The sequence below is a fragment of the Trichosurus vulpecula genome, chromosome 6, assembly GCF_011100635.1.
Source record: "Trichosurus vulpecula isolate mTriVul1 chromosome 6, mTriVul1.pri, whole genome shotgun sequence".
Classification (NCBI taxonomy): Eukaryota; Metazoa; Chordata; class Mammalia; order Diprotodontia; family Phalangeridae; genus Trichosurus; species Trichosurus vulpecula.
Window position 1 is genome coordinate 216,158,263 of NC_050578.1, and position 132,025 is coordinate 216,290,287.

Below are 132,025 nucleotides of genomic sequence, written 5' to 3' on the forward strand. Positions count from 1 at the left end.
GATGCTGTGATGACATACTTGTAAACCTTTTGACACTCACAAAGTCACCTGCTCGAGGAAAGAAAACATTAAAAAGAGGCAAAAACAGCCAGTCCTGTTCGAAGTTTCTCTGGTTAAGTGTCCCTTTCCACCCCTCATGGCACTAGATGCCATGTGAGTCAGGTCATCATGAAGGCAGGACCGTCTTTGTCCACCCATCAATGGAATCACATCTTGTTGTTAGTACAGCTGTCGATGAGCGTGCCAGATGGAAACTGTCCCTTGTTTTAACAGTACCCTGAGACCTCAGCTCTGGTTCAGGAACCAGTTGGGGACTCTCATAGATGAGTCATACATAACTGGAAAGTGTGGCACTTCCCACCCTCCCTTCTCCTAACTGAGCTTCTGTATGGCCTCCAAAAATGGCAACTGAGCATGCTCGGGGGGGGGGGGGGGGGGGGGGGGGGGGAGGGAAGCCTTCAATTACATTCAGTTGGTTATAAAATACGTTTAACACTAAAACTCTATACAGCTGTAACCTGGGGGAGTTTTGCTTCTCTCTCTCTGCCTTTTAAAATCTCTGCCTAGATGATTCAGAGTGGAACAAGGTAGAACACATTCTAGGACTTTTCTGTGGCAAAGGGATTAGGCACTGGATCATTTGTAATACAGGATATTATAAAAGGAGTATAAATAATTTATGATCTTCTTTTAAGGGCTTCCAGGTGGAGGTGAGATAACGCTAGTGTGGTCGGAAGGAGAGACACCTGCAGGACCACACAGGGCTGAACCTGGCTTCATGGGGAGATCAACCACAATCAATAGTGGCTTAGATCCTGCTGCATACTCCAAGCGGTGCTTAGTCATTTCACTGGATGAGCCTGGGAGAGTCTGCTTTCTTTCCTCTCTATGCTACTCCATGAAAGTCTCCCAACTCTCTGCTTGCCCTCACCCCTAATATTCTATGAACCAAGGGCATGAATGGAGAATATCCACAGGGGGAGGGGGACATTTATCTGGCACCTACTATGTGCTAGGCATAGTGCCAAGCACTTTGCATATATAATCCTATTTGATCTTCAAAATAACCCCATGAGTTAGGTTCTGTTTTTATCTTGAGGTGAGTAAATGGAGGCCCATCTCAGTGCATATCTGTACTTACACTTTCATTTCATGTATATTAAAATAGCAGTAATCCATGTGCTAACATGGGAGAGAAACTGAGAATGAAACATTCTAAGAGGTGAAAGCAGAACTAAGATCACCTAGCAATTCCTCTTTTTAATATTTTATTGATCATCTCTGGATATGAACTTGTGGTGCAGAGGTATAGACAAGGGGTAAACTTGTTTTCTTGCAGATGTGGTGAGAGGCAGCTACATGTAGTACTGGACCAAGTATCGGGAAGACCTGAGTTCAAAGTTGGCCTTCGATAATTAATGTATGACATTGGACAAGTCACTTAACCTCTGTTTGTCTCAGTTTCCTCAACTGTAAAATAGGGATGATAACAGTATCTACCCCAAAGGGTTGTCAGGAAGATCAAATGAGACAAAATGCTTAGTACAGTTCTTGTTGTTCAGTCATTTCAGACTCTTTGTGACCCCATTTGGAGTTTTCTTGGCAAAGATAGTGGAGTGGCTTGCCATTTCCTTCTCCAGCTTATTTTACATATAAGGAAACTGAGGAAGACAGGGTTAGGTGACTTGCCCAGGGTCACATAGCTAGTAAGTGTCCAAGGGCAGATTTGAACTCAGGTCTTCCTGACTCCAGGTTCAACACTCTATCCACTGTGCTACCTAGTTGCCCTTTGGTACATAGTAGGCATTATATTGATATTGATGATGATGATGGTGGTGGTGGTGGTGGTAGTGGTGGTGGTGGTGGTGGTGGTGATAGTGGTGATTACTGGGAAAGGCAATATAGTCTCTGGCTACCATTAAGGGGAATAGTCCAGGTTTCAGGTGTCCTCTAGTGGCGAGAGGGACCATTGCAGCTTGCTGAAAATTAAGTACTGCTTTCCTTAGATCATGGAGAGCATAGTGCAAGTGGAATCCATCTGGTGACTGACTGAGACTGCGCTCCAAACTCCTTGATTTAGTTCTAACCTATATGACAGCTGTTTCCCAGTATGCTTAAAGGAGTCAGCAGTAACCCAGACAAAGTAAACACATGTCCCATGGGTTTTGTAGCAGGATTAGATCCTGGTGAAACTAAAGTAGGTGAGATTGACCTTTGGAAACCCTCAGTCCTCATTAATCTGTCAGTCATCAGCACCTTCTGTGTGCCCCAGCTTCTGCTAATGGCACACCACCCTTTCTCTAGGCCCTTTCTTTCTTTGGGATGGAGAGCTCACCCAACTTGCACCCACACTAGCGGATTGTGGGTTTCCCAGAGTGGTGGCAGATGCTATAACTAACTCTCTTAGGGTTCTAGGGGGGATAACCCTGGTTACTCTATCTATGCTGTAGCTCCCAAGGCCCTCCTGGTGTGCTCATTCAACAGATCAGTCACCTGACTCCATGAACTCTTAATCAAAACAATGAAACAGAAGGCCCCCCAATGCATTACATGGTGTCTGTCAGAGAGAATGGGTACAAACTTAAATTACTGTAGTAGTGAGGCACATGTATAGAGAACCAGAACCCATGTGCTCAGGGCAAATTACAATTCTAGCACTGCAGGACTCAAGGTCCTTCCTTTTCCTCAGGAGTAGTCTGCAGAAATTTTCATTGATGGTCATGGTGTCAGTGCTAAGCTGGGCTCCTTCATGGCTGGACTGCTCCACTGATAAGCCAGACAGATCATTCCTCTTCATTGCCAAGGTTGTGCTACACTCTTTCAGAGAGAGAGTGAAGAGACCCCTAGCCTGAGATTTGCAGGACTTTTCCAGTTCTGCTTCCTTGGGAGGGTTCTGAGGGGGTTTGGGTTTGTGCTGTCTGCTCCCAGGTAGCAGGAGGCATTGGAGGGGGGAGTCAAAGGGCAAGGGAGAGAAGAGGAAGAGATAAAGTTTTTTCTTCTATCAGACTCAGATCTTTTTTCAACCTACCATTCCTGGTTCAAAGCAGAGTCCTTTCAGTGAAGACATCTCACTTCTAGCTCAGGTGGATTGATCAAATCATCATTTATTCTGGCTAAGCCATAGCTAGGCAATGTACATTTGTCTAATAATCACAAAACAATTCTGAGGTTTTTGGGTTTCTCAACTATTAACTCCAAAGTTCTTAAATCAGTCATATTTAAATTAGTTTCTGAAAAACATGTCCTCTTTACCCTATATTATCCAAGTGCCTTTTCTTTGCAGGCTACGTTCTTAGTATTTTGCAAATATACACATTTCATATATGTCTTAGGTTGTTACCCTTTTCCTTCTATTTTATCATTTTTATTTAATATTTTAGTTTTCAACATTGATTTCCACACGATTTTGAGTTACAAATTTTCTCCCCATTTCTACCCTCCCCCCCATTCCAAGATGGCATATATTCTGATTGACTTGTTCCCCAGTCAACCCTCCCTTCTTTCACCCCACTCCCCCCACCCCATCCCCTTTCCCCTTACTTTCTTATAGGGCAGGATAGATTTCTATGCCCCATTCCCTATATATCTTGTTTCCCAGCTGTATGCAAAAAAACAACTTTTTTTAAAGCATCTGCTTTTAAAACTTTGAGTTCCAAATTCTCTCCCCTCTTCCTTTCCCACCCACCCTCCCTAGGAAGGCAAGCAATTCAACATAGATCACACATGTATCATTATGTAAAACACTTCCACCTCATGGTTGTGAAACTCGTGTTGTGAAAGGCTAACTATATTTCCTTCCATCCTATCCTTTCCCCCTTTATTCAATTTTCTCCCTTGACCCTGTCCCTTTTCAAAAGTGTTTGCTTTTGATTACCTCCTCTTCCTATCTGCCCTCCCTTCTATCATCCTCCCCCTTTTTTATCCTCTTCCTTTTACTTTCCTGTGGAGTAAGATACCCAATTGAGTGCGTATGTTATTCCCTCCTCAAGTTGAATCCGATGAGAGTAAGATTCACTCATTCCCCCTCACCTGCCCCCTCTTCCCTTCCAACAGAACTGCTTTTTCTTGCCACTTTTATGTAAGATAATTTACCCCATTCTATCTCTCCCCTTCTCCTTCTCTCAATATATTCCTCTCTCACCCCTTATATTTATTTCATTTTTTTGATATCATCCCTTCCTATTCAACTCATCCTGTGCTCTCTGTCTATATTCCCTTCAACTCCCCTAATACTGAGAAATGTGTCATGAATCACACACATCATCTTTCCATGTAGGAATGTAAACATAACAGTTCAACTTTAGTAAGTCCCTTATGATTTCTCTTTCTTGCTTACCTTTTCATCCTTCTCTTGATTCTTGTATTTGAAAGTCAAATTTTCTATTCAGCTCTGGTCTTTTCATTGATAAAGTATGAAAGTCCTCTATTTTATTGAAAATCCATATTTTGCCTTGGAACATTATACTCAGTTTTTCTGGGTAGGTGATTCTTGGTTTTAATCCTAGCTCCTTTGACCTCTGGAATATCATATTCCAAGTCCTTCGATCCCTTAATGCAGAAGCTGCTAGATCTTGTGCAATTCTGATTGTGTTTCCACAATATTCAAGTTGTTTCTTTCTGGCTACTTGTATTATTTTCTCCTTGACCTGGAAACTCTGGAATTTGGTGACAATATTCCTCGGAATTTTCTTTTTGGGATCTTTTTCAGGAGGTGATCCGTGGATTCTTTCAATTTCTATTTTACCCTCTGGTTCTAGAATATCAGGGCAGTTTTCCTTGATAATTTCTTGAAAGATGATGTCTAGGCTCTTTTTTTGATCATGGCTTTCAGGTAGTCCAATGATTTTTAAATTATCTCTCCTGGCTCTATTCTCCAGGTCAGTGGTTTTTAAAAATGAGATATTTCACATTGTCTTCCATTTTTTCATTCCTTTGGTTCTGTTTTATAATATCTTGATTTCTCATAAAGTCACTAGCTTCCACTTGCTCCAATCTAATTTTTAAGGTAGTATTTTCTTTAGTGGTCTTTTGGACCTCCTTTTCCATTTGGCTAATTCTGCCTTTCAAGGCATTCTTCTCCTCATTGGCTTTTTGGAGCTCTTTTGCCATTTCGGTTAGTCTGTTCTTTAAGATGTTATTTTCTTCAGTATTTTTGGGGGTCTCCTTTAGCAAGTTGTTGACTTGTTTTTCATGGTTTTCTTGCATAACTCTCATTTCTCTTCTCAATTTTTCCTCTACTTCTCTTACTTGCTTTTCCAAATCCTTTTTGAGCTCTTTCATGGCCTGAGACCAATTCATATTTTTCTTGGAGGCTTTTGATGTAGGCTCTTTGACTTTGTTGACTTCTTCTGACTGTATGTTTAGATTTTTTTGTCACCAAAAAAGGAATCTAGAGTTTGAGTTTGAGTCTGAGTTCATTTTCGCTGCCTGTTCATGTTCCCAGCCAACAACTTGACCCTTGAGTTTTTTGTCGGGGTATGACTGCTTGTAGAGTAGAGAGTACTTTGTCCCAAGCTCTAGGGTCTAAGCAGTGCTGTTTTCAGAGCTACTTCTACTCTACCGTCATGCCAGGCTCTGTCACTGCAGTACTCCTCCTCCCCCAAGAACCGCCAACCAGGACTGCAAAGCAGATCCAAGCAGGGCACAGCAAGAGAATCTGCCTTTGTGCCCACAAAGCACTTCTGGTACTCCTGCTCTGATCTGCTGCTAGATTCCTCCCACCGTGTGAACCAGGGACTCAGGAAGCAGCTGACACTGTAGCTCTGGAAGCAGCCTCAGGAGTTTCCTGCTGCTGCCACTCCCACTGCTGTACCACCTCCGCCACCCCCAGGGCTGGTGATCGGACCTCTCTGAACTCAATTCCACAGTTTCCCTCTAACCTGTTCTTTGGCGTTTGTGGGTTGAGAAGTCTGGTAACTGGCTGACAGCTCACTGATTCATGGTCCCAAGGCCTATTCTGGTCTGGTCTGTCCTGGCGCAGCCCATGCTGGGCTGTGCTCCGCTCCCAGCACCGTGCAATAGACCCTTTCCAGCTACCATCCAGGCTCTCCTGGGCTGTTTCCCCCAGCTATTCTGTGGGTTCTGCAGGTCTAGAATTTGTTCAGAGCCATTTTTTACAGGTGTTTGGAGGGATCTGGGAAAGAGCTCACTCAAGTCCCTGCTTTCCAGCTGCCATCTTGGCTCTGCCGGTTGTTACCCTTTTCAACAAGAAAAAATGGTCAAAATCTTCTAACCCTAACCCTTACACTAAGAGTTATAGAAGCTACAGATAAAGGCTCATTCTCTCCCTCAATGAGTTTACAATATAGTTGGAGAAACAAAATAGTTGGCGAAACAAGACCAATGCACAGCCAGAGCAATCTTCCTCAAACACAGTTTTCAAGCTGTCACAGCTGTTCAAAAGTTTTCACTGGCTCCCCTACAAGAGAAAGTTCAACCTCATTAGCCTGGAATTCAAACCCTTCATAGTCTGTTCCCATACTACCTTTTCAGCTTCATTTCCTATACAAAGTCTTCATTTTAACTAACTGGCTTATTTATTGCCCATAGAACATATGTTGCATTTTTCCACCTATTTTGCTTATGTACTTCCCACTGTATGAAATGCCCTTCCCTGTCTTGTCCATCTATCTGAATCTTTCCCATCATTTAAAATTCAACTGATGCAGTAGCTCCCTGGAACAGCTTTCCATGATCACCCCAGTTGGAATTGATCTCTTCTGACTCCCAAGCTCACCCCTCATTTGGTAGCTAGGATCACAGGAGTGGGAACGAGAGCTTAGAGATAAGTTAGTTCAACACCTTCATTATTGTTTATTATCTTGTATTATCAGTTATCTTTACACTTGTAACACTTGCTGCAGCAGCTTCTAAGAGCAGCAAGTACTGTTTTTCTCCCCTGCTTTCTGTTTCTTTAAGGGCTAAGGGGACAGGGAAGAGTGAACAGCTTAAGGACCAGGCAAGGGCTGTCATAAAGGACAATGATCAAAGATCACAGTGTCTTGAGAGGTGGGACTTTTTAAAAGACCCAGTGCAGTGTTTTGTCTCCTAAAGGAGACATTTGAGCTGAAGCATGAAGGAAATGAAGTAGCAGTGAGTAGGGAATGTATTCTGAGCAGGGAATGTATCCTAAACACCTTTGCCAAAATATGGAGATGGTAAATGGGCAATTTGATTTCATGAAATAGCAAATAGGCCAGTGTGGTTGGAAAATAGAGCATAAAAATTCTGGAAAAGTAGGCTGGAACTAGACTGCGAAGAGCTTGAAATACCAAGCTAAGGAGTTGCTGTTTTATCCTAGGGGCAATAGAGAGACTGCTGAAGAGCAGAGGGATGACATGCTCAGACAGTAATTTGACAACTCCATGGAGGATTCAGGGAGATCAGTGAAGAAGTTATTGCAATTGGCTAGGTAAGGAGGAACGGTGACCTGAACCAGGGTGGTGGCTGTGCAAGGGGAAAAAAGGGAACAGATGCAAGAAATGATATGAAGATACAATTGACAAGACTTGGCAACTAACTAGCTGAGGGGGCAGAGGGGGACTGGGGAAAGAAGGAAGAGTCAGTGATGACATTGACGTTTCAGGCATGGGTGACTGGTGGTGTCTCAATAGAAAGAGAAAATGTCAGTGGAGAGCTGCGTTTGGGAGGAAGAGATTAATCAATAAACATTTAATAAGCTCTTACTCTCTACTAGGCACTGTGCTAAGCCCTGGGGAATATAAAAAAAGACAGAAGCCAATCCCTGCCCTCAAGAAGCTTACCAATGAGGAGACAATGAGCAAATGTGTACAAACTATATACAAATTAAATAGGAAATAATTAGCAGAAGGAAGGCACTGAAATCAAGAGGGGTTGGCAAAGGCTTACTATAGAAGATGGGATTTTAATTGCGACCTAAAAGAAGGCAGGGAAGCCAGGAGGTAGAAATGAGGAGAGAGAGCAATATAGGCATGTGGGACAACCAGTGAAAATGCCCAGAGTCAGGAGACATTAGGGAATGTCAAGGAGTTGTGAGGTAAAGGGAAAAGAGGCAGTTCACAAATGGATGACCTCTGTTTTTCTCAGCAAGGCAAGAGGCAAGGGGCTCTGCTGACAGGGATTGAGGGATCCAGGGAGCTAGTGGTATGGGAAACTTGAGGAGAGAAGAGTTTTGGAACAGATGCCATGGGTATTGTAATAGAGTTAATCAGAGAAAAATAAAAAAAGATTCCCATGCAACAGTGAGGACTCAGTTGAATATACATAACATTACTCTCTTAGGACTGAAAGTTGTAGAATAGTCACGGATTTCATTGGAAGGAGTTTCATCACCGACGGTGGTTCCCTACACCAACAAAATCATTTTGCAGTCTGAGCACACACAAATATACTGTGGTGGAGCCAATAAACAGGAAGTGTTTTGTGGAAGTGGTGAGAGTTGAGTTGGTCCCTGAGGGATGAGTAGGATTTGGGCAGGCAGAAGAGAGCAGAGAGGGCATTCCAGTTGAAAATAACGAGGATGGAATTTTCAAGGCACAGAGGAATCCAGCCTGACTAAAGGAGAAGCTTACTGATAACTGGAAATGAGGTTGGTTAGTACACAGGCAGCATCAGTTTATAGAGGCAGAGCAGTTTAGACCTGATGTTGTAGGAGACAGGATTCTACTGAAAGCCTTCAAATACAAGGCATGAGGACAGCTTGAAGATTAATGTGGCAACAATATGCAGGGTGAATTGGAGGGGTAGGAAAGGAAGCAGGAAAGCCATCTAGGAGTTTGTTATGGTGATACACCTATAAGCTGATAAAAGACTGGACTAGGGTACTAACTAGTAGAATGTGGAGGAAAGATCTGGTGCAAATATTCTGCTGGTAAATGTTTAACAACTGGCTTTCTGAACAAAACAAGACATATGATTCTTTTAAATTGAATTTGCACTATTAACATTTTCTCAATCACCTTTTAAAGTCTAGACAATGAAAAAAATAACAAATCAAACCTTGATTTATATCATTTGCTGATTTCCTAAGTGTAAATACTCATGCTGAAAATCAAACAATTGGCTGATAGTAACTTGCTCCAGTACTCTTCTGGATATGAGAGATGTTATGAATGAAGAACCAATGGGAATTGGTAATTGAGTAAAGACAGGGAACAAGGGAGAGGGAGAAGTCAGAGGTTGCACTCAGGTGACTGTGAGCATGGTGGGGCTGCTGATAGAGACAGCCAATAGGAAGGGACAGAGCCTACTTCTTTCTCTATGACTGGTATAAAAGAAAAAAGAACAAGTAATCATGTAAAAGCTATTAGAGGAATTTTGAGATACATAGTAGGGAAGGATAAGGAGCTCTTGGCCGCTGGCCTCAATTTTCTTAGTAAATTAGAAAGCAGAACTCCTCAACTTGGAGGGACGGGATGAAAAATGGTGCAGGAGGCTTGAGGGGAGAAGAGCAACTTTGGAAACACTCTTTCAGAGACTGTAATAGTCAATCAGGGGAAAATGAAAGGATTACCACACAGTATTCATGGCACAGTTGAGATTAGACAACATAAATTTGTAACAGACTCAGTCAACGTGATTGCGTGACTCTCTCCAGCAGCATTCAGTGGCACTTGAGTAGGAAAAGAGAAGGTAGATAGTGAAGGTATTCCAGGGTTTTGCAAGGCATGAGTTTTAAAAGGACAAGGGGGCACTAGACTAAAGGGTAGAATACAATGGATCAATGAACAGTTAGTCAAAAATGTTTATTAAGTGTCTATAATGTGCTAGGCACTGGAGATACAAAGACAAAAATGAAATAGTCCCTACATTTAAAGATCCCTACCCTTTTGCAACTGTGCAGTTTGAAAAACATCCCTAGACAAACTCCCACTTGTAATAGTATTCAGGGAAATGGTGTGCTTCGCTCTACTACTGATTGTTGGTCCAATGGGTTTCCTGTTATAAATACCCCTTCTCCACTCTGGAAGTAGTATAAAAAATATGTAATTTTCTTTAGTTTCATTTTGGTTTTTGCTAGCTTTGATCCCCCAGCTAGAGATAGTAGTCCTGGCAAAACAACTCAATATTAGAAGTGTTTTGGGTCTACAGTTTTGGCTTCTTTCAGCTCCTTTTTTTTTCAGCTCCATGTTCCTCCTCCATCCAGCAAAAGCTGGGCTCCTCTGTGAGTCTGTTCCCTAGATACAATGAACTGACTGAGGTATGGTCTATTATTTTTCATCCTATTTCTTTTTTTATTTTAAAATTCATACAACTAAGTTGTGCCTCATAAAAGTATCACCTGACCATTTTTTTGCAGTTAGTCTTCTGGCTCCTTTTCTGTGAAAGACCTATGCTCTTACAGCATGTATGCTATTTTTGCAGCTAGGTGGTGCCATAGTGCATAGAGTGCTGGGCCTGGAGTCAGGAAGACTCATCTTCCTGAGTTCAAATCCAGCCTCACACACTTGCTAGCTGTATGACCCTGGGCAAATCACTTAACCTTGTTTGTCTCAGTCTCCTTGTCTGTAAAATGAGCTGGAGAAGGAAAAGGCAAGCTCCAATAAGAAAACTCCAAATGTGGTCATGAAGAATTAGACATGACTGAATGACAACATGCTATCTTTGGATAGAAGGTATAAATTATGGAAGTTGCTGCTCTGAGAGGCAGTATTTAGATTGAAAAATATAACTGAGTACAAGGAAACCTTAGATAAATTCACAGATGATAATGGATTATTAGAGCAAACTGGAATGTTTGGGGCACATGGTCCATTACAAAACAAACATATCTTGAGTGCACCATAGAAGCAATGTGGAAGGGATATTGGACTTGGAGTTTTAAGATCTGGCCCTGAGATCAGGTACTACCACTTATTAACTGTGTCACCACGAATAAGTAATTGAAACTCAGGTCCCTCATCTGTAAAATACTTGAACTAAACACCTTATATATCTGTTATGAAAAAAGCAGTTTCTCAGATCTAAAGAACTGTATAAATGGGAGTTACTAAAACTATTCGACAAGATGATATTTCTGTTTTTCTCATATTTTTAATCACTCTGGGTCATGCAATTCTTTGAAGAAATGAGCAGACATTATTGAGAAGAGACTGTGAACTGATCCAACCACTTTGGAGAGCAATCTGGAATGATGCCCAAAGAGTTAAAAAATTGTGTATCTCCTTTGACCCAGAAATACCACTATGAGGTCTGTTTCCCAGGGTAATCAGGAAAAAGGTAAAGAACTTATACGTTCTAAAATATTTCTAGCAGCTGTCTTTGTGGTGGCAAAGAGCTGGAAACTGAGGGGATGCTCATCAGTTGGGGAATGACTGAACAAGTTGTGGTATATGATTGTGATGGAATACTACTATGCTGTAAGAAAAGATGAGCAGGTTGATTTTAGAAAAAAACATTGAAAGACACGCATGAAATAGTGAAGAGTGAAATGAGCAGAGCCAAGAGAGTATTGCATACAGTAACATGCACTCCTTTGTTCTTTTTTTATAGTTGCAATCAATTTATTAAAAGAGATGATTGGTTAGGCATCTGCAATGGTGACTTCAACTTCTACACCTGGTTCAATGCTGATAGAAGTGATCTGTTTAACAATTTCAGAAGGACTGTGCAAATCAATCAGGCATTTGTGGATTCTCATCTGGAACCAATTCCAAGTCTTTGAACCTTCACCACAAGGAGTTTTTCTAGTTGTGATTTAAAGTGTCTTAATGGGCATTTGAACAGGTCCCTTCACTTTCCAGTTTTTCCCTTGGCTCCTCTAACTAGGTCAGCACACACTTTCTCGAGTGACTTCACATTGCGGCTGGTGAGGGTGATCCGGATCCCATGAATGGCCACTTCTGGCTCCACAAGGGTCTTGCTGGTGTTTCTGAATGTCATGGCAGTGGAGCGGCTTTCTGACCTACTTATTCCTCAGTGAGATTGAACAGTGGTGAGCCAGGAGGAGGAGAGGCAGGGACTGCTGACTCCACGTGGTTGCAGTGGTGATACCTTCACCAAAGAGGGCACCCCTTTGTTCTAAGAACAATTTTCAATGACTAAATTATTCTGAGTATTATAAATACTCAAATCACCTACAAAGGACCTATGAAGGAAATGCTATGTGCCTCCAGAGAAAGAACTGATAAATAGAAGTATGCATAGTATGGTTATACATATATCTATATTTGTGTCAAATGGTGGCCTTCTATAGTGGGAAGTGGGAAGGAAGGATGACATTTCAGAACTTAAAATGTAACAGTAAATAAAATTATATTTAAAAAAAAGAGATATACTTGGCTCCTTGGTTGAATTTGCATGTATTAGATAGGGCTTTGCCTAAATTCCATAGAATTGAGGTTCAATTAATTGGGCAAGAGGCATGTGGCTGAACTCTATTCTATTGAGTTAAAGAGCTACGTATAACTGACCTCCATCCCATTAGGTTGAGGGTTGTGTATGTAACTGACCTCCATTCCAATGGGCAGAAGGTGTGTGTGCGTAACTGAGCTCCATCATACTGAGGTGGGTATGACTAAGCCGTTTCACTGAGAGCTTTGTGTCACTGAGCTTCCATCTCATTGAGTAAGAAGTGGGTGTGACTGAATTCTATTCCATTGGGTGAGAGAACTGTGTTTATAACTGAGCTCCATTCCATTGGGTGAGAGGGTGTGTGTGTGACTAAGTTCCATTTCTTTGTCCCAATGGTGTATGACTAAACTTGATTCCACTAGGCTCAACTGAAATGCATCCCTTTGGGTTGAGAGGATTGTGTGTGACTGACTTGATCCCAAAGAGTGCCAATATTGTATGTATAACTGTCCTTCATTCCATTGAGAATGAGATGGGCATGACTAATCCATCCCCTTGGGTGGAAAGTTTGTGTGTAATTGAGCTATCATTGGGAGGTGGGTGAGAGGTGAGTGAGATTAAACTCCTTTTCATTGGGTGAGAGGTGGGTTGACTAAACTCTAAACCATTGGATGAATTGGGTGATGGTATAAATGTACTCCATTCTTACTGGGTGGGAAGGGGGTGGTAAATGAACTCCATTCTTACTGGTTGAAAGAGGGGTGTGTACGACTGACCATTATGCTATTGGACAAGAGTGGGGTGTGTATGTATGTATGTATGTATGTATATGGATGTGTGTGAGAATGAGCTCCATTCCATTGGGTTATAAGAGGATTATGATTTAGCTCCATCCTATTGGGTGGGGACAGGGGGAAAATTACTGAGGTTGCTTTTCCTGGATTCCTTGGGGGCAGTTTCTCCCATTCCCCAAACCAGGGTTCAGGCTGAACATATTCTCAAGCTAATTTCTCCTTACTTTAGGCCACAATGAGTTTATCTGCAGACCACTCCTCCCTTTCATTCTTGCCTTTACGGTCCCCAACTAGCTGTTTTCTTCTGTTTTCAGTGGGACCCTTGTCTGATACTTGTCCTTTGTTCTTAACCCCCCCCCACCCCATTCATCCTCTATGTAGTGTCTTCCTTCTCTGTCTCCAGTCCCTCTTCTTTTGCTTTGCTACCAGCTATATGCCTCCTTTGCCCCCCTCCCATCCCCCAATCCCTCAGCTTTTCTCCTGCTGCAGAACTGGTTCCTTTCTGCCCTCTTTTCCCCCATCCTGCGCGGTCCCTCTATTCGCCTTCTCCATCCCTCTATCCTTTCTCCCCTTTCCATAACTGGCTTATGCTCCCACCTCCCAGACTGTTCCCCAAGGGCCTGGTCTCCTCTCTTCTGGCCAAAGGCAGCTGGCGGGCTGGCTCCTTCCCCAGGGGCCCCCCTGGCCTGGCCCGGGCTCTGGCCCAAGCCCCAGGCCCCAAGCCCCATCTCCCGCCCCTGGCCCTCCCGCTCCTCCCCCAATGATGTCACGTCCCCGGCCGCCCCTCGGCCCGGCCGCCCCGCCCCCGCCCCCCTCCCACCCCCCAGTCCCCTGGGCCCGGCGCTCCCTCTCCCTCCCTCCTCCCTCCTCCCTCCCTGCTCCCCAGGGAGCGGCGGCGGCGGCGGCGGCGGCGGGATGGCCCGGGCCCGCGGCCAGGCCCCCGGGAGCGGCGGGCGGCGACCGCGGAGGGGGGTCGGCCCGGGGCCCGCGGGAGGCGCCGGGGCCGGGACCGGGGCCGGGGCCGGGGCCCGGGGCGAGCCGGCCGGACTGCTGCTGCTGCTGCTCCAGGTGTTCCCGAGCGGGGTTGAGGGGCCCGGACGACGGGGCGGGCGGGGCCCGGGCAGCGGCGGCGGCATCGGCGGGCTTGACTCCCCCCCCTCGCTCCCCCGGGACGCGCGGCTGCTGCTGCTCCTGCCGCCGCCGCCGCCGCCGAGCTCCGCTCCCGCTGCCTCCGCCTTCCGGATGGTAATCAGCGCTCCGCACTCGGCGCGCCAGGCAGCCCTGCGAGGCCGGGCGCTCTGTCCTCCCCTGCCCTGCCCTGCCCTGCCCTGCCAGCCCGGTCAGCCCGGTCAGCCCTGCCCTGCTCTGCTCCCCTCTCCCCTCTGCCTTCTCCCCTCTGCCTCCCTAGCGCGCTGCTTCCTTCTCTCGCATCCCTCTCCTCCTCCCAAACCGCCGCAAACCTCCCTGCGGGGCTCCCCTCTCTGCACCTCAACTCAGCCAGCCCTACTTTGCATCACTCCTGAGAGCCCCACTTTGCGTCACCCGCGGATTTCCCACTTTGCTTCGAGTTTTCGGGGTTCCCCACTTTACAAAGCTCTCGGGGTCCCCACTTTGTGTCAGTTCGAGTGTCCCCACTTCGCCCCACGCCCAGAGTGGGTATTACGTTCAGGGTCCCCTCTGCCCAGCCCTGAGGTCGCCACTTTACACCTCACCGGAGTCTCTTCCCTGACTCCTGTGCCTTGGCATCCTTGCCCTGTGAGGTCCTCTATGCTGCTTCTCCCCTCCCCTTCAGTTCTCCACTGCTTCCCCTGCTCCGGGCCCCCCTCGCGGCGAGTGGCCGCGGGGGAATCCCTCTGTCTCCCCGCCCCCCAGTGCAGGGGGAGGAGGCTGCGCTGCTGTTAGCGGGTCGGCTTTCTCCGAGGGAGCGGCCCGGGGAGCCAAGCTCTCACTGAGCTGGGGCCAGCAGAGAAGCCGTCGCGAGTCGAGCGCGTCCCGCTGCTGCTCTCTTGCCCGGCCCGGCCCTGCCCTGCCCTGCCCCGGCCTGGCCTGGTCCATCCTATACCCGGCTATACTGGGTGGGGGTGGGGACTATCCCCCAACTTCGTTGGAGCTCGGTGTGCGGGCCGTCGGGGCGCCAGGCAGAGCGGCGCCTGCAGCGCGGTCCCATGTTCTCCATGCAGGACTCCTTGCCCCGAGGAGGGCTCAGCCTGAAAGAGGAGCCGCTCCCTGCCGGCCTCGGCTCGGTGCGCTCCTGGATGCAGGGCACTGGAATCTTGGACGCCACCACCGCAGCGCAGAGGTGAGTCGTACTGAATGACGGGAGTCTCTCCCGGAGGGGCCCCGAAGAGCAGAGAAGGACTGGACCTGGACCGTTACTGGGATGGGGAGGAACAGCCGAGTTCACGAGAACACCACTGCTTCCCTCACCTTTCACTCGCCTATGTTTCTTGGTCTTGTCTCCAACTCCTCTTCCTCCCTCTTTCCTTCTCTGCTGCCTTTCCCTCGCTTGTTTTCTTTTCCCCAGCTCTGTTCCCTTAATTCTTTCTGCTCTTGAAGTTGTGCGAGAATCTGTCTGGGTCTGGGCACCAACCTAGGTTAACCCTCCCGCCTGACACTGGCATTTGGAGCAGTAGCATGTGAGTTGGATGTGGAAAAAGAGAAGTCAGTTTTCCCTAGCCCTTGCCTTCTGGTCCATGACCCCTTCGTTCCGGGTAGTGATAATGGACAGGGTCCCAGAGGATTCCTGAATTAAGCTTCTGACAGCTCTTCCTTCACTCTCCGTTCTGCTCGTACTCCCATCCCCTCCTCCATCCTTATAGGGGTGGGGGGGTTTGGAGGAGCCTGTTAGGACACACTGCCTCTTCTTCCTTGTCCAGTTTCTGCCTTCTCTTTTGGAGCTCTTCTTCCCAATGGCCTTCCCAATGTTTCCCGAGTTGGTTGGGGAAGGGGTGGGGGGGGGAGGTGTTGGTGTTGGGACAGAGAGGATGGGAGGGTGTCAGGGAGCTGGAGCTGTTGGGCTCATAGCCAATGAGAACCCCTCCAGGAATCTTGACACCCATTTACCACCTGCTTAGGAGACTCAGTGGAATGGAGAGTAGGAAGGAAAGCAGGCAGACTTAGGGGAGATGGAGACTGAGGAACAGGAGGGAAGGGAGGAGATGGGACAGACATCATTTTTCACATGGATGCTTTTTGCAGCTGGAAAACGTTTGGGATTTGCAGCAAGCAGCACAGGTTTTCAGGGCCTCTTCTGTGCTGTTTGGAGCAGGTTTTGCCCGAGCTTAGGAGAGCTGCATCTCTATAAGACTCAGCCCTGTGGCTCCTTGGCAAGCAGGGATGCACCTCCTCTTCATCACTCCCCACCCAAGCCCCATACTAGCTTCTTGCTTGGGTCAACTGGCCTCCTCTCTGGTTGGGGTTTCGCCTGAGCTCTGGGGGCTAGAGAGAGAAGGAAAACAAATACTCTCCTGCAGTCAGTGAGCTAGATGTTGTGCACTGAAGGGCAGAGAGTGACTGGTAGGAAGAGGCAGAGGGATGCTTATAGGGACTGGTGGCAGCTTTGGATTTGGGGGTGGGGGAAGGATGGTGATTTGGGGCTAGATCCTTAATGCTCTTTGAAGGCTGGTTGGAGCTTCCCTGACTTTCCCTCCTGGCTTGGCTGGCTGGCTGTGCCCACTGTCACCCAGATCCATAGACATACTTGCTTACAGGTACATCAATTGTCCCCCAGATGTGGGCCTCTGCCCTCATGTAGTGTACACTCAGTTCTCTCCCTTTCTTCCTGGCTCATCCTGCCATAGTTATCCCCTTCTATACTTATTCATATATATATGTATATATATATATATATATTCATGACCACTCAGCCTCACAGAAGTCACACTACCATACACATACATGCTAGGTGTCACATATACAAACAAGTGAGTATCTACTTGGTCTCACATTCAAGATAACTCTTTGCTCCCTCCTTTTTGCTCTCCCTCCTCTCCACCCCCCCCCCCCAATTCATCCCAGGATTAGGTATCCTGGAGAGCTGATGTGTAAGAGAGAGGGATTGGTCTATGTGCATGGTGTAGGTGGTGGTGGGGAGAACCTATGAGCAAACTTGGACCCCTCTCTCCAAGACCAGAGAAGCTTTTTTTGTGAGAATGGGTGTCTGGTTATGTTTATGTTTCTGTCTTAGCAAGACTTGCTTTCACATGCTGGTCTTGAAAGGATTAAAGGAGACTTTTTCTTTTTTCTTGATGTTGTCCAAGGCTGGCAGAATGAGTTGGGTGAGGGGAGGGAGAACTTGTTGGGGGGTGGAGAGGGATGCTAACATTTGGATTTTTCATCTCTCTCCTCCCCCATCCCACCCCTAAATACCCGAGACTCAATATCCATTTGGAGCCCTAGGTATTGGTCCCAGCTGCCCCAGTCCCCTGATCCTAGCTAGCCAGTTGCCTCCCTTAGCATCTTCTGAGAGGCCCATTCCCTCTTATGGAGTATTCTTCCTCTTCAACACCCCATCCCACCCCAGCCCTCCTTTCCCACATACAACTTTTCTGCTTCTCCCAGGCACCTTTCAAGGATGGGGGAAAGGGATGGGTGGGAAATTCAGCTTAGCTATGGGGTGTTCAAGCATAGTTCATGTACTTCTGTTCTCAGTCCACACAGTTATGGGTATCTGCCACCATGTCCCTCACATGCATGTCTGTATCTCCACTTGTGTTGTATATATTTGCTGTTGAAAGAACTATAGGGATGAATGTGACCTAGGACAATAGATATTAAAGAGATGAGGAGGAGGAGGAAGAGGAGGAGGAGGATGAGGAGGAGGAGGAGGAGGAGGAGGGGGAATCTATCCTTTCGTGGGGACACTCCACTGGCAAAAGAAACATGTGAAAGGATTGGCAGGTTGATTTGGGGCATTGCCTACAGTCTGCTGAGGCCTGTCCTCCAGGAGGTCCATTGGGCTTGGAGGAATTCCGTGTATCACGGAAGAATGAGACCATGTGCTGGAGCAGAAAAAACCTCTGAATCTGGACTCCAAAGCTGTGGCTTTACTAGCTGTTTGACCTGGGGACATTTAGGTTCTCTGAGACTCGGTTTCCTCCTTTGTAAAGTAAAAATAACAATGTTTGCTCTGCCCCCACCTGGTTTTTGTGAATGTCAAATGAGAAAATGCATTGTGGGAAGGTACTTTGCAAATTTTGCCATGCTATATAAATATGAGACCTTCTAAGTAAAGGCAACTGACTGCCTCCTAAGCAGCTTCTCTGAGTCTGGGCTGGCTCCCACATCCAAAGGCCCTCCCAGCACATGGAGCAGGTTCAAGTCTTGTCCTTCCCACTATGTTCTCATCACCTCTGGGATGCCCCACAGTATCTGCCTTCTTCCCTAAAGGGAGTAGAACGCCATCTTCTCCAGGTCCTTGCTTCCTTCAAGATACTCTTCTGCCTCAATTACCTTATCCTCCCCACTGGCTCTTTCTTATTTGCCCACCAATATAGCCAGGTCTCTCTGAATTGAAAAAGAAATCCTCCCCTCAGCCCAGCTACTCCCTCAAATGAGATTGGGCTTGCTCACTCCTTCATTTTACCACCACACTTTTTTTTTTGTAGTGGGCTGCCATATGCTTTTTTTTTTTTTTGGAGGGAGGAAGGCAGGGCAATTGGGGTTAAGTAACTTGCCCAAGGTCACATAGCTGCGAAGTGTGTTGTGTCTGAGGCTGAATTTGAACTCAGGTCTTCCTGACTCCAGGGCTGGTGCCCTCCTCGCTGCGCCACCTAGCTGCCCCTACCACCACACTTCTAGAGAGAGGAGTCTCTCCTCCCTGCCTCCGTTTCTTTATCACTCACTACCTGACTTTGACTTCTTGGCTTTGCAGTCTGACTTTCTTCCCCAGTACTCCAGAGACAGTTGAAGGGAGGAATAAAAGTGTGGGCTAAAATGCCCATAAGCTGTAACTGCCGCTGACCTGACCTGGGAGAAGAGGCCATCCTTACTTTAGGGAAAGGGCCCTGTCAACTCACAGAGAATTTTTAATTTTTTGGTTCTGTTTTATTCCCCCCACCCTCCATAAATTCTTTCTAAAGTACTTCAGCTTTGTTACAGCTAAAAAAAGCTGTCTCTATCTTGGCCAAGATAGTTGGGAGTTCAGAAGAACCCAGAGATCAGGCTTGGTAGTAGCAGCACTACCCTGGTAGAAATAGCTAATATTTATGTATTGCTTTAAGGTGTACAAAGAGGTTATGTATGTTCCCATTTGACACTCACAACAACCCTGGAAGATAGGTGCTATCCCATTTTCCAGGTGAGAAAAATGAGGCTGAGAAAGGTTAGGGACTTTTCTAGGGCCACATAGCTAGTAAGTGTTTCATGAAGGAGTCAGACTCAGGTCTTCCTTACTCCAAGTCAGTTGTTTTCTCCACTGTGCCACCTAGCTCACTCATTAAGAGGGTAGGGGTGGGAGAGTGGCAGGTAGAAAGAAATACTTATCATGCTCCCAAATCTACCCTGACCTAAGCTACAGACTCATCTGTCTGACTGCCTCCCATAAATTTCCACCAGGATGGCTCTTTGACTCTTCAAACTGAACACATCACTCCCCAAGGTCCCTCATCTGCTTTTCCTCCCAACCCATTTCTGTCCATGGCACCAATGTCCTCCCCATCACCCAGGCTCAGAACTTTGAAGTGATCCCTGACTCCTCCCTACCTAATCACTTAGCAGGCCCTGTCCTTTGTAATGGCTTTCACATCTGGCCTTTCTCTCTTCGCCTCCTGATACCTGCCTCCAATAAGCCTTCATGATCATTCCTCACTGCCTAAAGACAAGGTTCAAATGCTTGGCATTTAAAGACCTTCACCATGTGGCCCCAGCCTGTCTTTGTTGCTCCATGTTCTGCTGCTTCCCTTCATGTTGTGGTACAGCAGAAAGGATGCTGGCTTTGATGTCAGAGGACCTGGGTTCAAATCCTGCCTTTCTTACCTATGACCTGCATAACTTTGGTAACCTTGATTTCCTTATCTGTAAAACAAGAGGCCTTGAACTAGGTGGCCTCTGTAGACCCTTCCAACCTATGTAATCTATGTAAATCCAAATCTAAGATGTTGTATTCTTATCCTACATTCCAACCAAGCTGGCCTATTTGCCATTTCCCAGATAAACTATGCCCCTTCCTCTCCCCTCTGCCTAAAATATCCCATCCATATTTAAAATTCTTTCCTTTTTTCCAAGGCCAAATGGGATTTCTTCCAGGAAGTCTTCATGGATTCCTCAGCCCCACTGGAAGTCACCTCTTGTTCCTCTGAACTTCCATAACACTTTGCTCCTGTCTCATGGTACTTCCTACATTCTGCCTTGGAATCTAGTTATTTTATTTTTTGTCTCTGTCTTATTGCTATACCAAAAGCTCTAGGAGGGCAGGAAACCATCAACTCTTTGAGCTGGAGTTAGAAATTCAACCTTTAGCTAAAGCATGGTGCCATACTACATCCCCAACTGACAACTGCCAGTAACTAGGACCTCCTTACCTGCCCCAAACAGCCCCTTCTATTTTCAAACAGTTCCTTTTGTTACACAATCTTTCTTATGTCAAGCCAAATGGTTGTTCTGTGCTCTGGGGCCAAGCGGAGCAAACACAGCAATAAAGACAGTGGTCACATGGCCAAGTGTCCTCTTCATCAGGCTAAACCTCCCTACTTCCTTCAATGGATTTCCAGATCATGTGGTTTCAAGATTTCATCTTTGTTTCCCCTCTAAGTACCAAGCACAAGACTTTGAGAGCAGCCACCATTGAATGGAGTATCTGCTAAATTTTATTGGAAGAACTGAAAAAGGAAAGGGAACTCCTGCCAGAGGAATCCATTCAACTTGAAGGAATCCTTCTTACCATAGTTCTGATCATGTGAGGGGCAGGGATGTGGTGACCTCTGATCTGAGTCTTGAATGCCTTTCTCCTCCTTGGTCAGAGGAAAGAGAGCTATTCTGGACTTCCATCATCGTGTGTGGGGCAGGGCGTGGTGCCCTTCCCTGCTTCCAGGCTTAGGTCTTGGTTACACAAATAGGGCTGCCCTACAGCCCAGCACAGCCCAGTGGTCCCAAACTTCTCCATGTTTGGGGTGGGGGTGCAGCTGCTGAAGAAGGGCATATTTGAGCCAGAGTGGAAGACTCTCAAAGGAAAAGAGATGAGGTGGTTGGCAGGGGAGGAGGAGTGCGAGGGAGTCTTTTGTGAGTCTGGGAATAACAATGGAACCGGGAGAACCCCAGAGAGTGTGTGCCTCAGCTGGATGTTAGGCTAGAGTAAGGTTCTCAGTCTTGATGTGTAGTAAGAGTGAGGTGTAGTCAAAAGTCCCTAATGGTGACTCTGCTTTGGAAGCCAGGGCCACTTCTGAAGCTTATTTGAGTGAATGTTCCTTTCCTTCCCTCTCCTTCCTTCTTCCCACTTTCCCTATCCCAGGTTCTGCCTCAGAAACTCACCCATCTTCCCTTCCCTCTCCATGACTCAGGAAAGATCTCTCCCTCAGTGCGCTCATTGTACCTTGGATGATCATGACTGGCATCCCTCTGACTCCCCTTCTCTCCCCCATGGACTTATTATCTGCCCTTCTTCATGACTTTTTACCCACCTCTACCCCCAACACACAAACACACTGGCTATTGGAAGACCTGAGATTCTAGGAAAGAGTTTGCAAGACCATTTCAGAGTCCTAAGTCTAGAACCCTCTCCTTTGGCAAAGTCCCGGGCCTCTCTCCTCTTTGGTCAGAATAAAGACACCCATCATGGCCTTGCAAGATCATGTGTGGGGCAGGGATGTGTGTACTAGGGGCTGGGAGAGGCAAAGAGAGGCTACTTAGAGCTGAGAGTAGCTCAGGGAGCCGACTTTCCTGTAAGCAGCTTTGGTCCAGCCCCTCTGCTAGGAAACGCTCCCATTTACTTTAATAATTAATAGCAGTGCCTCAGTGAACCTCCCTTCCCTTCCCTTCCCCCTCCCTGGGCAAATGGGTGTTTCCACCGGCTTTTTCTCCCTCCCAGAGGCAACCTACCTTTCCCCATCTCCCTCATCCACCCTCTCTTTTCTTCTCTCAGCCCCTTCCCAGCAAACCACGACTCAGGATTTCCTCATTCACTGACCCTAGCCCTAAGTACCAGGGAATAGCGGGAGGGAACCCAGGAATCCTGTTTAGGGGAAGCCCACACCCCAAGCCCAGTGATTTCCATTGCTTCCTAATGAGGAAAGGGGCTCCCAACCTTTCGCCTTCCTGCCACCCCCCAACACCTCTTGGTTTTGTTCTCTTGTCTCCAGGTCTCACTTTCTGCCTCCTTCTTGTCTCTCCCTCCCCCACCCTTCTCTGCAGTATCTTTCCCCTGAGTCTTGTTCTTCCCTACATCTCTCATCTTTCCCTCTGAGTGTTAATGGCCCCTTATTCTAATGAACTATGGATTTCCATAGTGAAACACCTCAGCCTCCTGACTTCCTATCACTGGCTTTGCTTCGGGGAATATGTGGGGGGTGGGGGAGATGGGGAGCATAGTCATTTTTCCTATGTTGGGGGGGAGAGCTGATGCACTGGGGCTTGCTGGACCAAACCTGGAGGTCATTAGGAGTGAGTTAGTAGTGAAGCTGGAGTTTGGGCTGAAGGATCCTGGCTCTCAGCCCAGGGGGTGGAGGGGAAAGTGTTGGATGGAGATGGAGGAGAGAGACGAATACTTGTTGAATGAGAAGGCATAGGATAGAGAAGGAGGATATGGGAGTGTGAAGGAGGAAGGAATGGGGAGTAGTCTGTAGTGATGGGGATGCAGGGAAGAGGTTGAGACAGGGGAGATATTTGGAAGAAAGGAGGAGAAAGTGAAATAGGGAAGAATTTAGGAAGAAGGATTTAGGACAGAAGATATGGAGAGGGAAATAAGTGGGAAGATTTTAGGAGGAAACTCAAAGAGAAATAGGAGAGGTGGAGCAGGAGACATGAACGGGAGTGAGGAGAAGTTGGAGAGGGCTTTTTAATCGACCCTGACTATCCCCAAGCCTGGGTCTGGTGACAGTGGGCTCTTCGATTCCTTTCCCAATTTATACTCAGGTTCCTTCACATGAGTGGCTGTGCCTCAGCTGCTCCACAGATAATACTGAAGGCAGGGGAATTATTTTAAAGCAGAATGAATGCCTCTCATATTTCCCAGTGTGGGACATTGGAAGCTTTGGCTAAAGAGGGAAATAGGAGAGAAAAGAGAACAGCAAAGTAAGAACCAATGGTGGGAGTTGGATAGAGGAGATACAAATGGCAAGAGGAGGGACAGACAGAGAGACAATGAGAGAGAGACAGAGACAGGGAGAGAGAGAAAAAGAGAGACAGATGGAGAGAGAGACAGACAGACAGAGACAGAGAGACCCCGGAGAGAGACCAAGACAGGGAGAGAGAGACACACACACACACAGAGAGATAGAGAGACATATAGAGAGAGACAGAGAGAAACAGAGAGACAGAGGAGAGAGAGAAGAGACAGAGAGAGACAGAGACACAGAAAGAGAAACACTGAGAGAGAGAGAGAGAGAGAGAGAGAGAGAGAGAGAGAGAGAGAGAGAGAGAGAGAGACAGAGAGAGAGACAGAGGAGAGAGACAGGAGACAGAGAGGAGTGAGACAGAGACGGGGATAGGAAGAGAGACAGAGACAGAGAGAGACAGACACGGAGAGAGAAAAGATAGAGCAACAGAACCAGGAAGGCAGGGAAGAGCAGCTTTGAAGGGAACCTGAAGCCAAGTGTCTTGGTGTGTCTGTCTCTGGGGAAGGGGGGGTGGGGAGTAGGATTAGGAGTAGGGAGCCAGAGTCTCGCCTGTTGGGAGAGGTGCTCTCCGGTATGATTGCTCTAGAGAGGCTGTTAGAAGCGGGCTTTTTTTTTTGTTAAATTGCTGTTATTTATAATAACCGTTTAGTCAAGAATGTAAAGAGCTGTGGAGCCGCCTCCCAGGGAACGCTCGAAGAGAAATACTGGCTCTATTTCGAGACAATTGTAGCAGGCGGATGCTGTGCAGCTCTCCCCACCTCCCTCCCTTTCTGCCCACCTCCTGGGCCTCAAGTGGGGGGGACCACTAGTCCACAGCTGGGGGGGGGTAGGAGATATGGATTGATTGCATGGTCTTTTTGTTACTGTCCCTGTTTGTGACTTCACCACTTGGACACGCCGCGGTGTCTTGGAGATGAGAAGGGAGGTCCATTTCCCTGGCTCCCCACATCCCCCCCCACTCCCTGCCATTCCCCAAAGGTGCTGGAAGATAGCTACTTGTGGTCTCAGCTCTGGGGATTAGCACTAGTGGAGAGGGTAATGGGCAAGTTGGCTTCCTGTTTTTTTTGGTGTGTGACTGTCCTGGAGAAGGTGGGTTACTGAGGGTGGAGGGGACAGACACACAAAGCATTACCCTTTCTTTCCCTTTCTCCTCCCTCTCTCCCTGAGGTCTAGCAGGAGGTGATAAAGGGTCTATAGCTTTGCACTTGCTACAGGGAAGGATCCTGAGGGTTTGAGGCCTTTAGAACAAAGGGTCAGCCTCTGAACCCTAGGCAGAGTATATGGGATGGAGTATGCTAGAGTGAGCTAAGTCTCAAGACCAGACCTCTGGCTTATAAGAAACACAGTGGGAAAAGACTGAAGTGGGCCCTTTATTCCCACCATACCTCCACATGGACCTAAAGGACCTGGACTTGTGGCTTTATGGTTATGGAAAACTCCCAGATGAGGAAATTCCCTTCACCAATGCTAGTCAGAACTTTTTTTATTAATTACTTTTTTTTTAGTTTACAACACGCAGTTCCACAAGTTTTTGAGTTCTAAATTTTCTCCCCCTTCCTCTCCTTCCCTCTTCCCCCCCACATGGCATGTAATCTGATATAGGTTCTGCATATACCTTCACATTAAACTTCTTTTCCCAATAATCAAATTGTAAAGAATCATAACCAAAGTAGTCAGAACTTTCTATGCAGTTCATATAGTCTTAAAGAGTTGCCCAAGGCAGAGACGTCAAATAAGTAGCCAGAACCAGATTAAAATGTCATTGGGGAACATTTAACAAAATAAATAAAATTACAATAAAACAGAGATAGCATTAATATGTGGTTTTCCAAGTTACCCACAGGGAGGCTTATATACAGTTTAGTGGCCCCTGTTTCTATCTGACACCCCTGGCCCAGATAGCTGACTTGCCCAGGATCACACTTGCCCAGGCCAGGACTTGAACCCGGATTCTTCTAGCTCCAAATGCCTCCTTGTTTCCTCTGCAGGAGCACTGTGCTGCTCTCCTCTGACACTTGGGTTCTGGGTCATCCACTGAAGCTCCTGGTCTCCTTTAGTCTGTCATCCAAAATTCACTCTAAACTTATTTTGAATCTCCAGGAACATCTGGACTTCTAGCAGTCTGGACCCTTGGAACACAAGACCCATGCATGTTGGGCACCTGGAGCTATCCTCCTTTTAAATCAGTCAATTTAATTGCACCCAAGATGATTCTCCCTAGGATGTCAGATTAGAATTTGAGAAGGGAGAGGGTGGGGGTGAAGTCTTGTGGAGAAGCCATGTGGTGGAGGAAAGAAATGCTCTTGATACTGACCCTAAGTCATAGCTGGATAGAATGCTGGCTTTAGAGGCAGGAAGTCTTGAGTTCAAATCCCACTCAGATGCTTGCTAGCTATGTGACCCTGTGAGCCAACCACTTGAACCTTTCTCAGCCTCCCTGTTTTCTCATCTGTAAAATGGGGCTAATGATAGTACCTGTTGTGTCACAGTGTGGTTGTGAAAATTAAATGAGATAATATTTGTAGCAAGGGAACAACTGCAAGAGACAGCCAGGTGGCACAGTAGATAGGGCATTGGATCTGGATTTCAGGTCCAAAACCTGCCTCAGACACTTACGAGCTGTGTGACCCTGGGCAAGTCATTTAACCTCTGTCCTCAGTTTCCTCACCTGTAAAATGGTCATGATGCCAATAGCACCTACCTCCCAGGGCTGTTGTGAAGATCCAATGAGATAATGTTTATAAAGTGCTCTGTAAATGCTAGCTTTATTATAATTATGATTATCAAGAAAAGCTGAAATTAATTCTCAGTAGGTTGTCCAAGAGGATGGGGCAGGGAGGGTGTTTTGTATATTTTAGATTTTAATCAAAAGTAGTTAATTAAAAAAAAGTCATGTTATTTAAAGGAGGCAGATTCAGTTATCTAGAAAATGGACATATGTGAAAGACTTTATGCCCCGAGGAAACAAACCAGAGATGTAAGGTGGAATTTCTGTTTTTTTCCTTCCCCTGAGGTCATCAGTTCCATAAATAGGACTTCCTTTGATGTGTCTTCTTCAGCATGAAGGGGGCTTCCTCTAGTCTACTCCCAGGACCATGACAGGAACATCTGTTCTGTACATCCCCTTCATTGTGTGCCGGCCTTTGCTCATCCTCCTCAGCATTCATCTTTCTAGACTGAAGCACCTCATCTTTTCAGTCCTCCCACAAACACCAGCTCCATCTCCCCTGGGTTGTCTTTGTGCTTCTCTGGGCCTTTTCAATCAAATTAACTTCAGCCCACACTTCTTTAGCACCAACGCTGTGGCACTGTGGACAGAGGAGATGTGTGACCATCTCTGAAGGGGCCTCTAGTCAAATGGGATGTGTGTGTCTGTGTCAGTATCTCTGTGTGTTTGTGTTTCTCTGTGTGTGTGTGTGTTTCCACACAGACCCAGGTAGTGGTGAGGATAACAATGTACACAAATGATTAGGTCACAAGGGAAGGTGTGATCATTACAGAGGAGAGGTCTAGGCAAATGCTCTGAGAAACCTGAGGAGGGAAGCTTTATTTTCCCCTGTTGCTTTAGGGAAAGCTTTGTGGAGGAGTCATATCTGAGTTGGATCTTGAAGGAAAAGAAGGTCTTCAATGGGGCATATGGGGGAGAGGATGAAGAAACTGAGATAAAAACAGAACTTGTTCTCTTTCCCCCCAAATCCTTCCCTCTTCCAAACTTCTCTATTACTGCCCAGGGCACCACCACCCTCCCAGTCACGCAGGCTGGAAAACTCTGTGTCATCCTCAATCTCTCACTCTCTCTCATCCCTCCTAGCCAACCTTTTGCTGAGTCTTGTTTGCACTTTCACAATATCTCTTGTATAGTTTCTCTTTTCTTTCTCCCACTCTCACAACTGCCATGCTGGTGCAGGCTCTTATCTCCTCATGGCTAGACTGTTGCAATAGCCCACTGGTGGATCTCTTTGCCTCCAGTCTCTCTCCATTCAAATCCACCCTCCACCCAGTTTCCAAAGGGATTTTCCTAAAGCATAGGTCTACAGCACTCTTCCTACTTAATAATCTCCAGTGGTTCTCTATTAGCTCCAGGATCAAATTTTAAAAACCCTCTGTTTGGTATTTAAAGCCCTTCACATCCAGCATCTTCTTGCCTCTTCTAGACTTGCCGTAGTTTACTTCCCTTCACTTGGTCTGAGATCCAGCCACAATGGCTCCTCTATTTCTCAGTTCTGTGCCTTTTTTTTTGAATGGGGGAAGGCAGGGCAATTGGGGTTAAGTGACTTGCCCAAGGTCACACAGCTAGTAAGTATGTCAAGCGTCCTGAGGCTGGATTTGAACTCAGGTTCTCCTGACTCCAGGGCCAGTGCTCTACTCACTGCACCACCTAGCTGCCCCAGTTCTGTGCCTATTCACTGATGGTCTTCCCCTGTGCTTGGAATGGCTTCTTACCTGCATATCTCAGTTTTCCTGACTTCCTTCAAGACGCAGCTCAACTCTCACTTTCTGCAGAGAGCTTCTTCCTTTACCACCCCTCCCCAGAGCCTTTCCTCCAAGTTACCTCGTATCTATCTCCATCTCTCTATCTGTATCTCTACATCTACATCTATATATCTATACCTGTATCTGTATCTATCTTGTATGCCCATAATTGTTAGCATGTCATCTCCCCTATTAGAATGTGATCTCCCTGAGGGCAGGGAAAATGTTTTTCTTTTCTTTGTATTCCTAGCGTAGTACCTGGCACATAGGAAGCAGCTCAGAAATCTCAGAAAGAGGAGAACAAAAGAGGGTAGTTGTTGGTTGATTGGGACTGGTCCAGAAAGGTTACTTGGCCTGTTTAAGGACACATGGGTAGTCAGTAGCAGAACTAGGATTTGAGCACCAGGTCTTCCAATTCCAAGGCCCTCACTCTCACAAATCTGTTGCAACGCCTCTTGTATATCATGTGGGGCCTTGAATGCCAAGATCATCTAGCATTCCTACTTAATCTGGTAAACCATGGAGAGCTCCTTGAGGTTTTTGAATGGAGAGGTCACATTGTCTGAGCAGAGCACGAAGAGAAAGACTACTAGGTGGAATGGATTGAGGCGCGAGAGCGGGCGTGTGTGTGTGTGTTTGTGTGTGTGTGTGTGTGTGTGTGTATGCATGCCCCTCCCCCTCCAAAAGAGATCTGAGAATCTACCTTCTTCCTTTCATTTCAAAGGCGAAGATTAAGCTGCACATCATGTTGGATTTTTTTTCAATGTGTTAGTTTGCTGAACTGTTTTTTTTTTTGTCTTTTTTTCCCCAAGAGACGGGTCTTTGGAAGCGATAGGGAGGGATGAATTGGGAAATGAAGGTGGTATAGAAACAAAACCCTCAATAAAAATGCTTGAAAGAACAGATTGGTGAATTGGAGGGAGTATGGGAGAAAGACCAGGTAAGGTCTAAGTGAGAAGAGATGAGGGCCTAAGCCTGCTAGGGAAAACAGGATTGGCCTGGGGATGGATTTTAAAAATATCGTAGAGGTCAAAGGGCTTGGTGACTGATTATCTGAGGGAGTAAGAGAAGCAGGAGTCAAAGGGGACTCAAGTAGTGGGGCTCAGTGGTTGGATAGTGATAGTGCCAATAGACTAGAGAAGAGAGTGGAAGGAGCACATGGAGGGAGGGGAAGATGAGGAATTTCCTTTTAGAGTTGTTTGATCTGTGGCTGGTGGCAGAGATGTTTGGTAGGTAGTTTGGCATGAGGCCCTGGACCTTGGGAGAGAGGATACAGATAAACATTTGGGAGTCATCCATGTAGAAATGGCACTTGATGCTATGGGAGTGAATGAAAATGTCAAGAAGGAACACGGAGAGAGAGCAGACAAGAAAGAGCTAAGGAGAGAACCATGGAAAACACACCCACCATAGGGTGCCGTGAAAAAGAAGCGAAGAGTCACTCAAAGAGGAGAACAGAAGAGGATAGTGTCACAGAAAAGGTCATGGGGATGAGAACTAGAAAAAGGCCATTAGAATTAGTGATAGGGAGGTCATTAGGGATCTTTGAGAGAGCAGGTTCAGTAGGGTGATAGGGCACGGAAGCCACATCAGAAACTCCAAAAGAGGCAGCTCAGGGTAGTGGATAGAGTGCTGGGTCTGGAGTTAGGAAGACCTGGGTTCAGTCTCACCTCTGACATTTATTAGCTGCGTGAAATTGGGCAAGTTAATTATCCTTGCAGCCTCAGTTTCTTTATCTGTTAAAAGGGGATGATACTGTTGTAACAAATGAGACAATGCATGTAAACTGCTTTGCAAAACTTAGCTATATACATATCGGCTATTGTTTTAATTTTTAATTAAAAGATAAAGACAATAAAAATAGCACCTATCTCCCAGGGATTCTGTGAAACTCAAAGCTTTTTGCCAACTTTAAACAGCTATGTAAATGTTAGCTATTATTATTATTATTATTTATTAATATCTTCTGTTTTTACATCTTCATTTCTGAATGTTTCTTTACCCCTCATTCCTACCCAAAGAGTCATCCCTTGTAACAAAAAATAAAAGAAAGAGAAAGAGGAAAAAAGTTTAGTAAAACTATACATCAGCTAAGTCTGATGGATGGTATATGCCATAATTCCACACTCACAATGCCCCACTTCTGCAGAGAAGGGGCAAGTTTGGTCATTACTATCATATAATGTTCAGTTTCATTTTTTTGTTCTTTCTATTTTCATTTCATTTGTTTTTTCATTTCCATTTTTAAAAATTATCCCATTATATTTTCTACTTCTGGGGACCTGAATTACCTAGAAGATTCTAGATATGAACTTTCTATGGCTTGCACAAGGAGACAATGGTTTTTGGTTTTGTGTCCAAATCTTTTCCTAACGAGGCCCCATCCTTGGCCTTGTGTTAACCAAGGAATAGTCTATGATACCTCCAACATCCCTTTCTGGAATCATGACAGTGAGCTTAGAGTCCTTGAAGACTCACTGGAGTATTTCATTCTAAGTGTGCTGTCAAGAGGTGGGTGGTGTAATGGACAGAGTGGGGGAGGGGGGGTGGAGAGGGGAGAGAGAGAGAGAGAGAGAGAGAGAGAGAGAGAGACAGAGAGAGAGAGAGAAATAATGAGTGAGTGCTGACCTTGTGACCCTGGACAAGTCACTTAACCTTTTCATGCTTCAGGAAACTCATTAAGAACACAAATTTGCAGAGCAGAGTGGATGTGTAATGGTCGAGTAAGTTTTCTAACCTAGTGAAATTCCCCATCCAATTCCCATCCTTTTCCCCCTTTCACCTCTTCATGCTGTAGCTCATCTCTCCCTTTTTTACCCACTTGCTGGGACCACCCAGAAGAGTATAGAGTCCGCAGAAAACCTGGAGATTCCTTGGTCCCTTTGTCCTCCAGACCATTATAAAGGTGTTGGCTAAGCCCATTCCTTGCTCTGCTCTCTGGGGATAACAACAAACATCTTTTTAGATTTCTTTAACCAGAGAAGCACCAGACTTTCTATGACAAAACATTCACCCACCTCCCAAACACGAACGTACACACACACACACACACACACACACACACACCCTATCATATACACTAACACCTACACAGATTTCAAAGAACTGTGCGTATGTATCTGTGATGTTTTCTTGTCTCCCTGTCTTCCGCTCTCTTTCTGCATTCTTTCTCTTCTTTCTCATTATTTCTCCATGCCTCTCTCCATCCCTTTCACATAAATGGTAGGATGTCTTGAAAGAAAACCCTTCCCTCTGTTCTGTGCGGTTCCCTTAGTCACATCTTTTGCCTTTCATTCTAGTTTGTGGCTGGGGAATCTGAGTACCACCGCTGGGGTGCTAAAGACCTTTTTCTGCCTTGTGTACCCAGTCTGGGCTCATTTAGTCACCCCCTTTCCCACCCCACCTCATAATATTGCACCCCTACTCTGGAGGTGTAGGCCAGAGGGAGCAGGCTAAGCTGGGCTGCCCTGAGGGGGGAGTGGGATGGGACATGCTTTATCATCCTGTGATTCTGCATCGCCTCTCCTTTCTTTCCTTCTCTGTTCAGACCTCCACTTAAGTTGTCTTCCTCTGACTTGAGCCCCTCATTCTTTTTCCTCTTACGATTGTCTTCTTCCTCCCTCTCCACCTCCCTTCCGGGGGCCAGAGCTGGCTCTCTAGGGGGTCTTAGCAAGTTGTGTGGTCTGCCTGGGAGATGCTGCTGAGTTCCCCTGGACTGGACTAAAGCAGAAGGGGGTGGTGTGTGTATGGATTGAAGCCAAAGCCGGTTTGACCAGGATAATGAAAATGAAATCAGAGTTGGGAATCTTGGGGAAATGGGAAGAGAGCAAAGATACAGTGTGTGTCTCAGGGTGCAAAGGTGAGGGAGGCCAGGTTGCTTAATCTGCCTTCAGATTCTTCTTGTCCATCATACTCTTGGCTTCATTCCTGGCTGGATGCTTAGGGTGGAAGGATGTGGAAGGTGTTGGGAGAGAAATCCTTTTATACTTCTGCTGGATTGGGATGAGGGCATCTGTCATTCTCTCCACTCCTCCACCTCCCCTCCCCTCCCCTCCCCTATGTGCACAGATCTCTGTTTGGACTCTTTGAGAAGGCAGAGGAGAGAATGCATCTCTTTTCTCTCTCCCCTAGGACTTGGTTACTCTCAGACCTGTGGAAGCTTTCTTTATTATCCCTACTCCCTTTTCCTTACTGGTCTGTGGTGAAGGGATTTTGCTTTGGAGGCCAGGCCCAGACTTCTTGGGCCTTGTCTCTGGTCCCTAGAGAAGGAACAGGACAGGACTCTCAAAGCTCCAATGTCCTCCCCACTCCTTGGGAGTGGACTCCAGACTCTATGGGCCCAAAGTAGCTTTGAAGCTCTTGGAGGAGGCACTGTCCCTCCTGTGCCTCAGTATCTCTTTATACTCCTAATGGGTTCTCTGTTCCTTAGTGTAGCATACTGGGTTTTATCTCTTGCTTGCTGGAAGGTGGTGGCGGGTAGAAGAGTGATCTCATAGCTTCAGGGGAGGTAGGGGTCTCTCCAGAGACCAAGGCTGGGGAATTATAGCTAGCAAAGGGATTGAGTGTTGTTCTCCAAGATGAACAGAAGCCAGGCTGAGTTGGTCTCAGGGGAGGGTAGCAGAGTGTATGATAGTTTAGTCAAACCTCATTAATTTGTCCTCCACTAATTCAGCATTAGATAGAACTTGTACTGGGTTGAGCTGGTGAAGTTTCTACCTGGGATCTCTAGGAGGCAAGAGTTTGCTTTACTGGTGAAGGACAGACAGATGAAAATTCTAAGGGTCTAAGCAAGAGGGCAGGAGTGCTGATGGTCAGCCCCAAGGTTCCTTTGTTATGTTATCCCCTGGAAAGGTGAAGAGAGGCCCCAGTGCACTAGCGAATCCTCTGGAGAGGATATATCGGGGCATAGGGACAGAAGCCACAGAAAGAGAGACAGCTGGATGGGCTGCTGCTGGTATGGCTGAAGGAAAGGAGGGAGTGCTCTCTAGCATCTAGGAGATACCTGAGCTAGCCAAGTAAAGAGAAGAACCCAGCTTAAGATCTTTCCTGATATGTGCAAATAGACATGCCCTTGGTGCCTTTCCTAATTCCCCTGATTCTCCCATGGAAACTCCTTCCTTCTGACTTGGTTCTTAATGCTCTTGCCATGGTGGGCAGTGTGTGAGCCCACCTCTGCCCTGCCCCTTTCACCACCAGATTGCCCTGACTATCCCCATAAATGCCCCTGAGACCAGGAGTGGAGAAGTTGAAAGTGCTTTGAGAGAGAAAAGCGAGGGTGTAGAATTTGGACAGCTGCGAGTCAATAGAGTATTGGGTTTAGAATCAGGGAAGCCTGAATTTGAATTTTGCTTCTGACTCTTATTGTATGATGGACCCTAGGCCAGTGCCTTAACCCTCCAGGCCTCAGTTTCCTGATCTGTTAAATGGAGATAATAATAGCACCTACCACCCAGTCTCATCATGAAGATCAAATGAGATAATATATGTAAAGTGCTTTGAATGGTTTAAATGGTATTTTATATGCCATTATTATAAATAATATTGTTAATGATATATAATAATAATAATAAACAACAACTCTTCCTAGGTAGTTGTGAGGTGAAAACTAAGCTGAGGGTCTGTCTGTTCTCTATTTTGCCCCAAGAGTTTCCTAGCCTTAGGCTCCCTCTAGGGAACTTCCTGGGACTGGGCTTCAGGCTAGAGGTAGGGCTAGAAGGGGTATATGTATGTGGGGTGTGGAGTTGGAAGCTTTTAGCCTGGGCCTCGTTAGCATATTCATAAATAATAATCAAAGTTAATAAAGAAGTCATTATTACTTTAGGCAGCATCTCCCTCACCCACCCCTCCTTACTCCAGGCTCCAAGAATGGGGCCAATTTGGCTATGGAAAGAGGCAGGAAAAAGGTTGAAGGTGGAAGGGAAGGCAGAAGGCTGATAAGCTCAGGCTTTTGGGGCTGTGAGTGGGAAGAAATGGAGACTCAACAGTTCACAAAGGAAGGGGTACGAGGCCTAGGACAATGACCAGAGAGAGCAGGAGAGGAAGGGTGTCTTCTGAGGCCATGTCACCCAAACCTCACCTTTGCGAAATCCTCAACAAGTGATGGTCATCCACCTTTCCCTTGAAGATCTCCAGCGAGATCTTCACTTCCCACCACCTTCCAAGGCTTTCTGTCCTACTTTGGGGTAGTTCTGATTGCTTAGGAAGCTTTTCTTTTTACCAAGCCCTTCCCCCAAACTGCCTCTCCCACTACTACCCCTTATTCCTAGTTCTGCCTTCTGGGGCCAGGCACAATAACTTTAATCCCACTGTCTTGTGTCAGTCCTTCAATTACTTTTAGACGACTATCCTGTACCTACTAAGTCTTCTCATTTCTAGGTTTAACATCCTTCAGCTGAGTGCAACAGGCAGGGAGCTGGAGCCCTATTTGCATCCTCATTGGCCCCTCTACCCCCCAAACAATGGTCTGGCCAATTTTGTCATCTTCCTCCGTATGGCTTTGGATGTGTCATCCAAAGTCTTTGCCGTCTTGGTTACAGCTTATCCATCACAGCCCAAGACTTCTTAAAGAGAGAGTCAGGTGCAATGGAAAGAACCGGAGACTCAGGATCAGAAAAACTAATTGTACAGAACTCAATACCATAGTATACTATAGATCTGGTGGAAAGAACTTGGGGTCAATTGTGTAACTACCTTGTCTAAGCCCGTTAACTTCATCTTTAGAATCGAGGATAACAATATCTGTAATGCCTACATAATGAAAATTCAAAGGGATAATGTATGCGAAGGGCTTTGTAAACCTTGAGGAATGATAACAGTTGACATATAATAACGATATATTTATTATTACTAACTTAATATTATTGTTAATGTAATCTAATGAAGTAAAAACTAGCTAGCATTTATGTAGCACTTTGAAGTTTGTAAGGCACTTTACAAATATTATCTCATACGATCCTTACAGCCCTGGAAGATACCTCCCAGAGTTATTATTGTCTCTATTTTTACAAATGAGGAAACAGAGGTAGAGGCCAAGTAATTTGCCCAGATTCACATAGCTCCTAAGTGAAGCAGTATTTGAACTCAAGTCTTCCTGACGCCAGGTCCAACATTCTATGTGCTGGGCCACCTGGCTGCCTATACCACAGGAACTCTTTTGTCTGCTATTTTGCACTCCTTTTTTCCATGTAAAAAGACCTAGAAAGCTTCCAGCATGGAGGGGTAGATCCTCTGTGGAGTGCTCCTTCATTCTTTTAAAAGGCATCATGCTAGGTGTTACTATGCAAAGACAAAAACGGAAGCATTCTTGAAGAACACGGACAAGAGCGTGAGGGTGATCTGCGGTGGTACATGGGGTGCCACCAGATAACAGAAAAATTAAAGAATATTATGATGCTGGCTCATATTGACTTTGTATTATTATAAAATCCCAGTTCATACCAACTGTAGCCTACCATGCCCTCTCTTTTTGAACTCCAAGGAGTAAGATGTCACATTTATCCCTAGTGATGTTATCTAGGTCTTCTTCTGAGTTATTGATTAAAAAAAAAACATTCGGGGCAGCTAGGTGGCACAGTGGACAGAGATCTGGCTCTGGAGTCAGGAGGACCTCAGTTTAAATCTGGCCTCACATACTTACTAGCTGTGTGACCCTGGGCAAGTCACTTAACCCCAATTGCCCCCCTCTCCCCAAAATAAATAAAAACCTTTAAAAAACCATTCAACAGCATAGGGCCGAAAAGAAATCTCGCTGAAGATGGCCCTCCAAGTTGACATCCACTCTTTCATGGCTGTCTTTGGGCTGGGTCATTCAGTCACTTCTGATTCCCATCTATTTATCTTTTCCACAAGGGTAGCAGGAGCACCTGGATGGTGCTAAAGAATGAGCAGTGATGGCTCGGAGTTTCGACTTAGCACTCCCTCCTTCTCTGTTAATGTTTCCCCCAGACATACAGAGGTGGGGCCTCTGGCTGCTGCCTGGCTTTCCCCACTATTCAGGGACTGTTTTTAATGAGAAAAGAAGGAAAACTGAGGGCGTTTTTGCCAGAGCTGAGATATTCCTCTTAGTTCAAGAGTGGGCATCCTCCCTATGTGCCTATTTCAGGGGCCTTAAAATTGCTTCCTCCTACCTCATGCAGTGATGCCTTTGTTGGATTCCTTCCTCTGCAAAGGGCCACAGGAATCTGGGGGAAGTAGGGAGGGTCCTGGTTGGGAGAGCACCTTTTTATCTAGGACTGGGGTAAGGATTCCTCATGATAGCTAGAATTTATATAATGCTTTAAAGTTTGATAAGTGATTTAACATAAGTTCTCATTGAATTTACCAACCTTGTGAAGAAGGTGCTGTTACTACCCTCATTTACAGATAGGGAAACCGAGGCTGAGAAAGGGGTAAGTACTCAGGATCCCATAGTTAGGAAGAGTCTGTGCCACCTAGCTGTCTTAGCTATGGGGGAGTTGAGGAGGAAGAGGCTATGAGAATTGGGACAATAAACCCAGAATTGGTCCTTTCACTTATCTCTTTCCTTTCTAGTCCCTGTGGTCACAGTGTGATGGCTTCAGAGAGTCCCATCCCCACTCCCTTTCTCCAGTGGGCCAAGTGCTAGAAAACATTCATTCCTGACATTTAGCCTAAGCTTTGTTCCCCCCACTTCAGCCTCCCCTTCTTCCTTTTGGCAAAGTTGGGCTGAAAGTCTGGCCAGCAGTTTACAAAGGTGTTCATAAGCCTTGGATTCTAGAGAGTGGGCTGGGTTTGCACCCCTCTCCCTTCCTCCAATCTGTGGTCTATCCTGGGAACTAGGGGCTGTCTTGTGCTTCTCTCCTGGCCCCATTCTGCTGCCTTCACTCTGCACTCTGCAATAACTTCCTGCCCAATGCCCCAACATATCTCTCTGACTCTCTGGAATCTGCTCACTAAACTAGGCATGGTGAGAACTGATGAGATCTTTGTTTACCTCCTCCAAGGATCACCAAAGGCCACTCCATCTCCAGGGATGTGGTAGCTTTGGTAGCATCAGTAGCATCAGTCTATTCTCAGGCTCATCCATTCATCTCCTGGCTTTCCTTGATCTTGACCCCAACAGCCTTTTAAAGCCTCTTACCTGTGTCTGTCCTCTCTGAACTGGCCTAGAAAACATACATGTACTCCAGTCACATAGGCCCTAATGCCTCCTTTGGGCAAGAGCTGTGTTCCTGAAAAGTTATCTGTAAAGCAGTTTGTGGTAAATCCAGCTGCCCAGGGAGCTGTTAGGGGAAAGCCTGCTGGGAAGGAAACTGCTTAGTAATATGAATGAACGATCACACAGACATTTAGAGGATCTGGGCTAGAGCCTAGCTCCTTGGAGGGCTGAGCCTTCATGTATCACTGAGGGGAACTTTGTGGGGCAAAGGGCTCATCCATGCCCTGTGATCACTTAGGCTTCCCTAAATAACCCTCACCTCTTGGGACAGAGATCTTTGCACTTAGCCAGCCAGCATCTAATAAAATGTCTGTTGAATGAATAAATTAGTGAATGAACGGGTAGGGGGAGGGAAGGAGGAAGAAGAGAGGAGAGGTGGTGGAGCTGATCCAGAATGACTATGCTTCCCAATTTCTAACTCCCCACATCTTTCCCCAAGGCAATGTAGCAAGGTGGCTAGCGAGAGCCCTGGGAGTCAGAAGACCTGGGTTCAAGTCAAGATTCTGACACGTTGGTTGTGTGACCCAGTCTTAACCTCTCAGTGTCCTAAGCAACCAAGACTGTATATTGCAAATTAGGTGCCAATCTGTATTGGTAGGGGAAATTTCCTCACTAGGAGTTCTGTGAAATCACTCATCAGGTAAAAAACAAAACAACTCTCTGTTCATTTAGATTCAGTTTTTCTTAAAGTCTTCAGACCTAGCTTAGTGCATAGACGGCTGGGGCCTGGCATGCCTACCCTGTCTCTCTCCCCTCAAAAAGTACTGGGAGCCAGGCTGACATCTCCTCCCCTTCCCCCTGTCCCCACAGTGGTGTGGGCCTGGCTCGGGCTCACTTTGAGAAGCAGCCACCTTCTAATCTTCGAAAATCCAACTTCTTCCACTTTGTGTTGGCCATGTATGACCGGCAGGGACAGCCCGTGGAGATCGAGCGCACAGCCTTCATCGACTTTGTGGAAAAAGAGCGGGTAAGGGAAGCTGGCAGTTAGCTTGGCTCTGTGTTTGAACTCTTCATTCTTTGGAAAACTTTTAGAGCCAGCCTGGGGTGGGGAGAGTACTGTGCATGGCCAGAGATGGCAGCCAGGAGGGAAAGGGTGATTGCTCTTGGGTCTGTGGGAGCAAGTTTCTTCCCTCCCTTCTTCCCCCCCACCCCTGCCCCAGGTTATAGCTGAGCTGGCTGAATGTTGGGGGAATTCTCGACGACCCCCATCCTCAGCATTTTCTCTCTCCTGTATCTCCAGGAGCACAGTGGAGAGAAAACCAACAATGGCATCCATTACCGGCTACAGCTGCTGTACAGCAACGGTGAGTTGTCCTGGTCCTAGACTTACCGTCCTAGCCTAATCTTCACTGCTTTGCCCAGTTCAGCCTGCCCTGTCTCCCTCCCTCCTACCCTGCTTCGGTCCTTCATGCCCTACTCAGTTACAGCCTGCTCTGCTCCAGACCAACCTTCCCTGCTTTCCCACCCCATCATAGATTGGCCTGCCCTATTCCATCCTTCCTGTCCTAGCCTGTCTTGTCTTTCCCCCTTGTTGCTTGCCCTTCCCAAGGAGGAATGGTTTCAGTCTGGCTATACATGTCATGTGTATATATAGCCTCAAGGCTTCTTTAACCCCAGGTCTTGGGAGGGAGGTGAAGAACCCTGAGACTCCAAAGAACCCCCTTTCCTTGGCCATCCCAGTCAGACCTAATTCTTTGCCCTCCTTTTTGTTCCCAGGAATCCGCACTGAGCAAGACCTGTATGTCCGACTCATTGACTCCATGTCTAAGCAGGTGAGCTGGAGGGAGAAGCCCATTCTGTTTTCCAAGTCTCCTCCTTTTGTTTGGGGGCCTCTTTGGAGCTGGATTGTGTGGTCACAAACCTCCTGAGGTCATTCTGACCCCAACTCAGCCTCGGAAGGCTGGTTCCATCTATCCCTACTTTTGCCTTTCTGTAGTTTGCTCAGCCCCCCATCTCTGACCACAGAGTCCCCACTTTATTGAGTGTTTATTATGTCCCAGGTACTGTCCAAGGTGCTGAGAAGCTACAAGCGGCAGATAAAGCTGGATCTCTGCCCTCCAGCAGAATATAATCTACTTGTGGAGACCAGATGTGCATAGACATAATTAGAGAACAATACAAGACTTCACACAATTAAGCCATAAACATTGTAATACTGATTGTTTAGAGGGACTGGGTAGGGTTGGAGAAGGTTGGTTAGTAGAAGTAGGAAGAAGACAGTGGGCTCAGAATCATAGGGGCACAGGATTTAAAGCTGGAAGCAGCCTTGGAGATCAATTTGTGCAATCCCCTTCATTTTACAGAGGAAGAAACCAAGGCCCATAGAAATTGTGACCTGCTCAGGGTAGCTGGTATTTAAACTCAGGCCTCTGAATCCAAGAGTAGTGCTTTTCCAAAAAATATTGTTTTAATCCACTATCAACATAGTAGAACCCAACAAATGCAAAAGTCCAAATACACAGATGAGAATAAAAATGACTGCAATGAGATTGTAAAAACTTGTATTTACAGGTTTTTAAAAAATGTGAACATCGACTTTAACAAGCTAGTAACTAAATAGTCCTGTTTGTGTCCGTGTTCCCTTCTGATTTTTTTGTCCTTCTGTGTGTTTTTCTGGGTTTCATTAATGTTGACATGATTATTTGCTCAGTTGTAGTCAGTGTGTGTATCGTTGTCTAAGTGCTCTCTGTGTTATATTGTGCTCAGGAGACTAGGGTTCTGGTCTGAGCTCTGCCACTGACCAGCTGGGTGACCTTGGGCTGGGACTCACTAGGGGAACTCTCCTTCTGGGCCTGCCTGTTGCCTCATTTACTTCCATTACAAGCAAGAGACTGTCTGGGTTACTATTTGGCTGTGTGCTGAGCCCAGGATGGTTGGGGGTGGGACAGGAATGGTGATAATGAGAGGCCTGGTCAGAATTTCTGAGGCCTTTCTCCTTTGCCCCCTTCCTTCAAGGTTGTTTCCTAGTACCAAGTAGGAAGACAGGATGAGAGGAAATCCAAGTGAGGAGGGGATATGAGATACTTTCATCAGATGACAGTTCCTGATTGCCCACTATGGGTAAAGCCCTGGGCTAGGCAGGTCCTGTGGTGGGGGAGGGGAAATTCAAAGATGAAGAAGGTTGCTTTAGGATCATATAGCCCAGCTGAGGAGAAAGATACACAAAAGATAATAAAATAGGGCAGGATCTGCAAAGTGCCCCATGAAGAGCTTAAGGGATCTCTGGTAGTCTGGAACAGTTGGAGAAGGTTAGAGATGGGATTGGATGGGGCTGTGCTAAATTTGGACTTTAAATGAAGGCAGGATTTAGCTACATAGAACGGTGTTTTGGGGGGAAAGGAGCAGAACACTTTGATTGGAATTTAAGCGTCTTGTAAGGGAGTAGTGGGAAACAAGAATGAAAAGTCGAGTAGTATCCCATTGTGGGGAGCCTTGTATGCCAGGATCCACAATTTGGCCTTGATCCTATAAGTCAATGGACTAATAATTTTTTGTGAAGAGGAACTTTCCTTTTCCAGAAACCTTTTGATGCCAGGTATGAAGGAATGGGTGCCAGTAGCAAAGGCCCTGAGTGGGTGGGGTGGTTAGGAGTGGAAGAAGGGTGAGCCAGTTGCACCCCTATTTCTGCTGGGGAATCCAGGAAGCCACAACTTGTAGGTTGACCATGGAAAGCTTCCTAGTCACCTAGATGGGGATTTCCCTGGTGAAACAATGAGAAGCCACTGAAGACATGTGATCAGAGTTATGCTTAAGAAAGTTGAATCTGGAAAGAGAAAGACTAGAGGTGAGGAGATAATAGCCTACACAGAGAGGGAGTCATGGGGGCTGTCAACCCAGGGTGGCATCAGTGGAAATGGAAAGGGAGGTGTGGATGAGAGAGATATGAGACTCAGCCATTGATTGGCTTTCAGTGATGGAGAAGAGTCTGGGAACCAAAGATGCCTTGGGGCTACTGAGTCAGAGTGTGTGGGAGAATGACGCCAGCATCCTTGGAAAGAAGGAAGTTAGAGGTGGGACTAACTTTGGGTGAAGATGATGGCTTGGGTTTAGCTATGTTAATAATAAGCACACAACAGACATGCCCACATTAAGCCAGTGTTCAGATGACCTTCCTGCTGATGACAGTGCTGTAAATGGGGCCACTTGGACAATGTAGGTAGGAGGGAGAATGGGGGCAGAATGGCTGGGCTGGCAGAAGGAGAAGGCAAGGGGGTGTGTGTGTGGGAGGTGACTGGTCAAAGCTGAGGATCAGGATTCATGTCTGGGTTGGGAGGTTCATAGTCTTGTCTCCCCTTACTTCAATGCATGGGGTGACCCAGGGAGAAGGCTCTTTACTCCCCCATTTTTTGGTCTTATAGAGACACCCATGATAGGCTGCATGGTGTAGTGGATGGAGAGCTGGCCTCAAAACCAGAAAGATCTGGGTTTCAGCCCTAGACTCCAACACACACTGTCTCTGTGACCCCTGGCAAGTTGCTAAACCTCACAACTCTCTAAGGCTAAAAGTTTCAGAGAAGGTACTGACTTACATTGTAGGAGTTTCCTCACCCAGGAGTTCCTTATGCCAAAAAAATCATAAGTCTAGATCATATCCTTGGCATTTTTCATCTTTTTGGGTGTCAGACCCATTTGACAATGTGGTGAAACCTATGGACTTCTCAGCATCATATTTTTTCAGCATAAAATAAGATGCATCAGATGACAAAGGAAACCAATTATATTGAAATACAGTTATCAGAACATTAAAAAAACCAAGCACCAAGTTCATAAACCCCAAGGTATACCTATCCCTGTGGTGAAAGCTGGGGGTGGGGTGCTTTGGATAGACCTTGACTTTGTAGTCCTTGATACAGCTTTTCCAAAGGAGCCTGTGGATGATCAAAGAAGAAACTTCCCAACAGAAAGACCCCTGAGGAAGCAGAGAAGGGGGTGACCCACAGTAGCTTCTTTTCCCCACCCGTGCCCCTAAAGAGTTTCCCTCTTTCACCCTGGCTCCTCACTAGCTTTAGATAGCTCTGGAGGTTTGCTAACCCCTGCCTCTCTCCTGAGCCCTGGCTTTGTCCCATAGCTCAAAGCAGCTGCCATCAAGGCACTTTCCCAGACATCCTCCTCCTGGGACAGTCACCACAGATCAGAAGGTTGGGAGCAGTGAATTCTAATAAAAATAATGAATAATTATAATTATATACACACATATATGTGTATATATATGTATGTATATATGCAGATAAATAATTTTATTGGTATAGGGAACTCCTAACACCATTTACCAATTCAGATCTGTTACTGTTCTCTATAGTCTCAGGATTTTCCTGAGGCAATTCAGAGTTTAAGGGGTCACACAGCCAGTATGTGTCAAAGGTAAGACTTGTACTCAGTTCTTCCTGACCCCAAAGCAGGAGCTTTAGTCAGGGCTCCATGCCAATAACTCACTCTTCTCTTGTGCTTTAAAGTTTACAAAGCCCTTTCATCACAACAACCCTTCCAGGTAGTAGCGCTAGTGACAGCTTTATTTTACATATCGGGAAACTGAGGTTTAGAGTTTCAGTGCCTTGCCCAACTGTTACCCAGCTAGTCAGAACTGGGATTTGAACTCAGGTCTCCTGATTCCAAATCCAGGGCTCTTTCCACTACCTGGTTAGAGGCGGAAGTGTGGGTCCTTCGTGGCTTGCTCTTCCTTTTCCCTCTTCTCCCCTCCCCTTCTGTCCAACTGGTCTGTTGCCCCTGTCCCTTCAGGCCATCATCTACGAGGGGCAGGACAAGAACCCGGAGATGTGCCGTGTCCTCCTTACCCACGAGATCATGTGCAGGTGAGTGTACTGAGGGGTCAAGATGGCCGGTTGGGGAGGGGACAGGGAAGACCTCATCCTAATTAGGTGCCCATGTTGCTGGTCCATGGGGCAGTGTAGGCTGCGACCCTGCAAGACTGGAACAAGATGATGGGGTGGGGAGGGGTAGTGTTCAGACCAGCTCTTCAGGCCTCAGATTCTTCTCCTCTACCTCTGGGCTAGTTACCTAAGCTGTCCCTGGCCCTATGGCAGGGCTAAGAGGTGGGGGAGGAGGAAGAATGGAGAGGAGGGGAGGGCCTCCCGGGCACTAGCTGAGCTGGCGGGTCCCTGAGGCCCCATTAGCCAGGGCTGTTTGTGCCGCTCGAGCCGTGTTTGCGCACAGGAGAGTCATCCTGTCACCGCTAATTGAGCTGCAGGAACTTTTACTAATGAGCTGGGGCCCAAGGGAAGGGGACTCCAGAGATGGGGAGTGGGGGGAAAGGGGAGGCAAGGAACAAGGCTGTGGGGAGTGGTGCCTAAGGACTTGGAGGGGAATGGAGAGGCAGGTGGGCAGGTGTGGTCTGGCATGGACAGAGCGATAGCTCATTCTAGCCTAGACCTAGTAGGGGTTGGAGTGGTGAGTGGGGCTCCTTTCCTTCCTATCTCTGCTTCTCAAAGACCTAGCCACTCCAGCTCTGCCCTTAGCTGTATAGTGAGGATTCAAGATTTTAGAGCAGGAAGGAACCTCAGAGGTCAGGTAGATCCACTCTCTTCCAGGGCAGGCATCACCTCAGCAACATCTCTGACAGGTGGTCTTCCAGACTTTAGTGTGAATGCTTCCATTGGCAGAAAGCTCATTACTTCATAAGGCAGCTGGCCCAATTGTTGGACAGCTCCAATTGTTAGAGGGTTCTTTGTTATCCTGAGCCAAAAATCTGTTTTCCTGGAACTCCCCCACCCGCATTGTTCCAAGTTCTGTGCTCTAGTTTCAGCCACATAGAATAGGTCTATTCCCAGAGGTCTTTGCTTAAAGCAAACCCAACATATTGAAATCTGTTTTTACATACAAGTTCAATTATGGAGTATTCTTCATGTTAAATAAGAATTCGAAATAATATCCCTTTAAAAAAAGGCATGCTCCCCCAGGACATGGGAAAGAGAATTGCATTTCGAAGTATTTGATTTACACCAAATGAGTGAATAAACATTTCAAAAATACATTTGTTTTGCAAATTGAAGCAACCCATAGATGGCCTTGGACGGGATCCCTCCAGGAACGGAGGGATACAGAATAGTTTCCCTATCCTTGCAATGTTTTCTATCCTCTCCCCTCTCAGTGCTGGGGAGGGAAAGGGCAGAGGGAGACAGACATTTGACTCTTCCCCAAGACCAGCTCTGTCCATACAAAGTAAAAAGGAAGTGTATGTCCAGGCAATGGTAGAAAGGTAGAGATTCTTCCCTCACCTCCAGGAAAGGAAGAGCTGAGCATGGTAGCAGTGGGGGGTGAGAGGGCCCTTGCCTCTCTTGGTCTTTCGGGAATCAAGGTTAGGTGGTTTATTTCCAGAGCACCAAGGATCCACCTTTTTCTATGAGCCTATCTGCTGGTTGGGAGGGAGCCCTGTCTAAGTGTGTTCCTAGCCTGATAGATAAGCTTTTGACAGGGCTCCAGAATGTACTTTTTGATCTTTCAACTGGAGTCAGTGGGAAACCATACACGTATTTATTTTACCCACAGTTTCCTAGAATTCTTTTAAAATTCAATTTTATTTTCAACATTTGCTTCTTCTCACCCCCCACTAAGAAAGCAAGAAAAACAAAGCCCTGGGTATAGTTTCATATAATTCTAAAATCCCAAAGTTGGAAGGGATATCCAACCCATAAGTGGGCAGGAATTTAGATGGAGAACACTTTTCATAAATATGGAGAGAACAGTGGTGACTCCTGGCCTTTTTGTTCCCTATTCTCTCTTCCCCCGATCCTAGTTGTAGCTTTTCAGAGCATCTGTAGGGAACGACTGTTTCTGTATCCCTACCCATTCCTCCAGCTTTGAGGAAGAATGCAGGATGGGGATCCTACCCTGAGGGAAATCCATTCCCCCTCCTTCCTTCCCTCAGTTCTTTTACCCATCACTTTCTTTTAGAAATGGGACTAGGGTGGGGTGACCAGGGCTTTGTCCAGGGCGCCAAGTTTAGAGGGCAATAAAAAAAAGTTAGAGGTCCCCAATGGCATTTACAATCCCTTAGGAGTGTGGGAAACAACAACAGATCTTAGCACATATTTAGCAATAATAATTAGTGAAAATCAGAAGCTACCCAATGGCAGACTGGGGTGAGTGCCTTGTCTGGTGACAGCCTCTTTTTTTGATGTCATGGGGTCAGTGTGTCCCCACACACAAGGTGGTCTCTTCCACTCCCCTCCCCACCTCCTTGGCCCCCATGAAGGCCTGTTTCCTATTGCTTGCCTCAAGCACAGTTTATGATACTTTTTCTGCGTAAAAACAATTTCCATAGTGGTAGTTTTCTTCCTCTTCCTTCCTCTACCCTCCTGATGCCCATTCTTGCCTTTTCCCTTGCTTCACTTTCCTTCTCTCCCCCATCCCACTGTCTTTCCTGACTTCTGTGTCCTCTCTTTTCTTCTCCCACTCCATTTTACTCTCCTTACTCCTCAGGAGGTGAATAATGTCAAGAGACAGCTGGTGGCCCAGTGGAGAGAGCACTGGACGTGGAGTTAGGAAGGCATGAATTCAATCCTGCCACAAACACTTACTAGCTGTGTGACCTTGGGCAAGTCACTTATTCTTGGTCTACCTCAGTTTGCTCAGTGGTAGAAAGGGGATAATAACAACACCTACTCCCAGGGTTGTTGTGAGAATCAAATGAGATGATATTTGTAAAGCACTTCGTGAATCTTAAAATGCCATGTGTTAACTGTTAATATTATTAACTTCCTAACATTAAGTCTTAATTAAATACTAATTAGACTTACAAAACAGTGGAATGGAGGGATGACTAGGTGGTACAACACTAGAGCTCCAGGCCTGAAGTCAGGAAGACTCATCTTTCTAAGTTCAAATCTGGCCTCAGATACTTCCTAACTGTGTGACCCTGGGCAAGTCACTTAACCCTGTTTGCCTCAGTTTCCTGAGCTCTACAATAAGCTGGAGAAGGAAATGGCAAACCACTCCAGTATCTCTTCCAAGAAAACTCCAAATGGGGTCAGGAAGAGTCAGATATGACTGAAATGACTGAACAACAACAACAATCCCGGAATGGGCTCCCATTATAGGTAACCAGCTCATTGGAGGTCTTTAAATGGAAGTTGAATGACCATTGGAGAGGGTGTTATAGGGAAAGTTCCTGCTTTAGGATTGTGGATTTAGAGTTAAAAGGGTCTTTAAAGGTCACTTCATACAAACTCCATCACTTCATAAATGGTAAAAATGAGATTTAAGTGACTTGTCCAAGGTAACACACATAAGTGTCAGAGGTGGGTGGAGCTTGAACTAGAGATCATAGGATCATAGATTTAGAGATAAAAGGGACTTAGAGGCATTTGACTTCCCACCCTTTCATTTTACAGATGAGGAAACTGAGGCACAGAGAGGTTAAGTGACTTGTTTGAGGTCACACAGTTTGTTCATGACCGATGTGGGATCTGAACCCACATCCTCCTAATTCCAAGTCAAGTACCTTTTCTCTTACATCATAATGCCTCACAAAGGTCACTCCTGGCTCTACAACTCTGTCCTTCTCTCCTTACAGCCGCTGCTGTGACAAGAAGAGTTGTGGCAACAGAAACGAGACGCCGTCTGACCCCGTCATTATAGACAGGTAGAGAGAGGGTCCTGGGGGTCCTGAGAAAAGTGTGTGTGTACATGTATGGTTGTTCATGTGTGTACGCATGGGTGTATGTATGTATGGACACATATGGGTGGTCATGTGTGTGCTTGTGACTATATGTATGTGTGGACCTGTGTGGGTGTTCATATGTGTGCTTCTCCATTTGTGAGCATATGTATGGGTGGAGGTGTAGAGGTATTTATGTGTGTGTGCATGAGTATATGCATGTGTGGACATGTGTGGGCATTCATGTGTGTGCTTGTGTTTTGTGACTATATGTATGCATGGGCATGTATGAGTGTTCATGTGTGTGCTTGTGTGTTTGTGACTATATGTATGTGTGGACCTGTGTGGTTGTTCATACGTGTGTATGAGTGTATATATGTGGACATGTATGGTGTTTGTGTGTGTACTTGTGTGTTTTTTGTGTATGCGTATGTAGGGAAATAAGTGTCATGGTTATGGGCCCCAGTGAGAGGAAGGGGGTCTGTTTTATTTGGGTGGTTTTTTCGTGGGGGAAAATTGTATTTGAGGAGCCAAGACACTGGTATGGGGGCGGAAGCTATGTAATGGGAAAGGAAAAAGACATGATGGGGGAAAGAGTTGTGTGATGGAATTGAGAGAAGGGGAGATCTGTGTGTTATGGGACCAGGGGAAGGAGCTGCTGCTCTCAGAGAGTTTGTAAGGACTGAGCCAACACATCACCCAGAGGCAAAATGATAATGGGACATCAAAAATTAGTCACTGCAAGAGACTGAGTAATGTCTACCACATGTGCCCCCTACTGTGAGGAATTGCAGAATAGCAAATTCTTCTAGGCTGAGTTTGCCTTTTAAGGGATCACTTACATGGAATTGTATCCTTAGCCTGTGACCTCCAGGGAGTGCTGTTGGTGGAGCCTAGTGGTTAGTGAAGGAAGGCTTCCTAGATAATGGGAAGGCTTTACCCAGGGAATGGGGGAGCTTGTCACAGGCAAGGGAAACTGCCTGGTCAGGGCTCCAAAATTGGGCAGAATGGGAGGAAGTTTGCTTTGATGGAGCAGATTTGAATTTAAGATTGAGGCAGAATAAGGCTAAGCACAAATCGAGAGCTCGAGACCTTTACCTAGACATCTGTGAGGTAATGGAGAAAAACCTAGATCAGGAAAGAGAAGACCTGAGTGCTGGTTTACAATCTCACTCACTATCTGTGTGACCTGGGGCAATTCATCTCAGGGAGCCTCAGTTTCCCTATGTGTAAAATGGAGATAACATCTGCCAGCCTAACCTACCTCACAGGGTATTTGTGAGAGTCAACAATTTCGTGCCATAATTGGATAAGTAATAAAATGGTTTAATGGCTTAAAATTGTCTGTTCACAATTTAAGAAAAGAATTAAATGTGTGGGCAGCAGATGTAACTTGGTTCATTTAGTCACCCTAGCATTTTTATTATTATTATTATTTTATTATTAAGTGCTTGGTGCTATTGGAAATAAAAGTTTAGTGAGGACACATTAAAGTCCCTGCCCTCCTGGGACTTACAGTGTAAGATGACATAAACAGAGATAACTGTACAAAATAATATATGATAATTGCATCAGAGATGTGCCAAAGGAAAAAAAGCAAACAAACCCAGTGCCATGTGAGTTCTGAGAATGAAGGTTATTATAGACCCCTGGGATCGGGGAAGGTTTTATGAATGAATGGATGAGTGAAGAAAGAATGAATGAAAAAGAATTTATTAAGTGCTTACTATGTGCTAGGCATCGTTCTGAGTGATAGGGATACAAAAACAAGCAAAGTTTGTCCCTGCCCTTGAGGAGTTCACTTTATAATAAGAGAAGACAGCACAAATAGGGGAGCTGGATTGGGAAAGTAAGGGGCTGGGTACCAGTTCCAGTGGGATGAAGAGGAAGCTAGAGTTCAGAGATGGACAGGAAGTAGAATAGTGGGTTTGGGACCCACTAAGATAAGGTTGCACTGACCAATCAGAACCTAAGATCATATATTTTTAAGGATTTGCATGTCTAATTGATATCATATTGCTTGCCTTCTCAATGGGTGGGAGAGGGACTGGAGAGAAGGAGAAAATTTGGTACTCAAATTTTTAAAAAAAGAATGTTAAAAATAAATAATAAACTTAAAAAAAGAACCTAAGGTTATAGGGGCAAGAGTCTAAGTTTCAGTGAGGGGTGGGGAGGAGAGAAGGAGGCTGAATATGGGCAGCATGGCTTGGAGATGTCTAGGAAATGGCATGGCAGGCTTTGAACTGGGCAAGATAAGGCTCAGTAACCAGAGCTCAGAGGTCTTTATGGAAGATGTGGCATTTGAGGTAGCCTTTAAAGAATGGTTAAGAATTCATTGAGCAAATAGATGGAGAGATGTGGTGGATAAACTTCTGTAGGTGACTTTTGAAAGATACTGGGTAATGTGAAAGAGGTACCATGCAACTAGGGAAAGGCAGATAGCATCCTAAATTTAAAAATAGAGAGGGTGAAGTCTGGAACTATAGGCTAATGAGCTTGACTTCAATTCTTAGCAAAATGCTAGAACATTAAAGGGATGGCATCTAAGAATTTAGAAAGGAAAGCAGCAATCACAAAGGGCCAGTGTGTCTTCATGGCTTCAACAAGAACAGATCACACCAACCAATCTTGATCCCAGAGGACAGATGATGAGACAGACTTTCCCTCCTCTCAGAAGAGCAGAGAGAAGAGTGTGGGTGTAGAATGTCACATATACTGTGATATATAGTAGCTATGGTTTTGCTTTTGTTACCAGGAGGGTTTGGGGTCAGGATGGGGGAAGCAGCATTGACTGGTGTGGAAAACACACAGCAGCATTAAAACCTTTTAAAATGCCAGATTAACCTAATCTTTTATTTTTGGCAAGGTTACTAGACTAGGGAATAAAAGACCCTAATATGTATATAGCTTTAAAGTTTGCAAATCCCTTTATGTACACAATCTTCTTTGAGTCTCACAGCAACACTATGACATAAGTATTCTAGGAATGATTACCATGGCCATTTAACACTTCATCTCTTTCAGACTCAGTTTCCTCACCTGTTGAATGAGGATAATGATAGCACTTATATCCCCCAGGATTGTTGTAAGGATCAATTGAATAGCGTATGTCAAATACTTTGCCAGCCTTAAAGCACCACATGTGCTTATGTAGTGTTATTAGTATTATGGTTGTTTTATTATTAGTATTTATTAGTATTGCTGTTTTCCCTTTCACTGAGAGAGGCACAGTGTCCAGTCTGCTCTGGTATCTTGTTCACTTATGGGCATTATATCCTAGGAAGGACAATGACAAGCTGAGGAATTTCCATAAAAGGGGGGATTAGGATGGTGAGGGGACTAGAAACCATGCCTAGCATCATCTAGAGGAATTGAGGGTATGTAGCCTGGAGAAGAGATGACTTGGGGGATGGGGGAGCAGGCATGTAGAAGAAGGGTTATTCTGCTTGCCCCAAGAGGCAGAGAGAGGAGTAGTGGGTGGAAATAGGAGAGAGGCAGAATGCAGCTCTATATAGAGAGAAAGTCCCCAACAGTCAGGGTGGAAAAGGCTGCCATAAGAAGTGGGGGGGGGCAGTTCCCTTGTCCTAGGGGTTTCCTCATGGAGGCTGGATGAGCACTTACCAGAGCCTCTGCAGACTGGCACTCTTGTTCTGCTATGAATTAGACTAGGACTCAGGGGTGGAGAACCTGCAGTATTTTTCAAAGATTATTGATAGTGGCTCCACACTCATATCTGTCACCCTTCTCAGTGCCCTGGAAAATAGTTCACCTGGGCATGGTGATTTGAATTCTCTGCGGGCAGTTAGACAATCTCTTATAATCATTTTGCTCATCTTGGTCTTCACTATCCTGGGTTGTTTTTTGTTTGTTTGTTGTGAGGTACTCAGAGTTAAGTGATCTGCCCAGGGTCACACAGCTAGTGAGTGTCAAGTATGTGAGGCTGGACTTGAACTCAGGTCCTGCTGACTCTAGGACTGGTTCTCTATCTACTGCTCCACTTAGCTGTCTCTTCAATGTCCTGTTAACGATTTTTGTTTTATCCTTCCCAGCCTAAAAATTATTCTCTTTGATAGTAACATAAAAGAATTGAGTAGTTCTGCCTTCTCTCTATGGTCTGCTGACATTAACCTGTCTACCTTGAATAGCATCCTCCATATGACTGCCAAAGTGATTTTCCCTTAAGCACACGTCTGACCACATCACTCCCTTCCCTCTAGGATCAAATATAAACTCTTCTGTCTGGCATATAAAGTCCTTCGTAACTTGGCTCCAACCCATCTTTCTAGCCTTATTATATATCATTCCCCTTCATGCACTTCACAATATAGCCAAACTGGCTGCACAGGCTGCCTGCCCCCTCCTTACACTAAGCCCACCCCCATACTTAGATTGTCCTCCCTCCTCACCTTTGCCTCTTAGAGTCCCTAGTTTTCTTCAATGTCAGTTTGTGACACTTTCTACATGAAATTTTTCTTGGATCCCCTGGTTGCTAGAATCTTCTCTGCCCCCACTTCAATTACTTTGTATATATCTTATATAAATTAGAGGCCACTAAGTGGCCTGTGGTTAGGAAGACCTGAGTTCAAATGCAGCCTCAGACATTTACTAGCTGCGTAACCTTGGGCAAGTCACTTAACCTCCTTTTACATCAATTTGCTCACCTGTAAAATGGGGATGATGATAATAATAGCACCTATCTCACAGGATCAAATGAGATAAAATTTATAAAGTGCTTTGGATGGTACTTGGCACATAGTAGGTGTTCAATAAATACCTCTTCCTTCCTTCCTGTATATACTTATGTGTGTATGCAGTGTCTCCCCAATATCGTAGATTACCTGAGGACATGGTCTGTTTCTCCATTTTGCCTTTGTAACCCAAATGTTCAGTATCTAGTAGGTGCTCAGTAAATCAATCGACTGATTGCACTTACCCCTGAAACCACTAAGACTTAAAGTGGGTTTTTGTCTTTCTTAGCATTCATTGCCAGCTTTAGCTCATTTGGAGTTTTAGTGTTCCTGATTTTATTTTACATGACTTTGCCACTGTTTTGTATTCATCCTTCATTACCTGCCCTTGATTCCATTTTCTATATTAAAAAGTGTAATTTGGCCAATGAATTCCCTCTGTATAAATCTCCCTTGGTCTACTTGGGCAGATCATCCTTTTCTTCCTCACTGAAATTTCATGCTTCTATTGTTAGACTTCCATCTCTGAGGGCTGCATATCTCTTCTGGACTGAGTCCCCTTGAATATTAGCCATGGAATCCTGTCTTTTCTCTGACCTCTTTGAAATGCTCTCATCTAAAATAGAGGTTATCACCCCCTCTTCCTGGATACTTTCTCCTCCTTGACTACTCATGACCCTCTTGTGGTCTGGTTCTCTTTCTACCTGTCTGACTGTTCCTTCTTAGATTTCTTCACAGGATTATCATCCATGTTTCTTGAACCCTATGTATGGGTATGCCTGGGGTTTTTGTCATGGGGTCTCTTTTCTATCAGCACTTTCCTCTCTTGGTGACGTTATCATCTTTCAGGGGTTAAATTGGCTAGCACCACTATGCAGATGATTCCCAGATACACATATGCAATGCTCATCTGTCTCCTGAACTCTGGCATTATATCACCAACTGCCTTTGGGAACTCACTTCAAACTCAGCATATCCAAAATGGAACTCATTATTTGTTCCCACTAAACCTGCCCTTCATTCAACCATCCCCCTAGGCAGGCAAGTTAAAAAAATTCAGAGTCCTGGATCTTTCCCTCTCCTTCACCCTCATGTCTACTTCCAGGTCAAGTCAAGTTAACAAGCACTTGCTGTGTACTAGGCACTGTGGTTAGCATTGGAGGTACAAAAGAAGGCAAAAATAATTCCTGATCTCAATGAGCTCACAGTCTAACAGCAGAGACTGCTATGTCCAAAAATGATGTAGACAGGAAAAGCTAGAGATAATCTTAGAGGGAAGGCTGTGGCATCAAGGGAGATCAGGAAAGACTTCTTGCAGAAAGTAGTGGCACAGTGGATAGAGTGCTAGTCCTGGAATCAGGAGGACCTGAGTTCAAATATGACATTAGAAACTTAATAGCTGTGAAACGCTGTTTGCCTCAGTTTCTTCATTTGTAAAATGAGCTGGAGAAGGAATTGGCAAACCACTCCGGTATCTTTGCCAAGGAAACCCCAAATGGGGTGAAGGAGAGTCAGACATGACTGAAACGACTCAGCAACCAACAGCTCTTGCAGAAGCTGGGATCAGGGAAGCCAGGGAATGGAGATGAGAAGGAAGAATTTCAGGCATGGGGGATACCCACTGAAAATGCATTGAGTCTGAAGATGAAGTGTCCTGTTCAAGGAATAGCAATGATACCAGTTTCACTGCAGTGTGTGGAGGGAAGTAAGATTAAGAAGGCTAGAAAAGTAAGAAGGGGACAGGTTATAGAAGGCTTTTAAAACCAGAGAATTTTATGTTTGATCTGGAGATAATAGGCAGCCACTGGAGTTGTGATTATTGCACATGATCAGACTCCCACTTTAGGAAGATCAGTTTGTCAGCTGACTACAGGATGGGAGAGAGTGGGAAGAGATGGAAGGCAGAAAGACCAATAGGAGGGATATTGCAACAAACCAGGCAGGAGGTGATGAGGGTTTAGACCAAGGTGGTGGTAGTGTCTGAGGAGAGAAGGGGATATATACAATAGGTGTTACAATGGTAGAATTGACAAGATTTGATATGGGAGTGATAGTGAGAGAGTGAGGAGTGAGGGTGACACCTAGGCTGTGAACCTGGATGACTTGGAGGATAGGGGTGCCCTGGATGGTAAGAGGGAAGGTAGGAAGGGGGAGGGTTTGAGATGCTGTCAATTCTACCTCCACAATATCTGTCTTTTTCCTACTTACACACAACCACTTGAGTCCAGTCCTTTATCATCTCTCACATGTTCTTCTAGATAGTCTCCTAATTGGTTTCCTTCCCCCCAGTATCTCTCCTCTCCAATCCATCCTCCACCTGGCTACCAAATTCATATTCCAAAAGCACAGATCTGACCATGTCAATCCCCTATTCAAAAAATTTCAATGGCTCCTTAGGATATAATACACTTTCCTCTTTTCTTTAAAGCCATTCTTTTACTATCTCATTCCAATGTTTCTTTCTAGCTTTACTTCATGTTACTATCTCTCATGTAGAGGCCAGAGGTGTGTAATCAAAACCCTCCTACTTGCTATTTCCTGTTCCTGATGTCATTTCCCCATGCCTGGAATGTTCTTCCTCCTCATCCCTGCCTCTTGAAATTCCTACATCAATTCAAAACTTGCCTCAAATGCCTTCTCCTCCTGGACCTTCCTGATCCCTGGATATGTTGGTGCTCTCCCTACTTTATACTTGCTTATCTGTGCCCATGTTTCTCTCCAATAGAATATTGGAGGCACTATCAAGGGCAGGGACTCTCCATTTTGTCTTCATATTCCTTATATTAAGCACATTTTAAAAAACCAGACTTATTGCATTGATATGGGGAATTTCAAGTATGGAAACTTCTTCCACTAATGCAGAATATACATTCATCTGTAACTCAGAGTCCTAGAAAGCACTGAGAGTTTAAATTGACTTGCCCAGGATCGTACAGCTAATCGATATTAGCAGCAGCATTTGAACTAAGTCTTGATGATTCTGGGATCAGCTCTCTAACCATTATACCATACTCCTCCTGCCTGGAAGATGGATGCCCAATAGGTGCTTACTCAGTTGAATTAGATCAGATTCTTTTCAGCTTTCCCTTCCTTTTAAAAAACAAATCACAAATTCTAAGATGAAGAGCTTAATTCCTGTTTGGCATTCCTGCTTCAGCAACCAGTTCCTTCTTATTAGGAAAAATCAGATCCAAGTTCATTCTTCCTCTTTTTTCTGCCTCCACTTTTTGAAGAATGAAGGTATCCTCAAGGAAAGTCAAGAATTTATTAGCTGTTCTGCTTTGAACAGAGAGAAATGAAGGAAGGAAGGAAGGAAGGAAGGAAGGAAGGAAGGAAGGAAGGAATAAATGAGAGAGATAAAGAGGGAGAAAAAGGAAGGAAGAGAGAGAAAGGAAGGAAAGAAGAATGGAAGAGGGAGAGAAAAGAAAGAAAGAAAAAAGAAAGAAAGGAAGGAAGGAGAGAGAGAAAGAGGGAGAAAAGGAAGGAAGAGAGAGAAAGGAAGGAAAGAAGAGAGGAAGAGTGAGAGAAAGGGAAGAAAGGAAGGAAGGAAGGAAGGAAGAAAAAGAAAGAAAGGAAGGAAGAAAGAAAGGAAGAGAAAGAAAAGAAAAGAAAGAGCAAGAGAGTGTGGGGGAAGCTCCATCAAGTGTCTAGAGAGTGAGAGTTCCCTCACATGCTGTATTATGCCTCTGTATCAGGTTTTGTTCTGTTTCTGATCTCATCCATTTCATAAGTGGGATACTTGCCTACAATACTGCTTCCAGTTCCCCTCCATTCATCCTCACCCAAATATTCTCTACCTTACTTCCTCCCTCTAGTTTTTAGAGTTCTTCATATGAAAATATGGTCTTAATCTCCAGAGCTGTGTTATCTTTCCTTCCATCTAATCTACTCCTTTTGAATAATTTTAAACTTCCCTTAGCCATATTCCAGTTATGAGTATCCTCCTATCAAGTCTCATGCCTATGGGGTTGAATTTAGAGAAGACCTGGGTTCAAATCTTGCCTCTGATCCTTACTCTGTGTCTGGTCTTGGGTTAGCCACTTAAATTGACAAGGTCTCAGTGGCTTGGCCTTGATGGCCTCTGAGGTCCCTTCCATTTCTAGATCTATGATTCCTTTTGGTGGCAATATGGTATAGGGGATAGAGGGCCAGCCCTGGGGTCAAAAAGCCCAGAGTTCAAATCTTACCTCTAACATATACTAGCTATATGATCATGGGCAAGTCACTTAACTACTCAGTGACTCCAGGCAACTCTTTAAGATTGTAAGTTATAGTTGAGTTGCTTTTAGGCATCAGTGGAAGGAGTTTCCACATTGGAAGTTCCCTTGACTTATGAACTTTCAGACTTGGACCCATCATCCGTAGCCATTCCCCTTACTCTGTAAAGCCTTGAGTTTCATTGTTGGCCCTCTTGCTGGTTATTGTCAAGTGAAAATTACTATTCATTTTCACTGATAACTCTTCTTCCTACTCAACTCTATTATTGGGATTGGTGGATTCCCATGGACAGTTTTTTCCCTCTCTATCAATTTTCATTTAGAGCCACATAGATCAGATATCCAAGGCAAATATATATCTATATACCTATGTGCATATATACAGATATATACACACACATACACACATACAAAAACACACAAATATACTTTTTTTACTGGCCCTTGTTATATACAATTGATCCTTGACAAAGACCCACTGTTTCCATAATTTAAGCTATGATCCAGAAATCCACACCACGTCCTCTGGTACCATCTTCTTAACTAGAACTAGCTGTACCTGTCCCAAACCCATTTCTCTTTTCTGCAGCCCATACTTTCTATTGGCAGCAGCGGTGAGAACATCACCCATGCCCCTGATGTTCTGAGTTTCTTCCCCACGATATCTTGGCTCCATCATTTGTTTCCATATAAATCACCAGAAGTAGATGATGGTTGTCAGGTATCACATCTTGGACATGAGCCTTGGGAGGACAGCACCTCCCTCTTGTTCTTGTTGAGTTGACAAATGGACATATGATCCCTTAGTGCAGATCCAACAGCTATCACTACTTATCCTTTTTTTCTGATCAGTCCTAGATGGCTTCTCTCCTTGTGGAACCATTTAGGTGATGCAGTGGATAGAATTCTGGTCATGGAGTCAGAAAGACCTAAGTTCAAATCCTGCCTCAGATAGTAGTTGTATGACCCTGGGCAATTCACCTGACCTCTTTGTGCTTCAGTTTTTTCATCTGTAAAATGAGGAGAGGTTGGACTCTATGGACTCTATGGCCTCTTTCATTATTGTTCAGTCATTTTCCAGTCGTATCTGACTCTTCATGATCTCATTTGGAGTTTCCTTGACTGAGATACTGGAGATTTTCGCCATTTTCTTTTCCCAGCTCATTTTACAGAAGAGCAAACCAAGACACACAGGGTTAAGTGATTTGCCCAGGGTCACACAGCTAGTAAGTGTCTGAGGCTGGATTTGAACTTCCTGACTCCAGGCCCAGTGCTCTATCCAGTGAGCCACTTAGCTGCCTCAGAAGGCACCTTTCAGCTCTAAATAAGTCTCTCATTTTAGTTATTTCTGGGAGCACAGAAAATTTTCTCCTCAGTGGGTCCAACTCTACCCTCAGTGAGAATAGCCTCAGTCATACCTATTACATAGTTCCAAAGGTTGAGGTTCAATGGTCTTCCTCCTTCCCTTCATTTTTTGTCACATTCTTTCCACCTTCCCCCACCCCCTCTGCACTGTCCCCCCCGCCCCCACCTCCAGCACCTAACACATCTTAGGATTCTCTTCTCTGTTTTTTTTGAAGCCCTTTCTTTATTCCTTAAAGGGGCACATTCTCCCAGTTAATCCTGAAGTTGCTCCCCAACCTTTGGCCTCCTTTAGTAGGCCCAGCAGCCTGCATTGTTATGCACAGGTGGTGTGTACTTAGCATTGGCAGGCACCTAGCAGCGCATGCTCTGTGAGTCCCCGGACAGTTCCTCTTGCCTTTAGAACTGCTGTATCTCAGCTCCCTGATGCTCTCATGGCTAACTGTGGCAGCAAACTGCCTCATTATTGTGTTGAGAGCGCCTGTCAGACATTTTATCTGTAGTGTGTTTTCCCATCTTTTTTCTGAGGGCTTTTCCTTTCTTTTCATTTATTATCTAAAGCGATGTTGTCAAAACACAAATAGAAATGGAGGCCATTAATCTATACCTTTGGATCCCTGCAGCCTGCATATTGACTTATTCTAAAATTTTAATGTTATCACTGTTTTATTGTGTTTTTCTTTATTTTTGGTAAATATTTCCCAATTACATTTTAATCTGACCCAGGCCTCATCTGTGTTTGTTACCTCTGATGTTAAGCATTGAATCTCACATAAAGTTCAGATTTGAGTTGGCCAAGGAATAGGAAACCCTATAGACATTGGACAAAGTGATAAAATTATGGAAATACTGTTGAAATTGATCATTCCAACAATTGTCTTGGGGTGGCCTTAGGAGGATGCTGAAGGGTGACAGGCAGATTAGCTCCAGGATTGTGTAACAAGATATCCGAACTATAGAATCAGAGAAATACTCTTAGAATCATATAATTTAGAGTTGGAAGGGTCCTTGGTTATTATCTAGGTCTATCACTTTCTCAATGGAGAAAACTTTGCTTATGGTATCCCTAAAGGATGGGCATTTAGCTTCTTCTTGAAAACCTCCAGTAATAAGGAGTTACCCCTGCCCAAGGTAGCCCATTTCTTTTTGGGACAGTTCCAGCCTCTAGGAGGTTCTCTCTTCTATTAAGCCAAAGTCTGCCACTATTCAGTTAGCCAGCTTGATTTTGCCCTTGAGCAACAGAGAATGTCTGCTCTCTTTCCTTTCTGAATCTTTCAAATATGAGGAGATAGCTCTCCAGTCTTCCCTTTTCTCCCTCAGGCTAAATACACTCATTTCCCTCAGCTGTTCCTTATATAACACAGTTTCTATCCTGATCACCTCTGGATGCCCTCCAGCTTGTCACTACCCATCTTAAAAGGTGATGCCCAGAATGAAACATACATTTGAAATGCTATTTGCCCAGCGTGATAGACAGAAGGACTTTCACTTCCCATGATAGACAGAGGGACTTTCACTTCCCATGATCCAGAAATGCTACTTTCATTAATGCAGCTTGATAGTGATACTGACTTCTACTTATGTAGCTCTTAACTACAATCAGGAGCCAAATCTGGTTTCTGCCTCCACAATATCCCTCACATCTAATCCCTTCCCGCCACCCAGAGAGCTACCCTCCCCCCACCTGGGTACGGACTCATCACCTCTCGCCCGGACTATGGCAACAGCTTTCTTATTGGTTTCCTTGTCTCCCGTCCCTATTTCATCTTTCACAAAGCTGCCAAAGTGATTTTCCTAAAGCATAAGCCTTGGCCAAGTCACTCGTCTACTCAATAAACCCACTGGCTCCCTATCGCCTGTTGGATCAAATATAAACTTCTGTGCTTATCATTTAAAATCCTTCACAACCTGCCTCCAACCTTCCCTTTCAGCTTTATTGTGCACTGTTCTCCTTCATCACGGTTCAGCCAAACTGGACTCCTTGAAAGTTCCGCATACATGGTATTTCATTTCCAGTTTCTGTTCCCTTGCCCTGGATATCTCCTATGCCTGGAATATACTGCCTCCTGACCTTAAACACTTAGAATTTCTAGTTTCCTTCAAGGTACAATATAAGGGGATCATTAGAATGAAGGTTTTCCTGATCCCAGCTCCTAGGGTCTTCCCCTCCAAAATCGCCTTCTATTTTGTTTATCCCTAGTTGTACACAGCATGTCTTCCCTGGCTATACTGTAAACTCCTTGAGGGTAGGGATTGTCTTTATATTCATACCCAGAATTGAACATAGTACCTGGCACATAGTAGGTGCTTATAAATATTTGTTGATTGATTCACAAAACTTTCACACATATTGATTCAGCTTTTTTGGCAACCACTTTTGGTCAACAAAAACTCCTAGATTTGTTTTTAACATGAAAGGTTTTAAAGTCACATCTCCCCATCTTATCTTTATGCAGTTGATTTTGGGGGCTTAAATGCAGGACTTCACATTTATCTCTGCCAATATGAACCTTGTTGATTTACACTCGGCGTTTATCAGTCGATGTAATTTTGGGGGTTTTGTTTGATCATCTATCAGTCAATAATTATTTATCGACACCTACAAAAGTCACAGTGTTAGGTGTTGTTGGGGATTATGAGTTATATCTGATCTCAAGAAACGTATAATTGGGGAAAAAAAACCTCAGCATTTATATAGCAATATAAGGTGTGTGATGTGTTATCCCAAATGATCTTCACAACAATCCTGTGGGGTAGGTACTATTATTACCTTGATTTTATAGATAAGAAAATGAGGCAGGCAGAGGTTAAGTGACTTGCTCAGGGTCATATAGCTAGTAAGTGTCTGAAGTCAGATTTGAACTCAGGTCTACCCAATTCCAGGCCCAATGCTCTATCCGCTGTACCACCTCGTTACAAATAATGGTAAGATTTGTAAGAGATGGCATAAACACAAGGCACCATAAGACCCAAGAACAACAAAAAATGGTAAGGGCAATACAAGAATTAAATCACTCTTCAATATAATAATATAAGTCATCTCCCAAAGTATCCATGATGGATGGCCAGAGAAGTTATTTAGACTTGAAAGAGGAATTAAAAGACAGAAAGTATCACTCTGGGCTAAGAATGCTTCACAGCGGTGGGAGGGGGATTAAAATTTGCCCTTGGAAGGTACATAGGATATCTACAAAGAGGATGAAGGGAATAGGGTGAACATATTTAGAAAGAACATGTGTGTTAGGGGGAAGCGAAAAGCCTGGCCAAGATCCAGTAGGAAGATGTATGTTGAGAGCCTAAATCCAATGGGAGTTGAGACTGAATAACTAGAATAGGACCAGGAAGACCCTGAAGGCAAGGCCTTTCTCCTGGTGTAGTGGGAAGAATGGTAGGATAATTCTGCTAAAATTCTGCAAACCAAGCCAGCGCATAAAATTTTGGTGGCTTCGGTGAAGAGATGGGCACAAGGGAGAATGACAAAAAGGATTTTGGAAAATATGGTTCAGGTTTAAGAAACAAAAGAGGTTTGCAGACTGCTCAGGAGCCTCACTTTCTTCAAAAAGAAAGGTGGAAGGCCCTGGACATGGGAAGCACCAAACAACATCACAAAAAGTGAAAGTGACATATCTCAAAAAATAGGAAAGAATTGATTACTAATATGGGAGATGGAATAGAGTCTGTTGGTAATGTGCGGGCAGATTTTAGACTAGAACAAAGGTCAAAATCAATGTCAAATTAGGGGATATAATAGTTAATATTTATATAGCACTTACCATATGCCAGGCACTGTGCTAAATGCTTTACAATTATCTCATTTGATCCTCACAATAACCCCAGGAGGTAGGTGCTATTATTATCACCATTTTACAGATGAGAAAACTGAGGCAAACGGCAGTTAACTAACTTGCCTAGGGTCACACAGAAAGGATAAAGATGAGGTTTGACACTGCATGGTCTTTTAAACTTTCATTGATATATTTTGTTTTTAAAATACCTTTATCTCCCAATATATTCTCTCTCTCTCTCTCTCTCTCTCTCTCTCTCAATCTCTCTCTCTCTCTCTCTCTCTCTTTCTCTCTCTCTCTTTGTCTCTCTCTCTGTCTCATCTCCTCCCACACAGCCATCCCTTAGAACACAGAATTCAAAAGAAAGGGAAGGGAGGGAGCAGTTCAGCATGACTGAGCAACACACAAAACAAGTCTGACATTGTGCTCTGTTCCAGCTCCCTACTGACCCTCCCTCTGCAGAGAAGGGAGGGAGGTGCATCCTTATATCTCTTCTTCATTGCCATGTTTGGTGTTCTTGCCATCTATATTGCACTCATTGTGGATATTGTTTTCCTGGTTCTGCTTGCTTCACTTTATATATCAGTTCCTATAATTCTTCCAATGCTTCCCTGTATTCTTCATATTCACAAATTCTTAAAACAGTAATATTCCCATGTCTTACAATTTGTTTAGCCATTTAGCCGTTTCCCAATCTACAGTCCTCTACTTTATTTCTAGTTCTTTGCTACTACGAAAAGTGCTGCTCTAAATATTTTGGCATATATTGGACCTTTCTTTCTATTTTTTACTTCCTTGGGTGAATATAACTAATTTGCATGTAATTATAAAAGCTTCAATCTAACCTATCCAAATGAGTTGTTGATGTCAAAACATGGCAAATGGAAAAAGAGAAAAACCCTGATCTTGATTATCACCATTTCCTATAAGACTTTAACTGACATGAACAGTCGCTACAACAAGGAGGCCAAATGACCCTAAGGAACACCTTAGGCAGAAATCACTTTATCTCCTTGCTGAATCAAGAGAGATGACAACCAAGGGGAACACTGGTCCAGAATGCAAGCTCATTTGTGAAATACTACAGAAAAAAGAGTGGAAAATTATGAGGATTAGTGCCCCATAAAACAGTAAAAAATAGTAGAGGTAAAAATAGCCCAACTAAGTTATATCATCCCAAGAGTGTACATATATTAAACTAGCAGGAGAAAAACAAATAAATAAAAAATGGAATTGATTGGTCAGTTTCTATAACAATCTACTTTCATCATAAAGAATTATGGAACCACCATATTTTGATGCTTCATACTATGGTCGCTGATGTGCTTAAAATAGTAGAGTAGCAATAGAAATAATGTTTAAGGAGACAAAATTGGGAAGAGTGGCTAGACCAGGCCAAGTCACAGAGGAAATATATGCATGCAATCTTAAAAGCATTAAGGTAATATTGTATAAGATATATTATAGAGAAGATACCAAAAGAATGGAAAAATCATGGACAATATTAAGATCCCCAAAATGTAATTGAGAAGACATCGATGTGTTTACCCATATGCCTACTTTTTATCATCTTTAACAAATTTTTGTAAGAATGATCTATACACATATTAAAAATGGTATTGAGAAAATATGAGGAGCAAAGAGGCAGGGTTTTGCAAATGACTTTGTATAGCAAATCACAATTTTTTGGAGTCACAGAATTGACTGAAAGATGCAGAAAATACAAGATCCTGATGTTTATCATTTTTTTTTTTAATTTCAAAAAAGTATATGATTCTCTTGAACGAAACACAACTTTAAAGTCTCCTCTCCAACAAGGTGTCTGTCATATATCTGTTAAGGTCACATAAGATTCCTTGATAAATTCAACTATTTGAGTTTTCAGTGACCCCTGATCATGCATGTTAAACAAGGTATAAAATAGGGAGTTGTATGCTTACCCAAAGTCTTTCCCACTGTTATAGAGCATGCTCTGTGCAGGGTTCAGTTGGAAAGAGAGCATATAGGTGGGGTTTTCCAGATGTTCTTGTTTGTGAATCACTTTGTACTGATTGTATCAAACTTCATTGGAGGGACTTCTCAGTGAAAGTCATGATTATTTAGGAGAGCAATCTAACAATCCAAATAGGAAAAACCAATGGATGAAAAATGCCTGTTGTTCAGACAATGATGTCCAGTCCATTGATTTAGTACATATATCTTTTGACAGATACTGCAGGTGGACATTGAGCTCAGCCAAGAATTGAATGGGTGGAGAAAGGAGTGAATTGCACTTGGGAAATGGTTAAATACCTTCAATAATACCAGGCTGTTTCCAAAATGAAAAACCAAATTTTTAAACAACATTATTTTCCCAGTGATGCTACATAGTTGTGAATCTTGGGATACCACAGTTTCCAAAGAATCAAAGTTGTAGGTGACCTATAGTGCTGAGATGATTGTGGACATAAGTAGTCCATAGCATATTTTCACAAATGACCTTTGTGTAAGAAGGAGCTTAAGGGATCTCATCCAGGAAAATGTGATTAAAAAGGGATGTGGGTCTGTCATGTATCCAATGAGGAATAACAGGTACAGTGGTACCCTTTAAATGCAAAAAAAGGGAAAGAAAAAATAAACAAGAAAACTGAAGGAAGGCCTTCAGGTCATTAGCTAAATTTTCTGTGGATGATCTGTGGGAGATCATGAACAAGAATTAAAATGAGAAGATATGGATAGATTGCTTTCTGCACCAATGGAAGATATACTTTTATTGAGGAGAGCAAAAAAGATCCATTGAGATATGGAGTGTGTGATGATAGCCAGACATTTAGATATGGATGGAATTCAGGTCAGAAGTTGGGGCCAAAGATTTAGAAATGGGAGTCATCCAAAAGGGATCCTTAGGAATATAGAGAGACAAGATCAGAGACTTGAAAACTGAGCCCTGAAGAATGGCCACTGTTAGAGGGGAGGAGGAAGAATAAATATGAAAGGGAACAGAAGGAGCAGTCAGAAAGGGAAGAGAAAAGGCAGTATGACACAATGCCACAGTAGCTAAGAGGAGAGAGAAAAGATGTGGCCAGCAATGCCAGAGGCTGAAGAGTGGGCAAGGAGGATGAGGGCTGAGAAAAGATCAGCAAAGTTGGCTATAAAGAGGCCACTGACCCTGGAGAGAGCAGTTTCAGTTTAGTTTCAGGGACAGAAGCTAGATTGTAAAGGATTAAGGAGAAGCAGATGGTAAAATGTAGAGGTAGCAGGTATTGACTCTTTTGTTTATAAAATTTGGCAATGAAAGGGATGAGAAAAATAGATTAGTTACAGCAGGGTTAATTGCAGGTGTCTTAAAGCAAAGGTAGACCTAGTTTCCACATCAGCAACTGCCTGTTGGATATCTTCCACTGAATATCCTATTGGTAGCTCAAACTTAACCTGCCCAAAACAGAACCCATCACCCACAGTGAAAAAATACCCTTCCTCCAAATTTCTTTCTGTTAAGGGCACTACCATTCTTCCCACCACCCAAATTTGAAACCCTTAATCTCTCCCTTGTCATTAACCCCCATTTCCAATACACTTGAAAATCTCGTTCATTCTACACCCATACCATGTCTTTTATCAACCCTTTTTTCCACTCAAATGGTAGCCACCTTGTTTTACACCATTTTCAAAATGCTCTTCTCTGTTCTCTCACTTAGACTGTTGCAATAATTTTTAATCGGAATCCCAGCTTCTAGTTTTTTTTGTCTTTAATCCATTCTCCATGTAGTTAAAAAATAATGAGCTTTTACGTAGTTAGCTAGGTTGGTTCTTAGACAAGAGACAATCATCACTGGATTCACCTTCAAAGCCTTTCCAGTTTGACAGGATCTGCCAAGGCAGAAACCAGAAAGAGTGAATCCCTTTTCTTCCAAGATTCCCCTGGGAGAACCTCTCTTTACTGCCCAATATTTGACCAAGAATATGAATTCTGTTCATGTGACTGGGAACAAAGTTCAGATGAGAGAAGCTATATCATCCCAGCTTATATGTAAGAACCCCAGGAATATCAGGACCCTTCACAAACCAACAGTATGCCTTCCAGCCTGACCTCCCCACCACAATTGTCTGGGGGGAATAAACCCTGTGGAGACATATCTCCCACCCTTGCCACCACCAATAGCAATAGGCCAACTGTCACCAATGGGCAGGCAAGCTAGCCTAGCTGCCCTGAGGGACAGAGAAGAAATGGAATGTGCCAGGTGGGTCATGCTGCCCTCACTACCACCATTTCACTTCACTCCTTTGTAAAGGTGCCTAAGAACTCCATGAATACCAGAACCTCTCAGGTCATCAGCCTTGCTTTTACCTTTGGCCCCACAACCATCTTCCAAGTGAGTAACTCCTATAGAGACCTAGCCCAGCTTCTGTCTCTGCAAATGCTGCAACCCTGACTTCTCAACAAGCACAGCTACTGAAGACCAAGACAAGGAAGTTCTCATCATCAGAATCCTTAGCACTGACAAAAAGTTTAATGTCAGAAATGGATATGGTTTTATCAATGGAAATGACATCAAAGAAGATACATTACTATCTGCCTTGTAAAGACTAATGGTCCTTTTTATCTAACTTATAGCCAAAATCTATGTGACTCCCTCTATTAGAAGATGAGCTTGGTTATCCCCAGTGCCTAGCACAGTGCTTTCATATAGTACAGAGTAAGCACTTAAATCTTATTCTGAGGACTACTTGTCCAGCTGCCTGTCACGATTTGATCTATATGTGGATTGTGGGTAGGAGCTAGGCCAAATGGCCTCTTAGTTCCCCTTCAATCTGGAGATTCCATAATTCTGATCCTGGCTGGGGAGGTGGGGGGATGGGACGGGGTGGTGGTAGTAGAGTGGAGGTTAGAGTGTGTTCCTAGAGAGAGCTTTGTAACTTTGTGTGGCAGGCTCTTCTCCTTAGCATTGTCCAGCTTCTGGTCCTCTGAAGGAAAGGCAAGGATAGAAGGGGATGGTCAGAATGATGCAACAAAAAGGGCTTGGGGAAGAAGAAAGGGTCTAGGTCTGGGTTTTGCTGTTGGGCTTATGTTAGACCTTTCTTCCCCTCCAGGTCAGGGCAATATTTTTCATCAGACCCAGGATCTATGAAAAACATTTTGACTATAAAAAATTCATATAATTAGAAACTATTACAAAGATCTCTGCCTGGGTCAGGTTAGCAAGCATTTATTAAGCTCCTACTATGTGCCAGGCACTGTGCTAGGCATTAGGGATACAGAGAAAAGCAAAACAAACCAAAACCAAAAAATCCCTATTCTCAGGGAGCTCATAGTCCAATAGGGAAGACAACCTACAGACAACTATGTACAGACAGGATAACAGAAGGAAGGCAGCAGGAATTAAGGAGGACTGGGAAAAGGCTTCTTATAGAAAATGCATTTTAGCTGTATGTATAGTGTGTGTATGTTTGTATTGCAAGGACAGGCACAATACATAGACAAAGTGGTTAAAAATGTACCCACCAAATGGTCCTGCCAAAAACAAATCTAAGGGCCCTTCGTCTTAATCCTTAAACCTTAATCAGATTGTTCCCTTGACCCCTGAGACTGGAACAATATAAGAGGGGCAGATTCAGGTGAGCCCAAGCTCCAACCCTGGAACAGATGGGGGAAGCAGCATTCCCATCTGTACTAGCTCCCATCTTTCTTCCAAGCAGCAAACAAAGCAAATAATGGAACCTGGCTCCCTCCCGCCCTCACTGCTCTTTCTGTGTATCCCTCCCCCCAAATCCCCAAAGCAGGCAACCTCTTCTATTTCACAGATGTTACAGTTCTTAGAGATTCCAAATTCCATCACCTCTGGGCTCCTTCCAACCCCCTTCCCAGTATAGCCTCTCAGGGACTGTTAACTGAACCCAGATACAAGGCTTCCTAAGCCTCCCTCCCAGCCCTGAGCTGTCCAGAGCTTTGGGCTTCATATCCCTCCTGGTCAAGCAGCCCGTCGCCTAATCTCTCCTCTCTTCCCTTATCCCCTTACCCCAGTGGGTCTCTTCATCCCATCCTATGAGGAGAGGAGGCATAACTTCATATACATAGGTAACTTCTTCATGCCTTAGAAATAATCCAATATTGGGTTGACTTGCTTGCCCACATCTTTGTCTCAGTACTCATAAATTCCACATGGGAGTGGGAGACCTCTGAGGCCTGCCTTGTACCTGCTTTGACATCTGAATATGGGCCAGAGCCTGGGAGTCTTTCAAGGAGTTCTTGAATGACTATGGGTCTGTTTTTCCTTCAGTTTTCCTATCTTTTCAATAGAGGTAAAACCATATCTTTCAATGAAATTAAATGTTATGTGCCTACAGTATTCAAGGTACTTTCCTAGGCACCAGAGACACAAAAATAAAATATGATACTACTTTTAAGCAGATGTAGATAATAGTATATACTACTAAAAAAAGATGGTTACTACTTTTAAGCAGCTTCTGTCTGACTAAGGGAATATGACTTTGGCCAAGATAAGCATGACAAAGAGTGGGCATGATGGGGACTAAAGAGAGAAGACCCACTTGGAGGATCAGAGAAGGCTTTAGAGGGGAGGCAGCCTCTGAGTTGGGCCTTGAAGTAAAAGGATGCTGAAAGGGAGAGATGTGTTGTCTCTCCTAATTAGTGTGAACCCCTTGAAAGCATGGACTGCCTCCCATTTTCTTATTTGTCTCCCCAGCACTTGGCACACAAACAGCACTTTAAAATACTTTTCATTCATTAATTCATTCATTCCATGGATTGAGCAAGGCCTGCACAAATGGACAGAGATGAGAAGACAGCAGATCAAGTTCAGGAAACACTGAATTTGGCTAGAAAATAGAGTTTGTGAAGGGAAATAATGAAAAATACGGCTAGAAAGATAGAATGGAGCCAGACTGGGAAGGATCCTAAAGGACAATAGGGAGCCAATGGAGGTTCCGGAGCAGGAAAACTGTGCAATTGGAAAGATTATTTTGGCAGCTGTGTGGAGGATTATTTGGAGAAAGGAGAGAATGAAGGCAGAGAGAGTAGACAGTGAGGTCTTACAATAGTTTGATGCGAGAGGTGATACGCCTTGAATTAGGTTAGGGTGATAGTTTTGTGACTATATAGGGTTAGGTACCGGACCCAGGATCCATTTGGTACAGGGAACTCCCAGGTAAGGAAACTTCCTCCACCAGTGCAGATTGATACCTTCTTCTGCAACTCATGGTCTTAGAGAGCTGTCTATGGTACTGAGATTTAAGTCTTGTCCAATGTCACAAACTCAGACACATGTCAGAGGCAGGACTAGAATCCAGGTCTTCATATCTTTGAAGCTGGATTTCTCTGCATTACACTATGCTGCCTCTTATGAATAGATAGGAAGTGATGAATTTGAGAGAGAGATTTTTTTTATTGAATTGTATTTTATTTTCAAGTCTGCATTTTCTCCCTCCCATCTCTATCCCCCCCCAACACTGAGAAAGTAAGAAAAGCAAAACCCATCATGAGTATGTATAGTCCAGCAAAATAAAGTTCCCACATTGGTCATGTCCAAAAAACTGTCTCAATCTGCAGAGATATATTGTTGAGGTAGAAATGGCAGGATTTGGCATCTGATTGGATATGAGGGATAAGGGAGCTAGAAGGGCCTAAGATGACCCTGGTTCCAAGCCAGAGTAATTGGGACAATGGTTGTTCCCTCCATAAAAACAGGGAAATTTGGAGGACAGGCAAATTGAAGGGAGAAAATACTGAGGTCCATTTTGGATGCATTGAATTTGAGGTGCTAGCAGGACATCTAAGTAGAAGGGTCTAGAAGACCGCCACAGGGGAAAGCCTGGAATTCAGGGGAGAAATTAGGGCTGAATGGCAATTGGGAATCATCTGCATGAATTGAGGGCAGATGAGATCACTGAAAAGATAAGCTTAGTATAGTGGATAGATGATTGGCCTTGGTAACAGGAAGATCTGAGTTCAAGTCCGAACAGGGGGTTCAGAGTCAGAGGTTTTAGGTTCAAATCTGAGCCCAGGTGTATTATGAGATGTATGGCCTTGGATGATAGTTCAAGGGGATAGCAGGACCAAGGGACAGGTTTTGTTTTGCCTTTTTTTTTTTAGGCAATCGGGATTAGTAAATATCTGAGGCCAAATTTGAACTCAGGTCCTTCTGACTCCAGGGAAAGTTGCTCTCTACATTCCACCACCTAGCTGCCCAAGTTTTTGCTTTGTTTTTAAGAAAAGGGAGAATAAGGAAGAGACCTGAGCATATTTGTCAGTAGTAGAAAACAGCAAGAAAGCCTAAAGGAGAGAAAGAGAGAGAGAGAGAGAGAGAGAGAGAGAGAGAGAGAGAGAGAGAGAGAGAATGATGGACCAAGCAGAACAAGTGGAAAGGAGTTAACTTTTGCAAGGAGCAAAGGAAGAAAAGCTGGATGAAGATAGAAAGAGGTTTTGAAGTGGAAGCGAGGGATGAGGCACGTAGGTGGTGCAGTAGATAGAGGGCTGTACTTGGAATCAGGAAGACTGGAGTTTGAATCCTACCTCTGACACTTACTAGCTGTGGGATCCTGGACAAGTCATTTGACCTTTCTTGTCCTCAGTTTTCTCATCTGTAACATGGAGATAATAATAGCACTTGTCTCACAGGATTAGGAGGATCAAATTTTAAATGTTAAAATGTTAGACGAGTGTTAGTTCTGATAACTAAAAGGATGCTCACCACAGATGGCTTTCTCAGTAAAGTAGGAGGCAGGGTCATCTGCTTGAAGGCATTGGAGTGAGGAGGTAGCACTGGGGTCTTAAGGAGAGAGAAAAAGTATGGAACCACCACTGAGGGGAGTGTGATAAAAAGTGGCAGGACCACACACATGTACACACATGCATACATGTGTATATTTACATGCATGTGCATGTTTACACACATGTGCACATGCACCCACACACATACTCACACATATATGAAATGTTTTGCTGATGGTCCCATGAGTGTGGTAAGTATCAGAGACAGAATTCGAACCAAGGTCCTCGGACTCCAGAGCCAGTGCTTTTTCCACTGTGCCACAAAGGTGAATTGTTGTGCAGCAGTGAGAGCCCAATTGAGTTTAGGCAGCATGAATCTGTAATGGACCCAGTTGGCAGTTTCATGACTTCCTTCAGCAATATTCAGTAGAATAGAAGCCCAGAAGGCAGATGGCAGACGTAATCTGGGTATGAGGATTAGCAGGACACAAACCAGTGGACCTGGGGACAAGTGATTAGAGGAAGAAAGTCAATGTCTTGTAGAACTGATCAGCTATAGGGTAAATGCTATGAAGGGAGGGTAGGAAGGTGAGAACAGGTGCAATGGGCTTGGAGACTAGAGAGGGAAAAAGGGACCAGAGGTCTCCGAAAGGATGATGAGCAATGTTAGGAGGAATGAGGATATGGCATGGGTAGGAGGACTCCTCCTTCTGGCTTAGGATTTTGTCTTGGGTTTGGAGGAATTTTTTAGAGAGAAAAAGATTGGGAAGGGGTGGCAAGAAGGAGCAGCCAACACTGAATAAGGTAACGAGGGATATGACTCTTCAGGAAGAAGCCAGGCTGGAGTTCCAGCTCCTTTCTCTTTCCTTGACCCATCACTCTATTACACATCGGCTCTTACAGTGTCCCAGCCAAAGCTTCTTGAGGCTTGGGTTGTGGGGGGAATGAAGAGAATTTTAATATAGGCTTCCTTCCTTTTGCCATCAACCAATGAGTATTTCTCGATTGCCTAGCAAAGCTGTGACATGGGCTTTGACTCAGGGTGCTGACATTTGGAGGGCAGGGGAGAAGGGAAGGGCAAGAATGAATTTCTTCCTTATGGCGAAGGACTCACAGCCCTCCACCCACCTGTACTTCTTGGTCTTCCCCTGTTCTCTCCCAGGGTTCTGGCATTGTGACATTCCTTTGCCAAGACCTGTCTCTTTCTTGCCTCTCCCATCTCAGTCCTCTGAGAGGTACAGGCTGGACAACGAGGGATGGGCTTCCCCTTCACCTAGTGCAGCTGTCTCCAGATTCATATTGCCTTCTGCACTGTGACTACGTCTCACCTACTGCCTCCCCCCAAATAAACACCTCGCTTTTGCCACACGTGAGAGATTTACTAGTTATAGCTTTGTTGCCTAGTAGGTGCTTGGGCTAGCCCATCTTCCTTCATCCTCCAGAAGGCCATTTGGCTAGCTCGCTGCCCTTGCTGCCAATCTCTTTACCCTTCAACTATTTCTCTCTCCATCAACCACTTCCTGTTCTCTCGGCTCTTCAACCTTCCTTCCATCTGTCCCTTCTCCTGGGTCAGCGCTATCCCTGTCCTTGTTCCTGCATCCTCCCTTCCCCTCCCCCCAATCTCTGAGCTTCCCAAGGAATCCAGAGAAGCTTAGGTAATCAGAGAGGACAGGTAATGGTGGCCAGCTATCATGGGGACTGCACTCTAAGCCTTGCTATTGCCCTGGGATTGAAAGAAGGGCGAGTCATCCCAGCAGGGCTGGGAGTCCTGGATCCTGGGGTCCCTTGGCCCCAGCCCCCAGCCCCCAGCCAGCAGTCTTCCCCTCCCTCACTCCCCCCTGTCGGCCCTGTGCCTGGCCCCGAAGTTTGGAGGGCCTGGTAAGTGCCCTATCAACATGTTAATCAAATTACTTAGGAGCTAAAATTGACGCTGTTCATTAATTATACAAGATTATGCTAATTGCACATGCAAATGTATGCGCTTGGAACAGAAGGTGTTCAGCGCGTGGCGGGCCATTAGCATAGTGGATGGGGCGCGGGCACATTGGCATGCTAATGTATGCATCCGCGCTATTTATAACCCCGCACCCATCTGCGCTGCCGCCACTGCTGCTGTGAGGGGAAGGAGGCCGAGGGCCCCCCTCCCACCTTTCTCTGCCCCGGCTTGGCACATGGCTGCCACTCAGGACAGGACAGGGGTCCCCAACCCCGCGATGCCTCCTCAGGTTGGGTGGGGGTAGTAACCCCTTCTTCAGGGTCGGGCCTTAATTTTCTCTACTTAAACCCCTAGATCCCCAGCAAACAAGGTGAAGCTTTTGGGGGCAGATATCTTTCCCTTGGTATCGGGGTACGGGAAAGTCTGGGGTTGAAACCTGTCTTAATGGTTCAGGGAGAAGAAACCAAGATTTCCCCTTCTCAGCGGCTTGATGCCAGCCACAGGCATGGTCTTCACCAACAATTCCACCTGCCTACTAAATCCTCTTCTCTTCCTCCCTGACCTGTTCAGCGACAGAGAAGGAAGAATGAGACAATCCGGGGCAGAGTTCAGAAGATTCTTCAGTGAAATTTACAGTGAATTGTTTTTGTGATGCTGTACTCTTAACTTCAGTTGTGGGTTTCTGAGTAACTTGTGACTTCTTAGCACTAACATTTGAAATTCTAATTGGTTGGTGAACCAATATTCAGAGTTCTTTAAATGGTCTTTATCCACAAAGCTTTCAGAGGTTCTATTCCTCATGGGTCAGTTACAGCAGCCACTTTAATGGAGAAAAATGTATCCATCAGGCCAAGAGATCCCCCTACCTTCCCACTGCTTACTTTGTGTATCACCAGCACTTCAACTTTTACAAATATTTTTTAAGTAACTAAGGTTTAGTATACTGTGTGTCCTGTGCTGAGCCCTGTGGGATTAGAGAAGGGGAAGAGAGAAAGAAGTACACCAGGATTTCTGTCCTCATGGAGTTTACTGGCTTGTAGGAAGACACAAAGTATATACAACATACTGAAAAAAAAAATGATACATTCTAAGTGCACAAGAGATAGAAGCGGAAAGGTAAGACTTCACCAGGTAGATCCAGAAAAGGCAATCAGGGTATAAGGACCAGCATGAGCAAAGGTGTGGAGACAGAGAACAGGATGCTAATACACTAGGGGAGTTCACCATTTAAATGCACACCCCACAGTGAGTCCTTTTTCTAAAAGATTCTTTTTCCTTACAAATAGCTACCCCACTACTACCACCGCTGCTGCCTGGTTTATACCTTTGGATTCTTTTATTGGGTTTTCTTAAAGTGAGAAACACTTGCATTCTTTTATGCCAGAGTATGTATGTAGGGGTTTTCCTGTTGACTTCATAGGAGAACAGGGTCACAAGGGACCCACCAATTATCCACATTCCTGGAGCAAGTCCCCCTACCCATAAGTCACCATTCCTGTAGTTTATTCCCCTACATGGCATATACTCAACTACTCCCTCTCTCCCTTCATGTTCTCATCTGTCTTCCTTTCTCTGCAATCTCCCCCACAGTTTCTCTTTGTGACCCTTATCCTCCCGTGGAAGTTCCTTCCCTGTCCTGTGGGTCCCTTCATTTTGGGTGTCCTGTTGAGGAAGACTAGGGTGGGCAGAGGAGGGTTTTACAGATGAGCAAACTGCACTTGCCAATAAGTTGGGGAATGAGGCAACTTCTGAGGAGAAAGGAACCTAGATGGAGCACATATAGATAGATTCCTGGGTTTCTTTGAATGGAGAAGAAGATGGGAAAGTGAGGATCTGACCTTCCCTTAGTCTATGACTTTCTCTCTCTTCTCTTTCGATTCATTTTTCATCATAGTCAGATCTCTGACTCTTATTTTGCTTTCTTCCTTGCTGTTCTGGGGGGCAGGTAGGTGGCACAGGGCATAGAGTACCATACCTGAAGTCAGGAAGACTCATCTTCCTGACTTCAAAACTAGCCTCAGACACTGTGTGACCCTGAGCAAGTCACCTAACCCTGTTTGCCTCAGTTCTTTATCTGTAAAAGGAGCTGGAGAAGGATTTTTGTATTTTTTGTATTTTTGTCAAGAAAACCCCAAGTGGGATCATGGAGAGTATAAGTTGACTCATATTAAAACTTGTAATGAATTAAAGCCCCCTTTTCAGAACTGCTGCTTAGCCACACCTCCTCCATATTGTATTTGTGAAGATGATTTTTCTGAATCCAAATGTGAGACTTAATATTTGTCCTTATTAAGTTTCATCTAATTGGATTTGGCCCAATGTTTCTAATCTGTCAGGATCGTTTTGGACCTTGATAATTTTATTCAGTGTACTCTCCTTCCTAGCTCTGGGCCATCTGAAAAGTTGACAGTCATGCCTTCTCTGTCCTTATCCAATCATTGATAAAAACATTAAATAACACAGGACTAAGCACAGACTTCTGGGACACTAAACAATGATGACCCTTTGGGTAGGGTCATTCAACCACTTCTGAATCAATTGTGCTATCATCTGGCTCACATCTCTCCTACCTTTCCTCAAGAATAGCATGGGATGCTTTGTAAAATGGGTTTTTGAAATCCATCAATTGGCAAATATTTATTAAGTGCCTACTATGTGTCAGGAATTGTGCTGGGGATACAAATATTAAAAATTAAATAATACCTACTTCAAGGAGCTTACACAAACTCTGTCTACAGGATTCCCCTAATCAACTGTCCAAAAAGGACCATCAAGTTAGTCTGGAAGGCTCTATCATGTATAAGCCATGCTGGCTCAGTGACCACCCTTGACTTTCCTAGCCATTCCTTTGATAAGGTGTTCTAGAAGTTTCACAGGAATGTACTAAAATAACAATAATAATGCGCATTTACAAAATGCTTCAAGTTTTACAAAGTGCTTTATCTGTGTTATCTCATTTTGTTATTTGCATGGGTCTGTCCCTGAGCTCCTGGCTTGTGCTTCTGGCTCTGGTCAGATCCCTGGTTGTCTCTGGGTCCCTTTCTTTGTCCCAGCCATGTCCCTTTTTCAAGGTCCCTAACTGCCTTATTTCCTCTCCTTGTCCCCTGGCATCTATATTCCAGAGGTTCGGAGGAGCATAGCTCAGTTATCTGCTGTATATACTCTCCAGAAGTGTCGTAGGGATTGTTTTCCCAGCATCCCCTTCTCCCTCCTCTCGCTTCTCTTCATTTTCTCTTATTCATTCCCTGACCGTCTGACAGCCTCTCTCCCTCCATGCCCTTTCTTGCCTGCCTCCCTTCTTCAATCTCTCCCATAATTTCTCTTCCTGGATCACTCTCTCTACAGAACTCCACCCCTTCCAGGGCCTTAGATCCAGGCTGTCCATTTGTTGGGGAAGGCCGCATGAGGGTGGGGGTGGGAGTGGTTAGGCTTATAGCTCTTTTCTACAACTTGGGGAGGGGTGATGAGGTGATTTCTGAAGTGGGGGAAGGGAAGAAAATTTATTAAGTGCCTGCTATATGTCAGTTACTGTGCTAAGCACTTTACAGATATTATTGCTTTTGATTCTTACAATGTAATATTATTACATCCTCATTTTATAGTAGGAGAAACTAACGCAGACAGAGGTTAAGTGACTTGCCCAAGGTCACACAGCTAGTAAGTGTCAAGTGTTTGAGGCTAAATTTGAACTCAGGTCCTCCTGACTCCAGGCCCGGTACTCTATCAATTGCATCACCTAGCTGCACCTATTTTTATTATTAAACATTTTCCCCCCTCTATGCCTTTGTTCAGGCTATTCCCCATACCTGGAGTGCTCTTCCTTTTCACATCTTAGCCTCTTTTAAGGCTCAGCTCCTTCAAGTAGCCTTTCCTGATTTTCCCAGTCAGTACTGCTCTCTACTCAAATTGCTGTGTATTTTTAAATATATAAAAAATACAGTTTAAATCCTGTGACCATGCAATGTCCCCAAAGTAGAATATAAACTCCTTGACAGCAGGGCTGTCTCACTTTTGTCTTTGTATCTCCAGTGCTTTGCCTGCTATCTGGCTCTTAGCAGGCAGTTAATAAATGCCTATTGATTTTCCCTGGAATTGGCCACAGAAGGTGAGAATCTTTCTGGGAAAGCAGTGACAGCAACTTCGGTTCCCTGCACAGTGTTAGGAACAGCTACAACTTCTGTGACATCAGCTTAGAGAATGGGGGAGAGAGGTGATGGCCCCCTTCTTAATTCAGGAAATCTTTAAAGACCAGACCATGTGCTTCGCTGTGTTTTGAGACTATATTTGGGGGCTGTTGATCTCATTAAATCCAGAATCAGAAGAGATCTTTGAGGTTCTTTGAGCAAGAATCCCCTCAGTGTTGCTTAGTTGTTTTCAGTCATGTGTAACACTTTGTGGTGCCTTTTGCAGTTTTCTTGGCAAAGATAGTGGAGTGGTTTGACATTTCCTTCTCCAAATCCCCTCAGTATCATCCCACTATCCAGTCCTGTCTTAGAGATTTCTAGGGGTAGTGAACTCCATACCCAACAAAGCAGCTCATTCTACTTTGGGACCAATCGAATTTTGAGGAAGTTTATCTGTATGTTGAGCAAGAATCCATCTAAATTATTTGCAGTGTCCCTTTAGAGCCTAGACTTAGGCTCTAGGGTGAAGGAGGTGACTTTCTTTCTTTCTCTTATTAAAAAATTCAACATTTTAGTCTTTTTTTCAGTTAATAAGATCTCTCTCTCTCTCTCTCTCTCTCTCTCTCTCTCTCTCTCTCTCTCTCTCTCTCTCTCTCTCTCTTTCTCTCTCTCTCTCACCTCCCCCTACTCTCACTGGAAAAAAATAAAGATAAAACCCTTGTAACAAATAAGCATAGGTGAGTACAACAAATTCCCACATTGGCTATGCCCGCAAAGAGATGGCTTGTTAGAAAGCTTGAGTGCCCCGCCACTTTCTCAGGAGTTGGGCATCTTTAGTCTTTTCAAATCATTCTTGGTCATTGCATTGATCAGAGTTCTTAAGCCTTTGGAAGTTGTTTGTTTACAAAGTTGTCATTGTACACCTTACTCTGGTTCTGCTCCTTTCAAATCTCTTTTCCGTGTGACGGCCCTCCAGATCAAAAATGTCTTTGTCCAATTTTAAGCTATTAAAGCTGTATTTGAAGACAGCTGTCATGGCCCCCTGAAATCCAGTCAAGCTGTCCTCAGTCCTGGTATGCCCTGAACTAGCATGGTGGCAGTATGACTAAAGAGAAGGGAACAGGTAGAAGAGATATCGCAGTGAGAAAATGTTCAGGACTTGCCAACTGGGTGCATTCCAGTCTGGACACTGTGTTCCTAACATGGTAACTTTTGTGGTTTTTGGTCGCTGTTCTACACTGCTGTCACATTTTGAGCTTCCAGTCCACTGGAACCCCCAGATCTTTTTCGAGAGGAACTGTTATGTGGCCATGGCTATACAACAAATCTGTATTTGGGGCATTTAATTTTTGAATCCCAAGTGTAAGACTTCACAATTGCATTCTTCGCATTAGTTTTAGTCTATTGTGCTAGCCTATCTGGATCTTTGGGGATTTAGTCATCTGACATATTAACCCTCCCTTCCCATTTCCCGTCATCTATAAATTTGATAAACATGCCATCCATGCCTTTATCTGAGGCACTGATAGAAGTATTGAGCGTCATGGGGCCAAAGACAGAACCCTGAGGCGGGCCATTAGAGATACTTCCTGCTAGAACAACACGAACCCATCAATCACCACTCTTTATTTCTTTGGTTCATTCAGCTGGTTTCCTGGCTGCTTTGTATGATCATTCAACCTGTATCTCCATCTTAGCCACAAGTATATTGTGAGAGTCTTTGTCAAAGACTTGCTGCAACTGAGATATACTATATGTTTGTGTGTGTATATGTATGCACACATACATACATTTTATATATGTATATGTATATATGGATATGTCGTTTCAGCTAACAGGCATTTATTTTCTGAGTTATCGACTAGGTTCCTAGAATGGATTGGTAGATCAGAGGACCACATATATACATATAGAATACATAATTACACACCTAGATGGATGGATGTGTATATGCCTACACATGTATACACATGCATGCATTCATATACACATGTGTACACACACACGCACACTATTTGTTGTTCGGTCATTTCAGTCGTGTCTGAGTCTCCATGACCCACCCAATTTGGGGTTTTCTTGGCAAAGATAGTGGAGTGATTTGTCATTTCCTTCTCCAGTTCATTTTATAGATGAGGAACTGAGGCAAACAGGGTGAAGTGACTTGTCCAGGGTCACACAGCTAGTATCTGAAGCCAGATTTGAACTCTATCCACTGAGACACCTAGTTGCATATACTACTATGTATACAATATAATACATATTATAATATGTATTATATGTATATGTATAATATGTATAATATGTATACAATATAATACATATATACACACAAATATGTATCTATCTATATATATTATACTACTATATATACTACTAGAGCCGTATAACATATGTATGCCTATATACACACATACTTATATATAAATATATGCATACATATGTGTATATAAATAATACACACACACATATATACCTATATACGTACATATCTATCTATCTATCCAGACACATATGTGTGTGTCTGTCCCCTAATCTACCAACCTATTCCAGTAACCCAGTCAAAAAAAAAAGGAAAGGAAATTAGTCTGCCTTGTTATCATTCTCGATAGATCTACGCCCCCTCTTAGGGATCATTATTTCTCTCTCTAAGTGTTCAAAAGTTACTTCTTTAACAATACATTCTTGAATACTGGCCTAAAGTTTGCAGACACTCTCTTCCCTTTTTTGGAAAAATAGGAAAATTTCCCCTTCTCCAGGCTGATGATACTTTCCCCATTCTATGTAAGCTTGCTTTCTTCCTTTCCTCCTCTTTTTTCCTTCTTTCCTCTCTCTCCCTCCTTCCGTCCCACTCTTTCTGTTTCTCTCTCTGACTCTATCTCTCTCTCTGCCTCTGTCTCTCTCTCTGCCTCTGTCTCTCTCTCTTCCTCTCTCTTTCTCTTTCTCTGTCTCTCTGCCTGTCTCTCTCTCTTCCTCTCTCTTTCTCTTTCTCTGTCTCTCTGTCTCTCTGTCTCTCTCTCTTTCCCCCCCCCTTGTTTCTCTTCTCTTTCTAGTCTTTCGGAGATCATTGACAGTGGCTCAGAAATCATACCACCAGACCATGGGATCATAGATCATCAGGTCAATGAGACTTGGAAGGGACCTTAGAGGCCATCAACTGTCTCATTTTGCTAATGAGGTAACTGAGTCCTAGAGAAGTTAAATGACTGTCCCAAAGTTACATAGGTAATTAGCAACAAAGGCAGCTCTTGAACTCAAGACTTGTGACTTCCAAGTTTAGCACTCTTTCAGTACTCTGTGATATTGTTTGTCTAAGCCTGGCAACAGGCACACAGTGAGAGCAACTGGGTACTCACATCTCCTGAATTATCCTGGGTTTCAATTCTTTGTTCTATCCAGGCTGGCCTGAATAAAATGGGTCTTGATAAAGAAAAATGAAATAACAGAAATCTTTGCTTTCTGTGCGTCTGGCCCTGTATTTAGCTATGTTAGAGAAGAAATAAGGAAGACCTTGGTCGTTCTTCTGGAGACCTTTTAGTCTAGGGGAGAGAGAGAAGGAGAAGACCCAGGTTCTACTTTATGGCAGCTTTTAGACTAGGGGGAGACAAGACTCAATTTTGAGGACAGTATAAATAACAACACAAATCAACCGAGGAAGAGAACAAGTGCCAAAAAATGGGCAAAAAAACACAGACTAGGATGGTGAGGCTTCATGGAGAAAGCTGGACTTAAGCTGGGTATTCTCCATAGTGCTGAACATATAGAAGGTCCTTAATACTAATTGTGTTGATATGTGTGTTGGCATGATAGTTGGTGTGATGGTAGATATATAATGTGGATTTATGAGGGAAATACACAGTATGTGTAATCAGGGGTATGTACTCTATGGGGAGTGTATTCATTGTACATCAAAGCAGATCCAACTCCAGATCCATCCCCAAGTAACCTTCTCAGATTTTTTTTCACTATAATCTGACTATGACCACAAGCAACAGCCCCAAGACCTTCTCAGGGTTCTCCTCCTCCCCTCACTCACCGGAAGCTTTTACAGTAGTCCAGATATGAAAAAACAAAGGCCTGAACTAGGGTGGGGGCAGTTAGGAGAGAAGATTGCATACAAGAAAGGTGGAGGGACTTGGCAGTTGATTAGATGTGGATCACAGAGGAGAGTGCAGAGTGCAAAATGACTCCAAGGTTATAAGCCTGGATGGCATCAAGAGTGATGGTGCCATCAATAGAAATAGAGAAGCTGGGGAGAGGAAGAGGTTTGGGGGCACCATGCTGAGTTCAGTATTGCCCTCATTGGATGAGGTGCCTGTAGAGAGGCATTGGTCATTAGGCAGTGTAGATTCCCATTTCTTTTTTGTCTTCCTGTCATCAGTGTCTTGCACTGTGTCTGGCATATACTAAGTATATGACAAACATTTATTGATTGATTGGAAATATAGGGCTAGTTTGGAGAGAGGTTCATGGGGGTGGAATTATAGATTGGGAGCCATCTGCAGAGAAATGATAATTGAAGCCATGGGAATAGATGAAATCACCCAGGGAGAAAGGGGAAAGGGAGAAGAGAAGAAGGCCAAAGAAGGAACCTTAGGATATATCCAAGATTAAGTGGTAAAAAGGGAATATGGACCCAGCAAAGGACCCAGAAAAAAAAACTCATCCAATTTGGTGAAAAGGAGTCATTAGTGACATCGATTGTTATTGACAACTTTACCCCACTACCATCAGCATAATTCAGTCCCTCATTACAATCCCCTTGGGTTACTGTAATGACCTCTTAATAGGTCTCTTGTTTCTACTTTTTCCCCTTTTAATCCATTCTTTGTTGTTGCTCCATCCTTTTTCAGTCATGTCTGACTCTTTGTGACCACATTTGGGGTTTTCTTGGCAGAGATACTGGAGTGGTTTGTCATTTCTTTCTCCAGTTCATTTTACAGATGAGGAAACTGAGGCAAACAGGGTTAAGTGCCTTGTGCAGAGTCATAAAGTTACCAAGTGTCTGAGGCTGGATTTGAACTCAAGGTGAGTTCCTGACTCCAGACCTGACACTCTATCCACTTCACCACCTAGCTGCCCAGTCCACCCTGACTGTTAAATTAATTGTCCTCTGACATAGATTGGATCAGGTCACTCCTCTGCTCAAAACTCTTCAATGTCTCCCTTTTGCCTACTGAATCAAGCCCTGATTTCTTTGCCTGACATTCCAAAGCCCTCTACAATCTAGCACCACCCTATCTTTTCAGCCTCATCTATGTTCTTCTTTATGTGTTCTTGACTCTAGCCAAACTTATCTAGTCATACACCCAGTACTTTCCTACTTATATGCCTTTCTTTTTTCTTTTTTAAATATTTATTTACGTTTAACATTCTTTAAAAAAAATTTTGAGTCCCAAATTCTCTCCCTCCTTCCAGCCCCTCTTCCATCTATTGATAAAGCAAACAATATATCTATTATACATGTGAAGTCATGCAAAACATATATCCATATTAGACATGTTGAAAAAAGCAAGAAAAAGAAGGAAAATGAAAAATTATACTTTACTCTGCACTCAGAGTCCATCAGTTTTCTCTCTAGAGGTAGCACTTATAAAATCCTGAGTCCTTCAGAATTGTCTTGGATCATTGTCTTGGTCAGAATAGTCTTTCACAGTTGATCATCGTTGCAATATTGCTGTTTCTGTGCACAATGATGTCCTGGTTCTACTCACTTCACTCTGCATCAATTTATATAGGTCTTCCCAGGCTTTTCTGCAACCATCCTGCTCATCATTTCTTAGAGCACAATATTCTGTCAATTTACAACAGCTTGTTTATCTGTTCCACCAACTGACGAGCATCTCCTCAGTTTCCAATTCTTTGTCCCCACAAAAAGAGCTGCTCTAAAATATATTTGTATATATAGGTCCTTTTCCTTTTTTATCTTTTTGGGATACAGACCTAGAAGTGGGATTGCTGGGTCGAAGGGTCTGCACAGTTTTATAGCCCTTTGGGCCTAGTTACAAATTGCTCTCCAGAATGATTGAACCAGTTCAGAACTCCACCAACAGTACAGTAATGTCCTTATTTTTCCACAAGCCTTCCAACATTTGTCATTTTCCTTTCTGTAGTGCTAGCCAATCTGATAGGTCTGAGGTAGTACCTTAGAGTTGTTTTAATTTGCATTTCTCTAATCGGTAGTGATTTAGGGCATTTTTATATGCCTATAGATAACTTTGATTTCTTCTGAAAACTCCCTGTTCATATCCCTTGACCAATTATCAACGGCGAAATGGCTCTTATTTTTATAAATTTGACTCAGTTTCCTATATATTTGAGAAATTAAGCCTTCATTAGAGATTTGCTGTAAAACATATTTTCCAGTTTCCTATTTTCCTTCTAATTTTGGCAGCATTGGTTTTGTTTATGCAAAACCTTTTTAATTTCATGTAATCAAAATTACCCATTTTACTTTTTGCAATCTTTAGTTTTTGCTTGGTAATAATTCTGTGCCTTTTCTCATGTTATTCTCTCCCGCTTGAAATGCCCTCTCCCCTTTGTCTCAGCCATTTGAAATTCCAAGTATTCTTGAAAACCTAGTTCAGATGCTTGCTTCCTGGAACTTTTAACTCATCCCTCTCTGCCAGTCAGAAGTGATCTAGCTGTGTTACTTTGGGCAAGAACCTCTGTTTGCCTCAGTTTCCTCATCTGTAAAATGGGGATGATAATAGCACCTACATCCAAGGTTATTGTGAGGAAATTAGATAATTGTAAAGCACTTAGCATATAGTATGGTAGCTATTTATTATTGTTATTGTCAGTCCTCCAATTTGGTGTAGCACTTTGTACTTCCACCATGTTCTCATTATAGTCTGTGCTTGGAGTTATTGTACAGTAATTTCTAATATCATTTATTTAGAGCTTCAAGGTTTGCAGAAAACTGTATAAATATTATCTCATTTGATTCTCACAACAACCCTTAGAATAGGTGCCATTATTATCCCCATTTCACAGATGAGGAAGTTGAGGCAGACAAAGATTATGTAATTTGCCCGAAAAAGGAAGTGAGGTTAGTCTGTTATGATTTGTTCTTGATGAAGCCACTTGAGCTTTCTGTGACCACCACTTTTTCCCTTAGAGCATCATTATCTCTTTCATAATACATCGTAGACATTTTCCAGTTTTTTAAGGCAATTTCATTGGTCTCTAGTTTGCAGACAGTATTCTTTTACCTTTTTATTTAAAATTGGGACAGTTGCCTTTCTCCGGGCCCGTAGCGCCTCTCACATTTTCCACAATCTTTCAAAGATCACAGACAAAAATCACATCTCCCAATTTTTTCAGCACAATTCATCTGGTTCTGATGACTCAAACTCATTAGGGACTAAGGTGTACTGTTCAGTCTCTCTCTACTTATCTTATGCATTAGTTCCCTATTAGCCACATTTGTTCTCTCCTTTCAATCCAAGGATTATTTTCCTTGACAGAAAATGGAAGAGGACCAAGAATTGAGCAGGATCGCCGCTCCATCCACTTGGAGCAATGGTCCTCTGTCTTTTTTTCATCTTCTTCTTTTACCCAATATAACTTCAAAACCAAAACCAAGCCACCAAACCTTGTTGTAGTCTTTAGCTTTCATCACCAACCTTAATAGCTAGCTCATTTTGAACTTTAGCATTTAATTTTTTAAAAAAAATCTAAAAGACAGACATAACTTTTTAAATGTCATATGCAATGGAGAGGCAGCATTGATCTTGAAGCCAAGAAGACCTGAGTTCAAATCCTACCTCTGACACATACTGTCTATGTAGCCTGGGCAACTTAACCTCTCAGTGCCTCAGGAAATTCTCTAAGACTATAAATTGAAGAGGGGGTGCCAACCTGAATTGGTAGAAGGAATTTCTATGCCAGTGAAATCATAGATCCAAGTCCCTCTCCATGCTTAGCTCATTTTGAACTTCGGCACTCCTGATCCTGTATTCCTTGTTTCCATCTATTGTGTTTGTTTTTTAAAATCTAAGTTGATTCTTTTGCATCCATGTCAGCATTTTTAGACAACAACCCCATTTCCACTCCATTGGTATTCTTTTTTGCGTCTTCAGAATTTAATTCCTGAGAGTTTCCCATCTCTCCTGGTTTGACTTTCTTGTAGAATTTTAGCCTATGGGATCCTATCTATCCTTTCTTTGAGCACTTTGAAAGCTGCTTTCCTCAAATCTAGGAAAGCAGATGTCAAACTGAACCCAGCTTTTGTCTTCTCCTCTTTCACAAATTCTCCCTGCTTCCCAAAGTTACTATGATTCCTACCCTAGAAATCAGTTCTTTCCTTTTCATGAGAATTAGATCCAGAAGAGAACTTTCTCCACCTTTTGAAGAATGAAATTATCATTAACTTAAGTAAAAAGCCAACCAAAACAAAAAGCAAGTCAAGCGGTTATTAGCTGCTCTGCTTGATAGAGTAAGCTTCTATAGATAATCTGGATAGGTGAAGTATCCCATCACCACTATATTATACCTCATGTAATCTCTTGTGATCTGTTTCTTCAAACTCTGTTTCCTCTTTCTGTCTAGGTGGTCTGTAGTACACTCTGATGACAGTACTGCTTCTATTGATCACTCCATTGACCTTCTCCCATCATGCTTTCCCCCTCTGCTTCCTAGATTTCTTCACATGAGTTTGTCTTAGTGTACAGTACCTCTCCAACTCCTCATCCCCACCTGTTTTTCCCCATCCTGTTCATGGCTCACCAAGTCTTTATGATATTAATCAGGTCAAATTTGCCTCCTTGAATTACAATTTCTAGTTCCCCTTGCTTGTTCTATCCATACTTTGTGAATTTGCATAGCCATATGAGACTATAAGTTGATATTTTCTTTGATTTGTCTCCTGTGAATTTGTGGGCATTTCTACTTCTTCCTGTGTTGTGGTTACTCTCTATGATATGGTGGATATAGAGGGACAATTTTCTTCTTCCTTCTTCCTATGTTGCAGTTACTCTCTATGATATCTATCGTGGTGGATATAGAGAGACAATTTTCTTCTTCCTTCCTTCCTTTGTAATTTAAAGCCCTTTTGATTAGATTTGCAAGATTCCAGGCAAATACATTCTTATCAGCCCTGGTCAAGTGCCCCTCCATCCCTAACCAGAAGCTTGTCCTTCCTGTAGTTTAAGCCTCTGTCCAGAAATGTAACTCCTATTCTCAGACACCATCTTTAACTCGCTGTTCACTTACTGAGTCTGCTTTCTCTTCCAAAGCACTTGCCGTTTACTCACAGTGATGAAAACACCACCTGTGCCCTTAAGGTTCAGTTTCTTCTTTGAGACGTCATAGTCTTAGGAATATTTATTCCAACAATGCAGCTGTTGTTCAAAACACATCTGGAAACCTTCTTTTTTGAATTGTCTTTAGAATCTATGGCTCTTTCTATTGAACATCCTTCTAAATCTTCTCTTTTTTTCCAGGCTAAACATCCCCAGTTCTTCAGTTTTTCCTCAATGTCGTATTGTTTCCAGACCCTTCACCATTTTTGGTTACTCTCTTCGGGATGTGTGCTATAGGTTGTCAGCTATAGGTCTTTAAATGTGACATACATAGGATGGACACTTGGACAGACAGGCTTTCTGCACTAAAACTGGTTAACTCAAATGTAAATAGCTTCTAAGCAAATTCGGTTGGTTATATTGACATTCAGTGTTAGGTTTTTAATAAAACATTTAATTTTCCCCCCAAAAAACCCTAAAAGACAGACATAACTTTTTTTTAATGTCATACACAATGGAGAGGCAGTATGGACTTTGAAGCCAGGAAGGTCTGAGTTCAAGTCCTACCCTGACGCATACTGGCTATGTGACCTGGGCAACTTAACCTCTCAGTGTCCCAGGAAATTCTCTAAGACTATAAATGGAAGAGGAGGTGCCAACCTGAATTGGTAGATGGAATTTTTATGCCAGTGAAATCACAGGTCCAAGTCCTTCTCCATGCCCCAAACTCCAGATGTGGTCTGACCAGGGCAGAGGACAGTGAGTCTGTTTACCTTCCTCATTCTGGACACTTGACTTATATCAATGCAGACTTGGAGAAGAAGAGTGCTAGATCTTGTGGTAGCAGTTTTGTGCTATATTAGCTCACTTCAGGTGGGCAGTCTGCTAAAATCCTAGGTCAGTTTCACATAAACTAATCACATCCCCTAGTCTGCATTTGTTATAGTTGGGGGTTTTTTCTTTAATCCAAATGCCAGACTTTATATTTTTCCTTATTAAATGTAATCATCTTCATTTCATTCCACTATTCCAGCCTGTCTAGCTCCCTTTCACCCTGATTTTGCCATTCTTTGTCTCCCCAGCTGCTCCCCCCACCCTAGCTTCAAGTCTTCCACTAATAGGAGAAGCATGGATTAAATTGTTGAAGAGAACAGGGGTAGGATGGAGCCTGGGGAGATCCACCAATGACCTCTCTCTGGGTCTGGAAACTGGTTGACATTTATCCATTAGCCAATACTCTACAGTTAACTGTCATCCAGCTCACATCTTGCCATCTTGTCCTCATGGCTGTCATGAGTAACATTGTCAGATAACTCTGGTGAAAGTGACTCATTCCGCAAACATTGGTCAAGGACCCACTATGTGTAAAACGCTGTGCTAAAATCCAGATTTATTATCTTTGTAGCATGCCCCTTCATCCTTTGAGGACTTTGAGTTTTCTCAACAGCCCAAGGTCATTTTGAGCTAAGGCTATTGAATATGTTGGGTGATCAATCTGGGTGATAGTTGTTACTGGTAAGAATAAAATAAAGCCACCCAAGAATGACTCTAAAACCAGCTAAGTATAACTCTAACATAGCAAGGTTGGCATTCTTATGTGGCTTGTAGATTGTCTCTGCAAGGATTTCCAGAGAGGAATTCCAAGCTTGATTTGAGCCACGGTAGCAACAGTGGGAAGCTAGGTAGTACAGTGTGCAGAGCTCCAGGGCCTGGAGTCAGGAAGACCTGAGTTCAAATCTGGTCTCAGACACTTACTAATGACTAATGTTGGCCTCAGTTTCCTCATCTATAAAATGATCTGGATAAGGAAATGGCAAACCGCTCCAGTATTTTTGCCAAGAAAACCCCAAATGGGGTCATGAAGAGTCAGACATGACTGAAACAACTGAACAACAACAACAAAGCATTGTTGGAATATGCATAGAGCCTCCAAGGGGACTACTTTGAAGGATATATCTCATTTTATACGTACCGGTGTTTTTGCTCAGCTTCATTACTTTAAAGTCATACCTCATCCACTGTACGAAGAGGGATTGCACCGTGTAAACGCACTTTGTATGTAGAAGGGTATGTACACACTGTGGAGTTGTGAATACTCATATATACAGGGCAAGAAGTATACACACTGTGAGGCGAGTACTTGTAAGTTGTACAGTTGGGGTATACACACACACACACACACACACACACACTGTATACTTATATACATGAAGGCTAATAAATTATAAGGAGGGTAAATACAGTGGTGGGCTGGGATATACACTCTGTGGCTGTGTATGTATATTATATATACATACGCATTTATGTATATACATATATGTACATATATATTTTATATGCACTTAATTATTTGCCTGTTACTTCCCCTTTAGAATGTGATTTCCTTGAGGGTAGAGACAACGTTTTTTTGCCTTTCTTTGTGTTCCTGGAGCTCGGCTTAATAAATGTTTGATGAGGATGTTGCTGTTGGTGTACAGAATGTACTCTGTGCTGGAGTCTGGAACATAGTACACTGGGGAAGGATGTCAGAGGTTGTTTTGTCTTCATTTTAATAATAAGGAAAGTAAGGCCCAGAGATGTTAAGTGACTTGCCCAAAATCACACAGCAGGTCCTCTAGCTCTAAGTCCATTACTCTTTCAGGAATTTGTTTAATGAATATCGGGTAAGCGTGTACTTTGTACAAGGCACTTCAAAAGATCCAATTACGCTTTCCTCATCTCCCTGCCTTTCTGGTACTGCTAGTCTGGTGGTTGGATTCCTCCTCGTGCCAGTGACATGTGAAGGAATCTAGGTATCCAGATATACAGTAGATAGAGTACTAGGCCTGGAGTCAGGAAGACCTGAGTTCAAATCTGGCCTCAGATCCTTGCTAGTTAAATGACCCTGAGCAAATAGCTTAACCTCTCTCAGTTTCCGTTTCCTCATCTGTAGAATGGGGATAATAAGAACACCCACCTCCCAGGGTTGTTGTGAGGATCGAATGAGATAATATTTGTAAAGCGCTCAGCACTTGGTCTGGTACGTAGTAGGTGCTTAATAAATGCTTGTTTCCTTTCTTCCTTTTCACATGACAGCCTTTCAAACATTTGCGTACAGCTTGATCCCCACTTAAATTTCTTTGGCCAGTCTTCCAATGACACAATCTCTTGTCCTTTCATCATCAGGTCCCCCTCCTCTTGACAGGCTCCATCTTGTCAATTATCCTTCCTAGAACTGAACCTCGTACTCCATAAGTAGTCTGGCCTGGGCAAATTACATCAATGCTATTACTGTGTATTTCTTGTGCGTCCACTTTGTTGGCTGGAATGCCATACTGTTGAATCGCTTTGCCCTTGCAGTCTACTAAAAGTGCCTGATCTTGACATACCAGCTGTCATCGCCCCTCCATCTCCCCTCCATCCTGAACTTGGGTAGTTGATTTTCTGAACTCAAGTGTAGGACTTTACATTTCTCTATACTGAATTTCATCCTATTGGATTCAGTGTTCTAGCCTGTCAAGATCTTTTTGGATCCTGATGATGCCATCCTGTGGGTTCATTTATTCCTCCTTGCTTCATGATATCTGGAAATTTCTTCAGCATATCATCTGTGCCTTCATCTGAGGTAGTGGAAAAATTTTGATCAGCATAGGGTCAGAGGTAATGGACCTTTGGGGTCAGGTCTGGGTTAAGCTGATCTTGGAATCAGGAAGACCTTAATTCAAGGACTGACTCTGGCATAAACTGGCCCTGTGATCCTGAGCAAGTTTCTATTCTCCCAAGTCCCTAGGCAGTTGTCTAAGGCTATAAATTGCAGAGTGGCTACATTGGTAGACAGAGTTTCTACTTCCTTATACCAATGGGTTTTTTTTAAAGGTATAGGGCAAAAGACAAGTCTTGGCTATACTTCACTAGAAGCCTCCTTCCAAATTGATATCTACCCATTCATGACTCCACCTGAGATTGTATTATTCACCTAACTTTAGATTATCTTGCTTATATCTCTCTATGGTCCACAAGGATTGCATAAGGCATTTTGCTAAATCCTTTGCTGAAATGTAGACTTATTATGTCTATGGTATTCCCTTGATCTTCCAGTCTTGTTGCTCAGTCATAAAAGGAAATGAGATTAATCTTTAATGACTTGATTTTGATAAAGGCTCTTTACGAAATCTCAGAGTTGGAAAGAGCCTTAGAACATTTAGCGCAACCCACACCCAAATAGGAATCTCTTCTAGAACATCCAGGACAAATGGTCATCCAGCTTCTTCTACCCAGAGACCTCTAGTAACGGCAAGCTCACCACCTGACAAAACATCCTGTTTCACTTTGGGTAGCTCTAACTGTTTTCCTCTTAGCTAGCTGCCATCTGCCTCTTTGGAGCTTCTACTTACTGCCTCAATCCTTATAGACCAATGTCACAAACCAAAAGAATGTAAGCCTCTTGAAGCCAGAGCATTTTGGGGGGTTGTCCTTATGTCCTTAGCACTTAGCACAGTGTTTAAACATAACAGACACTTAATAAATGATTGGTTGAATCTAGTTGAATGAAGGAATAGAAATAGCTTTTTTCACCTAGTGGTTTCCCAGCTCTGCCTATAGCCCAAGGAGACAACACATTCTTGGGGTAGTCCTTCTCTCTCTGTGGCCTAGGAGGTAACAATGCTTCCCTTTCTAAAGATTCACAAATTATCCCTTTCCTGTGTTCTCTGATTTTGCCCGTGAGTGGCCTGTGGTTTAAAGACTCCATATCTTTTCCCTTTTTTTGGTGGGGGGGAATTGTGGCATTTGCTCATCTTCAGCCTTGGGGCAGTTCCCACAGTCCTCCAGTCTTCTTCAAAGATCCCTGGCAGCAATCACATCAATCAAGTCTTTGCTCAGACCTGACATTTTAAACTTATTCAAGGTAACTAAGGGCTATCTTATCTTTTCTTCACTTACCTTGTCCTTCAGTATCCTATTAATCACTTTTCTTCAGTCCTCTCCAATGTGAAGATCATTCTCCTTGGGAGAGAAAATAGAAGCAAAAATAGTTGCATAACCCCGCTTTCTCCTGAATGTCTGTTACCATTCTCTCTTCTACTCCAAGCTTTGGTATCTAAGTGTGTAGACCTCCTTAGGTCTTCCTCTTGATCCCAGCATAGCTAATCAGTCAATAAACATTTATCAAGCATCTACTATGTTTCAGGCACTGTGCTAAGCACTGGGGATACAAATACAAAAAGAGATAGTTTCTGCCCTCAAGGAGCTTGGGTGCAGACAACACACAAAAGGAAGCTGACAATTGGGACTGATGACCAGGGAAGGTACCTGACATAGGGACATGGTGGAAAAGACAGAGAAATTTTAAAGACTTGCAGCCAGGTGAGAAATGAGATATTTGAGCTAAGTTCTTAAATGGAGGTTTAGCATCCATGGCCCCACCTTTCAATCAGAGAGTCTCCAGGCTGATAGGATCTTGCAGGATGATGAGGTTTTCCCAATAATGAGCTTCCAGGGACATGATGGTAGAGTCAGAGCAGACCCAAAGTAGTGCAGCCAAGTGAGAAATGAGGAGGATCTCAGCACAGCTACAGGAACCTTGTTTATCATCTTACCTTCATCACTAGTCTTGGGTCATGCTGAGTTTTACAGTTCCTGATGCTATTCTTATAAGATCATGCTATTCTTGTATATATGGCTTTTAAAAATCTCAATTGGTGGATGAGTTCCTTGTGTATTCATGTTGGATTCAGAGAACTTTCCCTTGTTGTTTTTTTTTTTATCAGAATCTTTTGTGTTTGTGTCATTAGAATTGCATGCCACCATTATTGGTCCCTTCTTCCTCTGTAGAGTTTTAGGCCCGTCCTATCTTTCTTTATAATCTCCTCTCCCCAAAGTGAGATCTACTTTGTGGCCTCCTCACTCTAGAATATCCTACTATCTTCCTCTGTAACCTGCTCACATTGGAATATCTATCTGAAAGCCCATCCCCTTCTCCCATTGATGAGTCCCTCCATTTTGTGAAAGGGCCCAGGCTGGCCTGCCTTTATTCTTCTTCTAGCCTGTTCCTGAATTTCTGGATTTCAAAATCACACCTCCAAACCTTCATCTTCCTTTGAGCTTCCTTTTGCATGTTGTCCCATTGAAATGGACTTTCTTCTTGCTTCTTTTTGTATCCTCAGCACTTAGCACAGTGCCTGGCACAGAGTAGGTACTTACTAAATGCTGAGTTTTTTTCCTTCAAACTGTTCCTTACTTTCAACTCCTTCACTAACATTAATTCTAAGGTTCCTAGGATTTCTTTTTCAGCATCTAGTTCCTGATCTTTGTCAGTCAGAGTTGCATCAGAATAGCAGTTCCCATTTTTTTGCTCTCTTTGCCATTTGAAAGATGAAGTTATAGTTAAAGTAAGTCAAGAATTTATCTACTACTTGGTTTTTAGAAGTAGAGAGAGCTCCAGCACATGTTTGGATAGCTCAATTCATCCCTCCTCCCCCACCACTGATGTATCATACTGCCTTGCCAGATTTTAGATGTGTTTCCTTGAACTCCTTATCTATTTCCTCCTTCTGTCCACGTGGTCTCTACCGTACTCTCACAAAGCTACCATTTATTTTTCTCCTTTCATTGATCATCACCCAAATGCTCTCACCACACTTCCTCCTCATACTTTCTTGATTTCCTCGCAAGTATATCTTCTTAATATTCAATGCTACTCCGCTGCTCCTTTTTAAAAAATCTATTTTGTCGTTTTTGAATATGGGATAGCATTTCATATCTTTGGTCTAGTCATGAGTCCCAGCAAACCAAGTCAATAAAGTCAAAATTTCCTTCTAGCTTTAGGATGTCTAGTTCATTTTGATTTTACTTTTCTAGGCTAAAAGTCCCTTCTTGCTTGTCTGGCTCCCTCTTATTCCTAGAAGAGGATGGTATTTTCTGCCCCAGAATACCCCTACCCAAAACCCAGAATGGAATCAGACTTACAGACTAGCTGAGAGTGAGCCAGGAATTATAGTTATATAATATGTAACATATTATATAATGAGTTGGTTCTGATGTGCCCAGGTTGGCCAACATTCTCATGTAAACTTGGGATCTGCCCTCCCATGAATATATCATTGGGAAGCCTGGGCACCTATTTAGAGTACATAGAGTCCTCTGGTAGTAAGACATAGAGTAAGGAACACATGTGACCAAGGCATTTTATGCCTCTGACCCTTCAGGGCTCCAATACCTTTTCTCTTCTTTTTATTTCTTCATGCTACTCCTCCATGGGCACTGACAGCATCTCTACTGGTTGTGTGGCTCAGCTGGGCTTCCTGCACTCCCAAGTACTGTTCGTCTTGGCAGCTCAGCTTCTTATTTTCCAGGCCAATTGTCTTTTGAATCCATAATTGTTTCTCTTCTCTATACTGGAGTCTTACTCTTTGGGGCTCCCTCCCTTGACAGTCTCCAGAGCTGGCAAGCTAGCTTTTTAAAGGCCACTTGAGTGGGCAATATTTGACCACCCAATGTTGAACTTTCCTCCAATTCCATCAGGCAAAACTTCACACTTCATCAAGGTATGACCAAGAGTATACACTTCATTTAACCCATTAATACCTGCTTTTCTCTTACCTGCCCCTTCTGGATTTCATTTACTGGGCAAGGGGAGTCCATTGATTGTCCATTGTCAGAGCTAACTTTTCTCCTCCTACATTTGGACATGGGGAGCCACTGGAGGTTTTTAAGCAGGGAAATGGCATGCTCTTGTATATTAGGGTAATAAATCTGGCAGGAGATTCAGAGAGACCAGCTAAGAGCCTATTGCATAATCTGGACTGTGCTGATGTCAAAGGAAATAGAAAGGAGAGACCAGATTCAAGAAAGAGTACAGAACTAGAATTGATAGGGCTTATAGGCTCATAGAGAGGTTACGGTATCCAGTACTTTAATTTTACAGGTGAAGGAACTGAGGCCCAATGGTTAAGTGACTTATCAAGGTCACATAGGCAATAAATGTCAGAGTTGGTACTCGAACCCACGTCCTCCATTTCTATATCCTGTGCTCTGTTCTGTGCTATAGTCTGCTTAGCAATAGATTGGGTGGGGGTTGGTAGTGGCAAAACATAGTGCCATTAACAGGAAAGAGAAAGTCAGAAGGAAGAGTGTGTGTTTGGGGGAAATTAGTGCATCCAACTTGTCACTAATTGAATTTGAAGTTTTAGTAGAAATTTAGGAGCTCCAAACCTGCATCTCAAATGCCTACAATGCCTCTCTACCTGGATGTCCTACCAACACCTCAAACTCATAATGCCTAGAACCTACTCATCTTCCTGGTTTCCCATCTTCTGTGAGAGGTACCCAGAGATACCATGCTCCAAACCTTGGGGTTATCTTTGATTCTCCCCTCTCCTTTGTCTCCTAGCAAGCCTTATTCACTCTATCTTTGCAACAGCTCCCACTTCCAACCCCTCTTCTCCACTCCTATCACAACTGGCCTAGGATATATCCCATTACTACAATAGCCTCCTCAAGGCTCTTACTCACTGCTGTTCTCCTCTCTCCAAGTCACTCTTCACATTCTGCCAGCTTAATATTCCTCATACACAGATCTGTTCACGTCCCTTCCCAGCTCAAAGCTCTTCAATGGCATCATATTGCTTCCTGAGGGTATGTGAAATCCTTATCCTCACATTTAAGACCCTTCAAAATCTGGTGTTCTGCCATATTTCCAGCTTTATATCACCCTCTTCTGCCTGTACTCTATGATCCTCTGCTACATACACAGAAGCATTTATGCTATGACTATATTCCAAAAACTAAGTTACTTTGGGGATCATTTAGTCCCCTCCTTGTTTTATAGATAAAGAAACTGAGACCTAGAGAGGTGAAATGATGTCTTCCACTTTCCAACCTCTGTGTGTTTTCTCATAATTATCCCTGTGCCTTGATGCCCTCCTTACCATCTCTTCTTGTTGAATTCCTGCTGATGCTTTAGGTCCCTGCCCAAAGGCTATCTCCTTCATGAAACCATCCTGGCCCCTGGCCCCAGGCTGTATTATCTTTCTTCCCCAATCCCTGACATAGAATTTGGTGCATACACTTACATTCTTATTGTGTTACATTTTGTGGTTGTATCATATTCCCCTACTAAACAATGCTTAGGAGACTATGGACCATATCTTCCTTGATCATTGTATCTCTCCCAGCCCCTGACACATTGGTCTCCATATAGTGGTTACACAGTAATTGAAGATTTCCAATAGGCAGTTGGAAACAAAGGGCTAGAAACATAGGCCTGGAGCCTGAGAGAGATGTTGGGACTAGTGATGTGAATTTGGGAGTCATTCACATGGAGGTGCCAGTTGAAGCTGTGGAAATGAATGAGATCACCAAGAGGGATCTGAGAAGGAGGCAGAGGACAAGTTTCAGGAAAGCCTACAACCTCTTGATGTTTTAAGCATCTCAGTCTAAGACTATGGTTTGCCAAGAAGATCCCAGCTTGCAATGAGAGTTCCTTACCAGGAGTTCCTTATCCTAATAAAATCACAGATCCTCTTACAATCCCCTGTATACTGTAGGGTTTATATACAGTAGGTGGAGAAGCATACACTGGTGCCTTTATCGTCATTCTGGGTGATTGGACACCTACCTACCATGTGTGGGCCCAGTACTTGGCCCTGGGTCTTCTACCCCTGAAGGTTTTGCAGTTTTGTTTGGGAAGACAGGATATGGACATAATGGATGAATAATAATAAATACAAGATGGCGGATGTAAGATGTCCAATGAGTGACAAAGATCAGAAACGTTTCAAGAACTTAATGGATAGAGCCATCCTTCCTTGCCTTCTACCCTGATTATAACTGAACCTTAATAGAAGGGTAGGACTAAGGCAGGCAGAGGGGACAGTGTGGGCAAATGTGTGGATGTAGGAATGTGTATGTTACATTTATGTAACAGATAGAATAATTTGGCCAGATCCAGGAGTAAGGGAGTAGTGGGAAATAAGAATAGAGAAGGAGGAAGGTAGGTAGGGGACAAAAATTACCAAGGGCCTTTGAGGATAGGCTAAGGAACTTAAGAACTTATTAGGTAGATAACAGTGAACATCCGAAGGTCTTTGAAGGAGTAATGACTTGAGGCTGGAAAGGGGACACTATTTGGAAGACTATTCCAGTAGACTAGATGCATCCCAATGAAAGCATTGACTAGGGTTATGGCAGGGGGAATAGAAAGGAATGAATTTCAGAAATTTTTCAAAGAATAAATCACCAGAGCTTGCTGACTGGCTACATGAAGAATGGGGAGGAGATGAAGAGGGAAGAGCCAAAGATGCCTCATTCATTCATTCAACAAATATTTAGCATGTCCATCAGTAGGGATACAGTCTTCTGAGGAGAGAACTTACTATCTGGGTAGGATCAGGGAACAAGGGGGTATTTGAATAAGACAGTGAAGTAAGGAAGAGATTTCAATAGACAGAGATGTGGAGGAGGGAGGCATCTGTTCCAGGCATGAGAGAAGACATAAACAAAAGCAATGAAGTGGGAGAGAGAAAAATGGAACAGAAACATAACCAACTGATGCTGTGCCTGAGCCAAAAACATGAAACTGTGGGCCCTCACCCCATCCTAATGGCATAGTGTGCTTGGGAGAGTAGATGCATATTTTACATATTTTCTGCATCCCTCAGCCTTGTGTACCCAAGGCATGTGCCTCAATTACTTCGCTCTTGTTATGGCTCTGGGATGGAGAGTAGGATGGAGAGTAGTCCAGTTTGGCTGGAATGTAGAACCTGAGAAGAGGAGTAGCAGAAGGTAAGGCTGGAAAGGTAGGTTTGAACCAGACTGTGGAAGACCTTTAATGCAACAAGAACATCTTCTTTGTTTACCAGGCAATGGGGAACCATAGAAAACATTTGAATAAATGGCATGATCAGAGTCCTGTACTAGAAAGATTCTTCAGGAAGCACTTTGGCAAATGGATGAGGGTGGGTGAATAGAAGCAGGAAAACCAGTTAGGAGGGAATTTGAGTAATCTAAGTGAGAAGAGCACTAACCAAGATTTTGAGCTTCAGTCAGTGGTTCTTAATCTTTTTCGAGTCATGGTCCCCTTTGTCAGTCTGTTGAAATTTGCCAACCCCTTCTCAGAACAATGTTTTTAAAGACATGAGATAAAACACATTGGATTACGAAGGAAACCAATTATACTGAAATATAGTTATGAAAATATAAACAAAATTCACAGACCCCAAAGTAGGTGACTGGGAGAACAGGTGTACCATTGACAAACAAAGGGTAGAGGAGTTGGTTTTGGAAAAAAGATGATGAACATGGTTTTAGATAGCTTAACTTTGAAGTAGCACCAGGGCATCCAGGTGGAAATATACATCAGGCAGTTGGAGAGAGGTCAGGGCTGGAGATGTAGATTTATAAGATGCCTATGTAGATGAAGGCATGGGAGTCAATAAGATCCCTGAGGAAGAGTGTCTAAAAAGAACTGCAGAAGACTTAGGGTTAAGCTAATTAAGGGTTGGAATAAGGAAGTAGATGGATTGAAAAGGTAGGAGTTTTATGGATCACAGGCTTAGAGCTGGACAGGACCTAAAAGACCTTCTAATCTGAGGTTCTTAACCTTTTCTGTCATGGGTCCCTTTGGCAGTCTGGTGAAGCCTATGGACCCTTGCTCAGAATAATGTTCTTAAATGCCTAAAATACACAGAATTACGATGGAGTCAAATATAATGAAATAAAGATATAGTATTTTTCCCATCCAAGTTCATGGACCCCCTGAAATCTATTGATGGATCCCTTGGGAATCAGTGGATCCCAGGTATTAACCCCTGATCTAATCCAACCCCTTTGTTTCATGGAGAACCAGCAGAGTCAGGGGAGACTGTACTAAGAGCCAAGGGAAAAGAGGCTCTCCAGAAGGAGGGTGTGGCCAGTGGTGCAGGACATTGCTGAGAGGCAAAGGAGGATGAGGACTGACAAAAACCATTGGATTTGGCCATCAGGCCACTGGAGAGCTTGGAGTGAGCATTTGAGCAATATATAGGGGGTGGAGGGAGAGGTGGCTATACTCTCCTGTTCTGAGAAGAGTGCGTTGTGTGGTGATGACTATACATTATGTTAAGGGATGCATTGTGCCCTGGGAGAGAAGACATGCCATCTGGTAAAAACTGTTCTGAATGCTAGGGGGACGTGTCTCCTTTGGGTGAGATATAGACTGTGTAGACTGTGGTGAAAGCTGTAAACACTACATGGAGGGTATATGCCATGGGAGTGGATTTAGGCTGTGAAGATGGCTATAAACACAAGGATCTTTCCAATTAATTTCCTTACAACTTACACCCTGCAGCCCCTCTTCTCCTCGAAACCCACCTCTGCCATCCAGGGACACTGACCTTCTTTTAGCTCCTCCATCTTCTCTCTACCACGCCCCCCCCCATAACTGAAATGGTTTCCTTCCTTGTTTCTACCTCCTGCTTTCCCTGGCTTTCTTCAAGTCCCACCTTCTAAAAGATTTTCCCAACCCCCCTTAGTTCTAATGGCTTTCCTCTGTTGATTATATCCAATTTATTCTGTCTATATTTTGTACCTGGTTGTTTACATGTTGTCTCTCTTATTAGACTCTGAACTCCTTGAGGGCAGGGACTGTTTTTATGTTTCTTTGCATGCTCAGCACTTAGCCCAATTCCTGGGACATAGTAGGCACTTAATTCATGTTTAATGACCAACTCTAGGAGGTAGGGAAAGGGGTATGCTATGTGTGGGGATGTGAACCCTGGGGGATATGTGTCGTAGGGTGTACACTGTAGGAAAATACAGGCTGTGGAGCAAAAGTGCACTCTGCTGGGTGATAACCATTGGGTGACACTGCAGGGGATGTCTGCTATGGGGTTGGGAACACTGAAGGGGGATGCCGCGTGGAGGGGGGCATATGTGTTATGCTGTGGGTGGGGATGTGAATATTGTATAATGGCTGCGTGCTGTGTGTGGGGTTGTATGCTCTGTGTGTGTAGGTGTGCACTGTGTGTGTTTGTGTGTGTGTGTGTGCAAACTACATGGGAGAATGTGATCCCTGTGTCTGGAGGGAGGTCTTACTTCCTGGGGAACACACGTTTCTGGGACAGGTGGATCTGTGAACACTGTTCTCTTTTCCCTTTGATCCCTCAAAGCCCACCACCCTGACCCCAGCCCCAAGCCAACCACCTCCTCCTTGTTTCAGGTTTTTCCTCAAGTTTTTCCTCAAATGCAACCAGAACTGCCTGAAGAATGCGGGCAATCCTAGAGACATGAGGCGCTTCCAGGTACCCACCCCCTCCCACTCCTGACCCAGCACTCCTTCTTACTCCCCCATCCCTACCCATGGCATCTGAGGCAGTGAAGGATGGGGGTGGGGTGGGAGCTGAAGAGAGCAGTGGCAAGGGACCAGAGTAAGGGGGGTTCTGAGGCTGGGATGGAGGGGACAGCTTGCAAAATTATCTTGGGAATCCAGAATGTTAAAGTGATCCCAGTGTTGGACCCTGGAGGCCCCCAGCCTCCCTGTGCCCTGGGACTAAGCAGCCAGGCCCTTGAAGCCCCCAACACTGCCCCCTTCCCTGTCAGTTTTCCTGTTCATAGCTCTACATTTCCTAACGGGATTGAATGATGGAGGCTTCCTCTCATTCCCTAAGCCCTTCCTCCTCTTCCCCAGGATCTCAGAGGGCTGGGAACCTACCTCTGTCTCCCCTGGACTAAGACCTGAATGGACAGGGACTCCCCCCGGGAAAAGGGGCCCCGGGTGGGGTCCTCTCAGCCGTTTCTCCAGGTCTCCCCCTTCCCAAGATCCCTAGCCCTGAGGGAGCTCATGGCCTGCGGAGGTGGAGGGGGGTGCAAGTGGGGGGTGGAGCAGCTCCTTCTCCCCTGGCTGCTGAGGCCTCATTAGGGCCCCACTTAAGGAGATGATAATTGTGACATTTTTACATGATTAACGACCCAGCTAATTTACATAGCGTGAGGCAGAGAGCAGCTGCCCGGTACCACCCTCCCCCCCCAACTCCCACCCCCCAGGGCGCTGAAGAGTTTGGGAGGGGAGCCCAGTTAGTGCCCCCCCTTTACCTTCCCAAAGGGTGGGGCCTGCCCACACCAGATCCAAAGGGCTCCAGGCCAGCCCTGGTGAAGAGGCTGGGCCCCAAGGCAAAGGTGGGGGGCAGGGAAAGATCTGCCAGGCTAAGGAGGGAGGCCAAGGGGCCTAGGTCTTATTTCTTCCTGCTCATTCCTACCTTCTTTTCCTTGGAGCGGGAGCAGGGCTCCTTCTCTCTTTCCCCCTCCTCTGCCTCCTGGGCCCTGATCCCTGTTTGTGGGTCCAGGACCCCTCCCTCACAGTCCCACTTCAGATGCCACCTGAGGGGGTCTAAGGGGAATGAAGAGTCACTCTATGAAGCTGTTGCACCTACCCTCTGCACAGAGGACCAGACATGCCGATTTAAAAATAGAAGTTCTCTTTCCCAATAACCTGGAACATTTGAGTTGTCCAAGACTTAATCAGAGCAAATGCAAAGTCCCTGTTTCTATGGAGAGGGAAGAGAGGAGAAGGATTCCCAGCCTTGGATTCAAGGTTGGCTGCCGGGGTGAGGGGTCACAAGCATCCGCGCGTCCTCTCCTGTTTCCCTTTCAATCTGGTTGGTCACTTTGCCCACAGGACTGAAGGAGTGAAGTCAGGGAGTACTCAGAACCCAGGGGAGAGAGAGGTGGGGACAGGGGCTCCCTGCCCCCAGACAACAGTTGTAATCATGGAGATACCCAGGGTTCAAAGAAGCCAGCTAGAAGTTTGGAAGGCATACCTTGGGTTACATTTGAGCTCTGCTTCTAAGCTGGCCTCTTAGATTGTCATCCTAACCTCAGGATCAGAGGAGAGTATTCCTGCCCTCTGGAAGTCCATAGTTCCTGCCCAGCCCCCATTCCCATACCCATGAATGTGGCCTCACTCCTCCAGTCCTGGCCTGGCCCTGTGTCCTCTGTGCAGGTGGTGGTCTCCACGACCGTGAGCGTGGATGGGCACGTGCTTGCTGTGTCTGACAACATGTTTGTTCACAACAACTCCAAGCATGGCCGCCGTGCCCGCCGCCTTGACCCTTCAGAAGGTCAGGATTCTGTCATTTGGCACCCTTCCCTTGGCCAACCATGCCCCCTTCTCCCCTCCCAGGGAGAGCCCTATCCTCCACTCTTCCAAATCCACTCATCCTTTCTGTCACTAGGCCCTATTTTACCACCTACATTTAGCACCTTCAACTCAACTCCAGACCCAGTCCTGTCTCCCAGGTGCAACCATCTGGGGTACCCTTCCCCTTCCTCCATTCTCCCCCCATATCATCCCAACTGGGAGCAGCCCTGCTCTCCCCTTTCCTCTTGTTCCCATCCTGACCCCAGTTCCCCTGACCCACAGCAGCCACCCCCTGCATCAAGGCCATCAGCCCCAGCGAGGGCTGGACCACAGGGGGAGCCACTGTCATCGTCATCGGGGACAACTTCTTCGATGGTCTCCAGGTCGTCTTTGGAACCATGCTGGTGTGGAGTGAGGTGTGAAGCTGTAGACAGGAGGGCTGGGGGCAAGACAGGACAGGTTGGGACTGAGGGTGGCCACCTGTGTGTCAGTGGGACAGTCAACAAGACCGATGCTTATTTCTATGAAGACTGAGGGGCACTAATCCTCAAAACCAGAGTGGGCTCCAGTTTGGGATGGGGCTTCTCACTTTTCTTCTCTCTCTAGCTCTTCTTCATAGCTAAATCTGACTCCCTGTCTTCTCACAGCTGATCACACCCCACGCCATCAGGGTGCAGACCCCACCAAGGCACATCCCTGGAGTGGTCGAAGTGACCCTATCCTACAAGTCCAAGCAGTTCTGCAAAGGGGCCCCTGGCCGCTTCGTCTACACGGGTAATGAATCGGGCTGCTCTCACTCTTGCTAAATGAGGCAGGTGGCATGCCACCTTTCTCTGGTAAAGCAGGGTGGGTCAGAAGGGAAAGGAGTGTATGCCATAGGGATCCTGCAGTGACCACTCTGAACAATTACAGTTTCAGTCTCATATAACAGTCTGTGATCTTCTCCAAGAAATTCACCCCTTCCGCTTGTCCACTTGCTCTCACTGTTACTCGTAGCTCTTCAGTTCTCCTGCCTCCCCGCCCCAAAAAAAGCCTTCATTCACTTCCATCCCAAATATTCCAAGAAAGAGTTGCCTCTCCCATTCCGAAAGGTTCATCTGTCTACTATGCTTTGAGCTCATCCCAAGTTCTTTGTATTGCAGAATTCCTTAGTCTCTCTCCTCTCCGGTTCTCTCCATTCAGTTTAGAAGCAAGAGTGAGTTTCATCTACCTAGTTTGAGAAAGTCAGCATTAAACCATGGTATCCCAATCGCCATCTAGTACCTAGGCCAGTGCTTGTCCCTGTCACAGCTGCATTTCCTAAACTTGAGAACAGTCACCCTAAACGTTCAGTTTCACCCCCTGCCCCGCCCCGTTCAATCAATGAATAAGCCTTTGTTCAATGCTTCCTGTCGGTCAGGAACTGAGCTTAAACAGCTGGGGATTCAAAGAAAAGCAGAAACATACAAATCAATCCCTGCCCTCAAGAAGCTTACATTCTAATGAGAAAGACACCATGGAAATAAGAAGGCACATATGAGGGACATACAGAGTAGAAGGAAGGTAACCTCCACGTTCACTTCCTCAAAAGAAGAGCTCAGGCTCCTGGCCAAACCCAATGGCCCCTGTCCTGACCTGTTGCTATTTCTCTCAGTTGTCTTTAACATTATGTAGCATCCTCACACTCAACTTCTGACATCATACTTTCTTCATTCTCGTTCCTTCCTGCTTTTTCTCTCTAGTCTCTCACTGTCAGCCTCTCATTTTAGTGGAAAAAATACTGAATTTGGAGTTAAAGACTATGGGCTCAAAACCATCTCTGCTGCTTACTACCTGTGTGATAGGTTGGACTGTTGGCCTCAAAGGCCCCTTCCACTCTAAACTGATCATTCTATGAGCGCTCATCTCTGGGCTAATTATTCCCAAATCTGCCTCTCAAGAAATCAAGTCAACAGATATTTATTAAACACCTGCTGTATGCATGGGCACTCTGCTGGGTGCTAGAAGAGGAAAAAGTTTATATAAGACACAATGCCTACCCTCAAGGAGCCCACAGTCAAGTATGGGGATAAGACACCAATAGAGATAGCCATAATATATAGCAATCTAGGATGAGTCTGTTAGAGAGGCAACCCAAATTACGTTACAAGTATTGTACAAAGTTACAATACAAATACTGTATAAAGTTACAATACAAAAATTGTCTTTGAAGGAACTCTTAATCCTTAGTTAGTGCCAAAATCCCATCCTAGTTATGGTGTAAATGACAATTTAGTTATCTCCCCTTCCCTTCTCCAAAAGGAACTGTCCCTGCTCTTTTCCCAGTTCCCTCCCTTTTCTCTCGCAGTGGGAACCAGGTTCCCCTCCCTGCTCTCCTGGGAAGGGATCCAGGGTGGGCAGGGACCCATTCTATTCAGCTTCTCCTGATGCCTGACAGATTCAGGGTTAGATAAGAGGCATTTTTGGAAAAACTTGACTGGTCCCTTCAGTTCTCCCTGGTGGGGATGTCCTGGGACACTTGGAAGATGGGGAGCACGACACTGATTTCTGAGTGTGAATGCTCTGTACATAGACGAATACACACATTCTGTGAATATATTCTCTGTGTACCGAGCTGCCCCTAGAGTGCTTGGTTCAGGAGGCTAAGAACTTGAAGACTGGGAGGAGGGAGGGGACATCTCTCCCTGTCCCTTTAGGGATACTCCTCCCCCACACTGTTCTCCCCCCCACCTCCCCCAAGCTCTCAATGAGCCAACCATCGACTACGGCTTCCAGAGGCTGCAGAAGGTGATACCACGACATCCTGGAGACCCTGAGCGGCTTCCTAAGGTACAGGATAAGAGGGGCCTCAGGGCCTGTAAAGAGGTCAGAGGACAGAGTGGGGCTGGATGGGGGTTGTATTTGGTTCGACATAAAAGCAGAAAGAGGGGCTGAGGGGTAGGAATGGAGGAAATGGGGATTCTTGACACTTTGCCCATGGGCTTGTACCTCCTTTGGGCTGATTCTCCCTCCCCCATCCCATCCCTAGGAAGTACTATTGAAAAGGGCAGCTGACCTGGTGGAGGCTCTGTATGGGATGCCGCATAGTAACCAGGTATTAACCCCACCTAAGGCTTTTAGCCTCCTTCCAAGAACCTTCCAACTCCCTGGTTCCCCACTTGCCCTATTCCCTTCCTTCCCCAGGCTTTCTGACATGGTGGCAAAAGGGCTGGGCTTGAATCCCGGCTCTTCTACTTGCTACCTGTGTGACCTCAGACAGGTGACTTTGCTTCCCTGGGCCTTAGTTTCCTTATTTGTAAAGTGAAAGGGTGGGACTAGCTGACTCCTAAGGTCCTCTGCAGCTCCCAATTTATCATTTATGCTCCTATTTATCCCTCTCCCAACTTGCTGGTTCCTTGTGTGTCCCCTTCCTCTCCTTCCCTCTTGTCATCCCTCCCAAGGGCTGGTGGGGGTCTAGGGGTTGGGGGCCAGCCCTGCCCTTGCCTCCCTAGGATCTCATCATAAAGCGGGCAGCAGACATTGCAGAAGCACTCTACAGTGTCCCACGCACCCCCTCCCAACTTGGCTCCCTGGCCCCAGGCCATCCCCACACAGCCATGATGGGCATCAATTCCTTTGGGAGCCAGCTGGCAGTCAACATTGGAGACTCCACCCAGGGGGCCGAACAAGGTGGGTCTGCCCTTCCCCATACTGTCTCCTCCCCTGCTCACTCTTGTACCACGCTTTGTCCTGTCCCTCTCTTATCCCCCCATCTCCTATACACCCACCCTCTCCCACTGTGCTTGGTATCTCCCTCTGCCCATCAGTGCCCTGGGTCTCTTCCAAGTTCCCCAGTGGACCCCACCTGACCTGTTCTTTCCGGCTAGGTTACTCTCGGAATACCAGCAGTGTGTCTCCTCGGGGCTACGTGCCTAGCTCCACCCCCCAGCAGAGCAGCTACAGCAGCATCACATCCACCATCAATGGCTATGGGGCCACTGGCATGGCTGGCCTTGGGGTACCCAGCTCCCCCAGCTTCCTCAACGGCTCCACTGCAAATTCACCCTATGCCAGTGAGTTTCTATGGTGGGCAGGACTCGGGCATGGAAAAGTCTTAGTATGCACTGCTGCCAGTCATCTGCGAAACAAGGGGGTTGAATTCAGTGATCTCTAAGGTTTCCCCTGGCTTGCTGTGACTCTCTGCTACGGTGCCTTGTCGGGTGGGATACTCTATCAAGCCAGCGCTTGATGGATGACAGAGTCCTGGAGGCAATAGAAGGCTAGGTGTTGGGATAGTAGACCCCATCTGAGTAGTGCAGGCCACCTTTCCTTCCTAGAGTTCCCCCACCCAGCTCTTCCCAGTCACCCCATCAGTGCCTAAACCATTGCTCCAGCCTACCTCAAGGACATATACATATACATACACACAATATGTGCACACACATACACACATATACATGCACATATACATACACACATGCATATACACACGTACATGTATGCGTGTACAATATATCCATTTCCCCTTATCTTACATACATATATGTGTATATGTATGCAAATCCCCCAGTGTTCAATCCTACGAACTCAGAGAAAGACAACTTCCCCTGTCAGAGGTGAGTAGTCCAGGATTCAGAAGTATATCCCTCTTCAGCTGCCCCATCACTGAAAACCACTGCCCTAAGCAAGACCAGTTCAAGAAGATGATGGCTTCTGGGTATTTCTGAGCCCCAGGGCAAGGGTCAAGAGAGTCAATGCTTCAGACAGGGCATCACTGTAACTGCCCATCTCCTCTCAAACCCTCTCAGCCCTTCTTCCTCTCCAGCCTCCCATACCCCCAAGATTTTGTCTTCTGCCCTCTCTAGAGGACTACAGGAGATCATATATTACACATTTCTAACATGGCACCAAAGATTCCCTCCTTGGACGTCAATCCCATGCCCCATTTTGCTCCCTACTGCTTGGACTTTGTCCTTTTCCGCTTTCTTTCTATCCTGTTTGCCTCTGGCTGTCCCTTCCTTTTTCCTTTTCTGATCCTTCCCTTCCCCCAGGTCTGCAGGCCCTTTTTTCATGTCTTAGCCCTCCTCCTGTCTTGCCTTCGGATCTTTTTCTTTAAGGCCTAGAGTTTCCTGGCTCTGTCATCCTGCGCACAGCACCATGCGCCCCATCAGCAGACTTTCCCTCCCACCCTCTCTTCCTTCTTTCATTCTCTCCTTCTCCCTCCCTCTTCCCATCCCTCTTTCTCTCTCCTCCTTTCTCTGCTATCCTTGTGGGATTCAGCCACCCCTGTGCTATGCAGCACACGCCGTGTTATGCTTGTTTGTGGATGATGCTTGGATGGTAGGAAATCTTCGCATGACCTATTTGCCATCATTGGCATCCTCCTACCTCCAGTTTTACATTTGCATTTCTTACTAGAAAGCCTCAGGCCCCCTCTGCCTCTGAGGACCTCTGGCTTCACCTCCCACTTGCTGATTCTTGGTAAACCCCTTCCCACATCTCCGTGGATCTGTTCCCAGGCTTTTCACAGTGGCAGGAAAGATGAAAAACTCCCTCTCCATTTATTTCCACTTTCTGGCTGAGCTCAGAACCACAAGAGGAGAAACAATTTCATTGTGGGAATTCCCAGGTCTCATCCTTCTAACACCCACATATCCGGCAACTGGCTTTAGCCCTGTTTGCTCTGGTACACACATAGCCAGGAAACCGCATGGGCTCAGTAAGTCACTGCCAGAAGGGTGACGGCTCAGCACTTCTCCAGCATTTTAAGGTTTCCAAAGGACTATCCTCAAAACACGCCTTCCCGTGGGGTTCCATTATTACCGTTTTACAGTAGGAGAAACTAAGGCTTGGAAGTGAACTTACTTCCTCAGGTTCCTATAATTAGTGAGTGTGGGTGCTGGGATTTGAACGCTGGCCTCCCGACTGCCAGTCCAGCCCTATTGTCACTTCACAGAGCTCCTGAAAAATGGCTCCTCCCCTCACTGTCAGGAAGTTCTTCCTGATATCTAGCCTAAATCCATCCTCCTCCAGTTTGAGCTCCTTTCAGGTGATTGAGTGGCTTCTCCTTGGACCTGCTGGGGACTCCCATGGATTTAGCTCTGTTGATCCTGTCCCATGCATAGAGTAACTACCTCTTATCTTTGTTTTTAGCTCAACCTTGGCTAGAATCCTGAAATCCCCCAGCCTAGACCCCTAGGGGAGCCCCACCCTCATACTGCCAAGTGACTTAGGACTTCCTCTCAGAGGAGCACTGCTGGGACCCAGCTCTGCTAGTACAGGAGACATCCCCTTGGACCTAAACCCTCCAGGTGTCTGGGACTGATGTCTCAAACTCACCCTCAACAAGTTCCTAATATCACAAGAAAGGTGGTCTTCTTGCATTACGGGGAGCCAGATGGCTCTGCTCAGTTTTCACTGGAAGCAGGCAACCATGAAACTTCCCATCTGGCTGGCATCCCGTTCACTGATATTTAGCTCTTACCTTCCCCCTCATCCCAACTTGCCATTAGGCTCATCATCCTTTCATCTCTCTGTTGTCTGGCTGGTGCTGCCATCTTGGTCCCCAGCTTGTCTTTGCCCTTGGCCCCCTCTCTTGACTGGCTTCTCCCAGTGGCTGTGCTGGTCCCAAGTAGAGCTTGACTCTGGCCTCTTGGGCCTCAGCCTGTTAATGAACTCTGTACCATTCTGGCTGGAGCTGCTGAATAGTCACCAGTGTTCTTTCTTTTGCTGAAGACATGGCCCAAATTTTGCCTGCCAGACCTGGCTCTGACCCTAGTAACTAAAATTAGCAGGTGTCTGTAGGCCCCAGAAAGGCCCTGGAGGGTGTGGGAAGCCATAGGCCCTTGCAGCCCTTACTCAAGACTTACAACTCCAGACTTCCCTCTTGGTTCTAACCTCAGCTGCCAAAATTGCCATGGAAAATGACACATCCCCAGGAGGTCAACCAAAAAGAAATGCGATGATGGACATTGGACCTGGCTTCCTAGCTGGGTCTTTCAGGGTCTCAGTGTTTGGAGGACCCTTGCGTGTGTATTGTCTCCAAAAGTGGCCAGCTGGGGTAAATTTGCTAGCAGGTGAAAACTGCTGAATTTGGTTGGGTGCATAAAAACATTTATTAAACACTTGCTGAATGCTAAGCACTATCCTAGTCACTGGTGTTAGAAAGAAAAAAAAAATGACAGTCCCTGCCCTCAAAGAGCTTACATTCTACCAGTTAATCATATGTATCTGTAGAGTTTATATCTTTGGGAAGGCAGATTTAGCTCCATAATAAGGAGAAATTTCCTATAACAATCAGCTGTTGTGAATGGAATGAGCTGCTTTGATAGTGAGTTCCCCGTCATACCAGGTGTTCAAGTGGAGGCTGGATAAGCACTTCCTAGGATGTTCTAGAAGGGTTACCTATTCAGATACAGGCTGAACTGGGTGACTTCTGGGGGAGATCCTATGATTCTATAAAAACTGTCCAAAGCTCTGACTCCTTCCCCCTTCTATTTCCCTTCTCCACTAACCCTAACCAATGCCCCTTGATTTCAGATCAGGCTTTATCAATGTCAGAATCTTCCAAACCATCTCTAGCTGATTCTGCTCAGATGTGAGATGGGTATCGTGGGCCCCTCCTCTGGCCCGGATTCTGTAACTCTGATGTGGTCTGTTCTCTCTAGCCCTGACTCTTAGTCTCTTCTACCAACACTGAGCCCTAACCTCTAACCTTTGACCCCAGTTTTCTACCCTGCTTTGCATATGACTGATTGCCAACAGGCTGGGGCTGGGTGAGGAGTGTTTTCTACTGGGCAGGTGAGACGCAGAAAGGGAAGGAAGGGGATAGGGATGGATGGAATGGAAGCACAATGAATAGAGCCCAGGGAGAGTGGGAGAAGGTGGACGATGGAGAGAATCCGATGGGAGATCAGCCTTGGACATAGGCCTTAGAGCATTTTCCATTGAATCTGGTTGGGAAAAGAACAGCCACAGGGAGATCTGAGCAACACTACCCCTATCCCTCATGACCAGGAACTGCAGAAGATGGTTCTGAAGAAGGGGAAAAGTTGGGAGAAAGACCCCAATCCCTCAGGTCCCACCAAGTCCAAGGGTAAAAAAAAAACTCACTCTGCCCCCCAAGCTCTTCTTCTTCACTCTGCGCCACCTCCCTCAGCCTTAGTTACTCGGCACCAACCAAGCTGATTCAAACCTCTGCTTGACTGTAATCTGGCATAACCCCATTGCTAACCACTCAATGTAATCAGATGGATTAAGCCCCTACTATGTTTCACCCTGAATGGTGAAAACAAGACAATCAAATTTATAGGTGCCTGGCTAGTTGGTCAGTGGTTAACGGGCTTGAACACGGGTCCCAACTTGGGCCATCTCAGGCAGATAGCCTTGCACACGCTCTCCTCCCTCCTTGTGATCATTTTCAGTGGTTTCATCCAACCCAATAAAAGTGATATTTGAGAAGGATTATCCTGGCATGTCTGTAGAAGACTGACTAGACCTGGAATAAGAAGGAGGCAGCGAGACCAATTAAGAAGCTATTGATTTTCAGTGGTCCAGGCATGAAGTAATGGGGCCCAGAAAAGGTTGGCAACAAAGGGAATGGAAGGGATGGAGATGTGAAACCTTGGAGGAAGAATCAGTAGGACTTGGTGACTTACAGGATAGAAAAGATGACGAAGCAGGAAGAGTCCAAAAGTACATTGAGAGCTCTGGACCTATGAAAGATGGCAGGGCTGGTGCCAGAAATGAGACAGTCCGAGGAGCCATTCTGCAAAGGAAAGAGGATGATGGTTTGGGCCTGCTGAATTACTGGTGATGACAGAGAACTCTTATGGATAAAAGAGAATTTAACCCCACCTCCCATCTTAACCACTGATCACTCCAACCCTAACTTGAATTTCACCGAATACTGATGGTGATTTCACCCTCATCTGATTCTAAGGTACGATGGGGGAAGGGGAGCAAACATTTATTTTGGAGCCAATTATGACCAAGGAGGACGGACTTGTTGGTGAAGTGGAAACCACTGTAGCCTTTGGAGAGAGTGACCACATTGTGTTTGTGATACCTAAGGAGGAGAACGTTGTTCTTAGGCCAATATAATCACAGGCTTTAGAAGGGATTATATTATAGTGTTCATAGGGAGGGATAGGAAGCATCTCAAGCCCTAGGATTCTGAAAAGGAAATTGGCTTAAGAGGAATAAGAGGACCTTATGAACAAAATCCTGCCTATACAAACTCGAATGATTCCAATAAGGAAAAAAAGTGTGAGGGAACTGTCTAAATACATCTTTGTGACTGCACAGGGTAGTAATCCAATGAATTCAGATTTTAAAAGGTCCTGAAGTGAACAGAGCACTAGGCTTGGAATCAGGAAGACCTGTGTTCAAAGCCCACTTCCAACACAATCTGACCTCAGTCAAATCACTCAACCTTTCTATGCCTCAGCTTCCCCATCTTTAGAAAGAAGGAGCTGAATTTTATGGTCTCTTCCACCTGTGACCTTCTGATAAAATGCAATTGAGTCAAGGGTGAAGGCAAAAGAGAGTCATGGTCTTGTGAGGAGAGCTCCAAGGAGATCTAAAGGCTGCAATAAGTGGAGATTTGAGGAGCACAAATGCTACGGAGGACGTCTTAAAGCGACTATGGATGAACAGTGAAGACATAGCCCTGGTGAATGGGATGAAGACGGAGGATAGAAAAGAGAAGACAGAATTACTCCGTTCCTGTTCTACTTCTGCATTCCCTGCCAAGGAGAATGATTTTCAGAAGATAAAGGACAGGAAAAAAGTTCAAAGAGAAATGGAATCCAGATAATCAAGGAAATCTCAAGACTGTACCTCTCTACCCTCAACCAGTTCAATTCACCAGGATGAATTATAATAATAGCTGACATATATAATGGCTTCAGGTCCGTAAGGCACTTTACGTGATCTCTTTGATGATCGAGACAAACACATGTGGTGTACAGTACAGCGGCATGCTGGTAAATGTTTAACAACCAGCTCTCTTGGAGGGAAAGGTGCCACTGCCAATTTTGAATTGAATCTGTATTATTAATATTTTTCTGCCATAGTTTTTCTTTTGTTGTTGTTTTTCAGTTGTGTTTGACTTTTTGACCCTATTTGGGGTTTTCTTGGCAGAGATACTAGAGTGGTTTGCCATTTCCTTCTCCAGCTCATTTTACAGATGAGGAAACTGAGGCAAACAGGATTAAGTGAGTTGCCCAGGGTCACACAGCTGAGGCCAGATTTGAACTCAGGAAGATGAGTCTTCCTGACTCCAGTGCTCTATCCACTGTACCACCCAGCTGCCTGAGATACTGTCAGTTCAGCAATATTTGAAAGATCACAAACTTAATTGCCAGATAACTGGAGAAGGGCAAAAATAGCCTGATTTTTTTTAAAAGGGGAAAAGCTGAGTCCCATAAACCATGACCCAGCAGTTGATTCTTAGTAAAATCTGTATTAGGATGTCATATTATCTTCGTTGAATAATTCATGAATTATTCATGAAAAGGGTAGCTCTGATATGACAAATCAGCATGGACTTGTTAAGGAGAAATCCTGGCCAACTAAAGTCATTATCTTTTTTGACTAGACCAGTGTATTTGGAGGATGTTGTAGATAACAATTTACCTGGATTTCAGTATTTGACAGTTTCTCAAGGTAGCCTTGTGGACTGGGTTAGGAAAATGTAAAATTGTACAGATTCCTAACTGGCTAAATGCAGAGTTTGGATAAATGCAGTGCTGCCAGCCAGGAGGGAAGTCACTAGCAGTGTGCCAAAGGCCTCTTGTTTTCTGTTTTAAATTTGCATCAGGGACTTAGAGGAAGGTGTGGGTAACCTGTTCTTTCAAGTTTTCAGATAGCTTGAAGCCGAAAGGGAGAGTTACCCCATTGAGTAACTTAATTAGGGTCCAGAAAAGGTTGGGTAATGGACTGAATGCAAGAAAATGAAGTTTAATTGGGATAAATGTAAAATCTTGCACTTCGGGTTCACAAAATCATCTGTCCAAATGTAGCATTCAATTCACCAGTCATTTATTAAGTGCCTATTATATACAAGGGGCAGTGCTGTGAAACAGTCCCTGCCCTAGAGGACTATATATGTATGTATGTGTGTATATATATATATATACATATACATATGTATATATATATATAATATATATAGATGTAGATATATATCCTTCTAGGGGAAAAGGAGGGAATATACCACGAGTCCATATGTGGCCTTAATGCTACAGGTTCCCCTCCTCTGGAATATACCATGTACTTAGATAAGAAAGAAGATGATAATTTGAGACCTCAGAGATCACCAACAACTGGAGACAGGAAAAACTTCAAAGAAAAGGTGGTGTCTTTTCTTGAAGAAGACAGAAGGGAGGAAGGAATATCTTTCAGTGATAGGAGATGGTCCGTGTGAACACACAGAGGCAGAAGATGGGATAGCAAACATTTTGGGAAACAACTAGTGTTCCAGTTTGGCTAGAACATTGAATACACAAAGAGGAACACAATGATAAGATTGGAAGGATATATTGGAACTTAATTGTACAGCAATGTAAATAATGAGGGGGGTTGTGTTTTTTCATAGTGGCAAGAGGGAGTTATTGAAGTTTGGTTTTTTTTTTGGTTTGTTTTTTTTTTAGCAGACGATGGGCAGGAGTGAAGGAGACAGCATTTATTAAGTAAACAGTGGGGATAAAAATGCAAAAGTGGAGACAGCCATCCTCTCAGAGAGCTTATGTTCTAAGGAGGGGGGAACAACTGTTATACAGAAGTGGTAGCCAGGGAGCTGCATTTTGGTTTGGAGGATAGTGAGTGGACCATAATGGTAGAAAATGGCATGCCCTTTCTAGTAGCACCACTGGTTTTAATTATGATTCCAGAACTGGAAAGAGGTGGTGGTGATGGTGGTGATGAAGCTGGCTATAATATAGGGTGACAGCTGGAGCCACTTGGATAGAGAGGTCCTTGCCAATCAGGATATGGTCAGATCTGTGCCTCCGGAAGATTATTTTGACAGTTGTGTGGAGGGTAGATTGGAGAGGAGACTGGAAGCAGGGAGACCTATTCGATTTTTCCAATAGTCCCAGATTAGATTGGATAGGTGGCCATGTAAGCAGAGAGTGAGGAATGAGTCAAGTATGATTCCAAGGTTACAAACCTGGGTGACTGAGAAGGAAGTAAAAACAGAAGTTTGGAGGATGGGAGGGGTGTGTGTGTGTACGTGTGTGTGATGAGTTGGGTTTGAACAGGTTGAGTTGGAGTTGTGGGGAGGTGTGTGTGTGTATGTGTGTTTGTGATGAATTGTGTTTGCACAGGTTGAGTTGGAGTTGCAGGGAGGTGTGTGTGTGTGTGTGTGTGTGATAAGTTGTGTTTGCACAGGTTGGGTTGGAGTTGCAGGGAGGGATGTGTGTGTGTGTGTGTGTGTGTTATGAGTTCTGTTTACACAGATTGAGTTGGAGTTGCGGGGAGGTGTGTGTGTGTGTGTGTGATGAGTTGTGTTTGCACAGGTTGAGTTGGAGTTGTGGGGAGGTGTGTGTGTGTGTGTGTGTGTGATGAGTTGTGTTTGCACAGGTTGGGCTGCAGTTGCAGGCAGACCTACCAGGTGGAGACGTCTAGCACACACTCGGCTGAAGGAGAAAGCAGGGCTAAACAACAGTTCAAGTGAAAAAGCCCCGGGGAAGTGAGTGTGTCAGCTGGGATGCTGCAGCCAATGAGGCAGAGATGATTATTTAGAGAGAAAGAGAATCCAGGATGAGAAAGGCCACTGAAATCTGCACGAGGCAGACCAGGGGCTCCTGGGACACTGTGCCCAGTTCTGGGTGTGTCGCCTTTGGAGAAGGACATCGATAAAGCAGAGTGTGTGCAGAGAAGCACCCGAGATGGTGAGGGAGCTCAGAGCCATGTCTGAAGATCAAGGGAAGGAACCAGCAGCATTTAGCCTAAAGAAAAGGCTTTGGAGGGAAATTGGAGCGCTGCCTTTAAATATCCGAAGGGCTCTCCCAGGGGAAAGGGCCTGGACTTGTTCTGTTTAGCTCTAGAGGGGCAGAACTAGGAACGATGGAGGTGGGAGGAGGTCATCTAGAGGGGAAGGTTTCTGTGGCATAGAAGGGGAAATGGCCTAGAAAGTATTGTTGTTGTGAGAGTGACCTGCCTGGGAAGTGTATGCTTATGTAGGGGCTGGCAGAGGTCACTTCTGAGGGCTCTGTCAACACTGAGCTTTCGTGATTCTTCCCCGTCTGTTGACTCTGCCATTCCTAACTCTGATGTTATGAGCTGCTCAGAATCCTATTAGCGCCTAAACCCAACAACGACCCTGTCTAGTGCCACCTTCCCATCATTCCTTCCCCCTAGCTTCTCTCTTTTTTAAAGCCAATGGTTCACCTGGGCCAGATCCCTGATCCTGATTCCAACCCTCACCATGAGCCCAACCTTGTTTCAGCTCCAGCTCTAGGAAAGCATCCTGTTCGTGCTTAGCCCCCCTTCCTGGGAAGGCTTAGGCTGCTCTGGACCTCACCAGTCTGGACCAGTCTTGGACTCAGACCTAGCTATGATCCCAGTCCCTCAGCAGGGTGAGGTTCTTGCAGCCTTTTCCACACCTAAGCTGCTGTTGTCAAGAAATGAAAGCTGAATCACTAATCCCACCATGTGCCCCAAAGTTGTTAGAGAAGTCTGTGGCTGCTGAGCTTATCAACTGAGCCTAAGGAGACTCATCAGATCAGGCCTAGGGAATCAGGACTCTTCCGGATTCTGCCAAACTCTAGAAAGTTTCGTTTTCTTGACTCTGGTAGAAGCCAGAGTGGCGCAGCCCTTTCCTCTCCGCTCCCTACCCCAGGGGTACCTCAGAGAAGGAGGGTGGCCGCAGCAGCAGGTGCCCAGCAAGCTCCCACCCTGGACGCTCTCTATAGTGCTGTTTCCCTGTTGTGTCTCCTGCGCCACTCCTGCTCCCCACCCCCACCCCGGAGTCATGCCCTCCAGCCCTCCCCTTGCTGCAGCTTCATCCATCTCCCTCCCGGCTGCTGCCCCCACCACCAGCGTCTTCTCCTTCTCGCCGGTCAACATGATCTCTGCCGTCAAGCAGAAGAGCGCCTTCGCCCCTGTGGTGCGCCCGCCTGGTTCCCCGCCCCCTGCCTGCACCAGCACTAATGGCAGTGCCCTGCAAGGTGAGTCAGCTCCCTTCCACCAAAAGAGATATCCATGGTGGAGAAAGGGCTGAGCTAGCTAAGGGTGTTCACTGGCAGTTCTCAACTGAAGGCGTTGGCCCTTGGCAGTGACCAGCTCACTAGGGTGGGTTCACTGTTCTCTCAACCCTCTGATTGGTGGTATGAAAATGTGGGCACCAGCTGGCTTCTACTGGGAAAGTCGACTGGGACCAGGATCCTACCTCACCCCACCTTCTCTCTAGGTAGCATGTTGTCTTGCACCACCAGTAGGTAGGGTAGAAGGGAGAAGTAAACGTGGCTATAAATGATAGTTGAATGAATGAATGAATGTTGACCCACTAATCTTGCAGCTTCTCAGAGTTGACAGGCATTTCAGTCCTGGGTAGCCATCCTGAAGGCCAGTTCCTAGGTCCTTGGGGAAAGGAAGTGCTCTGCTCAGGCTGTCTATGGCCAGGATTAAGCACAGCCCAGAAAACAGAGCCCTAAGTCCTAACTAGAGAAGACCTTGAATCATAACTCCTATTGAGCCTGGCCTCCGTAGAGGGAGAACCTGGAGAGGGGAACCCTAGCTGTGGCAACCTTTGAGTGGCCATCTTGGGTGAACCGGGCCATCAACAGAACAAAATCTAATATCAGGATTAGGCAAACACCTGCTGAAGAATGGGGTCCCCTCCCCGGTGGGTGTGAGAGAACGATGTCAGCTCCCACCATCTTTGTCACATGGAGAGTCCTTTACGCTTTTCAAAGCGCTTTCCCAGATGTTAGTTCAGTTTGAGCCTCACAGAAGCCCTGGGTGATGGGTCAGCTCCCATCTCCTCTCTAAGAAGTAGCAGGGGTGGGGCAGTGGAAAGGGACTTAGAGCCAAAAGCCTTGGGTTTATATCTCAGCTCTGATGCTGTGGCTGGGTTCCAGTTTTCTCATTTCATTCATTCTCAGTTGGACTAACCATGGGGGAATAAGACCTACCTCACAGGGTTGTTGTGGGGAAAGCGCTTTGTAAACCTTAAAGCATTATAGAAATGTGGGTGATTACTAATATAAAGTGATGGACTGTGAAGACGAGGGGGGAAAACAGATGTGATTCAGCATCTGGATTCCACAAACAATCTTGAGACATCTGGCAGTTGCGTAGCAGTGGGGGAGTGGGGCTCGCAGCTGATTAGAAGGGGAGCCCTTGGTGTCTGGTGTCAGCCTGGGACTGGGCACAGAAGGTCCCCTCAGGGCTTGGTCCTGGAGCCAGAGCCTTGGTGTATGCTCATGGCGATGGGACCCAGGCGAAGGATCAAAGAATCTGTCCACTGGATCCACAGATGACACTGAGCTGAGGAGGCAGGGGTAGAAACAATTCAATTTAACAAACACTTAGGAATGTTTGTGAAAGGCCCTACCACAGACCATGAAGAAGTTTCCCAGTGCCCTGACAATGTCAGAGAGAAGCTGGGTCAGAATTGGGATGAAGGTTCCAGAGTTAAAAGTGGACACAGGCAGAGAGGCCTGAGGTTGAGCTGGGCTGGGGGGGGGGGGGGGGGGCGGGTCAGAGATGGCCCACAGCAACAGGAACAGAAGGAAAATTTTTTCTAAAGTTAGGAAGTCTTTCTTGGCCTCAACCAGTTTTTTTAAGACCTTGTGTCTGACTTATCTTCACATGTAGGACATGAAGAGACGCAGAGGTTAGAAGAAATGAACAGAAATGTTAAATATTTCAGAGAACAAGACCTGAGGGATCCTGGGAGGAGAACAGGCTAGGTCCCAGTATTTCTGACCGTTCACTGTATCTCAGGGTAAATGAAAAGAGGTTTTGTTAAACACAAGGAGTAATTTTCCTTGTGTAACGATGATCAGGAGAGGGTGCAGCACTTGTGGGTTTGAGAGTTCTGGATGCTAGGCTCCTAGCCCTTGTTTCCTGGGGCAGGGTGGTTCTATTATGGCCCTTGGTCTGCTCTGTTGCTTCCCCCTCCTGATGTAAGACCACCTTCACCAGACCCCTTCAAGCCCAATGTGGCTAGTTCTCAGCCTGGGAAAGCTGCAGGTTCCTTGATGCCCATAGCCTGAGGGAGCCAGGCCTCTCCATGCCAGGGGTGGGGAGGATCCAGAGAAAACCTTGCAACGGATCCGATCTTGAACCCAGGGGCCTTGGTGGTGAGGCCAGGTGGCCTATGGGAAAAACCCCTCCAGGGCTCATGGGAGTGGGTCTGGCTAGCGGCTGTGCCCCTGGGGCAATGCACTGGTCCTACCTTGGTCCGGACTGGTTTCATTCCCAGTGAAGGCATGACGGTGAACTTTGGGGGAGGGAGGGACGGAAATCATGGAGGGAGTGGGAGGGATGGCTTTTAGCTGCTGCTCCCTCTAGCCACTCATCTTGCCCTTCTCCATCTCTCCTTCCTGCCTTTCCCTTGCCCTCCCTCCTGGATCCCTGCTGTGACTCCCTGCTTTTCTCCCTGCCCATCGGTGCCTCACTCCTCTGTCCTCTGCTTGCCCCCTCCTCCTCCTTCTGGACACAGACCCAGCTTTTGAGGACTCGGACAAGTTCCATTCCCCCCCTGGGACCCTACAGGGACTGGCCTACTCCTAAGCACAGTATGTGTCCTGCAGCCCAGCCTGGAGGGTCCCACTCTGTCTCCGTCTCTGTTGCTGTCCTTGTCTGTTCTCTCCTCTGCCCTTGGAGCCTGGCACTGTCTTCCAGGGATTGTTGGTTGTGAGGTGCCCCCCATAAGGTTGAGGACTGGCCAGGGTGGGGGCAGGGGCTCAGGTTCTCTTGTGCTGTCCCCCCAATGTCCTGGCCATTCAGCCAGCCTATTGTCCTGCCCATCCCCTCCCCTCTCTCCCAGCTGGGACTGAGCCAAGAACACAAATTGGACAAGATGCTCGGGGAGGTGAGGAGGGGGAGGGGGGAATAGCGGAGCTACAGGAGGACCCCCTGCTTTCTTGGACTCTTCTCTCCCTCTCCCTAGCCATGTCGGGACTCCTCATCCCCCCCATGTGAGGCCTGCACAAAGAGAACCATCCAGCCATTGGATACAGACCCTGGGGACAGGCAGGCCAGTGGACTGGGATGACCTGGAAGAGGACTTCCTGCTGGCAATGGGAGAGATGCCACCTTCTGTGCTTTGGGACCCTAGGCCCTATCCCTCCACAGCCCTTATCTCTTCTCCCCTCCACTCTCAGGACTGGCCACAGGAGGCTTCTCTCTTCACAGCACCATTTTAACTTGGGTGTATGTTATGTATGTATGTGGGTGTGTGTATGGGTGCGCATGTACATAGGTATGTGTGTGTGTGGTTCTAGGGGGGACTGATTCCCCCATCCTTTTCCCATTATAAGCTTGGGGTGGGAGGGGGTCCTGGGGATTGGTTGGGGTGAGGGCCAGGGGTTCAGGTGAAAGGTCCTACCCTCTAGAATGCTCAGGGAAGACGATCTGGTGTCTATGGAGCACAGCCTCCCACTCCCTGGGAGGATTCACCATCCTGCCCTCACCCGATGCCTCCATGTCTGGCCTGGACAGCTTCTCCTGGGGACAGGGTCATGGGCAGAAAAACCCCAGGCTGGCTCTGCCTGCCTGGTTCTGGTTGGGAGGCAAAGACTTGGGGAAGAGACTGGGCCAAGAGCCGCAGGAGATTGGGGTAGGTACTGGGGTAGAAAGGACAGGTCAGGGGAAGGTAGGGTCAGGGAGGGAGTTGGATGAAGACCCCAGCTCCCCCACAGGGGGAGGCAAGAATAGGAGCATTATTGTAGGACAAATCTGCCTGACTCCCTTTCCCCTGCCTGTCACCCAGCAAGCACTCTCTTTCTGGCTTGCTTCTCAAGACCAACCCCACTTCATGCACAATGCTGGCTTCCTGGCTTCTCCCATCAGGGAAAAAGCCAAGGTTCCAGATTCTTCCTCCTGAGTTCTGGGTAAGGCCATCAGCTACTCTAGGAGATCTGTCCCTTTAGGCCCGTGGAATAACCTCCTAGGAGCTGTGGAGTGACCATCCAATTCTGAACCTATGTCCTCTTCCTACCTCCCCCCATGCCCCATCCTTGAGGTTCCCAGAGTACATCCCCTTGTAGCAGGCTCTAAGCCTCCAGCCTGGTGGCCTGCCTTCCTCCCCTTCCCTGCCTCCCCAGGGCTGCTCTCATTGTCTCTGTCTCCTATTGTCTCTTCTGGTGGCCCTTCCTTCTCCCCAGCCCACCAGCTCCCCTCATCTCCAAAGGGCCTGTCCTGCCCTCCTTTCCCTGGCTGGCAGCCCAGAGTCTGGCTTTGGTCATTTGGTCCGGGAGGGGGTTTGGGAGAAATGAAACAATAAATGGAGATACTGATGCCCCTTCTGCCTCCAGTTCATGCTTTCCATAGATCAGTCCCCCAGAGAGAAACACCTCAGCTTGGTCCCTGTTTCTTTTGTTAGCCATTTTCTGACCCTTCCCCACAGCTCTAATAAAGCCAGGAGCTTTGAGTTGGGGATGGAAGGCCTCATTTCCCTCAGGCTTCTTGAGTATTTTGTTTACTGGGTATTTCTTTTTTAATATCTACGCATCACTGCCAACTTACAGGTAGTTTGAGATCTGCTTGAATCTCCAGATTTTTCTTTGCTGCCATGTTTTTCTCCTGGCTCAGACTAGGTTCCCTCCCCCTGTGCGAAGTATGCTTCTACAAAGTGCTCAGCCAGGCAGGAAGGCCAGGGCAGCAGATGGAGCCTCAGGAAAATGAAGGCCATTTGTAATCCTGGGAGAGGTCTGCAGGACCCGAGCAGAGTCCTTGGCCCCTTCAAGGATGGGATGTTTGGGCAAAGACCTCAAGGACCAGGCTTTTATCTGCTCTTAGCCCCTTCTCTTTTTTCCTTACTCCATAACCAATTACCTGTGCAAGTGGGGTGACAAGATATGGTTCCAGACTCCCAACAGTAAGGTGAAAGGCAAAGAAATGGTTGGTTGTTAAATATTTTACAGCACACCACTGGTATATGGAACTTTATTTTTGAATTGAACTTAGTGTATTTTATAAAGGACTTTCAGGCTTACGAAGCACTTTACATAGATTATCTCGTTGGATTCTCATAACAACCCCTCCCCAAGACAGTGTACAATCTGATACAGGCTCTACATATACATTCATGTTAAACATATATTCACATTAATCATGTTGTAAAGAAAAATTATAACCAATGGAATGAACCACGAGAAAGAAGAAACAAAAACAAAACAAAAGAGAGAGAGAGAGAGCAGATACTCATTTTAGAAGCAAGAAAATTGAACGAGATGATTCACCCAGGGTCACACAGCTGTTAAGTGTCTGAGGCAGGATTTGAACTCGGATCTTCCCCGAGGGGCAGAAGTACAGGGTATCCCAAAACTCTTAGTGCAGGTTTAAATTAGTTTAGTTCTCTACCCAAGCTGAGTCAGGAAAAGAAGGGAAACATGGAGGAAGATCCTTGGCACTACCCACAGTGACCAAAGAGGGGAAGAGGGAAGGCACTAAATACAGGAGTGTTTACTCCTACAGGGATTGCACTCATCTGCTCTGGTATGCCTCCATCTCTCCTGGCATGGCTAGCCACTCTTATCCAGTAGGCCCTACTCCACGGGCAGTTAGCAGTGCTGGAGATCAGGCCAGGTGGGGGTTCACATGGTTCCTGGCCCTTGGCAGTTTGGGCCCCAGATTCCTACACGTGGCCTCAATCACACCGAAGGCATGCAAGAAAAATGGAGGCCATATTCTCCGCTGTCTCTGTGACTCTGGGAGGGGTGCTCTGCACAGTTTGGAGCATACGGCCCATTATGCAAAGCCAACAGTTTGGGGAAACAAATCCTACAGTTTGGGAGCTGCTAGGGAAGGTGAGAGCCAGAGTAGGTCTGCCATCTGTGCTGGGAGAGACCCAGGGAAAGTCAGAGACTTGGAGACACAGAGAGAAACAGGGAGAGGAGGGAAGGGGCCCAAACTGCCAAGGGCCAGGAACCATGTGAACTCTTGGAGGAGATGGGGCAGAAAGAAGGAAAGTCAATGGCTAAAGAAAAGGAGGAAAGAGCCCAGGCCAGGGTCTCAGGCTCCACAGCCAGCCTCCCAGGCCACCAAGTCTTTTTTGAATCAAGGGTATCTTTGCCTTCAGCTCCAAGGCGTTCATCTTCTGCCCCTTCCTTGATTTCCCTATTGGCTGAGCTCTCCTCTAGGCCCCAAGCATCCTGCCCCTCTTGGTCCTTCAGCTTGCCTGCCTCAGAGACCCTTCCTACATGGTTTAGTCAAAAACACTGCTGTCCTCCTGGAGCCCAGGCAAGGTCCCAGACAATTTTCCATTCCCCCTCCCTTATCACCATATACTCCAGGCCACAAAAGGTATTTTCTAGGGTTTATTTACAAGGAAAAAGAAAATTACATTCAGGAATCATGTACTAGGAAAAGGTTCCACACTGAACAGCCTTTTCTAGAGGTCCCAGAAGGGTCGCTCTTTAGCCCAAGTAAGATTAGTCTTCCTGTCAAAACATACATGTCAAATTTGGGTTCGGTGCCCTCCTCCTCAGGTCCTAAGGGCCTGCCAGGTGGGCTTATGGATCTCCACTTCCTTCAGTATCTCCCATGAATATCACCACACTACCATTGCACAAACAAGGACATAAACTAGAATCAACAGAGACAGGCTTGCTTCATAGATTCTCCCTCCCCTGCTTGTACTCCCACATCCCTTCTCCTGACCTGGCTCCCTGACATCTTCCCGGGATCACCCCAGGGGCCCAGAGCCAGCTGGATTCAATGTGCACCCCACCCAGAGCTACTGGAACCTTGGCCAACAGCAGACATGGGTCAGGGAAAAGGCCAGGAACTCAAGAGGCCTACAGGAACTCCAGCTCCCATCCCAGGCCCATAAAGGGCTCCTGTAAAGGGATCCAATGGCTAGCTCAATAGAAATAGACAGGGCTTCCCAGAGAGGGAGAGCTCCCTATGAACAGGGAAGGCAAGGCTCCCTGATTGGCTAGGAGGATGCCCAATATTTCTGAATGGATCAAAGAGCTCAGTCCATCAGACCAAATCTGGCCAAAGCTTGCAGCCTTTTGGGAGATGAGTTGAGTTGCTCATTCTCTTGTCTGAGGTAGGGAGGAGAGTAGGTGACTTCTGGAGCACTCCAAGGCTGGGAAGAACCCCTTTGCCAGACTTAGGAGCTGCTCAGTCTGGGGTGGGGAATTTATCTATGATTTATATCTAATGACTTATTCCCATATATTATTCCCAAGCGTGTTCTCTAAGAAATAAATCATAGGAGATGCCTAGTTTGCCAGGAGGACCCAGCAACAGGAGAGAAGGGAAAAAAAGGATCAGGCAGCAGCCCATGATAATGACAACAGTGACAAGCAGAATATCCGCTCTGGCACTGAGGCTTACATTCCATTGTGTCTGCACGCCCAGCACCCAGCACAGTTGCTGGCACAAATGACTAACTTACAAAGCACTCTGGACAGCATACGTCTTATTCCTCTCATTTTGACAGAGGCTCAGCGGGTGAGCCATCTTGTGAAACATCACAATCTTCAATCCAATAAGAATCTAAGAGATGCCTCCCGTGCAGGGTCCAGAGCTCCCTCACCACTGCCAAGGTCAAGGTGCCCACAATGCATTCAACTCCAGATTCCACACTCTTTTCACCACAGCAGGTTCCCTTGGGAAGCCCAGGGAGCCAGGCAGCCTTTGGGGTTGGAGTAGATGAGGGCCCATAGATCAGAAGAGCTTAGCAGAGAAAGAGAGCCCTGGACAACCACCCTCGGGATGACCCTAAGGACGATCCCTGGGAACAGGTTCCACTCAGTGAGACCTAAGGCCCAAGGTTGGTGCTTCACAGGTCCAGACTTACCAGCCTGGATGTGGCAGGGAGGATGATGTGGGCACAACCAGATCCAATGTCTCTAAGAGAAGAGGGGTACCAGGCACCCACTTTCATTTCTAATGATGCTCTGAAGTCTCCAACAGAGAGAGAGAGCTGAGTAGGGCAGGAAACAGTTTTATTTTCTTAGGCTCTGTCCACACCCCAATCCAACAAGTATTCATTCAGGGTCTATGTGCTAGGTACAGGATCAACCTTCCTAGCCCCAGAATCTGAGAATTAGGAAAAACCTGAGAGGGCAGGAATTCTGCCCCATCCCCCCCACCCCCACCCCCTACCCCCACCCCTGCCCCCTTAACTCTTCTGACAAGTGATCATTCAGCCTCCACCTGGAGCCCCTCAGCAATGGCGAATTCACTATCTCCCAAGGCAGCCCGTACCACCTGGGGAAGTTCTGACTCTTAGGCTCTTTCAGCCAACCTTGTACGGCCTGGTGACCAGCCCAGTTGCCCTGTCCTCTTTCAGACACCAGATGGAGCAGAATGCCCCCTCCAGCTCCCTAGAAATCCACCTAAGCCCATCACCCATCACCACCTCTAGCTCCCATAATCATCCTCCCACCTCACAGCTCCAGTGCCCATCCATCACAGGCTCACCAACCACATCTCCAGGCTGCTGAGCTGCCACAAGGACCCCCATCCCCAGCAGCCCTGGCACAGAGGCATCTCTGGGCTGGCAGATGGGGGGAGGGAGGCTCGCTCAGTCTCTGGGCTGTTGGAGGCTCAGTCCCCCAGCTGACAAGTAGAAGTTCACTCCTCATCCACTGGGCTGTGCTCTTCTGTGCTGTTGCCAGTCAGGGCATAGTGGTAGCGAGTGACAGGGAGGTCGGCCAGGAATCCACTAAGTGTAGGCTGCAGGCATGCAGGGTCTGGATGGAAGCCAAGGCTGGAGAAGAGCCTCTGGGCAGGACTATGGAGCGTATGTGTGTCCAGCACCACGACCCGGCAGCCAGAGCAGCCACGGGCAAAGGCCAGCACAGCCTGGCACAGGGCCCTGCCCACCCCATGACCCCGATGCTCTTGGCTCACGGCCAGAGACCTCAGCTCCAACTCCCCATCTCCACTTTTCCCAATCCCTGACACACCCACCATACCCACCACACTGCCATCTGTGTCCTCAGCCACCCAGAATCGAAAGTCTGTGGCTCCTGGAGCCCCTAGACCAAGGCTCATGTCTTGGTGGGCGTAGAGACCCCAAACATGGGCTAATGCGGGGCGGCCAACAGCCAGGAGCAGCGCCAGGACCAGCAAGGGCAGCAACAGGGAGTGGGAGGAGGCTGCCAGGAGTGCAAAGCCACATCCTAGCAGCAGCAGGAACCACGGCCGCCGCACCATCCGGGCTCCAAGGGCTGAACCCAGCTCTGCTGCCACCACTGCCAAGAGCTCCCGAAGGGCAGCCTCATCCCCTGGGGCCATCGGCCGTACTTGCACACAAAGACCTCCACCACCATCAGCGAGGTCTGTGGCCCTGGCCTCCATCCCTCCGTCCAGGTCTGCAGGGGTGAGAGGCACCAGAAGAGGGCTAGATAGTGTTATACCCAGAGGTCCCTAGGGTTCACCATACCCCCAAATCAGGGCACTGGGTTTGAGTCCTAGCTTCCTAACGCCCAGAAAGGAGAGATTTAGTTAAATGCTCCTCCCATTTCAGCCTGGCAAAAGGAAGCTAAGGGGCCTGCTGAGGGGCAAACACATTGCAGGACTCAGAAGGTTTTGTGTCTCCACTGAGATTGGTAAGCTTTTACCTGTTTCTGTTTCCTTGAATTAAATGTCCCCTTTTTTTCTCATTCGGGGGAGTGCAGAAGGGGTGCTGAGTAAGGCCAAGATGAGGATGGATGAGGCTGGAGCACCCTCTGAAATCAAGCAGTCCTGATGACGTGAAGAAGGTGACTCTAGACAGTGACAATGACTTCCAGGCCAGCAATCAGGGTCTTCCCTCCACACAGAAACTAGAGGTAGATGAGTCAGGAAATCAGGAGGGCCCAACCTGGCCTGGGCAGTGCCTACTACCTCCCCTTTGGACTCCCTACAACCTCTCCTCTGGGCAACTATTACCAAAAATCGGTAACAGATCTTCCCGATTCCACTCATCTTCCACACAGCTGCCAACATCAGCTTCCCAAGGCCCAAGTCTGAGCACTCCCCTCTCCCCCAAACCTTCAAGAGCTCCCTCCTCCCCTGCTTCAGACTGGCATTTAATCCTCCTGGGGCTGGTTCGGATTTCTTTTTCCAGCCTTATTTCAGGACTCCCGTCTGGTCATACACATGGTTCCCCAAAGCCGACACTCCATTTGCTTGTATTAGGACCCAGATCTGAGCTCAGCTCAGGTGCCCGCCCTCCCTCGCTGTGGCTCCTTCCTTGATTTTCTCCATGTCCTGCCCCAGCAGGTGCTTTCTCTCCCTTCAAATAACGTCATACTCTTTATTTGTAAACAGGAGGACAACAAACACGGTTCCATTTGGGTTTGTATCCCAAGCACTAGTGGTCCCTCAATAAACAGTTCTTGAATGAACTCGGGATTTACTTCTGAAATACCATTCCCTTTTCTCTCATGAATAACACTGATAGAAAAACAGAGACTTTGTATTTTACATGCATTATAGTGCAATGGAAAGATTCCAACCCTGAGGTCAGAAGGTCTGGGTTCGAATCTGACCTCTGCCACTTACTAAACGTGTGATCCTGGGTAAGTTACAACCTCCACAGACTTCCCCATATGCAAAAATCGAGAGTCGGCCCAGAGGACCCCCAACTTTTCCAACTCCACATCTGTCAGCTTACTACCCGGTCTGAATAAGCCGGGGAAAGGGAGATTGAGCCCAGAGAGAATGGGGCAGCCCTCCCCTGATGCCTGAGGCTGTCTCCTTGAGGACTTTGCCCACCAATTAGTCCTCCTCCTCAATCTCTCCCTAGATACTGCTTCCTTCCCTTCTGCCTAGAAATACATTCAGGTCTTCCTTATCCTAAAAACAAACCTACCAACCAAACTAAAACCAATTCTTCCTTTGACCTTCAAGCTAGCCTCCATCAGTGCTCATTTATTATTAGCCAGAGCCCATGCTAAGCACTGGGTATACAAAGAAAAATCAAAAACAGTCCCTTCCCTCAAGGAGTTCACATTGTAATTTATAAAACATACACAAATCAGAGCACACAAGAGAAAGACAAGAATATATGGAAGGAATCCTTGGAGGGGAGGGCCCTAGTTTCGAGGGTCACTCCTGGAGGAGGAGGCCTGTAAAGGAAGCCAGAGATTCTCAAAGTCATAGGTTGAGAGAAGCAACATTCCAGGGACAGGGACTAGTCAGCACAAAGCCCCAGAGTGAGGAAATGAAGGGTCATATGTGAGGAGGAGCCAGGAGGCCAACCTAGTACATTGAGGAGAACAGAGTGGAAGAAGACTGGAAAGGAAGGAAGGGGCCAGGTTGGAAGGTACTGCGATAAGTTAGGCCACTATCGATAGGCCCGTGTCAAACTAAAATTGAAACAGGGCCACTAAACCAGGCCTGCACAACAGGCTACCCACCAAAGGATTTCAGGCGGCTTGAGAAACGTAGGGTTGCCACTGTGCACTTTCCTGTTTGTCACGTGAGCCGAGACAACCAACCATCACCAGTCTGTCTCCAGCCTAACCTATCTGTGGCCCAAAGAAGTTTAGCCTATTTTAATTTTGGCCCCTATTTACTACCAAGTTGTGCAGGTCTGCACTAAACCATACATAAGAATGCCTGTGGCCTGCAGGTTGCCTTAATTTTAAAATGTAATGTTATCTATATTTTATTGTCTTTGTATTTATTTTGTTAAACATTTTCTAATTTTAGTCTGATTTGGGTGATGGTACTCGCAAGGGTTGTCCACATTTCTAACACTTCTGGTCTAGGCCAGTGATGAGGGCCTGAGCTGGGGGAGGGGGAGGGCAGCTAAGTGTGTAAAAATGGACATCTCCCAGAAGTGTGGCAGAGAAAGGAATGACAAGATCCGGCAAGTGATTGGATATGTAGGGTGAAGGAGAGAGAAGAGCTGAGCATGATACCAAGCTTATGAACGTGGATGTCCAGAAGGATGGTGATCCCCTTGAACAGTAATGGGAAACTCGGAAGAAGGATGGTTTGGGGGGGTACAGATAAGGAGAGACAAGTTCTGTTTTGGTCTTGTTGAGTTTCAGATGTCTACAGGACATCCAGTTTGAAGTGGCCACCAGGTAGTTAGTGATGCTAGACTGAAGCTCAGGAGAGAGATTTGGGCCAGACAGGTGGATCTGGGAATCATCTGCATAACTGATGAGATCACCAAGTGAGGGAGTGAAGAGAAAAAAGAGATGAGGGCCCCAGACAGAGCTTAAAAGGACACACAAAGAGTGGGATGTTAATGAAGAAAGAGCAAAAAGAGACTAAAAAGCAGTCAGGGGGAACACCATCGGTGGTCAAATGCTGTACTGTATATATTTCCTCTCCTTCACTGATAAAATCCTAGAAAGTCACCTATGCTTGATACCAACACTTTTTATTCATTGTGTCACCACCCAGTCATTAGCTCCACATTTGGCTCAGAGTGAATGTAAATAGCAATTGTTTCCATTTTGGCCCTCCAGACTGATTTTTTTTTTTTGACTAGGTAAAAGAGGCCATTCTTTGCCTCATTTTTTACCTAGCCTAATCACTGAATGGGCATTGCCTCAGTCAAACTGAGACCTGGGAAAGACCTTAGCTTAAAAAAGCCAAGATCTCCCACTGCATCGTGGGCCATCTCCAGTTGTCCTCATTTATATCTGGCCACTGGACCCTGATGGCTCTGGAGGAGACAATGAGGTTGGTGACTTTGCACAGCCCTGCCTCACTTAAATCCAATTCACTTGCAATTCATGGCAAAACCATCTTGATGGCATGGTCCTCTTTGAGACAAGGACAAACAACGGCTTCCAACTCCAGGGTAACAGTTTTGAAATCACCAGTGACCTCCTAATCTACAAATTTAATGACCATTTCCCTGTCCTCATTCTCTTGGACATTTCCGCAGCATATAACTTTGAAAACTGACTGACCACTCCTCCTAGACCTAGACTGTCTTTTCCTTTGGCTTCTGGGGAACCTCCCTCTCAGATTGATCTTTATTTGGCCTCTTTGGCATAATCATCCTTAAACCTAGGTACGCCCCAAGGTTTAGTCTTCAGCCTTCTTTTCTTATGGGATCAAAAAACAACCTTAGAGGAACTGAGTGTTGTAAACTAAAAATAAAAAATAAAACAATCTTAGAGATCATCTAGTTCAACCCTTTCATTTTACAAATGGAGAAACCGAAGCTCAGAAAAGCCAAACAAATAACCTGCCCAAGGCAGAGGTAAGTGGCAGCATTCTTACACTTGATTTATTGTATTCTTTCTACTAGGAAATGTTGCCTCTTTGGTCTCTATAGTCTCCCCTGGTGACCTGTCAATCACTCCCATCCAACAGCTTCAATGATAAGCTCTATTCCTGTTGGTCTAAAATCTGACCTTGTATCCAATTCTAATCTCTCCCTAACTTGAATCTCCAACTTTGTGGGGGAAAGCTCCATCTGGGAAGTCCTGTTGACATCCTTGGATTCAAAACAAACTCATTTCATCTTCTCCCCTAAACCCACCTTCCTGCCAAGTTTCCTGTGCTATGACGGTCATAAAAGCGTGACTGCAAGACTCTGGACCTGAATGAATGGCTGGACCCAAAGAGTTGTCCTGAATGGTTCCGTGTCACCTTGGAAGGGGGGCTCCAGTGGAGCCCCAAGTTTTCTCACTGCACTTTTGGAAGAGGATTTGACCTCTTACTCATAAAGGGGAGTCTCCTTCGGCTGACCACGGATTTTCTTTTTCCCTAAAACTTGACTCATCTTCTGCCCTGACCTCTCCCTTCCTCCCCAGTTTCCCGTCATTCTGTCCAATGGCCCCGCTGGTCTCCCGCCTGGGTCTCTGCCGGCCCACTCTCTCCTCCCCAGGGCCTCTTCCCAGGTCCACTTCCCCCCAAGGAACGTGCCCACGGCCTCCTCCTGGGATTTCCTGCATGGATGGACGTGCCGAGGGGAGGACGAGGGAGCTACAACAGGTTCTGGAGCAGGCTCTCCCTCCCGAGCCCAGCCCGATTCGTGCACCTGCGGGAGGCTGAGGCCCAGGCCCTGGGCGCATGCTTAGATATGCACGTAGCGGGGTGGGGTACGTCCCTCCCTTCTCCAACCGGGCCCGATTCTTCGGACAGTCCACTGCCGCACTCCAGAGAGGAGTCCGCGCAGCTACCCGCCCGACGTGCCCCCAGGGTCTCACCTGGCTCTACCTCTCGGACTCGGGCTCCGGCGGCCGCTCCTTCCGGGACCACCCCGGCGGGTCCCACGTGATCCACCGCCGCCGGGGGCGCCGGAGACCGCTGATTGGATAGCCCCGAGGGAGGCCCGCCCCCTCCGCGGCCAATGGGGAGAGCAATAGCGAGGGGTGGGGCCGCACTCTTCCTGCCCTCCTGGGCCCCCCACGTGGGTGAAGGTTGGGAACCTGGCGTTCCCTCCCTGCTTCCCGAGCCTAAGCATCCCGCAGGTGTCCAGCCCAGGTCACACGCCTTCCTAGATGTGCCCTTACCCCGGGGCACGGTGTCCAGTCGTTCAGTTGTGTCCGACTTTTGTTGACCTCCCGGACCATAGCGTGCCTACGCTGTCCTTAGGATGTAATGACACTAGAGTGGTTTCAGTAGATTAAGGCAAACAGGGTTAAATGGCTTGCTCAGGGTCACACGGCTAGTAAATGTCTGAGGCCGGATTGGAACTCCCATCTTCTTGATTCCTGGCCCCAACTCTACCCACTGAGCCACCCAGCTGCCAGGGTACAGTAGGCACTTAATAAATGCATTATCATCATCAACAACTCTTTGTGACCCCGTTTGGGGTTTTCGTGGCAGAGATACTGAGCTGGTTCTCCACTTCCTTCTCCAGATCATTTTATAGTTGAGGAAACTGAGGCACACAGGGTTGAATGAGGCTTTCATGGCAGAGATACTGGACTGGTTTGCCATTTCTTTCTCCAGCTCATTTTACAGATGAGGAAACTGAGGCAAACAGGGTTAAGTGACTTGATCAGGGTCACACAACTATTAAATATTTGAGGCTGGATTTGAACTCAGGCCTCCCTAACTTCAGGCCCAAGGCTCTGTCTACTGTGCCACCTAGCTGCCCTTAAACAATAATAATAGCTAACATTTATACAGTGCTATGTGCCAGGCAGTGGGTAAAGTGCTCTACAACTATCTCATTAGATCAATGCTTGGTCTTGCTCCCTAAGCATACTTTTCTTCCCTGTCTCTCCTCTCCCCTTTCCTGCCTCTTTTTGTATGTTGTCTACCCTTCAGATTGGAAACTCCTTGAGGGCAGGGATTGTCTTTCTTTATATTAATTGTATCCTCATTCCTTAGCGCAGTACCTGGAACACAGTAAGCACTTAATAAATGTTTATTGGATTGAATTGGATCGGATCCTCGAAACAGCCCTGGGAGGTAGGCACTATTACTATCCCCGTTTTATAGAGGAGGAAATTTCAATTGACTGGTGGACCCTGGGGTCATCTAGCCACCTACTACAAATACATCTAGGGACAGGGAGCTCACTACCAGTAGAGATAACTCCTCATCTGCATTGATCAAGGTTGCCTTGTTGGGCACCTCAAAGTGTTATAGTTCATCTTAGAGTGTTACAAACGTCACAGAATTGCAGAATCTGAGAGCTGAAAGACCTCAGAAGTCACTTAATCCAACCATTACTTCAACGCTAATCCTTTCTGTAACGTCCAGCCTTCTCTTGAACAACTTTGGGAAACTCACCACCTCCCTGAAATCGATTTCACTTTCCTTCTCTCTAATAAGTTTTCTCTCACATCAAACCTAATTCTTACTAGCTTCAATACCCACCCATCAGTCCTCATTCTGTCTTCTGCCACCAAGCAGAATAAAACTAGCCTCTTTTCCATGAGACAGCCCCTGGAATACTTGTCACCAAAGAGAGCTTCTCTCCTCTGGTTTAAACGTGCACTGTTCCTTTCAGATGCTTCCTGCTCATATGATGCAGGAATCTTGGAGACCATCTAGACCAGCCCCTCTCATTTTATGGAAAAGGAAACTGAGATCCAGAGAGGTTAGGTGACTTGGTAGATGTCACAGAGGGAGTAACTGGCAGAGACAGGATCTGAGTCCAGGGAGAATTCCAAATCCAAGACTCTTTGTGCTATAAGAACATCAATGTGGGTGCCCTCCTCTGGATAATCTCCAGTTTATCCACATCCTTCTTGAAAATACCCTAGAACTGAACACTAAATTACAGACCAGGTGGAATGGGGGAGAATGATCTCCTTCTTAGTCTATATCTCCCTTGATGCAGCCTAAGATTGAATAAGCTTTTTTTTTTCTGCTATCATGTCATTCTAACCTGTTGACTCATATGGAGTTTGTAACCCACTAAAACCCCCAAATATTTTTCAGATGAGTGATTATCTAGCCATGTATTCCCCCATCTTATATTTGTAAAGGTCATCTTTCAAAAAAAAATCCTACATATAAGACTTTGCGTTTTTCCCTATTAAATTTCATCTTAGATTCAGCCCAATGTTCTAACTTGTCAAGATTTTGTTCTGTTTTGTTTTGTTCTTGGAATGTGACTTATCCAGCAAGTTAGCTATCTCTCCTACCCCTGTTATCTCAAAATTTAGTAAGTATACCATCAATCCCTGTGTCAAGGACCATGAAAAAATGTCAAAGGGCACAAGGTCAAGTAGAGATAGATCCCTGGGGCACCCCATTAGGGACCTTCTTCTAAAAAGTTGATGTGTGACTCTAGCTGGTGCTGATGTACTACTGTTTCTTTTGGGGGAGTGGGAGGTGGAGGGGAGCTGAAGGAAGCTGAATGATCATGGAAGTTAGCACAGAGGGAGAAACACTTCGGGACAGAAAATCCTGCATTATGTGAGGGGGATGGAATTTGTGCATGAGCCCATTAGTCTAAGGTTGTCTTTTTCTTCCGTTGTCAGTGATGGATTTTCTGGTTATCATGCTGGGAATGGGAAGCAAAGAGTTGGGCACCCTGTATGAGTGTTGTTGTTCAGTCATGTCCAACTCTTTGTGATCTTATTTGGGGTTTTCTTGGCAGAGATACTGGAGCAGTTTGCCGTGTCCTTTATCCAGGTCATTTTACAGATGGGGAAACTGAGGGAGACAGAGTTAAGTGACTTGCCCAGGGTCACACAGCTAGAAAGTGTCCAAGGCCAGATTTGAGCTTAGGAAGATGAGCTGTCCTGACTCCAGACCAGTGCGCTATGGAGCCATCTAGCTGCCTTGTAGATCAGGACAGCTAGGCTGAAGCAACCAAAGACTCTCTGCCAGTGACTTGGACTGTAGGAAGGGACATAACCAGCATTATGGGGCCAAGCTGAGACTCTGGAGCATATGTAATGATCAAAGTGTAAGGAAGAGAGAAGGTCCCAAGTACTTGAGTGTGTCAGCCACTTTAAACCTTGGTGGTTTGGTGAGCCAAAAACAGGGAGACATCTCTTTTTCTGTGCTTTCATTGTCTTTTTTTTATACTCCATGACCTGAATCTGGAGTCCCGGATGTACATGCCTTTTCTTCATTCCACAAGCTGTGGTTTAACGAGATTCCGGAATCTCATGCCTGAAGATATAGGAACAGAAATGGAAAGAATTCAGGGAATGGCTAGGAGTGGAAGGCTCCATGTAGAAACACAATGTTTTTCCTTTCATTTTTTTCTACATTTGATAAACAAAGCAGCCACAATACATTCAATACCTATTTCCCTGTGAATGTGGGAGTTCTTTCACATAGAAAGAGAAGGTCCTATGGAGGTTACATTGATGTCAGATATGGATGATTACTGCTGCTTGAGGAAACAGCACCAAGAGAGTAGAGATCAGAGTAGGAGATGGCTAGGGAACAGAGTACAAGGGACCCCAGTCCTGAGGAGCAACCAATCAGGGCCCAGAAGGAAGAGATGAGTCTTGGGTAGCCAAGGTGGGCAGCTTTCCAAAACCTCCTTGGCTGGTTCGAAGGCTAGAAGATGGATCCGCCTCCTGACACCTGACCTAATGGAACATAGGTCACCCCCCAATTCTTTGAGGTTTTCCCAACTTAAAAGCTTAATGGAGGCAAATGAACCAATGTGTGATTAAATTTATTGTACATTGTATGCAGATATCTTATATTTTAAACTCTAGACCATGTGGAAGAAAATCAGAGCCAAGACACTAGGAGATGGAGATCCTGAAAAAGCTACTTGGTGTTGGTGTTCAATCA

At 45.5% G+C, this 132,025-nt stretch overlaps 2 protein-coding genes across 13 annotated transcripts; one reads left to right on the forward strand and one right to left on the reverse strand.

Moving 5' to 3' along the window:
• The first annotated feature begins 15,232 nt into the window (after positions 1-15,232).
• Positions 15,233-116,863, forward strand: EBF4 (EBF family member 4). 12 transcript variants are annotated; one of them, XM_036763413.1, is made up of 16 exons: positions 15,233-15,366; positions 37,794-37,950; positions 38,224-38,287; positions 38,700-38,755; positions 42,720-42,793; positions 46,513-46,581; positions 97,832-97,913; positions 99,611-99,761; positions 100,031-100,164; positions 100,396-100,522; positions 102,468-102,556; positions 102,756-102,821; positions 103,219-103,396; positions 103,594-103,779; positions 113,683-113,880; positions 116,832-116,863. In XM_036763413.1, exons 1-16 carry the CDS (start codon positions 15,233-15,235, stop codon positions 116,861-116,863), a joined length of 1,797 nt encoding a protein of 598 aa, XP_036619308.1. The 12 variants fall into 12 exon arrangements, with proteins under 12 accessions (XP_036619308.1, XP_036619309.1, XP_036619310.1 ...); XM_036763414.1 differs by having other exon boundaries at positions 100,034-100,164; XM_036763415.1 differs by having other exon boundaries at positions 99,611-99,728.
• A 5,165-nt stretch (positions 116,864-122,028) lies between these two features.
• On the reverse strand, positions 122,029-128,080 carry LOC118854433 (putative N-acetyltransferase 8B). The gene is made up of 3 exons (XM_036764792.1): positions 128,011-128,080; positions 123,466-123,669; positions 122,029-123,216 (listed from the first exon to the last, which is right to left on the reverse strand). The coding sequence occupies exon 3, from the start codon at positions 123,200-123,202 to the stop codon at positions 122,474-122,476; it is 729 nt and encodes a 242-aa protein (XP_036620687.1). The 5' UTR covers positions 123,203-123,216; positions 123,466-123,669; positions 128,011-128,080; the 3' UTR covers positions 122,029-122,473.
• Between the last annotated feature and the right edge of the window lie 3,945 nt (positions 128,081-132,025).

Coding starts and splice junctions, on each gene's coding strand:
- EBF4 (XM_036763409.1), top strand. CDS start 15,233: ATGTTCTCCATGCAGGACTCCTTGCCCCGAGGAGGGCTCAGCCTGAAA. Junction 100,165..100,395: donor CCATGCTGGTGTGGAGTGAG/GTGTGAAGCTGT, acceptor GTCTTCTCACAG/CTGATCACACCCCACGCCAT. Junction 113,881..116,381: donor TAATGGCAGTGCCCTGCAAG/GTGAGTCAGCTC, acceptor TTCTGGACACAG/ACCCAGCTTTTGAGGACTCG.
- LOC118854433 (XM_036764792.1), bottom strand. CDS start 123,202: ATGGAGGCCAGGGCCACAGACCTCGCTGATGGTGGTGGAGGTCTTTGT.